Source organism: Musca domestica, unplaced genomic scaffold (genome assembly GCF_030504385.1).
Source record: "Musca domestica strain aabys unplaced genomic scaffold, Musca_domestica.polishedcontigs.V.1.1 3, whole genome shotgun sequence".
Classification (NCBI taxonomy): Eukaryota; Metazoa; Arthropoda; class Insecta; order Diptera; family Muscidae; genus Musca; species Musca domestica.
Window position 1 is genome coordinate 6864303 of NW_026712299.1, and position 131815 is coordinate 6996117.

The 131815-nt window shown below is 35.5% G+C and overlaps 2 protein-coding genes across 3 annotated transcripts; both read right to left on the reverse strand.

The window, feature by feature from the left end:
- Positions 1 to 8705: 8705 nt before the first annotated feature.
- LOC101895406 (sex-determining region Y protein-like) lies at positions 8706 to 9173 on the reverse strand. Its single transcript, XM_005175897.1, has one exon. It carries the CDS (start codon positions 9171 to 9173, stop codon positions 8706 to 8708), a length of 468 nt encoding a protein of 155 aa, XP_005175954.1.
- A 9962-nt stretch (positions 9174 to 19135) lies between these two features.
- On the reverse strand, positions 19136 to 117970 carry LOC101894072 (protein timeless). 2 transcript variants are annotated; one of them, XM_020038492.2, is made up of 17 exons: positions 117882 to 117968; positions 116894 to 117185; positions 90408 to 90604; positions 89556 to 90335; positions 88654 to 89488; positions 82799 to 82940; positions 82221 to 82729; positions 78009 to 78207; positions 77822 to 77949; positions 73839 to 73992; positions 73412 to 73567; positions 73174 to 73342; positions 69478 to 69678; positions 68815 to 69085; positions 68602 to 68748; positions 22406 to 23227; positions 19136 to 20113 (listed from the first exon to the last, which is right to left on the reverse strand). In XM_020038492.2, exons 3-17 carry the CDS (start codon positions 90502 to 90504, stop codon positions 20044 to 20046), a joined length of 4680 nt encoding a protein of 1559 aa, XP_019894051.1. In that variant the 5' UTR covers positions 90505 to 90604; positions 116894 to 117185; positions 117882 to 117968; the 3' UTR covers positions 19136 to 20043. The 2 variants fall into 2 exon arrangements, with proteins under 2 accessions (XP_019894051.1, XP_058980793.1); XM_059124810.1 differs by having other exon boundaries at positions 82221 to 82940; positions 117882 to 117970.
- Positions 117971 to 131815: the final 13845 nt, after the last annotated feature.

The window sequence follows — 131815 nt, forward strand, 5'->3', positions numbered from 1 at the left end:
ACTAGCTTCTAGACTCAATTCGGTCGCATGTGCCAAATTCCATCCCATTTGGGCAAATAGTACACGTTTGGTGCACAATAAAAGGTAAATCGGACGAAGTTATATATGGGAGCTATATCCAAATCTGAACCGATCTCGATAAAATTTAGCAAAGGTATTTCTGAGCTGCATTTAATATATGTCCCCAAATATTGTTGTTACAGAGTGCATATTACGACTGCGGAGGACAAAAATAACAAATCGGATGAACAATATATATGGGAGCTATTGCTATATCTGAACCGATTTCGATCAAATTTGGCATTTTTAGGCCTAATTTGGTTGTATGTGCAAAATTCCATACTATTCGGGCTGATATTACACGTTTGGTCACAATAAAAGGCAAATCGGACGAAGATATATATGGGAGCTATATCTAAATTTTTACCGATTATCTCCAATTTCAATAGGGTTCGTCCTTGGGCCAAACAAATGTTGTTTGGAAAATTTCATCTCAATCGGATAGTAAATGCGACCTGCATTTTGTTCACAAGAATAAATGGACAGACGGACTGACATGCATAAATCAACTCAGAAAGTGATTCTATGGAGATCCTCAAAAATTACTATGGGTCTAAATCGCTGCCTTCTCCATGTTACAAACAAATGCACAAAGACATAATACCCCTACCACTATGTGGTGTAGGGTATAAAAATCGAACATTGGCCGAGGGTATACATCTGTCGACAAAACCGACTGATACTTTTAAATTTGCTTTACATATAAGAATTAGGAGACACAATTGCCGGTCATAAATTAAACACTTTGTATAGACATTACCGTTGCGCATTACACGTATCTTGGGAAGATAAGGAAATTTAGGTAGAATGTGCTATAGTGTATGCATGTCTCTCTATTTGTGTTTACTTTTGCTTGGAAATATGTTTTTCCGATAAGAAAATATGGGTTAACAGAATGGACTTCCATGTTTGCCAACATTATTTTCTCAGGTGATAATACTACAACGAGGTATTTATGGCACAAGTGTAGAGTAAATACTAATTCGCCTTTGGTTTAACACCACTTTTATTATACCCTTCACCATAGTATGGAGGGTATATTAAGTTTGTCATTCCGTTTGTAACACCTCGAAGTATACATTTTAGAAACCACAAAGTATATATAGTCTTGATCAGCACAAAAATTCTAAGGCGATTTAGTGGTGTCCGTTCGTCTGTGGAAATCACTCTAGCTTCCGAACGAAATGAAGTAGGTTGATAAAATTTTAATTAAATGTATATTATGTCCGCAGGACTTTTGGTATTAAAAATGGGGTCCATGTAGGTCCAGGTTTTGGTATTGCCCCCATATAACGGCACCTCCCTTTTGTTCGGTATTTTGATGATGTTAGCGACATTATTCACCGGAATTGTTTCAAATTTGGCATTTGAAGTTCGTATTGGATACTACAGTCTATGACAGAAAATTGTCTGGGCCTATCCACGTCTTCATATAGCCCCCATACAACGGCTTCTCCCGATATTTCTCCCGGTATTTGTATGATTTTAGCGACATTAATTTCTGGAACTTTTTAAATTTTGGCATTTGAAATTCGCAATTGATACTACAGCCTAAGCCAAAAATTGTCTCTGCAGGTCCATGTCTTCGTTTAGGCCCCATATAACGGCTTCTCCCGATATTCGGTATTTTGATGATTTTAGCTACATTATTCACCGGAATTGTTTCAAATTTGGTATTTGAAGTTCGAAATGGATACTACACCCTAAGACAGAAAATTGTCTGTACAGGTCCATGTCTTCGTTTAGGCCCCATATAACGGCCTTTTCCGATATTCGGTATTTTGATGATTTTAGCAACATTATTCACCGGAACTATTTCAAATTTAGTATTTGAAGTTCTTAATGGATACTACACCCTAAGACATAAAATTGTCTGTGCAGGTCCACGTCTTCGTATAGCCCCCCATATAACGGTACCACCCGATATTCGGTATTTTGATTTTATCGACATTATAACCGATTTTTTTACGTTTCGCATTTCAATATTGTAATGGCTTATGACAAGTGTTACCTACGCAGGTTCATGTCCTCGTATAGACCCTAATATAATAGCAACATTCGGTATTTTTTAAATTTTAACAGAAGTTTTAACGGATTTTATTGTTTTTGAGAATTGGATCGAAACCGGCGTCACAGTGACAATATTCCATTCGCAAATATTAGAAAATGAGTTCGGGGTGAAGCCATTTTTATTCCAAAAAATGCAAGAACTTACACCAGATCAGAAAGAAAATAGACTCGAAAGAGCTAAAGAGTTGCTTCGCTTGGTCGAAAGTGGGGAACTGCCGAATTTGTTTTTCTCCTATGAGAAAACATTCGTTGTCCAGCAGTTTGTAAACAAACAAAATTATCGTGTTTACTTGCCAAAGAGGTCAGATGAAAATGTGTACCTTCGATTGACCACCAGAACTCAAGCGTCGGAAATGCCATGGTGATGGTGTGGGCTGCCATTACAGCCGATGGTCACTCTCCGCTCGTATTTTTTGGCCGTGACATCAAAATAAATGTCGAATATTATCGCGAAAATATTCTGGAGGGTGTATTAAAGCCTTGCGCACGCAAACATTTTGGGGGCACACCTTGGACATTCCAACAAGACTCAGCATTGCATTCTGCACACACCACACAAGAATGGTTACAAAATGTGATTCCTCGCTTCATTTCCAGCGCACAATGGCCACCAAAATCTCCGGATACCAATCCGTTGGCCTATTGTGTCTGGAGTATTTTGGAAAGCAAGGTTGGCACTAAATAATACCAAAGTGTCGATCACCTCAAGCAAGCACTTTGCCGGGAATGGGCCAAAATAACGCAGTGCAACATTTGGGCACAATGGTTTCATTGGCCGCTTGAAGGTCATAATTCTTGCCAAATGTGACCAATTCGAAAATTGATGCTATTTCCGATTTTTTTTTTTTTGCTTTCGTTCAATAAAATTTAAAAAAAAAGTAAAAATTATGGCGTTTGACTTTGCTGCAGTTTTTGTAGCTCACCCTCGGTGTATGTCCCCTATTTGTGTTTTGTTTTAATTGGAAATTTTTTTCTGATAAGAAAATATGGGTTAACAGAATGGACATCCATGCTAGGCAACATTTTTTCGGGTAATGATACCACAACTGAGTGTTATAGCACAAGTGTAGAGTAAATAAAAATTCGCCTTTGGTTTAACTTCACTTTTATGTTTTTTTTATTATTTAATTGTTTGGCATATGCCACTCATCGCAAGAAAAAAAAACACAGGTTAAAGTGCCCTCAACAGTCTCCTTGGTTTCGAGCATATCGAAAGAAAGTGAATTGTGTGATTCCCCGCCATATGGAGACGATTTGAAACACACTGCCATAGCAAATAGGTAATCGCAACAAAAAAACCACAATTCTGGTTTCACCACAAATAAAAACTAAAAATAGATTTTGAATAAATTTATTGACGAATACAACCTTTATGCCCACTGATCGTACTGATATGAATATGGCATTAAATTAGCTGGAAAATATTCTCATCGATAGGAGTAGATTTTTTTGTGTTTCTCTACAAATTAACTTTTGTTTGTTTATTTATTTATTTTTTTTAAGAACGTTTATATGGACAACAATATATATATTTTTTTCTTTTGGTCCAATAGATATGGTTTCGGTTGACCATAAATGTTTATGTCTGAAAATAGTTTTGAATTGAAAACAAAATTACAACTTTTCAATTTAACCTCATTTATTAACTGCGTTAAGTTGCCATTGTTTGAATTGGTTTGGTTGGTTGGAGCCTAGAATCAAGTCATGAACTCAATGTTCGCAGCATATAAATGTTGCGGACAACAATTACCAAGAGTTTTTTTGGTTTTTTTTTTGGATTTGCAATTAACATTATGCGATAATTTGCGTAAATTAAAGCGTTTTAAATTTATTTTTTCATGTTTTTAGAACAAAAAAAAAAAAAAAATAAAAAATAATGAAATGAATGAGTAATCTAGAATAAACTTCCAGACGAAACGGCTGAAGCTAGAATCTTGAAATTGTCCACGAGGGTCAGACTTGGCGTGTAGACATTTCACAAGGCTGGGTGTTTTGGAATTCGTACTGTAAAGGTACAAAAAGTACTAAAAATTGGATAATTCGTATTGGACAAACGAAATGAACGAGTACAGGGTGAGATAAAAACAAGTAAAAAAGCTGTAAGTTCGGCCAGGCCTAACTTTGAATACCATCCACCATTTGGAACGAATTTGGCAATTCTCAAAAACAATGAAATCCGTTAAAAATTCTGTTAAAATCTTAAAAATATCGCTATATACGAAGACATGGACCTGCACAGACAATTTTCTGTCTTAGACTGTAGTATCCATTTCGAACTTTAAATACCAAATTTGAAACAATTCCGGTGAATACTGTCGCTAAAATCATCAAAATACCGAATATCGGGAGTTACCGTTATATGGGGGCTATACGAAGACGTGGACCTGCACAAACAATTTTTCTGTCGTAGGCTGAAGTATCCATAACGAACTTCAAATATCAAATTTGAAACAATTCCGGTGAATAAATTCCCTAAAATCATCAAAATACCGAATAACGAGAGGTACCGTCATATGGGCTATACGAAAGGTGGACCTGCACAGACAATTTTCTGTCTTAGACTGTAGTATCCATTTCGAACTTTAAATACCAAATTTGAAACAATTCCGGTGAAAAATGTACATAAAATCATTACAATACCGAGTATCGGGATGTACTGTTATATGGGGGCTCTACGAAAACGTGGACCTGCACATACAATTTTCTGTCTTAGGATGTAGTGTCCAATTCGAACTTCAAATACCAAATTTGAAACAATTCCGGTGAATAATGTCGCTAAAATCATTAAAATACCGAGTATCGGGAGGAACCGTTATATGGGGGCTATATGAAAACATGGACCTACATAGTCCGAACTCAACCTGCCTACTGAAAAATTAAACATGTGTGCAAAATTTTAGCCTTGTATCTCAATTCGTTCGAAAAATAGCGTGATTACAACAGACAGACGGACAGACAGAAAGACAGACATTGCTAAATCGACTCGCCACACGAACTGGGACCCATTATGATCTACAACTACCAATTTTCAGAGAAATGCTTGAAAAAATGTGTCAAAAATAATCAAAAAACCGAATATCGGGAGGTACCTTTATATGGGGGCTATACCAAAGCGTGGACCTATACATAAAATGTTTTGCCACACGAACTGGTACACGTTATGACCTACAAATACCATTATTCAGACAAATCCGTGAAAAAAGAGGGATAATTCATCAAAATACCGAATATCGGGATGTACCGTTATATGGGGAATATACCAAAACGTGGACCGATATATCTCATTTTCAATACCAACCATCCTAGACACAATACAATTTGCTTTGCTAAATTTTGGCGCTCTACGTCAAATAATGTGAGCTGTATCGTGATTTCAACAGACAGACAGACAAACGGACAGACAGACAGACGGACATCGTTAAATCGACTTAGAATTTTATGGTGATTATGAATATATATATACATTATGGGGTCTACGACGTATATTTATGGAGGGTATAAAAAACTGCAACAAAGTCAAACGCCATAATTTTTATTATACCCTCCACCATAGTATTGATGGTATATTATGTTTGTCATTCCGTTTGTAACACCTCGAAATACACATTTTAAACCCCACAAAGTATATATATTCTTGATCAGTATAAAATTCTATGTCGATTTATCAATGTCCGTCCGTCTGTCCGTCTGTGGAAATCACTCTAGCTTCCGAACGAAAGGAAGTATGTTGATAAAAATTTACTCAATTTTGCATTATGTCTGCAGGACTTTTGGTATTGAAAATGAGCTATGTAGGTCCACATCTTCGTATAGCCTCCATATAACGGTACCCCCCCAATATTCGGTATTTTGATTATTTTAGCGACATGCTTTACCTGAATTGTTTCAAATTTTGCAGTTGAAGTTCGTAGTGGATACCGCAGCCTTTGACATAAAATTGTCCGTGCAGGTCCTCGTTTTCGTATAGCCCCCATATAACGGTACCCCCCGATATTCGGTATTTTGATGATTTTAGCGACGTTATTTACCTGAATTATTCCAAATTTTGTATCTGAAGTTCGAAATCGTACTACAGCCTATGCCAGAAAATTGTTTGTGGAGGCTTATGATAAAAGTTGCGTATGCAGGTCCACATCGTCGTACCCTAATATACGGCTACATTCGGTATTTTTAAGATTTTAGCAGAATTTTTAATGGATTTTAATTTTTTGACAATTGCCAAATTTGTACCAAATGGTGGAGGGCATTCAAAGTTCGGCCCGGCTGAACTTACAGCTTTTTTACTTTTTTTAATTTTATTGAATGGAAGCAAAAAATGTCGGAAATGGCATAAAATTTTAGAATAAGTTTAGATTTGATCGAATTGGACACCTTTGGCAGGAGTTATGGGCTTAAAACGGTCAATGAAACCGTCACACTCTGTCCTGATGTTGCTCTGCGGTATTTTGGCCCATTCCCGGCGAAGCGCTTGCTTGAGGTGATCGACACTTTGGTATTTTTTAGTGCCAACCTTGCTATCCAAAATACTCCAGACGCAATAGTCCACCGGATTGTTATCCGGAGATTTTGGTGGCCTTTGTGCGCTGGAAATGAAGCGAGGAACCTCATTTTGTAAAAATTTTTGGGTGGCGCGTTCTGAGTGCGATGCTGCTGAGTACTGCTGGAATGTCCAAAGTCTGCGGCCAAAATGTCCGTGCCCAAGTCTTCACCCTCCAGAATATTTTCGCGATAATATGCGGCATTTATTTTGATGCCACGGTCAATTGATACGGCTGTTATGGCGGCCCACACCATCAGCATGGCCGGCGCTTGAATTCTGATGGCCAACCGAAAGTGCACATTTTCAACTGACCTCTTTGGCAAGTAAACACGATCATTTTGTTTGTTTATAAACTACTGGACAACGAATGATTTCTCATCGGAGAAAACCAAATTCGGCAGTTTACCACTTTCGGTCAAGCGAAGTAACTCTTTAGCTCTTTTGAGTCTATTTTCTTTTTGTTGCGGTGTAAGTTCTTGCAATTGTTGGAATTTCAATGGCTTTACCCCGAGTTCATTTTTCAATATTTGCCGAATGGAATATTGCGATATGTTCAGCTCACGGTCACTGCGACGCGGGTTTCGGTCAAGTCGCTTCTGTACTTTTCGAACCATTTCTGCTGCTGTTGCTGTTTTCTTCCGTCCACTTCCTTGACGTTGGGCTATGTTACCAGTATCACGGTAACGAGCTATGGAACGAGACACAAAAGATTTATTCGAGAGTTAACGTGCACAGCAGCCAGCAGACAGATGAATGGACAGATCGGCATCGCTAAAACGCCACCAAATTTCCTGAAACTGATTTGGTCCAAAAAACCTAGGGTCTAAAACCATTATTTCGATGAGTCACGTCATGGCCGTATCAAATGATATATACCCTCCAGGCATGTGCATGAGAGTGTACAAATATAACAATTTAGGCTGTGTAATATATGGTGGACAATAACCCTAAAATCGCATGAAGATGTATATCAAAGGCATATAGAAATGTGAACCGATGTCGATAAATTTTGGCCGAGGTATTTTCGAGCTGTATCTGATGTCCGGTATAACATATCGTTGTTGTAGAGTGCATATTACCCATGTGGGGGACTTAAACCCCAAAATCGGATGAAACATATATATGGGAGCTATATCTGAACCGATTTTTATCAAATTTGATGTACTTACTTCTAGACTGAATTCCGTCGAGAATACCACAAATCCATTTCATGTGGGCTGATATTAGCCATTTAATCGGTAATCGGATAAAGATATACACGGGAGCTATATCCAAATCTGAACCGATCTAGACAAAATTCTGATAACTTATTTCTGGGCTGTATGTGATATCTGATTTTTTCCAAATTTGATGTGCTTACTTCTGGACTGAATTCGGTTGTATGTGCCAAAGTTGAAGTCATTTAGACTGATATTGGCCATTTGGTGCACAATTAAACCGAAATCGGTTGAATATATCTATATCTAAATTTGAACCGATTTTCACCAATTTCAGTAGGAGTCGTCCTTGGGCAAGCAAAAATTGTCCGGAAAATTTCATCTTAATCGGATAATAAATGCGACCTGTATTCCCAAAAATACATGGACAGACGGACGGTCACACGAACTGTCATGCATAAATCGACTCAGAAACTGATTCTATGAAAATCCTCAAAAATAACTATGGGTATATCTCGCTTCGTTCTTCATGTTGCAAATAAATGCACAAATACATAATACCCTTACCACTATCCGGTGTAGGGTATAATTAGTTTCTATGTATGCCATTTTACTTTATTCGTGAATTTATTATTAATAATTCGATTAATTTATTAGTAATTCGATTGTTCATAAATTCTTTGGTTCTGGTGCGAAATATGTATTTGATCTGCTGTCTAGCTCTTGTGTGATCTTCTATGACCACATTTTCCTCACGGGTTCGAGCATTGATGGGAACATATGGATATCCAAACCCAGATGTATTTAAAGCAGTTGCCTCTTAAAACCTCTAACCTCTTCGTTATGCCATTGTGACTCTAGGCCTCCACCCTTTGGCTCTATTGAGGTAACACATACATGGATTGAAGATATTTCAATTGAGTTAGGCAGCGTTCTAAAAACGCTTGTTGCGCTTGATGTTGTAGTTGCTGAGTTGGTCCAACTTGCTGCTGTTGCGTATGAGGTGAGCTATTACTTCTGAGTTGTGGGGTAGTTGGTTCCTCATGTATGGTAGTCCCAGGTGAAGCGGGAATATGCCATTGTCCTGGATTTGGATGGTGGTGTTGTTGTTGTTGTTGTTGATGATGAAATGCTCTCTGATGTCCATTGTGCATGTGATGTTGTTGGAGTTGTTGTTGCTGCCGATGTTGATGATGTTGCATTCCATATTGTTGCTGATGATATTGACCCCAATTTTGTCGCTGACTTTCATACTCCTGTTGCAGTTGCTTTTGTTCTCCGCATAACGTTTTTAGTTCTCGCTCCTCTGGAATCTTCTCTCCCGGATGGAAAAAATTGTAGTGCATTTTTAATGCCGTCAAATGCAAAAACACCCGATTGCATTTATTGCATATTTTATGCAGTTGCAAATGTTTCTTAAAAGCGCTGGCGTTGCTCAAAACATTGGAGCAGAAGTTACAAACAAACGGAGGTGGAAGTGACATTTTAAAAAAAATGAGAATTTTTGAAAAGAAATAAAAACTATATCTATCCTTTCCGTTGCGGCCAACACTCTTCACCGACTGCAGGCTCAAATAACAATGATATTGCCAGTTGCATTTTCTGTCTACAGGTCCGTAACTGAAAACAACCCTTAATTAGAAGAGCAATCCTGTTGACACACGTCCTGTTGACAATGCTGAGGTCTCACGTAAATATTATTATAATCGACAATAACAAAAAAATACCTGACCCATCCCAACCACCGACAACCACCAGCGCTGAAGGGGTCAACACGTTGCCGAACAAGTTGTTATCAGATTATGTGTTTAAAAGTGAATAGGAAAATCTTTAGGTGTTCATCGGAAACCACTTGTGTGCTGTTCCTGCTGCGAGATATTAAAATTCAGGTAGAATATTTTCTTTGGTCCTTTCAGCAAAATATGAAAAGTAAGTAAATTAGAGGCAGTGTATTTTGTTGATAATATTCGACAAGGCAAAAACTCGAACGGTTGCATCTCAAAAACACGGTCTTAACCTCTTGCACTCAATATCGAATGAATTTAAATCGAAATGAATTTTAATATTTAATTTTTATAATTTTTTATACCCTTCTGATTTTTATACCCTCCACCTTTAATTTAAGTTTGTCATTCCGTTTGTAATATTTTCATGATTAGCATAAAATTCTAAGTCGATTTAACGACGCCCGTCTGTCTGTCCGTCTGTTTGTTGAAATCACGATACAGCCCACATTATTTGACGTAGAGCTTCAAAATTTGGCAGAACAATTTTTATTATGTCTAGGATGGTTGGTATTAAAATGAGATGTATCGGTCCACGTTTTGGTATAGCCGCCATATATAGATACCTCCCGATATTCGGTATTTTGATGAGTTTTACCACATTTTTTACGGATTTGTATAAAAATGCTATTTGTCGCTCATAATTAGTTCTTGCTCCGGTGGTGAAACATTGTATGTATAGGTCCCGATATTCGATACTGGGATGATTTTCGCCACATTTTTCCACGTTTCATTGTATGCATAGGTCCACGTTTTTTGTATAGCCCACATACAACGGTGCCTACCGATTCGGTATTCTGATGATTTTATTTACTATGACAAAAAATTGCGTATGCAGATCCACGTCTAGCCCTCATATAACGATACATCCTCATATTCGGTATTTTGTTGATTAAGACATTGTTTACCGGAATTGTTTCAAATTTCTATGACGGAAATTTGCCTATGTTGGACTTCGTCTTCATTTAGTCCACATATAATAGCACCTCCCTTTATTCGGTATTTTATTGATGTTACCGAAACTTTATACCGGAATTGTTTCAAATTTCGTATTTAAAATTCGTAATAGGTACTACAGTAAATGATAACCAATAAGTAAAAGTCGAAAGTCCTGAAAGGCCTGCCCGACTATATGATAACCTACACCACTATGCATATTTAGTAGAGCTCCCGTAACGAAAGAATTTATTTGAAATAGATCATACCACCTATCAAAATTTGACTTTAGATCAGTTTTAATTTGGTTTCAGAGGGAACTGATATTTGGGAGGCATATCCAATTCTGTATCGATTTTTACTAAATTTGACGGAGGCATTTAAATCTTTGATACCAAATAATAGATAATAACCAATATAGAAAGTCTTAAAATCGGGCGAGGCCGACTTTATGATACCCTAGACCACTTTGCTAATTTAGTAGAGCTCCACATAACTATTAAAAGTTTTTATGAGAGAATTCAATCATAAACGCTATGAGTATAATTATAATTTAAAGTTCGAAGGACTAAATATGTCGAAGCATTCGTATCTTTTTATTCGGACTTTATTGCCTATTTGGTGCACAATTAATTTGAAATCGGATAAAGATATATGGGAGCTATATCCAAATCTGAACCGATCTCGATAAAATTTGGCAAAGATATTTCTGAGCTGTATTTGATATATTTCCCTGAATATCGTTGTTACAGAGTGCATATTACGGCTGCGGAGGACTAAAATAACAAATCGGATGAACAATATATATGGGAGCTATAGCTATATCTGAACTGATTTCGATTAAATTTGGCATACTTATTTTCAGGTCTAATTTGGTTGTATGTGAAAAAATCCATACTATTCGGGCTGATATTACACACGGACGAAGATATATATGATAGCTATATCTAAATTTTTACCGATTATCTCCAATTTCAATAGGGTTCGTCCTTGGGCCAAACAAATAATCTGTGCATAATTTCTGTGCAATAAATCTGGATAGGGCAATAAATACGAACTGTTTACAAAAATACATTTGTTTACGAAAATACATGGACAGACGGTCGGATGGACAGACAGACGGACGGACATGCATAAATCGACTCAGAATGTGATTCTATGCAGATCATCAAAAGGAACTATGGGTCTATCTCGTTTCCTTTTGCCTGTTACAAACAAATGCACAAAGACATAATACCCTGACCACCTTGTGGTGTAGGGTATAAAAATAGAGTGCATGATATCACTTCGAGAAGGATCCTATTAAAAAAAATATATGTATTAGAGTCGAGTTCCACCAAATGGAAGCATATGTCTCGAAATTCACTCCAAATGGGTTGATATTAGCCATTAGGTGCAAAATAAACCTGAAATCTGATTAAGGATATATATGAGATCTATATCCAAATCTTACACGATCTCGATAAAATTTGCCAAAGGTATTTCCGAGCTCTATAAGATATCTGGCATTAAGTACCAGTGTTGCTGAATGCATATTACGAATGTGAGAGACTTAAACACCAAATCAGATGAAACCGATTTTGTCAGAATTCTATGTTCTTGCTTCTAGACTGAATTCTTCCGGATATGCCAAAATTCAGGTCATTTGGACTGATATTGATATACTGAGGATATATGGGAGCTATATCCAAACCTGAACCGATCTTGACAAAATTTTCAACACTTCTGAGCAGTATCAGATGTCCGGTAACAAATATCATTGTTGTGGAATGCATATTACGCTTGAGAGGAACTTTAAACCCCAAATCGGATAAAACATATATAAGGGAGCTATATCTGAACCGATTTTCACAAAGACTGAATTCGGTGGGATGTACCAAAATACAGGTCATTTGGACGTATAGTGGCCATTTGGTTCACAACAAACACAAAATCGGTTTGAGATATCTAAATCTGATCCGATTATCAACAATTTCCATAGGATTCGTCCTCGGGCCAAACAAATATTTTTTGGAAAATTTCAACTCTAACTTCAACAAGAATACATGGACAGACGGCCGGACAGACGGACTGACATGCATAAATCAAGTCAGACAGTGATTCTATGGAGATCCTCAAAACTAACTATGGGACTATCTCGCTTCCTTCTCCATGTTACAAACAAATGCACAAAGACATAATACCCTTACCACTATGTGGTATAGGGTATAAAAAACAAACCATAATTCAGTTTGGTCGGTAGTTGTTTCCTTATTTTGAGATTGAAGATCCTTTGGTGTTGGATTTATTTGAAAAAGAACATAAATACATATTTCATCGAAATAAGACAATTTTTTTATAATTTAAAAAAGTATATACATACATATATAAAATATTTGGGTTCAATTCTTAGTTTTTGGTTTCTTAATGTAAATTTTTTTGGGATACACTTTCTATGTTTCCAATAGTTTACTTGCATTGGGAGGACGTCAAATACAATCAGAAAAAAATCATTCCCAGTTCCTTTGGTTCTGCTTCATAGTGTATCTCTGTGAGTTCAAGTCATTACAATATGTTACATCATCAAAATTTTCCCGTGAGAGTAAAAATTGGCGCCCAAATCATTAATTGACAAATAAGTAAACAGATCGATAACCTTGATATCCTGTGACACGTAATCTCCACCTTTGATTCTATTGGGATAACATATAAATGGATTCAAGATATTTTAATTGATTCAGGCAGCGTTCTAAATAAGCTTGTTGCGTCTGATGTTGTAGTTGTTCAGTTGGTCCAACTTGCTGTTGCTGCGGATGAGGTGAGCTGTCCCTACTTGATTGGGGAGAAGGTGATTCGTTGGGGATTGTAGATTCTATTGTTGTTGGAATATGCCATTGTCCGGGAATTTGTTGATCTTGTTGTTGTTTTTTATATTCACTTTGTTGGCTACATTGCATTTCATGTTTTTGCTGCTGTGGTTCATGTTGATATCGAAGTTGTTGCTTTTGTTGGAGAGCATTTTGTTGTCCTGAGAATTGTCTTTTTATACCATAAAGTTTTGTCGCCCGTTCTTTATCAAAAAGTGTTTTTCGTTGTCGTTCCGTTGGAAACTCCTCTCCCGGGTGAAAGTGCGTATAGTGCATTCGCAGCGCATATACATGCAAACATACGTGATCGCATATATTGCATATTTTATGACTACGAAAATGCCTCCTAAATGTTGACTGGTCCTTATAAATTACAAAACAGACTTTACACTCAAATTCCAAGAATGGCATTTGTTTATATTAAATTGCAAAAAAAAAAAAATATAAAATAAACAAATTCTTCCGCTTTTAATTGCGAAGCCAAACAATCTTCAACAATGGAAGACTCAAAACTGATGACAGATATTCCCTTTTTTCTGCATTGAATCCCGTACATATGTTTGTATTGAGAATGAACAATCAAGCCCACAATATTGATAACAATATGGCGTATATCTCACATATGTACAAAACATATGTAAATATTATTGTATTGTGACGCTAAACAAACTGACCCACCGCAATAACGCCGGGATGCTGACATTGACAGCACGTCATGAAATCAGTATTATTAAATGGATATGTGTTGCCGAGAATTAAGGAATCTTGAAGTGCAAAACAGAAACCACTTATGTGGTGTTGTTGTTGTAAAACAAACGATGGGCAATCGGGCGGGTGATAGAGATGCAGGTAGAATAGTTATGTTTGTGTTCACAGCAAGAGATGGAACAAGGGATGGGTGTTGGACATTTTTCAAACAGAGAATAATCGAAGAACCCACAATAATAACAAGAAAGGGATCACTGTTCATGAAATAAAAAAAAATGGAAGCATGTGTTAGCTATAAAAATTCACTGGAGATCGCAATTAGAAAATCAACTATTTTAGAACATTGACCATGAAAAAATACTCTTTATGGGTTCCATATTTCTCAAGTCAGTAGTCCATAAAAATACATTCCATACAAAATCAAAAATTCTTCTTTGAAAAAAAAAAAAAAACAGAACCGTAAATAAAGTCTTAAATTCGGGCGGGGCCGACTTTATGATACCCTACACCACTTTGCTAATCTAGTAGAGCTCCGCATAATAATTTTTAATTGTTTCAAACAGAATTCAAACATACACTCTATGTTTATAACTATAATTTAATGTTCAAAGGACATAATATGCCGAAGCATTTGTATCTTCTAAATTCGGACTTGTATTGACCACTTGGTGCACAATTAATTTGAAATCGAATAAAGATATATATGGGAGCTATATCCAAATCTGAACCGATCTCGATAAAATTTGGCAAAGATATTTCTGAGCTGTATTTGATATATTTCCCTGAATATCGTTGTTACGGAGTGCATATTACGGTTGTGGGTAACAAATATAACAAATCGGATGAACAATATATTTGGGAGCTATAGCTATATCTGAAGTGATCTTCACAAAATTTGACGTACTAGGTTCTAGACTCGATTCGGTCATAAGTGCCTAATTCCAGCCCATTTGGACAAATATTAGACGTTTGGTGTACAATAAAAGGTAAATCGGACGAATTATGTATGGGAGCTATATCCAAATCTGAACCGATCTCCATAAAATTTAGCAAATGTATTTCTGAGCTGTATTTGCTATATTTCCCCAAATATTGTTGTTACAGAGTGCATATTACGGCTGCGGTGGACAAAAATAACAAATCGGACGAACAATATATATGGGAGCTATAGCTATATCTGAATCGATTTCGATCAAATCTGACATACTTATTTTCAGGCCTAATTTGGTTGTATGTGCAAAATTCCATACTATTCGGGCTGATACTAAACGTTTGGTGCACAATAAAAAGCAAATCGGACGAAGATATATATGGGAGCTATATCTAAATTTTGACCGATTATCTCCAATTTCAATAGGGTTTGTCCTTGGGCCAAACAAATGTTGTTTGCAAAGTTTCATCTCAATCGGATAATAAATGTGACCTGCATTTTGTTCACAAGAATGCATGGATAGACGGACGGACGGACGAACGGACATGAATAAATCGACTCAGAATGTGATTCTATGCAGATCACCAAAAGGAACTATGGGTCTATCTCGTTCCCTTTTGTCTGTTACAAACAAATGCACAAAGACATAATACCCTGACCACTTTGTGGTTTGGGGTATAAAAATCGATTGGAAAATATGACCATGACTCTCGGAATAACTTAAATCTGGAAGTACCTATATGTGGGCGGTTCACAGGGCAGGATCTTAAACTGCGAACTTATTGTAAGGTAGTGATATAAGCCTTGAAAGTAACAAAAATACCGAAAAGAATACCAAATCAATTGGAATAAGATATCAAAACCTTCGAATAAACTAATATCAGGAAGTATTTTTATATGAGGGCAATACCACTTTCTGCAAGGAAAGTATCAACTAATTCGTAGTTCGATTCTTTGCAAATTCAATAAAAATGGACCGACATAGCCAATTGCTACGACCAATGACTTCTGAAGTAATCCAAAACTCTATAAAATATCAAAGTTCCACATTAAAACTATATCCCAAAATACTGGTTGTTCCTTTTGTATGATTAACGCTATATAAAGGACTCTAAACCCTCTGCCATTGGAGCCCAAAAAAGCTATCATATCTACTTGGAATTGTCCACACCCCAGAGATTAGCTGAGTAATTTAAAGAAAGACATGTAAAAAAGCTGTAAGTTCAGCCGGACCGAACTTTGAATACCCTCCACAATTTTGAACGAATTTGATAATTTTCAAAAAATAAAATCCTTAAAAACTTCTGTTAAAATTTTAAAAATACCGAATATAGCCGTTATATTGGGGTCTATACGACGTGGACCTTCATAGGCATTGTTTGTCATAAGCCATTACCATATTCAAAATGTAGCTAAAATCATCAAAATATCGAATATCGGGAGGTACCATTATATGGGGGCTATATAAAAACGTGGACCTACATGGCCCATTTACGAACTTAACCTGACTTCTGGAAAAATAAACATGTGTGTAGAATTTTACGCTGATCAAGAATATATATACATTGTTGGGTCTGACATGAGTATTTCGAGGAGTTACAAACGGAATGACAAAGTTAATATACCCTCCATAGTATGGGGGAGGGTATAAAAACAGGAAAAAACAAGTAAGGAAAGGTCAAAAGTTGGGCTGGGCCGAATATATGATACCCTACACCACTATGCGTATTTAGTAGAGCTCCCATAAAAAAAAAATTGGAATAATATTGGGAATTTATGTGAAGTAGATCATACCAACTATGAATTTGGGAACTACATCCAACTCTGAATCGATTTTCATCAAATTTGACGGAGGCTTTCATATATCTAGTACCAAATGACATTGCTGTATAGTGTATGATACGACTTCGATAAAGATTATATTAAACATACCTATTGGATCAATAGATAAACCGGTTCGAGTTTCACCAAATGGAAACATTTGGTTGAACATGAAAAAATCAATCCAATTTGAGTTGATATAACGTATATGGTAAACAATAAGAGTAAAATCGTATGAAGATGTATATCGAGGGTATGCAAACATCTGAACCGATTCCTAAGCTTCATAAGATATCTGGTACAAAATATCTCTGTTGTCGGATGCATATTACGCATGTGAAGGACTTTAACACGAAATCCGGTGATATACAGGGTGAGATTAAAAAAATGCAACAAAGTCAAACGCCATAATTTTAACATTTATTTTTTTTAATTTTATTGTCAACTTTGGCACGAATTATAACCTTTAAACGGCCAACGAAACCGTCAAGCGCTAACCGAATGATGCTCTGCGGTATTTTGGTCCATTCCCGGCGAAGCGCTTGCTTGAGGTGATCTACACGTTAGTAGTTTTTAGTGCCAACCTTGCCTTCTACAATACTCCAGACACCATTGTCCAACGGATTAGTATCCGAAGATTTTGGTGGCCATTGTGCGCTGGAAATGAAGCGAGGAATCTCATTTTGTAACCATTCTTGGATGCCGCGTGCTGAGTGCGATGGTGCTGAGTCCTGTTGGAATGTCCACGGCCTGCGGCCAAAATGTTTGCGTGCACAAGGCTTAATACACCCTCCAGAATATTGTTGCGATAATATTTGGCATTTATTTTGATGTCACGGCCAATTAATACGAGCGGAGAGCGACCGTCAGCTGTTATGGCGGCCCACACGAAGGTGCACATTTTCAGCTGATCTCTTTGGCAAGTAAACACGATCATTTTGTTAGTTTACAAACTGCTGGACAACGAATGTTTTCTCATCGGAGACGGAGAAAACCAAATTCGGCAGTTCACCACTTTCGGCCAAGCGAAGCAACTCTTTAGCCATTTTGAGTCTATTTTCTTACGGTTGCGGTGTAAGTTATTACACTTTTTGGAATTTCAATGGCTTTATCCCGAGCTCATTTTTCAATATTTGCCAAATGGAATATTGCAATATTTTCAGCTCACGAGCCATTTTTCGGCCACTGCGACGCGGGTTTTTTACTTTTCGAACCATTTCTGTTAATGTTGATGTTTTCTTCCGTCCACTTTCTTGATGTCGGGATACGCTACCAGTGTCATGGTAAAGAGCGATGATACGAAAGGTTTATCCTCATTTAAATGCTGCAGTGCTCTAACGATAGCCAATTGTGGCTTTCCAGCCAAATATAAAGAAATCACACTTGAATTCCATCACGAATAACTTTTTTCTGGAAAATTCTCACTAAAATGCTTTGTACGCTTGTAAACAGTATAATGAGCTATCACTGTCGGACGAGTGGCTTAGAAATGACAGCAGTCTGAAGATTGTTGCAGTTCTTTCATCTCACCCTGTAGTGTTCTGCTACTGCAGGGGCTTGCCAAAAGGTATTTAGTAAATTTTTAAATCATTTTCTGTTCTTTAGCTTATTGTTTCACAGGAATCTTTGGCTCTTTTTACTATATCGTATCTCAAACATTGGTGGCTAATTAGATATAGTCATAAGCCGTAATGCTACCTAGAATATTTTCCTAGTCATTGTAATCGACCCAAACAGCTATACCGCTATATACGTTCAAGGAGTTGACGAGCGAGAACGAATCCCGATTCATCTAAGCTGTCGATACCGAACAACCTAAAACGACCTGAACATCTTCTCGCTAGTATCTCTGCAGTGAACTGCCGTTCCCGAACGATTATACGATTATAAGACGTGGAAAAATTCACGATTCTTTTTGGGATGGTCTAAGAATAAATATTCCTTAATGTCCCTTTTTGTACCAACCTCATTGCCTTCCTTTGCCTTAAATAAAACAACCAGCTATTTTGTGTACATAAATTTTACTAAGAATAATATAGTTTTCTCTCTGCTTCATATAATTTTATATATATATTTTTAAATTTGTAAATAGTTTATATAATTATTTTTTGTTATTTTTGTTAACATTGTAAACATAGATAATATTTTAGGTAATTTTCTTTTTTTGTATTCATTATGAGGTGCGTTGTATACATACATACATACATACCTATGTACATATGTAAATAATTGTAATTGATCATAGAAAGCACATTTTCGCACAACGGCATATAAATAATCAATTGTTGTTTTTTTTTTTCTTTCTTATAAATCCTAACTGTATCTGCAAGAAAAAAGATTTTTTCGGTTTGCCTAATACAAGTAAAAAATCGATTCAAAAATTTCGACATAAATTTCGAAGATCCCATAAACGCAAGTATTAATATGTATTTAATTCAAATCTGATAAGTTTATACTACTTAATTTAATTTTAAAGATGTTTGTGTTTACATACATAAACATATATAATGGAATATATATTATCGGTAGAACCCCACACACCACTTCTATTTATTAAAATGCCAAGTTTCGATATTTTTCGTCGAACATAAATTAAAACAAAATTATTAAAATTGGTCTTGTACCGATGAAAATACCTTTTGTAGGCCACCTAACGTATACGGTTCAATACAAGATCATACCGGGTCCGGGTTTGTCCGTCAGCATATAATATCAATGTCCGATCAAATTAACTGTAGTAAAAACCCGCTTGTCCCAAAAAGTGGTGTAGGCTATCCATCTTATAACTTAAATACACAGTAATTCATCAAATTACATACTACCAAAATACTTGTAAATATGTATTTTTATATGTGTGTTTGTTAGTAGGTATATAATCAATATCTTATTAAATTTTAATTATTTATTTCCTTCTTCATAACAAAAGACTAAAATTTTATCCATTAATTTCAAATCGTAGAGAAAACCATTTCAAAAAAAAATCAAGGCCAATCGTTAACAATTTTTGTTGTTCTGGTTTACCAATTTTAGGGGGCAATTTCAAATGTTCAGTTTTCCAAGAATTCTCCTGCTGTTATTGTTTAAATATAATAGTTAGGTTATGTTGAAAAGGTATGCTGTGTCGGTTATATATGTATATTGGTTAATGTGACTTCTGTCCAAGTCATAGGGAATGTAGGGCATTTGACCTCTAGTGATCATCGTCTTCACCGCTGACATACATGCGTGTTAGATCCGAGGCCATTGATGCACTGTCACTACTACGAAAGAGAGAAAAGAGAGAGAGAGAGAGAGAGAGAGAGAGAGAAAAGGCGAGAGAAAAATAATTAATAGGTAAATTTCAATAGCAAAATAATATAATTATATTCGTAAAAGTTCGTTTAGCTTGTCGTTTCAGCTTGGGCGCCAACTTGCACCAGCTGGTCTGACTGAGCCCTATCGGGTACTGTCTGCTCCCAAACGGCACTACCTGGTTTATGTCGACAGTTTGGACCCCAACGTTCACTAACTGGTCTAAATCGACAGTTTGGGCACCAGCAGACACCAGATGTTCTATATTGATAGCGAGGGTACCAACGGTCACCAACTGGTCACTATCGAGCATTTGGACGCAAAGGGCGCCAATGGGCACCAACTGGTCAATATCGACAGTTTGGGCGCCGACAGTCAACAGCAGGTCTATATCGAAAGCTTGGGAACCAAAGGACATCAACTGGTCTATATCGACAGCTTGGGCCCCAACTGGTACCAGCTGGTCTATATCAACAGCTTGGGCGCCAACTGGCACCAGCTGTTCTATATCAACAGCTTGGGCGCCAACTGGCACCAGCTGTTCTATATCAACAGCTTGGGCGCCAACTGGCACCAGCTGTTCTATATCAACAGATTGGGCGCCAACTGGCACCAGCTGGTCTATATCAACAGCTTGGGCGCCAACTAGCACCAGCCATTCTATATCAACAGCTTGGGCGCCAACTAGCACCAGCCATTCTATATCAACAGCTTGGGCGCCAACTGGCACCAGCTGGTCTATAGCGACATCTTGGGCGCCAACAGGCACCAGCTGGTCTATAGCGACATCTTGGGCGCCAACAGGCACCAGCTGGTCTATAGCGACATCATGGGCACCAGCTGGTTTAAAAAGACAACTTGGTCCCAGCAGGTCTATAAAGTCAACCGTACACCAGCTGGTCTATATCAATAGCTTGGACACCACTTGTCTTTAGAGACAGGCAGGGCCTCAATAGGGCTCCTGCATCTCTATAAAAACAGTCTTGGCCTCAACAGGGCACCAGCTGTTCAATATAACCGTCTCAGCCCCGACAGGACACCAGCTTGTCCAGTCTGAGCCCCGGCAGGGCACCAGCTTATCCATGAAGACAGTCTGGGCCCCAGCAGGGCTACAGCTTGTCTATAAAGACAGTTTCGGCCTCAGAAGGGCACTAGATAACCTGTAAAGTCAGCCTGGGCCTCAGAAGGGCATTAGATAACCTATAAAGACAGCCTGGGTACCAACTGCTCTATAAAGACAGTCTGAGCCCCAGCAGGGTACCAGCTGCTCTATAAAGACATTCTGAGCCCCGGCAGGACACCAGCTGACCTATAAAGACAGCCTGGGCCTCAAAAGGGCACCAGCTAACCTATAAAGACAGCCTGGGCCCCAGCAGGGCACAGCTTGGGCCCCAGCAGGACACCAGCTAGTCTATAAAAACAACCTGGCCTCAGCAGGGCACGAGCTGGTCTATAAAGTCTGAGCTCCAGCAGGGCACCTGCTGTTCTGGTCTATAAAAATATCCTGGGCCCTAGCAAAACACCAGCTGTTCTGGTCTATAGAGACAGCCTGGGCAACAAATCTATATGCTGCACCGGGCACCAGCTCGTATATAGTACAGACCCTCTGCCCTATAAGAGCTCCAGCTGGTCTAAAAGGACTCACTGGCCCTGAAGATCACCTAAGGAGTCTTTCTGGTCCTGGGCGCTTCAGCTAGTCCTAAACGATCTTTTGAGTAGACTCCCTGACCCTCTATCTCGTGTAATTAGATACCCTGAATTTACAGCTCGTCTCAGTAGACTATATAAAGTGGATGGCCCTCTGCAGTTGTCGTCTAAATTGACTCCGTTTAAATTAGATACCTTGGTGCCCAGATAGACACCTTTGCCCTCCAGCTTGTAGAATCCGACTCCCTGGACCTCTAGCTCGTCTAAGTAGACTCAGCTATCCTACATCGTCTCTAAAGAAAATTTCTGCTCTTCCATCTCGTCTAAATTAGCCACTAGGCCCCCCAGCTGGTATAAATAGGTTCTCTGACTCTTCGTCTCATCTGTATCGACTCGTTGGTTTATATGGGCTCCACATCCCTCCAGTTTGGCTATACAGTCTTTCCTGTCCCTTAGACACTGGCTTCACAACTCGACCTTTTTGACTCCTTCGTCCAATACCTCAAGTATATGGACTCCCTTGTTCTCCAGATTACCTACAGAACCTCTCAATGTCTGTATCGCATCCTAACTCTGTAATAACAATTTTGTAAAGGGTGATTTGTCACACTTACTTGGTGATTTCTTGATCATAAATTGAGGCCACCATTGCGGACAATTCCAGCTCCAATGTACCACTGCCGCTGCGAGTGCAAAATCCACTGGACACTGAATCGTTGCGCTCCAACGATTTCATTGCCGAATCGTCATCGTCACTGTATGGCAATTGCGTAAATTGTTGTTCTTGCAGTAATTGTTCCAATTGTTTATGATGTTGTTGTTGCAGTTGTTGCTGTAGTTGTTGTTGTGATTGATGGTGACTGGGAATGTGGACAATTGGTAGCGGCGTAGTTGTTGCTGCTGTTATTAGGTCAGTTGTAGGTGCTGCTGTTATTTCAACAGTTGATGCTGATACTGCTGCTGTTGTTGTTGTTGTTACTGCCATACAGCTACGACTCAGCGATGTTGGAGCGAGTGTGCTTTCATGTTGTTGTTGTTGTTGGTTGTTGCTGCCGCCATTCGAGTTGGCCATTGTCTCAGCTGCAGCTGTATTTGTTGTCTTGGTTGTTGTTGCCGACGATGTTGATGTGGCTGTGGCCGTTGTTAGCAATTTCTTACAATCGTTGTTGGTGTTGATGAGCGTCTCATGTTGTTGGCCAACAATTACATCGATGATTGATGGACATGACAGAAGTGTTGCTGTTAGATGATGTCTGCTGGTACTTGTTGTTGATGCTGTTGCCGCCACCGATAATGATGATGACGATGATGTGGCCGAGGGCGAAGAGGACGGCTGTGCTATCCCAGCAGCACCGCCATCGCCACTAACGTCGCTTGAAATTTGAGTGGTTTGTACAACGTCGTTGGTGTTTGACATCCAGATATCAGATTCAATGCTAAAATGGAATAAAACAAGAAAAGGTGTTAAGAATATTGAAAAATTATTATTTTAGTAGCTGTAAGAATGGGCCAAGATGGACTATAGTTTTGAAAATTTAAGGGCATTTGGAAAGCCTCCTTAATAATCTATTAACTTATTCTCCGTCTGTGATACTCCTCCATTTTTATACCCTCCACCTCGGAAAGGAGGGTATATTAACTTTGTCATTCCGTTTGTAACATCCTTAAATATTCGTCTTAGACCCCATAAAGTATATATATTCATAATCAGCATAAAATTCTAAGTCGATTTAACGATGTCTGTCTGTCTGTCTGTCCGTCTGTCTGCCTGTCTGTTGAAATCACGATACAGCCCACATTATTTGACGTAGAGCGCCAAAATTTAGCAGAGCTATTTTCATTGTGTCTAGGATGGTTGGTATTGAAAATGAGATATATAGGTCCACGTTCTGGTGTAGTCCCCATATAACGGTACCTCCCGATATTCGGTATTTTGATGATTTATGCCACATTTTTTCACGGATTTGTCTGGAAATTGGTATATGTGGGTCATAATGGTTTCGAGCTCCGGTGGCGAAACATTGCATGTATGGGTCCGTGATTTGGTATAGCCCCCATATAATGGTACCTCCCGATATTCGGTAATTTTGATGATTTTTGCAACATTTTTTCACGGATTTGTCTAAAAATTGGTATTTGTGGGTCAAAATAGGTTCCAGCTCCGGTGGCGAAACATTGCATGTATGGGTCCATGATTTGGTATAGCCCCCTTATAACGGTACCTCCCGATATTCGGTATTTTAATGGTTTTTGCCACATTTTTTTACTGATTTGTCTAAAAATTGGTATTTGTGGGTCATAATGGGCCCTAGTTCGTGTGGCGAAACATTGTAATTATAGGTCCACGTTTTGGTATAGCCCTCATATAACGGTACCTCCCGATATTCGGTAATTTGATTATTTTTGCCACATTTTTCCACGGATTTGTCTGAAAAATGGTATTTGTTGGTCATAATGGGTTCCAGCTTCGGTGGCGAAACATTGCATGCATGGGTCCATGATTTGGTATAGCCCTCATATAACGGTACCTCCCGATTTTCGGTATTTTAATGGTTTTTGCCACATTTCTTCTAATGTTTCTTTTACCCTAAGGTGGAGGGTATTAAAAGTTTGGCCCGGCCGAACTTAATGTTTTTTTACTTGTTTGAATTCGAACAGCTTTTGTTAAAATTAAAATAAAACATTTGAAGCTTAATTTTTTATGTCCGCCTCTATAAGAAGGTTGCATTTGAAAATTCGTACTGTATTTATATATCCAGTATTCAGGGTCTTGAATATTGCGTAGGCTATAACAAAAGTTTTCCATGGAAGAGGTTATAAGTACTTATGCCCTTTTATATTCTCCACCATTGTATGGAGGGTATATAAGGTTTGTCATTCCATTTGTAACACCTCGAAATATACATTTTAGACCCCCAAAGTATATATATTCTTGATCAACATAAAATTCTATGTCGATTTAGCGATGTCCGTCCGTCTATCCGTCTGCCCGTCTGTGGAAATCACTCTAGCTTCCGAACAAAATGAAGTAGATTGATAACATTTTACTCAAATGTATATTATGTCTGCAGGACTTTTGATATTGAAAATGGGCCATGTAGGTCCACGTCCTCGTATAGCCCCCATATAACGGTACCTTCCGATATGCGGAATTTTGATGATTTTAGCGACATGATTTACCAGAATTGTTTCAAAATTGGTATTTGAAGTTCGTAATGGATATTACAGCCTATGACAGAAAATAAGCTATGTAGGTCCACGTCTTCGTATAGCCCCCATATATAAGGGTACCTCCCGATATTCGGTATTTTTATGATTTTAGCGACATTATTTACCGGAATTGTTTCAAATTCGGTATGTGAAGTTCATAATGAATATTGCAGCCTATGACAGAAAATTGTCTGTGCTGGTCTACGTATTCGTATAACCCCCATATATCGGTACCTCCCGATATGCGGTATTAACATGATTTTAGCGACATTATTCACCGGAATTGTTTCAAAATTGGTATTTGAAGTTCGTAATGGATATTACAGCTTATGCCGGAAAATTGTATGTGCAGGTCCACGTCTTCGTATAGCCCCCATATAACGGTACCACCGATATTCAGTATTTTAATGATTTTAGCGACATTATTTACCGGAATTGCTTCAAATTTGGTATTTGAAGCTCGTAATGAATACTACAGCCTATGACAGAACATTGTCTGTGCAGGTCCACATTTTCGTATAACCCCCATATAACGGTACATCCCGATATTCGGTATTTTGATAATTTTAGCGATATTATTTATTAGAATTGTTTCAAATTTGGTATTTGAAGCTCGTAATAAATACTACAGCCTATGACAGAAAATTGTATGTGCAGGTCCACGTCTTCGTTTAGCCCCCATATAACGGTTCCCCCCGATATTCGGTATTTTGATGATTTTAGCGACATTATTTACCGAAATTATTTCAAATTTTTTATTTGACGTTCGCAATGGATACTACAGCCTATGCCGGAAAATTGTCTGTGCAGGTCCTCCTTTTATAACCTCCATGGTACCTCCCTATATTTGGCATTTCGATGATTTTAGCTACATTATAAACAGATTTTTTTCCAGTTTCGCTTCTAAATATTGTAATAGCTTATGACAAAAATTGCCTATGCAGGTCCATGTCGTCGTATGGACCCTAATAATATAAGGCTACATTCGGTATTTCTAAGATTTTAACAGAATTTTTAACGGATTTTATTTTTTATTATTATTATTATTATTTTAACGGATATTTATTTTGAAAATTGCCAAATTTGTACCAAATGGTGGAGGGTATTCAAAGTTCGGCCCGGCCGAACATATAGCTTTTTTACTTATTTTAATTGACTTCGCTTATCGAAAAGTTTCCCCTTCACCCAATTTGATCTACCCTAATGTACATCCATAAACTCAATATATCACATAAGATAATAGCGGGAAACCAAATATTCGATCTGATAAATCAATCAATTTAATAGAATTTCACACATTCACTGTCCAAAACTAGTTTATCACTGCCAAAATCTTATTCCGATAATAATTGAAATTCATTTTCAAAATTTGTCGCGTTTTGGAACGGAACTATTAAATCAAGTTGCCAATGTTTGTTGTCTCATATTCTTGCTGTCGTTTGATTTCTGATGGTTATGTTGTTCTTGTACAACGACTACAACATTAATTTTGAAACGTGTTTTTTTCTTAGCTAAATTTATTCTTCTTTAAAAAACGAAAGTTATTCAATGGCTTGGCATTTAATAGAATCCAAAGAAGACAAAGAACAAGTTTTACTGAAGATGGTTTATGTTACGTGTCTAAAGACAATGAAGACACAAAGGGAGAATTTGAACCAAATAAATATTGGGTAGTTTCAAATGCGTTCTAATTAGATTTAATTCGTTATTTCGATAATCTATGTATTCATATAAAAGAAAAATGAAATAACTGCGAACTCTCAGACGAAACGGCTGAAGCCAGAATTTGAAATTTTTCATGGTAAATGTACTAAAAATTGTATACTTTATACCTGGTGCAATGCAGGATAGATAACCAGGGAGTTTTTGGAAATTCGAACTTAAATGTAATGAAAAGTTCCAAAATGGTACTAAACATCTAAAATGGAACTATTTCCTATTATACGAACGAACTTCAAATTTGATATGAGGATCAAGGTTAGAAAGTAAATTTGATATACGAAGGTCGTTTCGGAAATGTGTACTAAGTGTGCGAATTAATTAAGGGTGGACGGATGAAGCTGGAATTGTGATAAGCTGAAGTGTGAAGCTGGATAAGGGGGTGATTTTGGAAATACAGGGTGAGATAAAAAAACTGCATCCAACTTCAGACTGATGTCATTTCTAAGCAACTTCGTCCGGCAGTTGTTAAAATTATTCCAGAGACAGCTCATTATATTGTTTACAAGTGTACAAAAGCATTTTGGTGAGAATTTTCTAGAAAAAAAAATTCTTCGTGATTGAATTCAAGTGTGATTTCCTTATATTTGGCTGGAAAACCACAAGAGTCTGTCGTTAGAGCGGTCGATTAATACGAGCGAACCGTTAGAGCACACCAGCATTTAAGTGTGAATAAATCTTTTGTATCTCGCACCATCGCTCGTTAACGTGATACTGGTAGCGTAGCCTGATGTCAAGGAAGTGGACAGAAGAAAATAGCAACATCAGCAGAAAGGGTTCGAAAAGTAAAGAAGCGACTTGATCGAAACCTGCGTCGCAGTGGCCGAAAAATGACTCTTGAGCTAAACATATCGCAATATTCCATTCGGCAAATATTGAAAAATGAGCTCGGGATAAAGCCATTGAAATTCCAAAAAGTGCAAGGACTTACCCCGCAACAGAAAGAAAATAGACTCAAAAGAGCTGAAGAGTTGCATCACTTGGCTGAAAGTGGTGAACTGCCGAGTTTAGTTTTCTCCGATGTGAGAACATTCGTTGTCCAGCAGTTTGTAAACAAACAAAATAGTCGTGTTTACTTGCCAAAGAGGTCAGGATGGACATTCCAACAGAACTCAGCAGTATCGTACTCAGCACGCGCCACCAAAGAATGGTTACAAAATGAGGTTCCTCGCTTCATTTCCAGCGCACATTGGCCACCAAATTCTCTGGTTACCAATCCATTGGAATATTTTGGAAAGCATGGTTGGCAATAAAATTACAAAAGTGTCGATCACCTCAAGCAATCGCTTCGCCGGGATTGGACAAAAATACCGCAGAGCAAAATTCGGGCAGCGTGTGACCGTTTCATTGGAGGTTTGAAGGCCATAAATCGTGCCAAAGGTACCAATTCGAACAAATTTAAACTTATTCTAAAATTTGATGCTATTTCCAAAATTTTATACCCTACACCACAAGGTTGTCAGGGTATTATGTTTTTGTGCATTTGTTTGTAACAGGTGAAAGGAATCGAGATAAACCAATAGTTCCTTTTGATGATCCGCATAGAATCACATTCTAACAATAAGTATGCCAAATTTGATCGAAATCGATTCAGATATAGCTATAGCTCCCATATATATTGTTCATCCGATTTATTATATTTGTTCTCAACAGCCGTAATATGCACTCCGTAACAACGATATTCAGGAAAAATATCAAATTCAGCTCAGAAATACCTTTGCAAAATTTCATCGATGGGTTCGGATTTGGATATAGCTCCCATATATATCTTTATCTGATTTCAAGTTAATTGTGCACCAAATGGGTAATACAAGCCCGAATTTAAAAGACACAAATGTCTCGACAAATTTAGTCCTTCGGACTTTAAATTATAATTATATAATCATAGTTTGTATGATTTAATTCTCACAAATTGCTGTGGGGTATCATAAAGTAGGTCCCGCACGACTTTAAGACTTTACTTGTTTGCTTTGATATTTATTTTCAAATGTTTTTATTTTTTTTTTTTCAAGTTTTTATTTTTCCAATTCCCATGATCACCCCTCCCATTATCATTTCTATTTATCATTGTAATAAAATTAATTGCAACAAATAATCTTAGCCAAGTTATAAACCATTATTATCTTCCAAATATAATCATAAACATTTGTCTTGTTTTAGTGATCTTTTGTTTCGACTCCCAATTTCCACTGACGTTCATTAGCGTCAACCATAGCTTTGTTGTTACACGATAATTATTAAAACGTTTAATGGCATCGAAATTATTTTCTGTTAATTTTATTTGCCTTCAATCGATTGGATCTTGAGGTGGTCGATTTGCTCGCGTATTCTATTAAAAGATTAATGGTGTTGAGCGTTTTTCGATACCGAGTGTGGCATGTGGCACCTGCAGTTGCCGGCAGATTTTTATCAAATGAATGGGATTATTTCTGTTGTTGTTGTTGCAGTTGCCCGCTGATTCGGTAGTAATTTAATTAAGCGCAATATAATTTTAACAATTCACCACCATTTAATATGTGGTTAATTGTGGATAAAGACAATGGCATGATGTCTATTTTTTCGAATTTCGAAAAAAAGTCGAAGGTACTCGGGTCAAAAAATTTGTTTTTTCTCAAAAAAACCTGAGAGAAATTTTCGAAAAATCTGAGAAACGTTTAATGGCATGCTAATTTGTGCAATCTATTTTTATGCCCTCAACCATTCTATAGAGGATATTTTAGCTTTGTCATTCCGTTTGTAACTTCTCGAAATATTCAGAATACACCCTACAAAGTATATATATTCTGGATCAGCGTAAAATTCTAGGACGATCTAGCAATGTCCGTATGAATGTCTGTCTGTTGTAATCATACTATCTTTCGAACGAATTGAAATAGAAAGCTAACATTTTAGGCAGGTTAAGTTCGTAAATGGGCCATGGTGGTCAACCTTTTTCGTATAGCCCCCATATAAAGGTACCTCCCGATATTCGGTATTTTGATGATTTTAGGTACATTCTTCACAGGAATTATTTCAATCTTCGTATTTGAAGTTCGTAATGGATACCACAGCCTAAGGCAGAAATTTGTCTGTGTAGGTCCACGTTTTCGTATAGCCCCCATATAACGGTACCTCCCGATATTCGATGTTTTCATGATTTTAGCGACAGGAATTATTTCAAACTTCGTTTTGGAAAATCTTAATGAGAACTACAATCTATGGCAAAAAATTTCGTATGCAGGTCCACTTTTTAGTATCCCCCATGTAACAGTACCTCCCGATCTTCGGTCTTTTCATGATTTTAGCGACATTATGTACCGGAATCGTTTCAAATTTGGTATTTGAAGTTCTTAATGGATATTACAGCCTATGCCAGAAAATTGTCTGTGCAGGTCCACTTTTTCTTATAGCCCCCATATAACTGTACCTTCCGGTGTTCGGTGTTTTGATGATTTTAGCGACATTATTTACCGGAATGGTTTCAAATTTGGAGTTCGTAATAGATACTACAGTATAAAACAGAAAATCGGCCATGTAGGTCCACGTCTTCTTATAGCCCCCATACAACTGTACCTCCCGATATTCGGTATTTTGTTGGTTTTAGCGACATTATTCACCGGAATTGTTTCAAATTTGGTATTTGATGTTCGTAGTGGATATTACAGCCTATGACAGAAAATTGTCTGTGCAGGTCCACGTCTTCGTATAGCCCCCATATAACGGTACCTCCCGATATTCGGTATTTTGATGATTTTAGCGATACTTTTTACAGGAATTATTTCAAATTTCATATTTAAAGTTCGTAATGGGTACTACAGCCTAAGACAGAAAATTGTCTGTGTAGGTCCACGTCTTCGTATAGACCCCATATAACGGTACCTCCCGATATTCGATGTTTTCAGGATTTTAGCGACAGGAATTATTTCAAACTTCGTTTTGGAACATCTTAATGAGAACTACAATCTATGGCAAAAAATTTCGTATGCAGGTCCACTTTTTAGTAGCCCCCATATAACAGTACCTCCCGATATTCGGTATTTTCATGATTTCAGCAACATTATTTACCAGAATCGTTTCAAATTTGGTATTTGAAGTTCTTAATGGATATTACAGCCTATGCCAGAAAATTGTCTGTACAGGTCCACTTTTTCTTATAGCCCCCATATAACTGTACCTCCCGATATTCGGTATTTTGATGATTTTTGCGGCATTATTCACCGGAATCGTTTCAAATTTTGTATTTGAAGTTCGTAATAAATACTACAACCTATGGCAAAAAATCTTGTATGCAGGTCCAGGTCATCGCATAGCCCCCATATGACGGTACCTCCCGATATTCGGTATTTTGATGATTTTTGCGGCATTATTCACCGGAATCGCTTAAAATTTGGTATTTGAAGTTCGTAATAAATACTGCAGGCTATGACAAAAATTTTTGTATGCGTGTCCAAGTTTTCGTATTGCCTCCATATGACATAGCCCCCACCCCCTTACGATATCCGATATTTTAATGATTTTGGCGACATTATTCATTGGAACTGTTTCAAATTTCGTATTTGAAGTTCGTAATGAATACTACAGCATATTACAAGAAAATTCGTAAGCAGGTCTACGTCTATGTATGGTCCCCAGATAATTATTACTTTTTTTTTTTTTTGTGAAAAATTTCAATTTCTTTCCTAATGGTGAAGGATATTGAAATTTCGTCCCGGCCGAACTTAGCTTCTTTTTATTTTATGTTTTTTTTTTTTTTTTTTTTTTGTATTGGTAGAGTTATTACAGATATATCCTTTTTACGAAGTTCGAAAATGACAATTCTAATTTTCCAATTTTTTTCTTAGTTCGAACTGCGTTTTAACTACAAAAATCAGTTTGATGTATGAAATAAGTCTCAAACATGTAGAAATGTATGGAGTCCAATATCAAACCTCTGCATGCGTCTGAATGATGTCAAAAAGTTATTAATGGATTTTTTGGAGATATATAAACAAGTTGGGATATTGCCATGATATACAAACATATATCTTGTTTATGTATGGCCGGACATAGGTATGTCATTCATAATTTTTATATTCCAAAAAAAAAGTCACATACATTTTTTCACTTCAAATGTTATCGAATTGTGGACAAGCCCAATTTATTTGTTCAAAAACAATAAATTTAAAAAACAAATATGAGTCAGTAGATGAGATGTTTTTTTTTTTTTTTTTTTTTTTTTTTTTTTGAACATCACTTCAAACTGATTGCAATATTCAAATTATTTTGGCCAGTTCTGCACAATTTCTTGTTTCGGATGACATTCAAGTTGAGATGGACATGATGTTATCAAATGTTTGGCATGACAATCGTAGTTGTTACTTTTCAAAACATACTCGCCGTGTATCACCCATAAATTGTGTTAACCACTATTTTGCTAGGTCATTTCCTACATTTTTTCCTCCTATTATTTTTATTTGCATCTTCCTATTGAGGTGTTCAACATCCAACTAATTAAAATTTTGCCATTTCATGACATTGCAATTAACACATAAGATTGGGTTTTATTACTGCCTCAACATACCTTATCAAAACAATGATAAAGACAATTGCAAAAAAGGTTTTCAAATGTATTATGAATGAAATAAATGTTGGACAATGAAGTATATTTTGGGTTAGATATGGTGTTGCACTCGATGTATTTTACTGCCTCAATGTCTTTGCTTCAAAGTAAACCAAAAGCCCGATATGAAGATTTATGACACATCCCAGCAAAATGTTTAACAGCAAAGAAGTAGCTCAATAAAATGGTTTTAATATCTTGAAAATACATGAAATCAAAAGGTATCACTATATGAGGGCTATACCAAATGGTGGACCTGTATTGAAATTTGTTGGCCACTAAAAACCACAAATCTTAAGTGTACTACTGTTTTTTATCTCTTCTCTATATGTGTAAAAAAGGAACATGTTTGTACGATCGACTGTTTGTTTGTAATTTGTAGACTCAAAAAACAGCTGAAAATATTTTCCAAATATACTATAGTATAGCCTGAAAGTAATAAAGCTGGAGATACAGCATTAAAATCGTAGGTACCACCAAAAAAAAAACAGTAAAGAAAGTCCTGAAGTCGGACGGGGCCGACTTTATGATACCCTACACCACTTTGCTAATTTAGTTGAGCTCTGCATAACAGTTAAAAGTTTTTATGGGAGAATTCAATCATACACGCTATGATTATAATTATTATTTAAAGTTCAAAGGACTAAATATGCCGAAGCATTTGTATCTTTTAAATTCGGACTTGTATTGCCCATTTGGTGCACAATTAATTTGAAATCGGATAAAAATATATATGGGAGCTATATCCCAATCGGAACTGATCTCGATTACATTTGGCAAAGATATTTCTGAGCTGTATTTGATATATTTCCCCAAATATTGTTGTTACGGAGTGCATATTACGGCTGTGGGTAACAAATATGACAAATCGGATGAATAATATATATGGGAGCTATAGCTATATCTGAACCGATCTTCACCAAATTTGACATACTAGCTTCTAGACTTAATTCGGTCGTAAGTGCCAATTTCGGCAAATATTAAACGTTTGGTGCACAATCAAAGGTAAATCGGACGAAGTTATATGTGGGAGCTATATCCAAATCTGAACCGATCTCGATAAAATTTAGCAAATGTATTTCTGAGCTGTATTTGATATATTCCCCCAAATATTGTTGTTACAGAGTGAATATTACGGCTGCGGATGACAAAAATAACAAATCGGATGAACAATATATATGGGAGCTATAGCTATATCTGAACCGATTTCGATCAAATTTGGCATACTTATTTTCAGGTCCATTCTGATCGTACGTGCAAAATTCCATACTATTCGGACTGATATTACACGTTTGGTGCACAATAAAAGAAAAATCGGACGAACATATATATGGGGGCTAAATCTAAATTTTGACCGATTATTTCCAATTTCAATAGAGCCAAACAAATGATTTATGCAAAATTTGATCTGGATAGGGCAATAAATGCGAACTGTACTTTGTTTACAAAAATACATGGACAGACGGACGGACATGCATAAATCGACTCCGAATGTGATTCTATGCAGATCATCAAAAGGAACTATGGGTCTATCTCGTTTCCTTTTGCCTGTTACAAACACATGCACAAAGAAATAATACCCTGACCACCTTGTGGTATAGGGTATAATTAGATTTTGTATGCACACATCTATTGATCGGTTATAGATAAAATCTTCAAATTTGGAATATGTAACGGAATTTGTTAAAAAAAATTAAAATCCGTATGGATTTGGATATAGCTCCTATATAAATTTACGTTCAATTATGCACTTAAATTGCAAGCAATTTGGTATTATGTGAACCGATTGAGCTAAAATCTGGACACTTGTTATAAAACTTTGAGAAGTAAAGTAGATATTCCGTGGTGCTTTTGGAAATGTGTACTAACTGTAAGGACTGTACTAAATGGTACCAAAGTTGTGCAATTTGATTTTTGTTGGAAAAGGTATAGAATTGTATATTTAACATTTGGTATTAGGGTCAAGGGATATTCAATATTTGCCGAGGACACTATATACATAAATTATTTGCGAGTACACTATATACATAAAATGCACGAATTCCGAGGAATCTTAATCCTTAATTTTCCAAAAATATAAAAAAGGGGTAGAAGTGAGAATTTTTCCCTTTATTTAGGTTACTTTGCTCTGCTAACTTCCAAAACGGCGATAAATGCGTCTGCTATTTTAAATTTCATTTTCACAATCTGCTAGATTTTCTCTGTAAATATGTTTCATGTTACCCAGTGAAATTGCTGATTTTTATACCCTTCACATTGAGAAGGAAGCAAGACAGACCCATAGTGGCTTTTGAGGACTTTCTGTCCGTCCATGTATTCTAGTGAACAAAATGTAGGTCGCATTTAGTATCCGATTAGGATGACATTTTCCAAACAATATTTGTTTGGCCCAAGGACGAACCCTATTGAAATTGGTGATAATCGGATCAGATTTATATGTATCTCCACACATATCTTTATCCAATTTCGGCTTAATTGTGTATCAAATGGCTAATCTAAGTCTAAATGACCTGTTGGATGTACCAAACCTCATTCAGTCTAGAAGCAAGTAAATCAAATCAGATATTGCTCGAAAATACCCCTGCCAAATTTTGTCGAGATCTGTTCAGATTAGGATATAGCTCCAATATAAATCTTCAAACGATGTCGGGTTTATTGCGCACCATATGGCCTGAATTTTGGTATTTACGACTGAATTCATCCCATAAACCAGCACTTGAAATTTGGTTTATAGGGGGGGTTTTAAGTCCCTCACATGCGTAATATGCATTCGACAACAATGATATTTGGTACCGGATATATTATATAGCTCGGAAATACCTCTGCCAAATGTTATCAAGATCGGTCCAGATTTGGATACAGATCCCATATATATCCTTATTCTGAAACCAAACTATAACTGCTCTAAAGCCAAATGTTGTGGTATGATCTGCTTCAAATAAATTCCTTTCTTACGGGATCTCTACTAAATATGCATATTGGAGTAGGGTATCATTTTGTCAGCCCCGCCCCACTTTTGACTTTTCCGTACTGGTTTTAATTATACCCTCAGCCATATGGCTACAGAGGGTATATATCACTTCATACGATAAAAACGTGCCTAGTCGAAATAATGGTTTAAGACCCTAGGTCTCTTTGAATCAAATCCGTTTCAGAACATTTGGAGTCGATCTACCTATGTCCGTCCGTCCGTCTGTCTGTCTGTCTGGCTGGGTGTTGCGCACGATAACTCTCGAAGGGAGTATCCGATTTGATCCAAACTTGGTACATTGTAATATTTTTGTCAAACTTAGATCAAGTTCGGAGATGGACAATATCGGTCCACTCCTTCCGGTACCTCCCACACAAAATGTCAAAATTTTCAGAGAAAATAATTTATTGCACAGAAAGAGAAAGGATAATCCGATTTTGCTCGAACTTTGCGAATCCTAATATTTGCACCAGTGCTAGATCAGGTGCTAAAATGGACAGTACCTTCCCCACAAAGGGTCAACATTTCGAATAATTTTAACTCTTATGAAATGTGATATAAGGATTCGAACGTCTTCAAATTTCACACATTCCAATATTTTTATTAACCCAAGGTCTGGTGTGAAAATGGAATATATCGGTACACTTGTTCGAGTAACTCCCCCACAAAAGGTCAAAATTTTCAAAAACAATAAAATATATTTTTTTTCTGCACATAAAGAGAAGCAATAATCCGATTTTGCTCCAAATTTGCATATCCTAATGTTTGCGTCAGTGCTAGGTCTGGTGCGAAAGTGGACAATATCGGTCCACTTCATCAAGTACCTCTCCCCACAAATGCTCAAAAATTTTGAATATCCATGAAGCTCATAAAAAACGAAATCAACATTCGATTCAATACCAGATATGATACATCTCAATATTTCCATCAACACAAGATCCGTTATAAAGATAGTAGGTCGGAGATCTGTTGTAAAGATGCCATATATCTACGAACCCCTTCTGGTACCTCACCCACAAAGGGACACAATTTTCAATACTTTTATCTGTCATAAATTTCTTTACAACTTGCTATATAAATATATGGCTCCTTCGGGAGTGCGTTGTTAATTTTTGAAGGACAAGGTGGACGAACAGTGACAAGGAAAGGGTGACGTACGAATTTATTCGTGACGCAAAGTTCGTACTGGACCGTCCAGACTTTCGCGTCGGCTTAAGTACTGGTTTCTTACTGACGGGGCACGGCTCTCTCAATGCATTTTTGCATAAGAGAGGTCTTGCCAGACGGATTTATCTGGGTGCGGAATGACCGAAGACTGGGTGCATATACTGACGGAATCCAGAATCCGGAGATGAAAATGATATTTAAGATTTCTAATAAATTGGATAAAAATGTTATATATATCATATTTATTAAGGTCCGATACGAAATTATAAATATGGACCCATTCTTTCAGATCCCACTCCATAGAGGGTCAAGAGTTTGAAAATTCATAACAGAAGTCAAAATATTTTTAAATAGTCGAATATTGGCTGAGGGTATACATCCGTCGGCAAAACCAACTGATACTTCTTTACTTGTTTTTGTCCGTTTTTCAATATTAACATATGTTAAACCAGTAAAGAAAGTCCTAAAGACGGGCGGGGCCGACTTTATGATACCCTATACCACTTTGCTAATTTAGTAGAGCTCCACGTAACAATTAAAAGTTTTTATGGGAGAATTCAATCATACACGCTATGATTATAATTATAATTTAAAGTTCAAAGGTCTAAATATGCCGAAGCATTTATATCTTTTAAATTCGGACTTGTATTGCATATTTGGTGCACAGTTAATTTGAAATCGGGTAAAGATATATATGGGAGCTATATCCAAATCTGAACCGATCTCGATAAAATTTGGCAAAGATATTTCTGAGCTGTATTTGATATATTTCCCTGAATATCGTTGTTACGGAGTGCATATTACGGTTGTGGGTAACAAATATAACAAATCGGATGAATAATATATATGGAAGCTATAGCTATATCTGAACCGATCTTCACCGAATTTGACATACTAGCTTCTAGACTCAATTCGGTCGTAAGTGCCAATTTGGGCAAATATTAGACGTTTGGTGCACAATCAAAGGTAAATCGGACGAAGTTATATATGGGAGCTATATCCAAATCTGAACCAATCTCGATAAAATTTAGGAAATGTATTTCTGAGCTGTATTTGATATATTCCCCCAAATATTGTTGTTACAGAGTGCATATTACGGCTGTGGGTAACAAATATAACAAATCGGATGAACAATATATATGGGAGCTATAGCTATATCTGAACCGATTTCTATCAAATTTGGCATATTTATTTTCAGGTCCTATCTAATCGTACGTGCAAAATTTCATACGTTTGGTGCACAATAAAAATCAGATTGGACGAAGATATATATGGGAGCTGTATCTAAATTTTGACCGATTATCTCCAATTTCAATAGGGTTCGTCCTTGGGCCAATCAAATGATTTGTGCAAAATTTCATCTAGATAGGGCAATAAATGCAAACTGTACTTTGTATACAAAAATACATGGACAGACGGACGGACGGACGGACTTGCATAAATCGACTCAGAATGCGATTCTATGCAGATCATCAAAAGGAACTATGGGTCTATCTCGTTTCCTTTTGCCTGTTACACACAAATGCACAAAGACATGATACCCTGACCACCTTGTGGTGTAGGGTATAAATATCAATACAGGCTGAGATAAAAAATGCAACAAAGTCCAAAACAGAATTTTTAAAATTTTTTATATTTATTGAATGAAAGCATAAAATGTCGGAAATACCACCAATTTTTAGAATAAATTTAGATATGTTCGAACTGGCACGAGTTATGGCCTTCAAACGGCCAATGAAACCGTCACACCCTTCCCGAATGTTACCAGCTGTATTTTGGCAAATTCCCAGCGAAGAGCTAGATTGATCTAGAAACTGATTAGAAAATGATCGACACTTTGGTATTTTGTAGTGCCAACCTTGCTTTCTAAAACACTCCAGACACCATTGTCCAACGGATAGCTTCCATAAATAGGTTTCAGCCGATTTGATGTTTAAGTCCCTCACATTCATAATACGCATTCGACAACAATGACATTTGATACCAATAATATTCAACTCGGAAATACCTCTGCAAAATTTTTTTATTTTATTCGTCATGGAATTCAAGCGCGATAGTGTGATTATTTTATTCGTCATGGAATTCAAGCGCGATAGTGTGATTTCTTTATATTTGTCTGGAAAACCACGTGTGGCTATTGTTAAAGCATTCCGACCTCAAGGAAGTGGACGGAAAACAGCAACATCAGAAGAAATGGTTCGAAAAGTAAAGAAGCGACTTGATCGAAACCCGCGTTGCAGTGGCCGAAAACTGTCTCGTGAGCTGAACATATCGCAATATTCCATTCGGCAAATATTGAAAATTGAGCTCGGGGTAAAACCATTGAAATTCCAAAAAGTGCAAGAACTTACACTACAACATAAAGAAAATAGACTCAAAAGAGCTAAAGAGTTGCTTCGCTTGGCCGAAAGTGGTGAACTGCCGAATTTTGCCAAAAAAGTCAGCTTAAAATGTGTACCTTCGGTTGGCCACCAGAATTCAAGCGCCGTCTATGGTGATGGTGTGGGTCGCCATAACAGCCGATGGTCGCTCTCCGCTCGTATAAATCGACCGTGGCATCAGAATAAATCGCGAATTTTATCGCGAATTTTATCGCGAAAATATTCTGGAGGGTGTATTAAAGCCTTGTGCACGCAAACATTTTGGCCGCAGACCTTGGACATTCCAACAGGACTCAGCACGCGCCTACCAGAAATGGTTACAAAATTACGTTCCTCGCTTCATTTCCAGCGCACTATGGTCACCAAACACTCCGGATTATTTTGGCAAGCAAGGTTGGCACTAAAAAATACCAAAGTGTATATCACCTCAAGCAAGCACTTCGCCGCGAATGGGCCAAAATACCGCAGAGCAACATTCGGGCAGCGTGTGACGGTTTCATTGGTCGTTTGAAGACCATAATTCGTGCAAAAGGTGGCCAATTCGAACAAATCTAAACTTATTCCAAAATTTGATAGTATTTCCGAAATTTTTTGCTTTCATTAAAAAAATAAAAAAAAAGAATGTAAGAATTATTGCGTTTGACTTAGTCGCAGTTTTTTTATCTCACCCTGTAATATTCAGAATTGGATATGCCTTCCATATATTAGTTTCCTATGAAACCAAACTATAACTGCTCTAAAGCCAAATGTTGATAGGTGGTATGATTTACTTCAAATTAATTCTTTTGTTACGGGAACTCTTCTAAATATGCATAGTGGTGTATTGTATCATATAGTTGGCCCCGCCCGACTCTTGAGCTTCACTTATTGGTATTAATATAATCCTTTTCGAAGTGATATCATGGACTCTATGACAATGCTATTTGTATAAAAGATAAAAATGTCTCCGTCAAGTTTGGTGAAAATCGATTCAGAATTGAATATGCTTCCCATATATTAGTTCTCTCTGAAATCAAATTATAACTGGTCTAAAGCCAAAGGTTGATAGGTGATATGATCTACTTTTAATAAATACCCAATATAAATTATTTTGCTACGGGAGCTCTACTAAATATGCATATTGGTGTAGAGTATCATATAGTCGGCCACGCCCCACTTTTGACTTTTCCGTACTGATTTTAATTTTTGTTTATTTTTCAATAACCACATTTGTTTAAAAGTTGGAAAAAAAAAACCAGTTTCAAAATTGTTCTTATTTTCTAATTTTAGAATATGTGATTTTCAATTGCTAGAGAGTATTTTATTCCTTACTTTGGAGCGTTTCTAACAAATAGTAAAATTGAACCCCGCAATTTTCCTAATCTTCTAAGAGCTATAAAAACAATTTCGAACAGTAGCTGATTAGATCCATAAATTCCACAAATAAAATGTCAGTACAGAAGTCAATCGCAATTTCCAAGGCATCTCATTATTCTTAAGATGCGATTAACACCTCTAGGAACTGCTTATCTGCCACAGTGGTAATTAGCCATAGCGGAAATAACAATTAAACAATTAATTAATCTTAGTTGAACTCATAAAATTTTAATGACGTGTTGTTGGAAATTAAAACTCATTTCAAGACGAACGACAAATATTGTTCCCAAAACGAAGGCAAAGAGGAAAATTACTAAGAATAATAACAACAAGAAAAATACATTAACAATGTGGAAATAATTTACGTTAATAAATGGCAACGGTAGCCAAAAAAGTCATTTACAAAAAATAAAAACAGAACTAACAACAATAAATGCAATAACAAAGAGAAAAAAAATCTAAGAGCATGGTACACATATGACCTTCTTTGAGTCTCCACACCGACAATTTCGATTTGTGGCCGTCTGCGATGGGTTTGGTAGCAGCGATACGGCCATTAAGCCATGGAGAAGAAGACGAATAACAAGAAAAAAAACCTTTAAACCCAAGCAATAATTTCAAATAAAGTTCAGAGTGGTAGGGGACAAGACAAAAAAAAATGTAATAACAGCAGGAAAAAACCATACATCTCAGCATCCAGCCACACAAAACATCAAAAACAACAAACATTACTAACAATAACCGATTTTCTTTATGAAGTATCGAAATAAATATTTGAACATTTTTTTTGGTTGTGCTGTTTGCCTCTGACTACAGATCCCATTATTTTTTTTACCCTCCACCATAGAATGGAGGGTATATTAAGTTTGTCATTCCGTTTGTAATACTTTGAAATATACACTTTAGACCCCACAAAGTATATATATTCTTGATCAGCATAAAAATCTATGTCGATTTAGCGTTGTCCGTCCGTCTATCCGTCTGTGGAAATCACTCTAGCTTCCGAACAAAATGAAGTACGTTGATAAAATTTCACTCAAATGTTTATTGTGTCTGCAGGACTTTTGGTATTGAAAATGGGTCATGTAGGTGCACGTCTTAGTATAGCCCCCATATATCGGTACCTACCGATATTCGGTATTTTGATGATTTTAGCGACATTATTCACCGGAATTGTTTCAAATTTGTTATTTGAAGTTCCAAAGGGATACTACAGCCTAAGACAGAATATTGACTGTGCAGGTTCACGTCTTGTATAACCTCCATATAACTGCACCTCCCGGTATTCGGTATTTTGATGATTTTAGCAACATTATTCACCGGAATTGTTTCAAATTTGGTATTTGAAGTTCGTAATGGATATTACAGCCTATGACACAAAATTGTCCGTGCAGGTCAACGTCTTCGTATAGTCCCCATATAACGGTACCTCCCGATATTCGGTATTTTTAAGATTTTAGCGACATTATTTACCAGAATTGTTTCAAAATTGGTATTTAATGTTCATAATAGATACTACAGCTAAGACAGAAAATTGTCTGTGCAGGTCAACGCCTTCATATAGCCCCCATATAACGGTACTTCCCGATATTCGTATTTGAGGATTTTAGCGACATTATACACTGGAATTGTTTCAAATTTGATATTGAAGTCCGTAATGGATACTACAGCCTAAGAAAGAAAATTGTTTGTGCAAGTCCATTTCTTCGTATTAGCCCCCATCATAACGGTACCTCACGATATTCGGTATTTGATGATTTTGCGACATTTATCACTGGAATTGTTTCAAATTGGTATTTGAAGTTTCAAAGGGATACTACAGCCTAAGAATGAAAATTCTTTGTGCAAGTCCATGTCTTCGTATAGCCCCCATATAACGGTACCTCACGATATTCGGTATTTGATGATTTTTGCGACATTGTAGCACTGAATGTTTCAAATTTGGTATTTGAAGTTTCAAAGGGATACTACAGCCTAAGAATGAAAATTCTTTGTGCAAGTCCATGTCTTCGTATAGCCCCATATAACGGTACCTCACGATATTCGGTATTTTGCGACATTTATCACTGGAATTGTTTCAAATTTGGTAAAGTTCGCAATAAATACTACAACCTAAGACAGAATATTATTTGTGCAAGTCCACGTCTTCGTATAGTCCCCATATAACGGTACCTCCATTCGGTATTTTAATGATTTTAGCGACATATTCACCGGAATTGTTTCAAATTGGTATTTGAAGTTTGAAATAAACACTACAGCCTACGAAGAAAATTGTCTGTGCAGGTCCACGTTTTCGTATAACATGTACCTCCCTATATTCGTATTTTGATGATTTAGCTACATTATTTACCGGATTGTTTCAAATTTCGCATTTCAAGTTCGTAATGGATACTACAGCCTATCACAGAAAATACGTCTCGTATAACCTCCATATAACTGTACCTCCCTATATTCGGTATTTGATGATTTTAGCGACATTATTTAGCGGAATTCTTCAAATTTGGTATTTGAAGTTCGTGATACTACAGCCTATGACAGAAAATTGTCTGTGCAAATTCGTATAGGGTACCTTATTCGGTAATGATTTGACATTACCGGAGTATTTGAAGTTCATACTACAGCCTATGACAGAAAATTGTCTGTGCAGGTCCACGTCTTCGTATAGTCCCCATATAACGGTACCTACCGATATTCGGTATTTTGAAGATTTTCGCGACAGGAATTGTTTCCATTTGTACTACAACCTAGGACAGAAAATTGTCTTTGCAGGTCCACGCTTCCATAGCCCCATATAATGGTACTCCCTATATTGGTATTTTCATGATTTTAGGGACACTATTCACTGAATAGTTTCAAATTTGGTATTTGAAGTGGGATACTACAGCCTAAGACAGAAAATTGTTTGTGCAAGTCCATGTCTTCGTATAGCTCCCATATAACGGTACCTCTCGATATTCGGTAATTTGAGGATTTTAGCGACATTATTCACCGGAATTGTTTCAAATTTGGTATTTGAAGTTTAAAGATACTGCAGCATAGAAAATAGGATGTACACGTCTTCGTATAGCCCCCATATACCGTACCCCCGATATTCGGTATTTTGATGATTTTAGCGAATTAACAGGGATTGTTTCAAATTTGCATTTGAAGTCAAGGATACTACAGCCTGTGAAAATTCGTGCATCCAGTCTTCGTATAGCCCATATAACGGTACCTCACGATATTCGGTATTTTGATGATTTTTGCGACATTTATCACTGGAATTGTTTCAAATTTGGTAGTTGAAGTTCGCAATAAATACTACAACCTAAGACAGAATATTATTTGTGCAAGTCCACGTCTTCGTATAGTCCCCATATAACGGTACCTCCCTGTATTCGGTATTTTAATGATTTTAGCGACATTATTCACCGGAATTGTTTCAAATTTGGTATTTGAAGTTTGAAATAAACACTACAGCCTACGACAGAAAATTGTCTGTGCAGGTCCACGTTTTCGTATAACCTCTATATAACTGTACCTCCCTATATTCGGTATTTTGATGATTTTAGCTACATTATTTACCGGAATTGTTTCAAATTTCGCATTTCAAGTTCGTAATGGATACTACAGCCTATCACAGAAAATTGTCTGTGCTGGTCTACGTCTTCGTATAACCTCCATATAACTGTACCTCCCTATATTCGGTATTTTGATGATTTTAGCGACATTATTTAGCGGAATTCTTTCAAATTTGGTATTTGAAGTTCGTAATAGATACTACAGCCTATGACAGAAAATTGTCTGTGCAGGTCAACGTCTTCGTATAGCCCCATATAACGGTACCTCCCGATATTCGGTATTTTGATGATTTAAGTGACCTTATTTACCGGAACTTTCTTAAATTTAGTATTTGAAGTTCATAATGAATACTACAGCCTATGACAGAAAATTGTCTGTGCAGGTCCACGTCTTCGTATAGTCCCCATATAACGGTACCTACCGATATTCGGTATTTTGAAGATTTTCGCGACATTATTCACCGGAATTGTTTCTAATTTCGCATTTGAAGTTCGCAATAAATACTACAACCTAGGACAGAAAATTGTCTTTGCAGGTCCACGTCTTCGCATAGCCCCATATAATGGTATCTCCCTATATTTGGTATTTTCATGATTTTAGGGACACTATTCACCTGAATAGTTTCAAATTTGGTATTTGAAGTTTCAAAGGGATACTACAGCCTAAGACAGAAAATTGTTTGTGCAAGTCCATGTCTTCGTATAGCTCCCATATAACGGTACCTCTCGATATTCGGTATTTTGAGGATTTTAGCGACATTATTCACCGGAATTGTTTCAAATTTGGTATTTGAAGTTCGTAATAGATACTGCAGCATAAAACAGAAAATAGGCCATGTAGGTTCACGTCTTCGTATAGCCCCCATATACCGTATCCCCCGATATTCGGTATTTTGATGATTTTAGCGATATTATTTACAGGGATTGTTTCAAATTTCGCATGTGAAGTTCGTAATGGATACTTCAGCCCATGCCAGAAAATTGTCTGCGCAGATCCACGTCTTCGTATAACCCCCATGGTACCTCCCCATATTCGGGTTTTTAATGATTTTAACTACATTATAAACAGATTTTGTTCAAGTTTCGCATTTAAATATTATAATAGCTTATGACAAATGTTACCTATGCAGGTCCATGTCGTCGGAAAAGACCCTAATATAACAGCTACATTCGGTATTTTTAAGATTTTAAAAGAATTTTTAACGGATTTTATTGTTTTTGAGAATTGCCAAATTCGTTGCAAATGGTGGAGGGTATTCAAAGTTCGGCCCGGCCGAACTTACAGCTTTTTTACTTGTTTTTTTTATTTTCTGTTGATCTTTTTGAATGGCTCCATCATGGCCATAGTATTATGAATGAATGAATGAAAAACTTCGTACTCACAAACAAACACACACATAAATGCATAGGTTTTGCCAACCCAACTATGTCCATAGCTGATACCGCCATTCAATATGCGAAGCATTTATTTCAATTGATGTTACATATTTAAAGGCTCCGCAGCTTCATTATTATTTTTTCAAAGTTCAACGCCACATTGTCTCTGGGTGACCTTTTCTATTTTTTCGTTGAAAACTATTTTCATTGTTATCTTTGAATTTGGCAACTTTTCTTTTCTTTGGTGGGTTGTGCCATGTCATAGCTGAGGAATAGCAAAAGTAACACCACTCTAAGAGGTGTCTATCTTTGAAAGGCATAAATCAATTGCATTGATTTGATGGAATGACAATGTCATCAGAAGCCCACGCTGGAGGGTATTTCGTAAAGGAATGAACAGTGGGACCTCTGTTAATTAACTAATTTTTTTTATTGCGGGATTGGAGATGGAAAACTTAAAACAGTGTATTGCAGGGGGTTTTACCACTGTCGCTATAGATTCATGTTATCAACGTAAATCTTCATAGTTTAGACTGAATCGACATTAAAATCGTTGCATATGCGTACGACGTACTAAATTACTAAATTTTGGCATGAAATTATTATACCCTCATATATAATATACATATATAATACGATATATGCAGTATTTTTATAACCTCAGCCATATGGCAAATTCGTTTCAGGACATTTGGAGTCGATCTAGCATCATCCGTCCGTCCGTCTATTTGGCTGGAGCGCACGATAACTCTCGAAGGTACATCGTAATATTATTGTCAAACTTAGATCGAGTTCAGAGATGGACAATATCTGTTCACTCCTTATGGTACCTCCCTTACAAAATATCAACATTTTCAAAGAAAGTAATTCACTGCACAGAAAGAGAAAGGATAATCCGATTTTGCTCCAATTTCGTGAATCCTAATATTTGCTCAGTGCAAGGTCAGGTGCGAAAATGGACAATATCGGTCCACTTCATTTAGTACCTCCCCAAAAAAGGGTCAACATTTTGAATACTGTCTTCAATTACACACATCCCAATATTTTATTAACCTAAGGTGTGGTGTGAAGATGGTACCTCCCCCACAATATCTGTTATAAAGATGATCAAGATGGGATCATACCTTCTGATACCTCCTCACAAAGGGTCAAAACAAGCATCCGTATCTCTTCATATTTCACACATCCCATTACTTCTACTAACACAAGATTTGCTGTGAAGATGGGATCTGTCGATCCACTCTTTGTGGTACCTCCCCAACAAAGAGTTAACATTTTGAATAACCAAAAAGATCATAAAACGCTAAACTGACATCCGATTCCATTTAGACTCGGTACATCTCAATATTTCCATCTACACAAGATCTGTTATAAAGGTGGTAGGGATCGGTCCACCACATAGAGTTCAAGATTTCAAAAAAATAAAACGCTCAAAGAAAGCGAAATAAGCATCCAACTCTCTTCAAATTTCACACTCACAAACATTTTTGCTATCATTTTCGAAACAGATCTGGGAAGACGATACATATCTGCCAACCCCGTCTGGAACCTTATCCACAAAGAGTCACAATACTGAAATATGGAATTTATGATTTCGCATAAAATATGATCAAATGTTCGATTATAATTTTGCCTGTACCAGTACTTTTTTCTGTATTAGACGAATTGTGAAAATGGAATGTATGTCTTATCTCACGCATATACCCACATTTTCCAACAATTTGCACATATCTCATAAAAGGTATAGGAAGTACTCGATATGGTCCAAATCTGGCACGTTGTAATATTTTTGTCAGTCTTAGGTCAACTGCTTCGGGACCTCCCCCATAAAGACCTCCCCATTAAATAATCATACATTTTACTTGTTTTGTGGAAGTTTCATATTAGCATTTTCTCAGCATGGCTCAAGAGGGTCCAACCTTCGAATATGGCTAATATCGAACCTTTCCTTCCCCTTCTGGCACCCCTACTATTGTTAGACAACCTAAATTATAATCGATTCCGTTCAACCTTGCCACATTGTGATATTTAAATAGCATTTTTTTTTTTTTTTTTTTGAAGCATGCATTTTTGGTATTTAAAATGGATCATATGGACCCCATTTAGCGGTACCGCTTGATTTAAGGTTTCTAAGATTTTTTTCATAGTTCTTAACCAAATTTTCTATAAATTGGTAGTTGGTAGTAAAAAAGTTAGAAATAATCAGTCGGTTTTCCCGACAGATGTTATCACTCTGCCAATGTTTACCCTTTATTGGGATGGTACCAAAGGAGTATTTTTATACCCCACACCACATAGTGGTAAGGGTATTATGTCTTTGTGCATTTGTTTCTAACATGGAGACAGAAGTAAGACAGACCCATAGTTCCTTTTGATGATCTGCATAGAATCACATTCTCAGTCGATTTAAGAATGTCCGTCCGTCGCTCCATGTATTTTAGTGAACAAAATTTATTATCCGATTGAGATGAAATATTCCAAACATATTTGTTTGACTCAAGAACGAATCCTATATAGCTCCCACACATATTTTAAATGATTTCGGTCTAATTGTGTACCAAATGGCCAATATCAGTCCAATGACCTGACCGACTAAATTCAGTCTAGAAGCAAATACATCAAATTTGGTGAAAATTGGTTCAAATATAGCTATAGCTCCCATATGTATGTGTCATCTAATTTGGGGTTTTAAAGTCCTTCGTATGCGTAATATCCACTCCACATGAAAAACATTTGGTACCGGGCATCAGATACTGCTCGAAATATGTATGCCCAATTTTATCGAGATCGGTTCAGATTGGATACAACTCCCTATATATGTTTAAACGATTTCAGGTTATTGCGCACCAAATCACTAATATCAGCTCAATGGACAGAATTTTGAAACTTCCGACAGAGTTCATCCTAGAACCAAGTACCACAAATTTTGGTGATAATCGGTTCAGATATCTATAGCTCCCATATTTGGGTTTTAAGCCCGATTTGGGGTTTTAAGTCCCTTACATGCGTCCGATTTCTATGTACCTTCGATATACATCTTCATCCGATTTTACGATTATTGTTCACCATATTTGTAACATCAGCACATGTTGGATAAATTTCTTCACAAGGCACCACCAATTCCTCAATTTTTTTCACTTGTTAATCTCAGTCCGGTAGTATTTTGCTCCAATAAGTATTTTTTAATAATCCTTACCGAAGTCATTTCATACGATGTCATGTACAGCAATGGCATTTGGTTCATAATTGATATGATCTTCTTCACATAAGTTCCCAATATAAAACTTTTTTGTTACGTGATCTCTACTAAATACGCATAGTGGGGAAGGGTATCATAGAGTCGGGCCCCGCCCGACTTTTGACCTTTCCTTACTGGTTTCATTCATTATTGTTCTAATAATAAAAACAACCTTTTAACATCAATCCACATTTATTTTTGTCGAGTTTGTAGTTTTTCCCCAAAAAAGAACAAAACAATGAAATCTCGTTTGTCATTTGGAAATGTGAAACTCCTTTTTTCATTTCCATTGACGCCCTACAAAGCCTCTTGTTAAAACGCCGCTTGTGCGTTGCGGCGTTTTAGATTTGGAGACTTTGTTATTATTTTAGTATTTTTGCATTGCCATTAGAAGTCAATTGAAATGTTGGTCGTTGAATGTCTGTCAGTCTTTGGTCAGAAATGACAATTGATTGATTGCAAAGGCTCACCGATGTGGCCTTAAATACGATGACATATTTTAAGGTGCGATGAGCAACTATATAACAATGAATCAGTACTAATAAGGTAAAATATCAAAAAGCCGATAACCATATCTTCTATATTTGGTCTACATTGATTATCTGATGAATTTTTCCTGTAATTATTAATAAAATCATTTTGGCGAACAGTGTTTCCAAATAACATTTAAGTTTACTTCTATCATTTTTATAACCCTCCACCATACATAGTATGGAAGGTATATTAAGTTCGTCATTCCGTTTGTAACTCGTCGAAATGAGCGACTTGATCGAAACCCGCGTCGCAGTAGCCGAAAAATGGCTCGTGAGCGGAACATATCGCAATGTTTCATTCGGAAAATATTGAAAAATGAGCTCTAGATTAAGCCATTGAAATTCCAAAAAGGGCAAGAACTTACACCGCAACAGAAAGAAAAGAGACTCACAAGAGCTAAAGAGTTGCTTTGCTTGGCCGAAAGTGGTGAACTGGCCGCATTTGGTTTTCCTCCGATGAGGAAACATTCGTTTACAGCAGTTTGTAAAGAAAGCAAAATTATCTTGTTTACTTGCCAAAGAGGTCAGCTGAAAATGTGCACCTTCGGTGGGTCACCAGCCACAAGAACTCAAGCGCCGGCCATGGTGATGGTGTGGGCCGCCATAACAGCCGATGGTCGCTACTCCTCTCGTATTAATCGACCGTGGCATCAGAATAAATGCCGAATATTATCGCGAAAATATTCTGGAGGGTGCATTAAATCCTTGGGCACGCAAACAAATTGGTCGCAGACTTGGACATTCCAAAAGAACTCAGCACCATCGCACTCAGCACGCGCCACCCAAGATTGGTTACAAAATGAGGCTACTCAGTTCATTTCCAGCGCACAATGGCCACCAAAATCTCCGGATACCACTCCGTTGGACTATTGTGTCTGGAGTATTTTGGAAAGCAAGGTTGGCACTAAAAAATACCAAAGTGTCGATAACCTCAAGCAAGAGCTTCGCCTTGGAATGGGCCAAAATACCGCATAGCAACATTCGGGCAGCTTGTGACGGTTTCATTGGCCGTTTGAAGGCCATAAACTCCTGCCAAAGTTAACCATTTCGAACAAATCTAAACTTATTCTAAAATTTGATGCTATTTCCGACATTTTTTGCTTTCATTCAATAAAATTTAAAAGAAGAAATGTTAAAAAATACGGCGTTTGTAGGACCTGGTCGTCGTATAGCCCCTATATAACAGTACCTCCACATTTTCCGTATTTTAATGATTTATTAACCGAAATTGTTTCAGAATTCGTATTGTAAGTTGGTAATTGGCACTAACAGAAAATTCCATATGCAGGTCCATGTCTTTGTATAGCCCCCACATAACGGTACCTCCTTATATTTGGTATTTTGATGTTTTTTGCGACATTATTCACTGAATTTGTTTCAAATTTCGTATTTGAAGTGAAAGATTGGGTAGAACAGTCTATGACAGAACATTGACTACGCAGGTCCAGGTCTTCGTATAGCCCCCATATATCGGTACCTCCCTATATTCAGTATTTCGATTACTTTAGCGACGTTATTCAACGGAATTGTTTCAAATTTCGTGTTAAAATTCCTAATGGGTACTACAGTCTATGAGAGAATATTACATATTCAGGTCTTCGTATAGCCCCATATATCGGTACCGCCCTATATTCGGTATTTTCACGATTTTTAAAAGAATATTCATCGGAATTGTTTCAAATTTCGTATTTGAAGTTCGTAATTTGTACTACAGCCTGTGGCAGAAAAATGACTTTGCAGTTCCAGGTCTGTCCGTCTGTATGTCTGTTGAAATCACGATACAGCCCACATTATTTGACGTAGAGCTCCAAAATTTGGCAGAGCAATATGTTGGTATTGAAAATGAGAAATATCGGTCCACGTTATGGTATGGTCCCCATATAACGGTACCTCCCGATATTCGGTATTTTGATTATTTTTGCGACATTTTTTCACGGATTTGTCTAAAAATTGGTATTTGTAAGTCATAATGGGTCCTCGTTCGTGTAGCGAAACATTGTATGTATAGGTCCACGTATTGCTATAGTCCCCATATAACGGTACCTCCCGATATTCGGTATTTTGATGATTTTTGACACATTTTTTCAAGAATTTCTCTGAAAATTGGTAGTTGTATGTCATAATGGGTCCCAGTTCGTGTGACGAATCAATGTGATTATAGGTCAACGTTTTGGTATAGTCCCCATATAACGGCACCTCCTCGCGATATTTGGCATTTTAATGGTTTTTGCCACATTTCTTCGCGGATTTGTCTAGAAATTGGTATTTGTTGGTCTTAATGGGTTCTAGCTCTTTTGGCGAAACACTGTAGGTATAGGTCCACGTTTTTGTATAGCCCCATATAGCCGTATTTCCCGATATTCGGTATTTTGATGTTTTTTTGCACATTTTCCATGAATATGTCTAAGAATTGGTATATGTGGGTCATAATAGGCTCTAATGTTTCCTTTCCCCTAGGGTGGAGGGTATTAAAGTTTTGGCCCGGCCGAAATTAATGTTTTTTTTTTACTTGTTTTCATATTTTAACAGAATTTTATAACGGATTTTATTTTTTCGAAAATTTCCAAATTCGTTTGAAATACTGGAGGGGTATTCAAGTTCGGCCCTAACGAACTTACTACTTTAACTAATTCACGTTCATCAGTATTTTTACATCTAAGTTATTTCATCCGTTTCATTACCTTGGTTGTAAATTGTAATTGAGACTTCCAATACCTTAATATTGGATGGGCTTATCACCTGTTTTCAAAACATTGCATTTATCACGAATCCCACCTTGAAAATCCATTTCATTTTTCACATTAGGTTCTCAAGTTCCAGGAATGAATCATCGTACTTCAGCTGGTGTGTTTCAATAAAGCTCAGTGACTTAAACGCTGAAAACGACTGTTTCATTCGTGGAAACAGAAAATGGAAATATTTTGTTGTTGTTTTTTTTTCAAAAATGATTTTGTGACAAATTTGAAAACTATTTCAAACTGGACACAATGGTTGTAGGTTTTGGGCAAATCGGAAAATAGTATTGCTTAATTTTACTAAGCAAGCATTGTGTCAAATTTTAAATAATTTCAAATTTTTCAGTTTGAGAAAAAAATTGGGATTTCTTTTAGAACTAACACTTATACACAGATTACGATTTGTTCCGATCCGAAAAAAAGTAACATTTTTCACATTTATAAAGCAAGATATGCTGAAGTTTTGTATTATGAGATGCTGAAGTTTTGTATTTGTATTTTGATGTTTTTATGTCAAAATCCCAGAAAGCGCCAATTGATTTTGACCTTTTGTCTTGGGATATAGGTACAATACACTAAAGGTCTAACATTGAATTCAGCTCGGCAATTCAAAATCAACTGTTGCTTTCAAAGGATTTTCAACAGCTTTTAAGAAAAATTCACAAAACGAAACACTCATTTGTTTCACTGGAAGGAGCAACAGCAGAAGATTCAACGGCCTCCAAAGTTTTGAACACCTTAAGGAACTTGAACGTTAACTCTATTTAACACCCATTTGGAGATTTGGCCAAATGTTTTAAAAACTACGCTATGTACACAGCGTTTAAAACCGAAAGTTCGTACAACTCGCTGGGTACAATTAGGTAGCTTTAAAAACAATCCGATTTGGCCTGTGTTTCATTGGAAAACTCTTCATTTTCTGCAAAGACTCAATTGTGCTTTCTTAATGCCCGATAATTGGATTGAAACTGATTTGGAAGAAATTCATTCGCTTTGTTGGCCACACATGATGACCATACGTTATCGTTAAACTATTGTTTATAATTTTTCAAATCTCAAATTTCAGTTTCCAATCGTTGGGAGCTAAAGTAAAACTGTTTACAGGTAGAGCTTACACTGGCAAACAAAAGTGAAAGTTATGGGGAACATTTTTGAGTTTATTTGAGTTGAGTATTGAGTATTTTTGAGTTTGAGATACTCTAAGTTCTGGCAACCCCATTTTAAATGACAGATAGATAACATCCAACAATGATCGTTTATTAAAATAATTTTTGACTGGTACTGAAGGGGACTGCCAATATTTTCCATTTCGTATCTGACCTAAGTCAGAAATAAATTTTACAATATGCCGGATTTGAACTATATCTAATACTTCCTTTATATGGCATATATGTGATCATTTTTGTAAAATCTTGAAATATTCGTGAGATACCAGGTATAGTAGAACGATGCATTCATATTCTCTTATACTGATGAAAATATTGGAAAGTGCAAAATTTAAAGAAAATCGAAAAATTATTACCAAAATTTTTAGCTTTTGTTGGAAAGGAAGGGAAAGTTTGTCCGACATATTCCAAATTCACAAGAGATATCTGATTGAGATAAATATGAGAAATATAAATATTAAACAAGTAAGAAAACATTAAGTTCGGCCGGGCCAAACTTTTAATACCCTCCACCTTAGGGTAAAGGAAACATTAGAAGAAATGTGGCAAAAACCATTAAAATACCGAATATCGGGAGGTACCGTTATATGAAGGCTATACCAAATCGTGGACCTACACATGCAATGTTTCGCCAAAGGAGCTAGAACCCATTATGACCTACAAATACCTATTTTCAGACAAATCCGTGAAAAAATGTGGCAAAAATCATCAAATTACCGAATATCGGGAGGTACCGTTATGTGGGGGCTATACCAAATCATGGACCCATACATGCAAAGTTTCGCCACCGGAGCTGGAACCCATTATGACCAAAAATACCAATTTTTAGACAAATCCGTGAAAAAAAAAATGAGGCAAAAAATTAAAATACCGAATATCGGGAGGTACCTTTATATGGGAGCTATACCAAAACATGGACCTATACATGCAATGTTTTGCCACACGCACAGGGACCCGTTATGACCTACAAATACCAATTTTCAGACAAATCCGTGAAAAAATGTGGCATAAATCATCAAAGTACCGAATATCGGGAGGTACCGTTATATGGGGACTATACCAGAACGTGGAGCGATATATCTCATTTTCAATACCAACCATCCTAGACACAATACAAATTGCTCTGCTAAATTTTGGCGCTCTACGTCAACTAGTGTGGGCTGTATCGTGATTTCAACAGACGGACAGGCGGACAGACAGACAGACTGACATCGTTAAATCGACTTAGAATTTTATGCTGATTATGAATATATATATACTTTATGGGGTCTACGACGAATATTTAAGGATGTTACAAACGGAATGACAAAGTTAATATACCCTCCTTTCCAAGGAGGAGGGTATAAAAAAATCGTTACTCGTTTATGTCGCATTTTATAAGAGTTATAGTTATTCCAATTTTTGACATTTCATGGGGGAGGGGTACTTGATGAAGTGGACCGATATTGCCCATTCTCGCACCCTGACCAAACGCTGATAAGAATATTGGCTTCTGCCAAGTTTGAGCAAAATCGGTGGAGCTGTTTTATGAGGTAAATTATTTTCATTGAAAATTTTGAAATTTTTTTGGGGAGTGCAGAATGCACCAATGTTGCCCATCTCCGAACTCGATCTAAGTTTGACAATAATATGAAGATGTACCAAGTTGGACCAAGTCGGATATTCCCTTCTAGAGTTATCGTGCACACCAGACGGACGGACACCGCTAGATCGACTCCAATTTTCCAACTGATCGAATTTTGGCCGTATCAAACGATATATACCCTCTGTAGCCTGTATATGGCTGAGTCCATTAAAACCTTATTTATATTTATTTATAGTCCCTTATGATTAATTTTAAAAATAGCCAAAAAATCACGGCTTTATTCTCCTAGGAGTCCATACACCATATTTAAATATTACTAACATGTGTCCGCAACTTTCTCATCGAAAAGTCGAGAATTCACATTTGGACAGAATTTTCAAAAAAAAACTTCATACATCGTACTAACTCTTCAGCTACACCAGTTCTCACATGCGTAATGCACTCCACAACAACGAAATTTGACTTCAGATACAGCTTAGACAGAAAATCATCTGTGCAGGTCCATGTCTTCGTATAGCCCCCATATAACGGTACCTCCCGATATTCGGTATTTTGATGATTTTAGCGACATTATTCACCGGAATTGTTTCAAGTTGGTATCTGATGTTCGTAATGGACGCTACAACCTATGACAGGAGATTGTCTGTGCAGGTCCACGTTTTATAATAATCCCATTATACCTCCCTATATTCGGTATTTTGATAATTTTAGCGGCATTGTTCACCGGAATTGTTTCGAATTTGGTATTTGAAATTCGTAATGGGGACTAAAGCCTAAGACAGAAAATTGTATGTGCAGGTCCACGTCTTCGTATAGCCCCTATATAAGGGTACCTCCCGATATTCGGTATTTTTATGATTTTAGCCACACTTTTCTCCGGAATTGTTTCAAATTTGGTATTTGAAGTTCGCAATGAATACTGCAGCCTGAGACAGAAAATTGTCAGAGCAGTTCCACGCCTTCGTATAGCCCCCATATAACGGTACCTCCCGATATTCGGTATTTTGACGATTTTAGCGACATTATTCACCGGAATTGTTTCAAGTTGGTATCTGATGTTCGTAATGGACGCTACAACCTATGACAGGAGATTGTCTGTGCAGGTCCACGTTTTATAATAATCCCATTATACCTCCCTATATTCGGTATTTTGATAATTTTAGCGGCATTGTTCACCGGAATTGTTTCGAATTTGGTATTTGAAATTCGTAATGGGGACTAAAGCCTAAGACAGAAAATTGTATGTGCAGGTCCACGTCTTCGTATAGCCCCTATATAAGGGTACCTCCCGATATTCGGTATTTTGATGACTTTAGCTATATTATTCACCGATTTTTTTTCTAAGATTCACATTAGAATATTGTAATGGTTTATGACAAAAGTTACCTATATACGTTCATGTCGTCGTATTGACCCTAATAAGATTTTAACAGAATTTTTAATGGATTTTATTGTTTTTAAGAATTGCAAAATTCGTTCCAAATGGTGGAGGGTATTCAAAGTTTGGGCCGGCTGAACTTACAGCTTTTTTACTTGTTTAATATAATCCTTATCGAAGTCATATCATGCTCTATGCAGCAATGTTGATTTATTTAAAAACATCCGTCGGGAAATACATATACGGAGACGTACGAAGAATTACTTGTTTGGTAAAGTTGGTAAAGTACACACAAAGAACTCCTTGTGTAGAATTTCAAACAATTCCATTAAAAAATGTGCCTAAATTCATCAAAATATCGAATATCGGGGGTACCGTTATATGGGGGCCATACGATATCGTTGAAAGACATAGCCAATCTTTGAACTTCACCTGCTTGCACACAAAGACATCTGTGCAAAATTTTAGCTTCTTATCTTAATTCGTTTTGACTCGAGCGTGATTACAACAGACGGACACTCTGACGGACGAACAGGGCTAAATCGTCTTAGAATTTTACGCTGATCAAGATTATACATTGTTAGGTCTAAAATGATTACTTCTATAAGTTAGAAAAGGAATGACGAACTCAATATACTCCCTATCAATATACCTCCACTATGTATGGTAGAGGCTATAAAATACCAGACTTTCCTCGGGGAGCAAAAAGGTCGATAAGTTGAAAAAAATTTAGATCTACGTTTATATTTATTTGTTTATTTCATATTTCATATTTTTTTTTTTTTTTTTTTTGTGATTTCATAATGAAAGTTTCATTTTCATTAACTTCAAATGTTCGGTATCATATTGCACAACAGCTTGAACAAGTGAACGTAATTTATTGTGTTACCTCATAGAAAACTTTTCCATTTGATTTCGTAAGAATACAAATTGAAGGAGTATTCGAATTCCTTACATAACAAAATTGGAAAACACTAAAAATAACAAAAGAATAGCAAGAAAACTATTACGTACGAATTTCTCCCAAAAGAAGAATGTAATAAAAGAGGAGAATTCAGGATTTCAGCTATTATTGAAAGTTTTTATAACCTACATCACAAGGTGGTCAGGGTATTATGTCTTTGTGCATTTGTTTGTAACAGACAAAAGGAAACGAGATAGACCCATAGTTTCTTTTGATGATCTGCATAGAATCACATTCTGAGACGATTTATGCATGTCCATCCGTCTGTCTGTCCGTCCGTCCATGATTTTTTGTAAAGAAAGTACAGTTCGCATTTATTGCCCTATCCAGATGAAATTTTGCAAAAATCATTTGTTTGGCCCAAGGACGAATTCTATTGAAATTGGAGATAATTGGTCAGAATTACGATATAGCTCCCATATCTATCTTCGTCCAATTTTGTTTTTGTTGTGCACCAAACGTGTAATATCAGCCCGAATAGTATGGAATTTTGCACATACAACTAGGCCTGAAAAAAAGTATGCCAAATTTGATCGAAATCGGTTCAGATATAGCTATAGCTCCCATATATACTGTTCGTCCGATTTGTTATTTTTGTCCTCCGCAGCCATAATATGTACTCTGTAAAAACAACATTTGGGGAAATATACCAAATGCAGGTCGGAAACACCTTTGCTAATTTTTATCGAGATCGGTTCAGATTTGCATATAGCTCCCATATATAACTTCTTCCGATTTACCTTTTATTGTGCACCAAACGTCTAATATTTGTCCAAATAAGATGGAATTTGGCACTTACGACCGAATTGAGTCTAGAAGCTAGTATGTCAAATTTGGTGATGATCGGTTCAGATGTAGCTATAGCTCCCATATATATTGTTCATCCCATTTGTTATTTTTGTCCTCTGCAGCCGTACTATGCATTCTGTAACAACAATATTTGGGGAAATATATCAAATACAGCTCAGAAATACATTTGCTAAATTTTATCGAGATCGCTTCCGATTTGGATATAGCTCTCATATATATCTTCAAATTAATTGTGCACTAAATGGACAATACAAGTCCTAATTTAAAAGATACAAATGCATATTTAGTCCTTTGAACTTTAAATTATAATTATAATCATAGCGTTATGATTGAATTCTCCCATAAAAACTTTTAATTGCTGTGCGGAGCAAAGTGGTGTAGGGTATCATAAAGTCGGCCCCGCCCGACTTTAAGACTTTCTTTACTGGTTTTTTAATATTTAAAGTTCGTGTTAGTTTATTTGATTCATCTTGTCACTAAGATTAATAAAAATTGACACAATTTCGAAAAATTAAAGTCATTCTGTCTATATCGCATACAAGTATGAATTAATTTATTGGTGTAAAATTTGATAAGCACCTTGACCTAGGTTTTTTTAGTTTAAGTTTTCAACTTTTTAACTTTACACACAACGTTCCAAATAAATTTGGCCAAATAAAATTAAGATCATCTTTGATGATTTCTTATCGCCTCAAATCGAGACACTTGTTATTTTTGTTGTCTCCCATAAACCCCATTATTATTCTCCAAACTAAGATGCTATCATTTTAATAATCTCATATATCTCGTGAGCAGAAAATTATTAAAACCTCATTTATGTTCACAATTTTAAAAGGAGGTCTAGCATCTTTCTTTGGGCAAACATACAAATAATCTAAGCCATTATGACACCACAAAAAATCGGCAAACATTCTGACATGATTCAAACCATTTCAAAAGCAAAAAAAAAACAAACTGAAGAAAAAATATTCAGTCATGACGAAAAATATGGTAAACAAAACCAAACAAAAAATATGTATTTATTTAAGTTTTTTTTTTCTTGGTTTTCATTACTTTTGCTGGTGGTCCATAGTCGGTGGGTAGTTCATATCAAGATCATGTCGCCATAAACATATATTCGATACACGAAATTGTCAACATTTATATGAGTGGTACGAGAATCACTTGGCAAATTATGTGGATAATAAGATGGTAGAGAGATGTAAAATTATTGGTGCTCATTTAATTATTAAAAATGTAAATTTAAATGTTCTCAAGAGCCCCATAAAATTATTGATAGAGAATTTAGCTATGCCTAAAAATTAAAAAAAAATCCCTATGAATTTAAAAACATCGGCTTTGCAGATTTCTATTGACCTCATACAACTTCCAACAAATTAAAAAAACATCCTTTTTCTTAGATCTGCTAAAAATTTATTTATATAAATCTCATAAAATATAAAAGTTTTAAGTCATTTCAAATATTTAAAAAAAACTCGTTTTAGGCATTCTAAAATTAATAATCCAGGCTTACAGCCTTTTAAAGGTTTTCCCAATTATTTTAAAGACAAATAAATCCATGTTTTGCAGCCTTTTTCAGGCCTCCTAGAAATTAACAAGCTGTAAGTTCGGCAGGGTCGAACTTTGAATAAAATCCGTTAAAAATTCTGTTAAAATCTTAAAAATACCGAATGTAGCCGTATATTAGGGTCTATACGACGACGTGGACTTGCATAGGAAACTTTTGTCACAAGCTTTTACAATATTCAAATGCGAAACTTGAAAAAATATCTAAAATCATCAAAATACCGAATATAGGGAGGTACCATGGGGGTTATAAAACGTGGACCTGCACAGACAATTTTAAGTCTTAGGCTGTAGCATTCAATACGAACTACAAATACAAAATTTGAAATGTTTCCGGTAAATAATGTCTCTAAAATCACTAAAATACCGAATATCGGGGGGTACCTTTATATGGGGGCTATACAAAGACGTGGACCTGCACAGGCAATTTTCTGTCATAGGCTGTAGTATTCATTACGAACTTCAAATGTAAAATTTGAAATAGTTCCGATAAAAAATGTCTCTAAAATCATCAGAATACCAAATATCGGGGGGTACCGTTATATGGGGGCTGTACGAAGACGTAGACCTACATGGTCCATTTTTTTTTTGTTTTATGCTATAGTATCTATTACGAACTTCAAATACCAATTTTGAAAAAATTCCGGTAAATAATGTAGTTAAAACCATCAAAATACCGCATATCGGGAGGTACCGTTATATGGGGGCTATACGAACACGTGGACCTACATGGCCCATTTTCAATACCAAAAGTCATGCATACATAATGCATATTTGAGTAAAATTTTATCAACCTACCTGATTTCGTTCGCAAGCTAGAGTGATTTCCACAGACGGACGGTATAGAATAGAATTGTATGCTGATCAAGAATATATATACTTTGTGGGGTCTAAAAGGTATATTTAGAGGTGTTACAAAGGGAAAGACAAACTTAATATGCCCTCCATACTATGGTGGAGGGTATAAAAAACACGTTTAATTTTTTATACCCTCAGTCATATGGCTACAGAGGATATATATCATTTGATACGGCCAAAACGAGCTTCATCGAAATAAAAGTTTGAGACCTTAGGTCTCTTTGGACTATATGCGTTTCAGGACATTTGGAGTTGATCTAGAAGTGTCCGTCCGCCCGTCGGTCTGTCGGCTGGTGCTCACGGAATTGCCGATTTGGTCCAAACTTGGTACATCGAAATATTATTATCAAACATAGATCGAGTTCGGAGATGAGAATATCGGTTCACTCCATCTGGTACCTCTCTAATAAACGTTCGAAATTTGCAAAGGAAATATTTTATAGCACAAATGGAGAAAGTATGATCCAATTTTGCTCCAACTTTGCAAATCCTAAAATTTGTATCAGTGTTAGTTCAGGTGTGAAAATAGACAATATTGGTCCACTCCATTAAGTACAGGGTTGCCCATATTCGACGGACCCATCTGGCAACGCCATAACTTTTGACAGAGATGTCACATCGCTTAATGACATACCGCGTTTGAAGCGTCAGTCCAAGCAGATTTTTACCATGAACCAATACACGCCACGCGAGCGCTCTGAAATAGTTGAAATTTACATTCAACAGAAGAAGTCAATTGTGAAAACTCAACGTGCTTTTAAAACATTATAAAATTTGAGAAGTGCGCGTTCTAAGAACACCATTAAGTGTTTATACAAAAAATTTTCGACTGGTAAGGCTCTTTCTAATCCGAAGAGGCCATATAAAAGTCGACCACGGCGATCGGCCGAGAATATAGCTGCCGTACGAGCCAGTGTTGAGAGGTCCCCAAGAACATCCCAAAAACGCCGTTCTCAACAGTTGGGCATGCCTCGGTCCACTTTACAACGGATTATTCGCATTGATTTGCATTTGTTCCCGTACAAAATTCAATTGACGCAAATAATGTTGCCTGCGGACAAGCCTCGTCGATTGGAATGGGCCCAAAGGGTCCAAAGGTCCGTCGAATATGGGCAACCCTATAACATCCCCCAGAGGGTCACAATTTTGAATTATTATAATTCTAATAAAATGTGACATAAAAGTCCGATTGTTTCAAATTTCACACATCACAATATTTTTAATAACCCAAGATCTGGTGTGAATATGGGAAAAATGGCTGAACTCGTCCTGGTACCTCCCCCCAAAGGGTCAACGTTTTGAATACCCATAAAGCTCATAAAACGCGAAAATAACATCTGAGTCAATTCAAACATGACACATCTCAAAACTTCCATCAAACACAACATATTTTATGAACATGGTGAAGATCGTGCCATTCCTTCTGGTACCTCCCTGACAAAGGTCATTTTTATACCCTACACCACAAAGTGGTCGGGATATTATGTCTTTGTGCATTTGTTTGTAACAGGCAAAAGGAAACGAGATAGGCCCATAGTTCCTTTTGATGATCTGCATAGAATCACTTTCTGAGTTGATTTATGTATGTCACTTCTCCGTCCGTCCGTCTGTCCATGTATTATTGTGAACAAAATGCAGGTCGCATCCGATTGAGATGAAATTTCCCAAACAACATTTGTTTGGCCCAAGGACGAACCATATTGAAATTGGAGATAATCGGTAAAAATTTAGATATAGCTCCCATATATATCTTCGTCCGATTTGCCTTTTATTGTGCACCAAACGTGTAATATCAGCCCGAATAGTATGGAATTTTGGACATACAACCAAATTAGGCCTGAAAATAAGTATGCCAAATTTGATCGAAATCGGTTCAGATATAGCTATAGCTCCCATATATATTTTTCATCCGATTTATTATATTTGTTACCCACAGCAGTAATATGCACTTCGTAACAACGATATTCAGGGAAATATATCAAATACAGCTCAGAAATATTTTTGCCAAATTTTATCGAGATCGGTTCAGATTTGGATATAGCTCCCATATATATCTTTATCTGATTTCAAATTAATTTTGCACCAAATGGGCAATACAAGTCCGAATTTACTACTTTCTATACTGTTTTTTTTTTTTGCTTTTCACAATTTTTTTCCAAAAAAGTTCGGCCCGGGCGATCTTAGCTGCTTTTTCATTTGTTTTTTTTTTTTTTTCATTTTATCAGTCCTTTTTGAGTTCTTTAAAAAATATTTTTAAAACAAAAATTTAGAGTTCCGAAAAAAACGCTTTTAAAATATTAAAAAAAAATATGACCATATGATACGAGTCTTTTAAAAAATAAATAAAATATCCACGTTTATATGCCCTAAGGTGTCATTTCAACAATATTTAAAAAATCCACGATTGTAGACCCTTATGAGAAGAAGTTCTTTAAACAAATTTTCAAAAATCCGCTCTTATTGTCACATTCAAGTCGTCTTAAAAATGTAAAAATATTTTGCGTTTTCTAGTCCTTTATGAGTCCTTTTAAAGATATTTAAAAAATCCACGTTTATAGGTCCTTAGTTTCTTCTAAAAAAAACTCACCTTATAGCCCAGTAAAAAAGTGTTATATAAAAAAATACACTCTTATAGTCCTCAAAAAAAAAAAAAAAATAAAGATAATAATCCTTTATCAATATTTTCAATATCCTCATTTTAGCCCCCTATGAGACCACCCAACAAAATATCAACGGAACGACCCTCGTACACGCTTTATCATTGTTTATATTTGGTTTTATATTGTTGCTTTTTTCTCTTTCTGTTCACATGGCTACACCACCTTGTATGGTGACAACAGTCACAACAACGACGACAACAACAACACCCATTCACTCGAATGACAGTAGTCGACACAACATGATCCAAACTCGGAAAGCTTCTGTTTATTTATTCTCTGACATTTTTTTTCTGCGCTAGGTGTTCTCTATTGGGTTTTCTATTTGTTCAAGTTACAACAGTTTTCAAAAGTACCAATCATACACCCTCCACCACCCACCTTTCATAACCATGCCATACATGGATGGGAAGGTTGTAATGGGTTTTTTTCCTAATCCAAATATTGTTCAGATCATATTTCGATGATACACACACAAGACAACAATAACAACAACGAAAGAAATGTCTGCTCGTCTTACATGTATCGCAAATGTTTTTTTTTTTTTCAATTTATGCAATATGTAGGGGGTTTCATGTGTGGGTGGGTGTTTGAGGTGGAAAGCTGTGCTCTTAGAAGGAGAGAAGCAACGTGGGAGGTTGTAGGACATACATGTGCCTGAATAGCAGACAACAATTGGGGATCGCTTGCATGTTAACATAACTGACAACAAGAAAGACAAATTTGTTTCCAGTTGTCAAATGAAGAATAGTTGTGAAAAGATTGAGGAATGATGGTTATTTGAATACAGTTTGGCTAGGTTTGCTAGATGTAGGACCAAAATTAAAATTTTGGATTTTTTTCACATTTTAAAATTTTTTTATAAGATTTCCATGGAATTTAAAATAGAGCATTGCATTCTCTTTAGAAATTTCCATAGAATGTGTATAGGTTATAGAATTTCAGAAACAAGAGGTACTATTTCTTTAAATATTTTTAGGACATATGGACTATAAACGTGGATTTTTGGGATATGTTCAAAAGAACTCAAGAGGAACTATATTTTAGGAGGACCTAAAAGGGGCTATAAACGCGGATTTTTTAGATATATTTTAAAGGGACTTAAAATAGACTATAACCCTAATTTTTTAATATTTTAAAATTTATTTATTTATTTTAATAACAATTTTGAAAGGACTCACAAGGGACCTATAAACGAGGATTTTTCAGACATTTTTAAAAATACTTGAAATGGGCTATACCCCGGATTTAGGAGGATCCATAGGAGTCAAAAACGTGTTTTTTCTCAAAAAAAAATTAAGAGGACTTTAAAAAGGCCACAACCTGGGTTTTAAAAAAAAAGCAAAAGGGCTACATATTGGATTTGTTTTTAAATATTTTTAGGAGGACTCCCAAGGGTTTTAATATGGACATAAAATGGATTAAAACCAACACTTTTAATATTTAAAAATATATTTCAATAAATATTTTAAAATGACTCAACACCGACTTTTTTCAATATTTTAGAAGGTCATATGAACGAGAATTTTTTTAGATATTTTACAAAACTTAGAATGGGCTGGATTTAGAAGGTCCTTAAGGTTTTTAAAACGTGGATTTTTATTTTTTTATTTTAGGAACACTTTAAAGAAAGAGAGAACTTGAACTTATAAAGGGCTATATTCTGGATTTTTTAATATTTTTAGGAGGACCTCCAAGAGTCTTAAAATGGACTTAAAATGGACTATAACTTGCATTTATTTATTAATTTTAACTTTTTTAATACTTATTTGTATTAATGAATATTTTAGAAGTACTCAACGCGGATTTTTTTAAAATATTTTAGAAGGACCTGTAAACGAGGATATTTTTAAAATACTTAAAATACTTAAACTTGATTTGGGAATACAAAAAAGGCCTAAAACGATTTTCAAAATATTCTTAGGAAGACTTTAAAGGGGCCAGAACCTGGATTTATTTTTAAATTATACAAAAGGGGCAATATCTTGGATATTTTTATATTTTTAGAAAGACCTCTAAGGGGCTATAAACTTGGATTTTTAAATATTTTTAAAAGGACTCAAGAGGGGCTTTATCTTGAAATTTTTTAAATATTAGTAAGAGGCTATAACTTGGATTTTTTTATTTTTAAAAGGTTTCACAGAGGAAAAAAATTGGGAGGATTAATATATTATTTAAGGGATTCATAAAAGATTATGCGTAGATTTTTTTAGTATTTTGAAGGACTTAGAAGGCATTATAACGTAGATTTTTTTAATATTTTAGGAAGACCTATAACAGGCTTTAAATATATTTTTTTAAATATCTTTTAATAGACTCAAGAGATTTTCTTTTAATATTTTCAAAATCAATCGTAAGGAAATATAAATATGGAATTTTTAAATATATTGTTTAAAAAGATTCACTTAGAAAATCAATTCTATATCTCAATCCCCGATACCAACAGAGATCACAATATCAAATTTCGGGTTTCCAACCCTATGCCTTCACCTAATATCAAATTTAGCACCATTTAGTACTTTTCGTGCATTTATAGTACATATTTCCAGAACCACCTCTTGATCATAAACCTACTACCAACAGGTACCCAAATACAAAATCTCAAAATTACAGCTTCATCCATTCACCTTTAACCAAACTGTCCCAAATTAAGTACCATTTAGTACGTACACTTGCTACATATATCCAAATCCACCTTTATATATCAAACTTTCTTTTCAACCTTAATTCTGATACAGAAATTCCAAGTTTTAAGCTTTCCCCGTTTATATTTTAGAACATTTCCCAAATTTTAGATTAGAATTTCCAATAACCCTTTGGTACAACTATCCTGCACTCCATCAGTGACTCTCATTCAAAATTTCTGAATGATGAACCGATGAACATCACAGTTTCAAAGTGTACCAAATTTAGTGCTATTTAGTACACATAAGTACGAATTTCCAAAGCTTCCTGCATACCCCAATCCAATACTCCCATACTAATCTCAATTCCAAATTTTTATGATTCCACCCCTGTTGGTTCGCCCAAATCCAAATTGTACTTTATTTAGTACATTTTAGTACATATATGTACAAATTTCCAATACTACTTGCATATCCAAATCCTACACTACCTACAGTAATATTATTTACAGGATACCAGCTTTATTGGTTCACTCAAATCCAAATTGTACCATATTTAGTTCAATTTAGTACACTGAAGTACTAATTTTCATAACTACCTACAGCATGTAGTCCAATAGAAATCTTATTTTCAAACTTCCAATTTGTACCAAATTTAATACCATTAAGTACACATAAGTACGAATTTCCAAAGCTTTCAGCTTACACTAAGTGAAATCCTTGATTTGGAATTTGGATTACAATTCCAAATTTTAGGATTCCACCCCTGCTGTTTAGCCGAAAGACAAATTGTACTTTATTTATTACATATAAGTACAAATTTCTTAAACTACATACATATCCCAATCCTACACACCGAAAGTAATATTATCAGGATACCAGCTCTATTGGTTCACCCAAGTTCTAATTGTATCAAATTTAGTAGCATTAAGTACACTTAAGTACATATTTTCATAACTACCTACAGCATGTAGTCCAATAGAAACCTTACTTCGGGATTACAAAAAAATTAAATTGTACCAAATTTAGTACATATTAGTACTAATTTTCCAAATTACTAACTAAACTACTCAGTCCTTGAATGCAATAGTAATCTTATTTTTAAATTTTCCAGAATTCCAGGTTCATTAAAATCAAAATTGTACCAAATTTAGTACCATTTAGTACACGCAAGTACGAGTTACCAAAACTACCTCCTCGGATGCAATAGTAATTTTTTTCTATATTTCAGAATTCCAGCTCTATCGATTCATCCAAATCACAATTGTACCAAATTTATTCCCAATTAGTACTTTTTGTGCACATAAGTACAAGTACAAATTTCGAAAATTTCCTCTGTATCCCAATCATACACTCCACCAGTAATGTTAAATTCAAATTTGAGCATTCCAGCTCTATCCGTTCCTCCAAACTCAAATTGTACCATTTAGTACTTTTCGTATACATGGGTGCACACTTCCAAACCTTGATACGAAATTGTACTAAATGTAGTGCATTTTAGTAATTTTCTTAAAATTATAGACCGAATTTAAAAAAAAAAAAAAAACAGTAAAGAAAGTTTTAAAGTTGGACGGGGCCGACTTTATGATACCCTACACCACTGTGCTAATTTAGTAGAGCTCCGCATAACAATCAAAAGTATTTTATGGGAGAATTCAATCATTCACGCTACGATTATAATTATAATTTAAATTTCAAAGGACTAAATATGCCGAAGCATTTGTATCTTTTAAATTCGGACTTGTATTTCCCATTTGGTGCACAATTAATTTGAAATCTGATAAAAATATATATGAGACCTATATCCATATCGGAACCGATCTCGATAAAATTTGGCAAAAATATGTCTGTGCTGTATTTGATATATTTCCCCAAATATTGTTGTTACAGAGTGCATATTACGGCTGTGGGTAACAAATATGACAAATCGGATGAATAGTATATATGGGAGCTATAGCTAAATCTGAACCGATCTTAACCAAATTTGACACACTAGCTTCTAGACTCAATTTGGTCGTAAGTGCCAAATTTCATCCAATATTAGACATTTGGTGCACAATTAAAGGTAAATCGGACGAAGTTATATATGGGAGCTATCCAAATCTGACCCGATCTCGATGAAATTTAGCAAATGTATTTCTGAGCTGTGATATATTTCCCCAAATATTGTTGTTACAGAGTGCATATTACGGCTGCGGAGGACAAAAATAACAAATCGCATGAACTATATATATGGGAGCTAAAGCTATATCTGAACCGATTTCGATCAAATTTGGCATACTTATTTTCAGGCCTAATTTGGTTGTATGTGCAGAATTCCATACTATTGGGTCTGATATTAAACGTTTGGTGCACAATAAAAGGCAAATCGGACGAAGATATATATGGGAGCTATATCTTATTTTTTAGCGATTATCTCCAATTTCAATAGGGTTCGTTCTTGGGCCAAACAAATGATTTGTGCAAAATTTCATCTGAATAGGGCAATAAATGCGAACTGTACTTTGTTTACAAAAATACATGGACAGACGGACGGACTGATGGACGGACGGATATGCATACATCGACTCAGAATGTGATTCTATGCAGATCATCAAAAGGAACGATGGGTCTATCTCGTTTCCTTTTGCCTGTTACAAACAAATGCACAAAGACATAATACCCTGACCACCTTGTGGTGTAGGGTATAAAAAACTCTTTGGTATATCCATCATATACTGCGTTAGTGACCCTCATTTCAACTTTAAGAGTTCTAGCTCTACTTTTCCTACCTCTATTGCTTAGTACCTTTGAGAACTTTTCGTATACTAGTTTTTCATAAAATTTTAACCAGAATTTCCTATAGAATTTTTTATAGAATTTTTCTAAAGATATAACTTTCGAAATTTTTGTAACAAATTTCTATAGTTTCCGAAAAAATTTCATGAAATTTTCCGATTTCTTTCAAATTTTCCATAGAATTTTTTACAGAATTCGGAACACAACTTTCAATAGAGTTTTCTATAGAAGTTGCTATTTTATCTTCTACTCAATATTTCGAATTTTATGGAAATGTCTCGAAATTGTGAACTACTACTCCCAAACCGAACTCATGTGAGTCGGCAACCCCTTAAGATTGCATGCAGCAAATAATGTGGAAAACTAAACTGCTACTGTCAACATGCAACCATGCATCGCACCACAGACACTTGGTTTGAACTTCATGTTAACTACCAAAGTTGTACCGAATGTGATGACAGTAATGTTCGACTGACACACAATATTCCGCCAATAGCTAAATTTGTCGGCCATATCGCCTGAACGGCAACCATTTACGTTTTTAATGACCAGTGTAATTGTGTGTGTAATACATGTTCCAAGATTCAACATTTACTTACCAGGCATTGGTGGCCAGATTGGCCAAACTTGCAGCAGCAGCAGCGGCTGCTGAATCGGCTACAGAGGTACTTTGTTTACATTTGCTGTGTATGACCAATTGTAGCCAGTTGGGAACCGAGGGCAAAGATGTTGGATCAGGTGTGTACCTAGGAGGAGATAAAACCAAAATTAATCGCACTTTCTTAATAACCCCACCCCTCGAGGACACCCACCTGATAATGGAGTTGCTATGCTTTGCCTTGGGTACTGCAAAGATCTCACAGGTCTGCGATGATTTCTCAAAGGAATCATCCAACTCTGGTATGGTCGAGAGGTCATCGTTGTCATTCAGTTCCACTTCAACGCTGGACAGCGAACTCAGTGAGTTGCGCACCCCACTGTTGGCCGGCATATCCCCTCCACCTCCTCCTCCTGCTCTCTTCATCTCGTCCGTTATTTCGCCCACATTTGCCTCGAATTGTGACACATCGAATTTGATAACCACTAAAAGAGAATCAATAAAAAAGAAAGGAGAAGAGAGAAAAACGAAGAAACAAGGTGCGAGAAGGTAGCAAACAACGAATAACAAAAACATATAAAAATGAAGAAGAAGAAGAAGAAGAAGAAAACTTTGCGATCCCTGAGCCAAGATTCCAGAGATCGACTAACTGACTGGCTGATGTGAGTGTGGTGTCTCCTCAACACACACCACCACACCGCCACACAACTCTAACGCAACTTAAACAACAAACAAAAACATAAACCATTGTGAAAGATGTTAAAACAAACATGTACACATGTGTGTATGTGTGTATGTATCATGCTTGGACGCCAACATGATTTAACACCCCAAAAAATAGTCTAGTCGTCGTCGTTTCCCCTGGTTTGTAACTCACATTTTTCCAACGGTCCCAATTTCTTGGCCAAACCGAACATCATTTCCGGTGTCCAGAATTCGGGTATTCTGGCGAAAACCGAACCAGCATCGGCCGGCAATTGAAAGCCCAACTTGTGCAGCAGCAGTACAAAGGGTTGATACATCATTGTGTTGGCCTGTTCGGTGTTCCACTGGACAACGGGTATGGATTTGTTTTTAACTGGAAAGAGACAAAAAAGAGAAAAAAAAAAATTGGGAATTGAAAAGAGGTGCAGGAATTGTATGTTTAAAACATGTTTTGAGGGTCCTCTCGCACATTTTTCTATAAACAGGTGTCGTATTGAGGATCTGGTTTTGCTGGGAGACCTTTTAAGGGCCTTCTATGGCCTGATGGTCTTTAAGGCTATACTAGTAGAACTTGTAAAGGTTTTCCTTAACCAGGAAACCTTTAAGGGGGCTTAAGGAACTTCGATGGCAAGAGTATTTGGTTTGAAAAATATGTATAGCTCAAAGACCCTTTTGCTAGAAGATAGGTCATGACATTTTATAACCGAAGCCCCTTATTGAGGAGTCGGAAGAAGATTCTTCCAAAATCTTATATTTAGAGTCAGGGGACTTTTTAAGGGGCTTCAATAGCCAAGGATTTGGTTTGAAGAGTATGTATGGTCTTTAACCCTTTCCTCCTCTTTTGTCAAAATATAGTTCATAAGGAGGAGTCCTTCGAAGGGCCTTCAAAAGACGGAATCGCAGAATCTTATGTTTAGAGTCATAGGATATTTTAAGGGGCTTCAATGGTATCTATGACCTTTAACGCTTTAAGGTCCCTCTTGCCAGAATATAGTTCATGACATTTTTTTGCCGAATTGTATACACAGAAGTCATTCTATGAGTCTTCTAAAGACGGAAGATTCTCCCAAAATGTTTAATGTGGACAGAAGACCTATAAAAGATGCCAAAAACCCAAATATCTCAAGGGGGTTTTCTTGGAAAAAATTAAGGAGCTTCGATGACCAGAGGAACAGGTTTGAAGAGTATCTATAGCTTAAAGACCCTTAAAGGGGCCTCTTTTGCTTGAAGATAGTTCATGGCATTTTATAACTGAATCCCCTTATAGAGGAGTCTTTCTAAGGGTTTTCAAAAGACGGAAGATTCTTCCAGAATCTTATATTTAGAGTCAGGGAACTTTTTAAGGGGGCTTCAATGGCCAGAGATTCCGGTGTGAAGAGTATCTATAGCTTTAAGAGCCCTATTTTGTCAGAATATAGATGGAATATAGAATATAGTTCAGGGTCGAATTTTATACATAGAAGTCATTCTATGAGCCTTCTAAAGACAGACGATTCTCCCAGAATGATATATGGTCAGAAGACCTATAAAAGATTTCAAAACAAAAATATCTCAAGGGGGTTTCCTTGGAGAAAATATCTTTTAAAGGTCTTCTTTAGCCAGAAGTCTTTTTAAGGGCCAGAATACCTTAAAAAGCTGTTAGACGATCAGAAGACCGTTGAAAGGTTTTCTTTAGCCAGAGACACTTTTACGGCTCTTTCTTTTTCCATTAGATCTCGCAATGGTCTTCTATGGACAGAAGAAATTTTTTTTATTGTCCAGTAGACCTTTTTAGCTGTTCTAGGGACAAAATATAACTTTTACGCCTTCTATGGTCAGAAGTCCCATTGGGTACATTCGTCCCTTTCTGTGTTTTATATAGCCTTTGGAGGGTCTCCTATACCTTTTGGAATAGCTTTCAATCATCGTCCATGTCCAAAAGACCTCTTAATCGTATTCTATGACATGAAAAGCTTCTCAAGGTTTTTTATGGCCAGAAATACCATTGGAGGGTCCCTTATCATCAGATGACTTTTTAAGGGTGGTTTTGAGTGGTTCTGTGGACCATAGAAGTCAAGGTTCTATGGTTTGAAGCCCTATTGGTTTCTTTCTGAGTCTTGTATAGTCTTTTAAGGGACTCCTTTGATCGGAATACCTTTAAATCATCTTTCTTGTCCAGCAGACCTCTTCAGGGTAATCTATGAAAAAAAAAACTTTTAAGGATATTTTATGGCCAGAAAGAACATTTGAATGTCTTTTATCAACAGATAACTTTTCAAGGGTCTTCTATGGCCAGACGACCTATGAGGGGTACTCCAATGACCTGAATTCCATTCCAAAAGCTTTTAAAGGGTATTTTATCAAAAAAGTTTTTAAAGCCTGACTTTGTTAGGGCATTCTACAAATGCAAAACATTTTCATGGCCTTTTTTATAGACAAGAACTTCCTCAGAGAGAAGTTATTTTCTTCCATGGTTGGAAGAACTTTCAACGGTCTTCTATAGAGAACAGATCTTTTCGAGTTTCTCTAAAGAGAGAATTTTTTATACCCTCCACCATAGAATGAAATATGCATTTTAGACCCCACAAAATATATATATTCTTGATCAGCATAAAATTCTATGACGATTTTGGGATATCCGTCTGTGGAAATCATTCTAGCTTCCGAACTAAATGAAGTAGGTTGATAAAATTTTACTCAAATGGGTATTAGGTCTGCAGGACTTTTGGTATTGAAAATGGGCAAAGTAGGTCCACGTTTTGGTATAGCCCTCATATAGCGGTACCTTACGATATTCGGTACTTTGATGATTTTAGCGACATTATCCACAGATTTTTTTTCAAGTTTCGCATTTGAATATTTTAATGGCTTATGACAAAAGTTACCAATGTATATCCACGTCGTCGTATAGACCCTAATATAACGGCTACATTCGGTATTTTTAAGATTTTAAGATAACAGATTTTTATAGGATTTTATTTTTTTGAAGATTGCCAAATTTATTCTAAATGGTAGAGATCGGCCCGGCCGAACTTAGGGCTTTTTCACTTGTTAATTGTTGAAAATTATTGTCGAGAAAACATTTTCGGGGTATGCTATAGAGCACGACCCTTTCAAGATTCTCTATAGAGAGAACATTTTTTCCATTTTTTTACACCGAATATATTTGGAAGCCTTCTATGGACCTTTTGAGGTCTTCAATAGGGAGTTTTTCTACAGAGAAAAATAGTTCTTCTAGAAAGGGATGAACTTTTGAAAATACCTTCACTCTCTCTCGATGTAGATTATTCGAAATTTTTTATAGTAAGACGACATTTCCGATTTTTTTTATATTGGAAAAGATCTTCTACAGAGAGAAATCTTTTTCTATAAAGAGAAGACCTCTTCACATTGTCTATAGAAAAAACAGCTTTTCGAGATCTTTAATAGAGAGAATAATAATAATAAGTGGGGATACCTTCTCTAGTTCTTCTAACGAGGTAGACAATTACGAGATCTTCTACAGACAAAATAAGTTTTACTAGACAAAAGACCTCTTCGCACTTTTCTATAGATAGAAGTTATCTTGGAGATACTCTACCCGACGACATTTCCGACTATTTCTAAATTGAACAATTTATTTTCTACAGAGGGTAGATTTTTTCAGATTTTCAATAGAAATCTTTTATAGGAATAACACTTCTCGAGTTTTTCTATGAAGAGAGGACCTCTCCACATTCTTCTATAGAAAAAGCTTCTAGAGGTCTTCTATAGAAAAATCTTTCCAAAGTTTTCTGTGGAAGGCAAGACTTTTTTACAAAGAAAATACCTTTTCGAGGCATTTTATAGACGGACGTCCTATTTTGGTCTAAAAAAAAATCCATATATTTTAAGTCAATTTTGAACTTACATATTGAATGATAGGCTACTGGTTCCATTATCACTGACAAATTTTGATGATCCTCTCTTAGGGGATTTTTCCTGAGAATCAATTTGACATAACAACATTCCAATAGGAGTTTCTGCAACCACTCCAAATGTTGTTTCTTTTTCTCCTTGATTATTAAATCGCGAAGAATCTGAAAGAAAACGAATAAAAATAAACTGGTGAAAAAAATTGAAGGAGGTACCAGAAAATTAAAATTTACCTGAATATCATCGGAAGGTTTGCCAGCAATGGCTGTATCTTTCATTTCTATGCCAGATTCTGTGGTACCTGAAGTAGGCGTGGTTAACAAAGTGCGCTGATATTGGGCATCTTCGTATTTCATTAAGTCATCATATTCCACCAAGGTTATGATGTCCTGCAAAAGGGACACAAACAATTATGTAGCATAAGTTATGAATGATAATTTATTTTCCAAACAATTTTAATGGGAATATTTTGTAGGACCTAAAACTGCATCGGAATTTGGAGTCCAAAATTATTTGAGGAATATTGGCGACCCCCACTAAAATGTTACTATAAAAATCTGTTAACCCTAAATTCTCAATAATTTTTGAATCTATATAAAACTTTGGTCCTACGAAACATTACCATTAAATTTAATTTCGTCCTTTGTTTGATTTTCTTACCTGTTGCAACAGCTGTTGTATTATCGATATCCTCGATTTCTGCTTGTTGCCATTGTTACCAAACAATTTAACAATTTTTCCCACCACATCATTATTTTTCTTGCTCTGGACATAATACCAATACAAGGTGTCCATTTCCTCCTGGGTCCAAGTGCTATTTAGCGTATTTTTATTCACACAAAAAGATGAATATTTATTTAAATGGAAGAGAAGAGGGTATATTAATTGTTGCATGTTTTTGAGTAGAGTTTTGATTAAAATTTCATTCGGTTTCAGGTAGACAAAATTGACAAACAAAAAATGAAGCTTAAAAACAGTTTTGAAACATATTAGCAAAATTTACAAAATATATCTTACAAAGTTTATTTACACAGTTTAGATGTATTGTTCAAGATCGGCAATGGCCGAATCGTTAGTACCCTTCACCACAAGTTAGTGTATTATATTACACAATTCTTAAAAAAATTCAAACCTATCAAACGCATATTCCTTAGGCAACACTTTACAACAATTTATTTCTTATAATTTAAACAAATCATTTAGAAAAAGTTCCACAGATATAAGATTTTCTAATAAGCTTTTTGAAGCCGTATATGCACAGAACGTACCTAGAAGACATCCCACAGATAGGAGGTGTTGAAGAAGCCTACTTTAGACAGTAGTAATATTTCAATGGTTTTAAAAATATAGAACGCAAGTTTCGCAATTTTAAAATTTTTCAAAATGTTGACCCTTTATGGGGGATGTACCAAAGGAGTGGAGTTTTTTGAAAAATGTTTAGCTTTCATGGGGGAAGTACTAGAAACAGTGGAATTGATTCTGACTGACAAAAATAGTAGGATGCGCACAGTTTTATGAAAATCGAACATTTTTTTCCAAATTTTATGCGAATAATTGTAAATCAAAACTTGAAACTTTTGTGGGGGAGGACCAACATATTCCATATTTACATTAGACACATGGTTGAAAGAAATGTGGAGATACACAATGCTTGAAGAATATCGCCGATTTTTTTAAAATGTTTACCCTTTTTGGGGAGTTACTAGATGGAGTGTGTTATTATTCTCTATTTTCACATGCAAAGTTCCTTGTTTATTGTGGAGGAGGTACAAGATGGATAAGACCGATATTGCCCATATCCGAACTAGATTTTAGCTTGATAATATTACGATGTACCAAGAGTTATCGTGAGCACCAGCCAGCAAGGCATGCAGACGGACGGACGAAAACCACTAGATCGATTCCGAATGTTCTGAAACGAATTTCGTCCCAAGGGAAATAGGGTATTGTATACCCTCTGTAGACATATGTTTGTAGTCTAAGTTTTTGACAATCTCATGGTAGAGTATCCAAATTGGTGTAATAAAATACAAGGTGTTTTAATGAGTTTTTTCATATAAATCGCTCATTTTCTAAGCTGCTCTGACAGTTTAAAGCGATTTAAAGTATTATTTAGCAAATTATCATGAATAGGTTAACTCCAGAACAAGGCTTGCAAATAGTGGATTTTTTTTTCAAAAACAGTGTTCAATTAATTATCGTGAATTTAATGTGCACATTTACAGGTGCGTCGAAGGTATATAAAAATCTGAATTTATCTTGATAACATTTGGCTGAGGTAGTTTCGAGCTGTGTCTGATGTCCGGTATCAAATATCCTTGTTGTGGAGGGACTTTAGCAACAAAGCGGATGAAACATATGTATGGGAGCTTTATCTGTATCTGAACAGATTTTCACCAAATATTATTTCTAAACTGAATTCCGTCGGAAGTGCCAAAATTCAGTCCATTTGGGCTGATATTGGCCATTTGGTGCACAATAAACATTAAATCAGATAAATATATAAATGGGAGCTATATCTAAATCAGATTCGATCTTGACAAAATTTTAGGCACATATTTCTAAACGTTATCTGATATCTGGTACCAAAGATCATTGTTGTGGAGTGCATATTGTGCATGTGAGAGACTTAAAACTCAAAATCGGATTTTTAGCTCTTCTTTCATAATCTACTGGATTATTGCTTTTACACCCTCCACCATACATAGTATGGAGGGTATATAAGGTTCGTCATTCCCTTTGTAACTTATCGAAATAATCATTTTAGGCCCAAAAAAATATATACATTCTTGGTCGGCGTAAAATTCTAAGACGATTTAGCCCTGTCCATGCGTCCGTCTGTTGTAATCATGCTACAGTCAAAAGGAATTAAGATAGGAAGCTAAAATTTTGCACAGATCTGTCTTTTGTCTGCAAGTTCAAAGATGCTCTATCTCGGTCCACGACATCGTATAGCCCCCATATAACGCCCCCCCCCCCCCCCCAATTATCGGTATTTTGATGATTTTAGCATCATTTTTCAATGGAATTGTCTGAAATTGTACACAAGGAGTTCTTTATGAGTACTTTGCCCACTGGCAGAGATATAAGAGCAGATTTTTAAGACTTTAATAGGATTTTTTAATGGATTTTTGTTTTTGAAAATTTTTTAATTCGTCCTAAACGGTGGAGGGTACTTTTTTACTTGTTCTTTTTTTTTTGCAAAGTATAGTTGAAGAATGCGTAGGATTCAATCCGTAATCTTTGTGTGTAAAGTTTTTGTAACATGCAGAATAAACTTATAGTTCTTTTTGATGATATCCATAAAATCACATTCAGTGTAAGTATTGCAAAAGTCACAATTATTGTCCGAATGAAATTAACATTTTAATAAATCATTTCTTTGTCCCAATGAAGTACCCTATTGCAATTGGTGATAATCGGTCCAAATTTAGATATAGCTACCATATATATCTTCGTCCGATTTCAATTTTATTGGGCGCCATATGTGTGATATTAGCCCAAATAGGATTGATTTTGGCACATTCGACCAATTTCAGTCTAGAATCACGTATGTCAAATTTGGTGAACAAATCCTCAGCTATAGCCCCCAAAGCTTTTTTATATGGCCAGCCCCGCTCTACTTTTGACTTTCCTTCCTTTGCTGGTTTCCTATAGAAAAATTCTCCTCAGCCGCTGTCTACGATCGAAATTATTTCCTAATTATAGGAAATTTCCAAAACTCCTATGTCGGTTCGGTATTATTCTATATGTGGTGAAGGGTATTCGTGAATTAAGAAACAAATCACTTTTCTTTCATTCATAAAGTACGAGTGATTTCCTCCTTGAATTACAAAAAAGTAAACGCTCTAAAAACAACTTCCTTCCAAACGCAATGAGATTGCCTAAATTTCTAGAATATACGCGAGTTCCCATAACTAGCAGAATCGTTTTTTTACTCTCTGTCTCCAAACGGCTGCACAGCTGAAGCACTCTAATACCACTCTCCCTCTGAATCCCACGATCCGTCCATTTTGTACTTGACCGCTACTCTGGTACATATCCTTCGGGAATGACGCACACAACACCCACACACAATCACTGACTGACTGAAAAGCATGCATGCATCATCATGATCATCGGTCACCTAGCTCTAGCGATCATCACCATCACTACTCTAAGACTGACTGAACTGAATCGAAAGCAAAAGAAACTCTGTAAAATCAATTTGCTGTTGAAAAACAAAAGGTTTTAAAAATTAGTTTTGTGATTTTATGGTCAAGGATCTGAAAAGAACAAAGGGGGAGTCCAAAGAACATAAAAAATTGAAAATTTCCAAAATTGTTCTCTACAAATCCATGCATCATTTCAATTTCATTTTCCAAATACTCTAGAGAGAATAACAAAAAAGATAATGCGGAAATTAAAGACCTTGAAAGAGGTAACAACTCCACGTAGAGTTACGAAATAAATATTCTAAAAATATTGAAGCTTCTAATCAATTAAAAAAAAATATTTAAAATAAATTATTTGTTTATGCCAACAATGAGATATATGTATACATATATGATATGAGTTATATATATTAATTTGTTATTAACAAATATATGTTACATTTTATGGGTGGTATATGCCATCTCTTTTCGGCTAACAAGGGTTCTTACCTCACAGCTGTCTCCATGTTGTGTTCCTTGGTCAGCTCAGTCAGGGATGCCGATGAGGCGGCCAATGGGCTCTTCTGTGGTGTGTTTATGAATTTGTGTATTACATATTCAATTAAATCCGACCAATCCTGATATGGAAACAATTATTATTTTAACAAAGTTTTAGGGGTATGAGATGACAACTTACATCACACAGCTCATAATCTGCCTCCCAAATACGTGAGAAGGTCTTCAAAATCACCGGCAGAAATAGAGCGGTACTTTGTCCCAAATCACCACCAATGTGATGCATCATGGTGAATATACAATCGTTGACAAATTCACCATTGCTATTGAAATCGTCCAGCAGCATGCCATAGAAGTGCATTATTTCCATGGTGGCAAATCTGAAATGGGAAGGGAAATTCGTTAAAGGATATCTTTGTAAAGAAGTTTAAATCAACAGTCGTAGATTTTTAATTCTTGAAGCACCAGCGGAGCTACATTCACATATATTTTTAAGAATGTTGTTTCAAGGGCCATCAAAGGTTTAATGGGAGATTTTTACTGACCATATTTTAAGGACCCTCAGAGATTAAAGAAAAGTTTTTTTAAGGATCGTCTGTACAATAATCTTAGATTTTTAAAAGAATAATTGTTCAAGGATTATAAGGATCCAGTCGTAGATTTTAAAAGAACATTTTTTCAACGTTCAGTCGTGGTTTTTGGAAGTTCCAGTAGTGAATTTTTAAAGAACATTTTTTCAAGGTCTTGTTTTGGATTTTTTGAAGTCCAGTCGTGTTTTTTTAAAGAATAATTTTATCAAGGTCTACTCGTAGATTTTTTGAAGGTCCAATCGTGGATTTTTTGAAGGTCCAGTCGTGAATTTTTAAAGAATAATTTTATGAAGGTCCAGTCGTAGATTTTTTGAAGGTCCAATCGTGGATTTTTTGAAGGTCCAGTCGTGGATTTTTAAAGAATAATTTTTTCAAGGTCCAGTCGTAGATTTTTGAAGGTCCAATCGTGGATTCTTTGAAGGTCCAGTCGTGGATTTTTAAAGAATAATTTTTTCAAGCTCCAGTCGTGAACTATTAAAAATATTTTTTCAAGCTCCAGTTGTGAACTATTAAAGAATATTTTTTCAAAGTCCAGTCGTGGATTTTTAAAGACCATTTTTTAAGGCCCTGTCGTGGATTTTTAAAGAATATTTTTTCTAGGCCCAGTAGTGGATTTTTGAAGAATATTTTTTCAAGACCCTGTCGTGTACATTTTAATAGCATTTTTTCAAGGCCCAGTCGTGGAGTTTTAAACAATATTTTCTCAAGGTCCAGTCGTGGATTTTTAAAGAATATTTTCTCAAGGTCCAGTCGTGGATTTTTAAAGAATATTTTCTCAAGGTCCAGTCGTGGATTTTTAAAGAATATTTTCTCAAGGTCCAGTCGTGGATTTTTAAAGAATATTTTCTCAAGGTCCAGTCGTGGATTTTTAAAGAATATTTTCTCAAGGTCCAGTCGTGGATTTTTAAAGAATATTTTCTCAAAGTCCAGTCGTGGATTTTTAAAGAATATTTTCTCAAGGTCCAGTCGTGGATTTTTAAAGAATATTTTCTCAAGGTCCAGTCGTGGATTTTTAAAGAATATTTTCTCAAGGTCCAGTCGTGGATTTTTAAAGAATATTTTCTCAAGGTCCAGTCGTGGATTTTTAAAGAATATTTTCTCAAGGTCCAGTCGTGGATTTTTAAAGAATATTTTCTCAAGGTCCAGTCGTGGATTTTTAAAGAATATTTTCTCAAGGTCCAGTCGTGGATTTTTAAAGAATATTTTCTCAAGGTCCAGTCGTGGATTTTTAAAGAATATTTTCTCAAGGTCCAGTCGTGGATTTTTAAAGAATATTTTCTCAAGGTCCAGTCGTGGATTTTTAAAGAATATTTTCTCAAGGTCCAGTCGTGGATTTTTAAAGAATATTTTCTCAAGGTCCAGTCGTGGATTTTTAAAGAATATTTTCTCAAGGTCCAGTCGTGGATTTTTAAAGAATATTTTCTCAAGGCCCAGTCGTGGATTTTTAAAGAATATTTTCTCAAGGTCCAGTCGTGGATTTTTAAAGAATATTTTCTCAAGGTCCAGTCGTGGATTTTTAAAGAATATTTTCTCAAGGTCCAGTCGTGGATTTTTAAAGAATAGTTTTTTTCAAATCTTTGGCTATACCAAATTAAGTACCAAATATAGTAACATTTAGTACCTTTCGTACAATTGTGGAACACATTTTTAAAACCACCTCCATATCTCAATTCCAGAAACCCAAAGATACCTAAATATCAAATATCAAATATCGAGATTCCAGCTTTATTCATCCACCCAATACCTAATTTAGTACCACTTAGCACTTTTTGAACAATTATGGTACACATTTCCCAAAACACCTCCATATATCCAGGGTACACATAAACAGCAAGCCTAATACCAAATTTCAGATTTTAAAGCCATCATTTTGGATTTTTAAAGAATATTTTTCAATGGACTTTTAACAGATATTTTTCACCCAATACCAATTTGTACCAAATATAGTACTATTTAGAACTTTTCGTACAATTATAGTACACATTTCCAAAACCACCTCTTTACCACAACATACCAATACCATTAACAGACCTCAATATCAAATTTTTGGATTCTTACTCTATCCCTTTACCCAATATCTATTTTAGTACCACTTAGTACTTTTTGTACAATTATAGTACACATTTTCGGAACCACCTCCATATATCAATTCCACATACCAACAGAGACTTCAATATCAAATTCGAGGATTTCAGCTATGTCCCTTCATCCAATTCCAAATTTAGTACCATTCAGTACTTTTTGTACATGTATACGAGGCATATCCGAAACCACAACCATATGTCCAGGCTACACATGAACAGACCTTCTCACAAACCTGCCACTAACCCAATACAAAATAACAAAATTCCAGCTTCATCTGTTAACCCTAAACCAAACTGTTTCAAATTTAGTACCATTTAGTACAGTTCGCACACTTAGTACATATTTCCAAAACCACCTTCATTATACAAATCCATACAAAGAGAGACAATACAATATCAAATTTGAGGATTACAACCCTATCCCTTCACCCAGTACTAAATTTAGTACCATTTAGTACTTTTGGTACAATTATAATACACACTTTCAAAGCCAATCCATATGTCAAGGCTATAGAAAATTTCAAACTGCAAGCCTCATCTGCTCACCCAATACTAAATTGTACCAAATTGAGTAATATTTAGTACAGTTTGCACACTTAGTACCCATTTCCAAAACCACCTTTACTTTCCAACCTTGATTCTTATACCAAATTTGAAGTTTTTAACTTTGTCCGTTCAAATAATAATACCAAATGGTACAATTTTTGAGATTTAGTACCATTTTAGGACATTTCCTAAATTTAAAGTTTGAATTTCCACTAACAGTTTGGTGCATCTATCCAGCACTCCATTAGTGACTCTCATCCAAAATTTTCAGGATACCAGCTCTACTGGTTCATCCAAATCAAAATTGTATTAAATTTAGTACCACTTAGTACCGCTAAGTACAAATTTCCATAACTACATTTTTCAGTCCAATAGAAGTCTTATTTTCAAATTTCAGGATGCCAACCCTACTGGTTTACCAAAAATCTCAATTGTACCAAATTTAGTACCATTATATACACATAAGTACGAAATTCCAAAACCGCCTACATTCCTCAGTCCTACAATGCAATAGTAATCTTATTTCTAAATTTCAACATTCTAGCTCTATCGGTTCACCCAAATCTAAATTGTACCAAATTTTGTACCATTTGGTACTTTTCGTATACATAAGTACACACTTAGAAGACTACCTCTTTACATCGACTCTTCTCTTTAACCCTAATCCCCATTCCATATTTCAAGTTTTTTTCTCTAACCGTTCACATGATACGAAATGATACCAAAAATAGTACATTTTAGTACTTTTCGTACACTTATATTGCGAATTTCCAAAAACACTTTAGTACATCTATCAAACACTCCATCAGAAACCCGCTGTCTAAATCTAAGCGTTTAAGCTCTTCTGCTACCTCAAATGCATAGGGTACCATATTTAGTACCCTTTAATACTTTTCGTATCATTCTAGTACGATTATCCAAAAACCCAGCCTTATCTGACCCCTTCGGATGAAGTGTGACCCTCACCCAAAATTTCAAGATTCCAACTGAAACCGTTTCGTCTAGATGTTGATGAATCGTTAAGTCAGTCAGTCAGTAGACCAGTCAGTCAATTACTTTACTCTCAGCCAAAACCGACTGATACTCTTTAACTTGTTAAAAAAATATTTTTCAAGGACCATCAGAGCTACAACTTGGATTTTTCACGAATATAATTTTTTTCTCAAAACTTACTGTGAAACGTGGTCGATCATCTTAATATGGACATTATCTTCCGACTTTGTAACACTATCCAGTATCAAGAGCAACATATGATTGGTTACCACCAAATCTTGCAGATACTGCTTCGGATGTAGACTGGGATTGAAGCGACGCAACAGCAACACAAATAGATTTCTTAAATCTTCGGAACTACTGATTTGCAACTGCAGCAAACGCAATCGCTCACGATCTTCTTCACTCAAATGGGTGACTTTCTTATAGGTTTCAATGGCCTGTAGGAATTCTCGTATTGCCGTGACGACCAAATGCATGCGACGCAAATAAGGATTCGGATCACTACCCTCTTGTCGCGAATTCAATTCAAGTTGTTCGCACAGCATCACTCCCTCATAGGTTAAATAGCTTATCACCTCGAAGGTCAGAATGTTGTTGACATGTTCCATATCCAGTTCCAGTTGGGCGGCGAACTTCAGGAAATAGGTCACCAACCAAAAGAAATGTGATGTATCGATGGGAATGTTCTGCAGGAAGGAAGGAAGGAAAGACAAATTCTTAATTAAGTGGATGATGTATTTTGTTTGTAGACTTACCAAATTTGTGAGGAGCTGTGAATGTAAATCCTCCACCAAATAACTATAGCCCTTGAGCAAAAAGTCCACAGTGAATTCTTTCAAGAGATTTGCGATATCCTCATCTGTGGGTATGTGCTGCACCAGGCCTTTCATGTTTATTCTGCGAGGAGGGAAAAAGGAGTGAAATAAAAAAAAAATATTTTTTACGAATATTTTTTTAAGATCCTTAGAGCTTTAAGCGAGAAATATTTAAAGAAACTATTTTTAGAGCTATAATTGAGGACTTTTCTAATACTGGTTCCGGGGCTATCAGAAGTATAATAGAGGTTTTAATGAATATTATTCGGAGACTATAAGAGAGAAACGTAAATTAAAAACAAAATAATAATAATATTTTTTAAGGACTCAAGTCGCGAATTTTTAAAAATATTGTTTTAAGCACTCCAATCGTGGATTTTTAAAAATATTTTTTTAAGGATTCCAAATATCTTTTAGGGACTCCAAGAATATTTTTTCAAGAACTCTTCGAACTCAATTTGTGGATTTTTAATAATATTTTTTTAAGGATTCCAATCGTGGATTTTTAAAAATATGTTTTAGGGACTCCCATCTAGGATTTTTGACAATATTTTTTAAGGACTCCAAAAATATTTTTCAAGAACTCTTTGAACTCTAATCATGGATTTTTAAAAATATTTTTTTAAGGACTACAAAAATATTTTTTCAAGGACTTTTTGAACTCTAATCATGGATTTTTAAAAATATTCTTTCAAGAACTTCAATCTTGGATTTTTAAAAATATGATTTAAGGACTTCAATCATGGAATTTAAAAAAAAAAATATTCTTTAAAGGATTACAATCGTCAATTTTTAAAAATATTTTTTTCAAGGACTTTAAGCGTAGATTTTTAAAAATATTTTCTTAAGGACTTCAAGTTGGATTTTTAAAAATATTTTTTCAAGGACTTCAAGCTTGGATTTTAAAAAATATTTTTTCAAAGACTTCAAGCTATTATTTTTAAAAATATTTTTTCAAGGACTTCAAGCTTAGATTTTTAAAAATATTTTTTCAAGGACTTCAAGCTTGAATTTTAAAAAATATTTTTTCAAAGACTTCAAGCTTGGATTTTTAAAAATATTTTGTCAAGCTATGATTTTTAAAAATATTTTTTCAAGGACTTCAAGCTTAGATTTTTAAAATTATGTTTTCAAGGACTTCAAGCTTGGATTTTAAAAAATATTTTTTCAAAGACTTCAAGCTTGGATTTTTAAAAATATTTTTTCAAGGACTTCAAGCTTGGATTTTAAAAAATATTTTTTCAAAGACTTCAAGCTTGGATTTTTAAAAATATTTTGTCAAGCTATGATTTTTAAAAATATTTTTTCAAGCTTGGATTTTAAAAAATATTTTTTCAAAGACATCAAGCTTGGATTTTTAAATATATTTATTCGAACTTTGATTTTTAAAAATATTTTTTCAAAGACTTCAAGCTTGGATTTTTAATAATATTTTTTCAAGGACTTCAAGCTTGGATTTTAAAAAATATTTTTTCAAAGACTTCAAGCTTGGATTTTTAAAAATATTTTGTCAAGCTATGATTTTTAAAAATATTTTTTCAAGGACTTCAAGCTTAGATTTTTAAAAATATTTTTTCAAGGACTTCAAGCTTGGATTTTAAAAAATATTTTTTCAAAGACTTCAAGCTTGGATTTTTAAAAATATTTTTTCAAGCTATGATTTTTAAAAATATTTTTTCAAGGACTTCAAGCTTAGATTTTTAAAAATATTTTTTCAAGGACTTCAAGCTTGGATTTTAAAAAATATTTTTTCAAAGACATCAAGCTTGGATTTTTAAATATATTTTTTCGAACTTTGATTTTTAAAAATATTTTTTCAAGGACTTCAAGCTTAGATTTTTAAAAATATTTTTTCAAAGACTTCAAGCTTGGATTTTTAAAAATATTTTTTCAAGGACTTCAAGCTTGGATTTTAAAAAATATTTTTTCAAAGACTTCAAGCTTGGATTTTTAAAAATATTTTGTCAAGCTATGATTTTTAAAAATATTTTTTCAAGGACTTCAAGCTTAGATTTTTAAAAATATTTTTTCAAGGACTTCAAGCTTGGATTTTAAAAAATATTTTTTCAAAGACTTCAAGCTTGGATTTTTAAAAATATTTTTTCAAGCTATGATTTTTAAAAATATTTTTTCAAGGACTTCAAGCTTAGATTTTTAAAAATATTTTTTCAAGGACTTCAAGCTTGGATTTTAAAAAATATTTTTTCAAAGACATCAAGCTTGGATTTTTAAATATATTTTTTCGAACTTTGATTTTTAACAATATTTTTTCAAGGAGTTCAAGCTTGAATTTTAAAATATATTTTTTCAAGGACTTCAAGCGTGGATTTTTAAAAATATTTTTTCAAGGAGTTCAAGCTTGAATTTTAAAATATATTTTTTTAAGGACTTCAAGCGTGGATTTTTAAAAATATTTTCACAACGGCTTAAGCGTGGATTTTAAAAAATATTTTCACAAGGACTTCAAGCGTGGATTTTTAAAAATATTTTTTTAAGGACTTCAAGCGTGGATTTTTAAAAATATTTTTTAAGGACTTCAAGCGTGGATTTTTAAAAAATATTTTTTTAAGGACTTCAAGCGTGGATTTTTAAAAATATTTTTTAAAGGACTTCAAGCGTGGATTTTTAAAAATATTTTTTAAGGACTCCAAGCGTGGATTTTTTGAAGATATTTTTTTAAGGACTTCAAGCGTGGATTTTTAAAAATATTTTTTAAAGGACTTCAAGCGTGGATTTTTAAAAATATTTTTTAAGGACTCCAAGCGTGGATTTTTTGAAGATATTTTTTAAGGACTTCAAGCGTGGATTTTTAAAAATATTTTCTCAAGGACTTCAACGTGGATTTTTAAAAATATTTTCTCAAGGACTTCAACGTGGATTTTTAAAAATATTTTCTCAAGGACTTCAACGTGGATTTTTAAAAATATTTTCTCAAGGACTTCAACGTGGATTTTTAAAAATATTTTCTCAAGGACTTCAACGTGGATTTTTAAAAATATTTTCTCAAGGACTTCAACGTGGATTTTTAAAAATATTTTCTCAAGGACTTCAACGTGGATTTTTAAAAATATTTTCTCAAGGACTTCAACGTGGATTTTTAAAAATATTTTCTCAAGGACTTCAACGTGGATTTTTAAAAATATTTTCTCAAGGACTTCAACGTGGATTTTTAAAAATATTTTCTCAAGGACTTCAACGTGGATTTTTAAAAATATTTTCTCAAGGACTTCAACGTGGATTTTTCAAAATATGTTTTTAACGACTTCAATCGTGAATTTTTAAAATATTTTTTAAGGACTCCCATCGTTGATATTTCAAAGTATTTTTTAAGGACTACAAAAATATTTTTTCAAGGACTCTTTGAACTCTAATCGTGGATTTTTAAAAATATTTTTTAAGGACTACGAAAATATTTTTTCAAGAACTTTGAACTCTAATCGTGAATTTTTAAAAATATTTTTTAAGGACTACGAAAATATTTTTTCAAGAACTTTGAACTCTAATCGTGAATTTTTAAAAATATTTTTTAAGGACTACAAAAATATTTTTCGAGGACACTGAACTCTAATCGGGGATTTTCAGAAATATTTTTCCAAGAACTCCAATCGTTGATTTTTTAAAAATTGGTATTTTTAATAATTGGTTTTTAAGGACTTCAATCGTAAATTTTTAAAAATTGATTTTTAAGGACTTAATCGTGGATTTTTAAAAATTGGTTTTAAGGACTTCAATCCTGGATTTTTGAAAATTGGTATTTAAGGACTTCAATCTAAATTTTATTAAGGACTTAATCGTGGATTTTTAAAAATTGGTTTTTAAGGACTTAATGGTGGATTTTTAAAAATTGGTTTTTAAGGACTTAATTGTGGATTTTTAAAAATTGGGTTTCAAGGACTTCATTCGTGGATTTTTGAAAATTGAGTTTCAAGGACTTCATTCGTGGATTTTTAAAAAAAATTTTATGGACTATAAAAATATTTTTTCAAGAACTCTGAACTCTAATCGTGGATTTTTAAAAATATTTCTTTAAGGACTACAAAAATATTTTTTCAAGAACTTTGAACTCTAATCGTGAATTTTTAAAAGTATTTTTTAAGGACTACGAAAATATTTTTTCAAGAACTTTGAACTCTAATCGGGGATTTTCAGAAATATTTTTCCAAGAACTCCAATCGTTGATTTTTTAAAAATTGGTATTTAAGGACTTTAATCGTAAATTTTTAAAAATTGATTTTTATGGACTTAATCGTGGATTTTTAAAAATTGGTTTTAAGGACTTCAATCCTGGATTTTTGAAAATTGGTATTTAAGGACTTCAATCTAAATTTTATTAAGGACTTAATCGTGGATTTTTAAAAATTGGGTTTCAAGGACTTCATTCGTAGATTTTTGAAATTGAGTTTCAAGGACTTCATTCGTGGATTTTTAAAAAAATTTTTTATGGACTATAAAAATATTTTTTCAAGAACTCTGAACTATAATCGTGGATTTTTAAAAATATTTTTTTAAGGACTACAAAAATATTTTTTCAAGAACTTTGAACTCTAATAGCGGATTTTTAAAAATATTTTTTTAAGGACTACAAAAATATTTTTCAAGGACTCTGAACTCAAATCGTATATTTTTAAAAATATTTTTTTAAAGACTACAAAAATAATTTTTCAAGGACTCTGAACTCTAATCGGGGATTTTTAAAAATATTTTTCTAAGGACTCCAATCGTTGATTTTTCAAAGTATTTTTTGAGGACTACAAAAATATTTTTTCAAGGACTCTTTGAACTCTAATTATAGATTTTTAAAAATATCATTTTAGGGACTACATCGGGGAATTTAAAAAAATATTTTTTAAGGAATTCAAGCGTAGTGCTTGAAATGTGAAAGTTGGTATTAAGGGTGCAGTTCATGTATCGCCTGGACCTATGGAGGTGGTTTCGGAAATGTGTACTAAATTTGTACAAAAAGAACAAATTGGTACTAAATTTAGTATTGGGTGGAGGGATGGAGATGTCATTCTGAAATTTAATAGATAAATTATTGGTGGTATCTATGTTTGAGATTCCGCGGTGGTTTGGAAGTGGGTCCTATATTTGTACGAAAAGTACTAAGTGGTGCTAAATTTGGTATTGGGTGAAGGACTAGGTCTGGAATTCTCAAATTTTATATTGAACTCTCTGTTGATATATGGAGGTGGTTTCTGAAATATTTCCTATAATTGTACAAAGAGTACTAAATGATACTTAATTTGGCAATCGGGGAAATTACAGAGTTAAAATCCTGAAATTTGATTTAGATGTCACTGATAATGTCTGTGTCTAAGATATGGAGGAGGTTTGGAAATTTTACGAGAGGTACTAAATAGTACTAAATTTGGTATTGAGTGAAAAAATAGAGCTAATATCCGGAAACTTGACATTAAGGCCTCTGTTGGGAATTGAGATATGGGGGTGTATCGGAAATGTGTACTATGATTATACGAAAAGTACTAAGTAGTACTTAATTTGGTATTGGGTGAGCGGATAGAACTTAAATTCTGAAATTTTACTATTAGTTTCTGGGGTTCACATATGGAGACGTTGAAATAGTTTTGGACAGAATAATTGGAGGTGGGTCCATTTTGGTTTCGATTAAAAGTTCAAACTGAACAAATTCTGCATTTCGAGTACTAAAATCTAACTCGCACTATTGGAACGAATCCAAAATTTTAAGGTAGACTTTTTGCTGACGAAATAGCGGGCACTTCCTAGTTCTAAAATATTCCTCTCTTTAGCTCTTCTATTTATTATTTTTTACTCACAAACTACTCTTGCTGCGTTTCACCAGCTTCTTGCGTCTTAACTCCTTCTTATCGATGGCCGTGAGAACATTTCGCTGGCCCTTGCGCGACTTTGAACTGCAGGGCGGCTTTTGATGTTGCGGTTTGCTCTGAGGACCATCGTCGTCATTACTAGAGGTTGATATGGACTCCTGATTTTCAACTTGAGTACCATAGCCGCAATCGGAGAGTTCGGACTGCGAGGAGGGGCACTGACGTTTCTGGGGACCACATTTACCCATGGTCAACTTGACATGGGCCGAATGTGGTGTCTTTTGTTGGCACTGCTTAGGGCATGGTTCCAAGAGCTCTGGGTCATTGGGTATCAAGGGGAGAGGAGCACCACACACCGCTGCCACTGTGGCTGGGATGGGTGGCTTAAGCGGTAGGGCTGGTGGGGCCATAAAATTGTCATTATCTGACTTTTTGGAAGTGCTTGAAACAGGTTCAGCTGGTTGTAGAAGTTGTTGTTGCTGTTGTTTGCTTGGTTTCACTGCCACCAGGATGGGTGGATTCTCGCAAGCATTTTCGTTTTTATTGGGTTCTATTTTAATTTTCGTTGGTGTTGTGGTGGCCTCTTCATTTGCCATTGCTTCCTTTTGGGACCAACTGCCATTGTTACTGGCCTCCTGGCTGGCCTTCAAACTGAGATCGTTGGCCAACTCCGTGGCATCGACATTGTCAGCCGGTACTCTTAGCATGGAGTTTTGATATTCCTGGCCCTTACGGCTTACCTCTTGTAATGTGGCCTCGGTTTCTTCGCGCAAGGCCTGACGACGATCCTCGGAGCTGACATTTTTCTTGGTGCCTCCACTGCCTGGAATGCAAAAAAAAAGAACCCCTTTAGAAGAAAAACAAATAAATAAAATATTTCGCCAACCTACCATTATCCGATGAATCGGAGGTGGGGTCCGATGTCAACATGGGACTCGAATCACAGCTACCCTGCTTCGGCGGTGAGGTGTTGCTCTCATTGTCCTCAGAACTTTCCGACAGCGAAGCCTCAAACCACATATTCAAAAGTTTCTGCAAGGTACTCACATGCTGATCCTTGTACATCAAGGCAATTAACTGGACCAGGGTGACACCCCATACGGCCCTCTGGGGACATGTCATGAGATAGAGCAGCAACTTATCTATGCTCTGGATAAATAAATTCCACAAAATGGTATTCTGCATGGAAACGGCATGAGTTCCACCCGACTGATTGTGCGAGGTGGAGGACATGATGTAGTTCCCCCTCGGCTCGGGTATGTGCAAAATGTTGCGCAACAGCAACAAACAATTATTGATTTGTTCACATTTCTTGGCCGATAACTTGGAATCGGATTCCAAAATCCTTGTCATATATTCCACCACACATTTGGTACTCTTCGGATCGGTAAAGGCCTCCTTGCTTGTGTGCAGCAAGTTATTCAACTCGAAAATCGTGTAGCGACCCACTTCGGTCCGATACATTACATCGACCGAGAAAAGACATTCTACCGGTGCAGTGAGGTTAACCAATATCCTTATGACCGAATCGAAAACCTCTTCATCCTTGGCATTTTCCAGCAACGGCAACAAATCCGATTTAACATTTTTACCAAAACCTACAGCACGACGAAATGTTCGCAGCGTCTGATCTTCATAGGTCAATTTAAAGTCAATTTCTTCCAATGTTTCTGGAAATGTCAGCATGATTAGTTGAGATGACTCGCGTGGTGGTTTTGCTACTATGCGAGCAATGGACTTACCTAGAACCTTATCACTTACGACATAGGTATCTCCCATCAGGGAGCCCAGCGAGGAGAAAGCACTATATAGCTGAGGCGTTTCTAATAGCCAGTCCATTACAACAAAATGTGATCGATGATTTACGTTTGTAGTTTAAGATCTTCGTCTGTGGCATTCATTTGGAATGGTTGTAACAATGTGACTGGGCCTTAAAATGCTGCAATGAAAATAGAGAGGGGAAAGGGGAAGAGGTTAGTGAGCACCTTACAAAAATTCATCATAAGCAATAAATGGAAACATCTTATTTCGAAATCGGAAATTTCTTCAAAGCTGTTTTGCACAGCATCTTTTCTGAGGTCTTCTGAGAGAATGCATTTTTCTGATGTTCTCTGAATAATAATTGAGAAACGTGACGAACTTAAAAAAAAAAAAAAATTATAAAATTTATTTAAAATGTGTCCAAGTTTGGACTCTATGCTCTCAAGGCATCAAACTCTCCATTGCATAAAATGGTAGGCATATGTCCACTGAAATTTGAAGTTTTTGATTTGAGTACTTCAGGACAGCATTTAGAAACCTCCATAACTTTAAGTGAAAGTCTATTGGTGACTTTTATCAAAAATCAATTAAAGCTGTACCAAACACTGATTAGCCTAGAAAATGTTATAATTTTGCCTCCTCCTCCTGTGCTCTCTATACCAGTGGAATTCAATGTAATACCATGCGACATATAACCGCTTTCAAAATTCAAGCTACACCCATTGAACCCCCATATCTAGACCCACACACTCACAGTGATCATCATACCGAATTTCATTGTTCCATCTCTTCCACTACCCTATATTAAAAGCTCGTAATTGGATGGATTATGATCGCCCACAATGACTCTTATACCAAAACTCATAATTGCAGTCCCATTCCTACACCGTAGCCCAAATTAAGTACTTTGCGCACCATAAAAGTACGACTTTCAAAAAACATCGAATTGGCTATATCCTACTTACTCACTCACAGTGGTCCACATACGAAAATTCGCAATTCCAACTCTATTCCCACACTCGTTACCAAATTTAGTACCATTTAGTACATTTCGTACACTATAAAGTACGTATTTCCAAAAACACCGCATTGTTTAAATCCTTTTCCTACAATCGTTACCAAATTAAGTACCAATTAGTACTTTTCGTACACAATGCAGTACGAATTTTAAAAACGCCGTATTTTTTAAATCCTTCACACTCACAGTGGTCCGCGTAATTCCATCTCTCTCCCTTATATCGTTACCAAATTTAGTACCATTTAGTACTTTTCGTATACTATGCAGTACGGATTTTCAAATTCGGTGTATTGTTAAAATCCTATATACTCACAATGATCCCAATACTAAAATTCACAATTTCAGCCCTTTTCCTACAATCGTTAATTAAGTACCATTTAGTACTTTTCGTACACTATAAAGTACGTATTTCAAAAAAACCGCAATGTTTAAATCCTACACACTCACAGTGATCCTAATTCCGAAATTCATAATTCCAGCTCTATTCCTACACTCTGTGTCAAATTTAGTACCATTTCGTACTCCATGAACTACGCAGTTCATAATCCATCTTCCTATTTAAAGGTAGCACATTCACAGTGATCCTAATACAAAAATTGATAACTCCAGATCATATCCCACATTCTGTGTCAAATCTAGAATCATTTTTATTTGGTACGATTGGTACACTCAGGTACGTTTTTCCAGAACCACCTCCTTATACCAGAAGTACTCCCCAACTTTGATTCCAATATAAAATTTCCAGGTTTTAGATCCATTAATTAAAATAAAGAATCATTTGGCAGCTTTTATTGCATTTTGTTCACCTCAAGTTCGAATTTTCGAAAACCCTTTGATACATCTATGCTACACTCTACCAGGGACCCCTCAATTTGAAATTCAAATTTCCAAAATATTTTTCCGCACACCTTCATGTTTATCACAGATTAAGCTACGACCTCTAGCATCTGCCAATGGTTCGATATTAACGGTACCATAAATATTACTTTGTTTTCACCTTTCGTACCCTTCTAGACAGAATTTTGAAAAACCCAAGGTTGACCATCACCCAAAATTAATAAAACCATTGCAAAATGGACCAACTTTCAGTTTTTCTCTCCAAACATTTTTCAACGTCTCCATATAAAAACACTGCCCTCAATATCAAATTTCACAAATTCAGCATTCCTTCATCCAATTCCCACTTTAGTAACATTTTCTTTTCAAACAATTATAGTTTAAATTTCCAAATTTCATTTATATTCCTTCGCCCGAATTTAGTTCCACTGCGTACTTTTTGAACAATCACAGTACGTATTTCCAATATCACCTCCATATCTTAACCACATACACCAACAGAGACATCTATATAAAATTTTCGGATTTCAGCTCTATAACTTCACCCAATATCAAATTTAGAACTGTTTTGTACTTTTCGTACAATTCATTCCAAAAACACCTCCATATCTCAATACCAGATACCAGCAAAGGCTTCAAAATCAAATTTGATGAATTTAGTACCATTTAGTACTTTTCCAGCAATTATAGAACACATTTCCAAAACCTCCCCCATATCTGAACTAAAGACACCATCAGTGATATCTAAATTAAATTTCAGAATCTCAGCTCCAGCTTCCTTCACCCAATAATAAATTCAGCAATATTTAGTACTCATATCCAAAACAATATACATCTATCGATTCTAGACACCAAAAGTTAACCAAATTAGGTACTATTCAGTACTTTTTGTACAAATATATTGCGCATTTCCAAAACCACCTCCATATCCAAATTCCAGATACCAAGAGAGACCTTAATATCAAATTTCACGATTTCAGACCTTAATTTTCCCCGCTTACCAAATTTAGTGTCACTTAGTACAAATATAGTTCGCATATCCCTAACCGGTTCCTTCACTCAACCACCGACAACGATTTGGGCGAAAATTTGTACATCGTAATATTATTATCAAACTTAGATCGAGTCCGGAAATAGGCAATATCGGCTCACTCCTTCTAGTACCAAACAGCGGGTCAAAATTTCGAATAATTATAACTCTTATAAATTGTGACTTAAAAGTCCGATTGTCTTCATATTACACACACCACAATATTTTTTATTAACCCATGATCTGGTGTGAATAGGGAATATATCGGACCACTCCTTCTGGTACCTCCCCCACAAAGGGTCAAAGTTTTGAAAAGACAAAACGATCATAAAACGATCGAAATATGCATCCGGTTCTCTTCATATTTCACACATCTCATTATTTCTAATAATACAAGATCGCTTAAATATAGCGAAATAAGCATCCAACTCTCTTCAAGCATCCAACACATACAAACATGTTTGCTAACTAATGATCTGTTGTAAATATGATATATATCTGCGAACCCCTTCTGCTATCTCACCCACAAAGGGGTCACAATTTTCAATACTTTTATCATAACTTGCGAACAAGTCAACAATTCTGCTTATACCAATATTCATACCCTACACCACAGAGTGGTAAGGGTATTATGTCTTTGTGTATTTGTTCGTAACATGGAGAGGAAACGAGATAGACCCATACTTACTTTTGAGGAACTTCATAGAATCATTTTCTGAGTCGATTTGTACATGTCAGTCCGTCTGTCCGCCCGTCCGTCCATGTATTCTTGTGAACAAAATGCAGGTCGAATTTATTATCCGATTGAGATGAAATTTTCCAAACAATATTTGTCTGGCCCAAGGACGAATCTTATTGAAATTGGTAATTGGATCAGATTTAGATATTGCTCTCATATATCAATAACTGATTTCGGGTTAATTGTGCACAAATATAAGTCCAAATGACCTGTATTTTGGTACATCCGACCAAATTCGTCCACAAGTCCTTAAAATCTTGGAAAAATCGGTTTAGATGTAGCTATAGTTCCCATATATATGTTTCATCCGATTTGGGGTTTTAAGTCCCCCACATGCGTAATATGCACTTTACGAGAATGTATTTTGGTACCGGACATCAGACATTGCTCGAAAATATTTCTGTGAAATTTTTTCAAGATCGGTTCAGATTAGTATATAGCTCCCATATATACTGATTTCGAGTTAATTGTGCACCAAATAGACAACATCAGTCCAAATGACCTGAACTTTAGCATATCCGACCGAATTCAGTCTAAAAGCAAGTATATTAAATTTGGTTAAAATTGGTTCAGATATATCGATAGCTCCCATATGATGAAACATCCGATTTGGTGTTTAAGTCCCTCACATTCGTAATATACATTCGACAAAAATGATATTTGGTACCAGGTGTCAGATACGTCCCAGAAATCCCTCTGCTAAGTTGTCTCAAGATCGGTTAAGATTTGGATTTAGCTCCCATATTTATCTTCAACCGATTTCGGGTTAATTGTGCACCAAATGGTCAAAATCATTCCAAAATCCTGAATTTCGGTACATCCGACCGAATGCACAAAATGGCCAATAACAGCCAAAATGTAGTGAATTTCCGGACGTACGTTTCCATTTTGTGGAACTCGGCTCTGATATATATTTTTTAATATAATCCTTCTCATGCACTATATGGCAATGTTATTTGGTATAAAAGATTGAAATGTCTAAATGATGTAAAATATCCAAACTTAGTGAAAATCGATTCAGAATTCGATATGCCTCCCATACATTAGTTCCCTCTGAGACCAAACTATAACTGCTCTAAAACCAAATGTTGGTAGGTGGTATGATTTACTTCAAATAAATTATTTTGTTATTGGAGCTCTACTAGATATACATAGTGGTATATATATATAGGTATATATAGGTATATATATAGGTATAAGGTATAGTCAGCCCAGCCCCACTTTTGACTTTTCCTCACTGATTTCAATTAATTTCGTTGTTAATATATGAAAAAAAGATATAAATAAATTGTTAAAACAGTAAAATTTTGGCCTTTTCTATCATATTTTCTCGCCACTAGGAATACAAGCCGACTTACAGTAGATTCGGTTTAAATTATAATATGGGGACCATACAAAATCGGGTACCTATGTTTTCACTTTCAATTCTAAAGATTCTATAAATCTAAAATGCAATTAAAAATTTATAACTTTTATATAAAATGTTCACAGCTTCTTCGAAATGTATATATCTAATGATTTTTTCAAATAAGTTATCAGGATATTACCCCCAAGAAATACTGGGTCTTCCCTTATCCCCTGGGATATATTGACACTTTTCCCACCCAAAAATGATAGTAGATTTTATTAATTGCATTAGTTGTATTTAAGAAACCTATTTTTCATCCCCAGAACTTGGATTATATTTTTGCCATTTCTATTAAACGAATAAAAATCCATTGTCCCACCCAATATTCACCAGTTCCCTAGGTCCGCCGATGCACTTTACTATATTTCATTATTTAAAAGTGTATTGCCTCGTTGTTTATTTTACTCTAGATTATTTTAGCACATATTTTTTTCTACTAAAATTATTCGCTTTTTTTATTTTCCATTTATTGATAAAAAAAAACATATTTTTTCACTTTGTGCCATTATTACCATGGATCCGACCATTACCTTCGCTTATAAACGTTCACAATACATTGAGAGGTTTCAGTTCAAAACTAAAGCTTCACACCACTATCGAATCTCTTTTTGCAAATGTCAATAAAAATAAACGATTCTCATTGGTTTAAAATAATTCTCCTGCCAAATTATAAGGGAGAGATAACGAAAACCTTTTGTTTGCTTCACTGAATGTTTACAACTATGGCAGAATGCAGCTACAACAATGCCAAGCATCCCTGGCAGCCAAAACACATGTAGAGGGCACGCAAAACATGCGACAGAGCGAATGCTTAACATCGTGCAGGACACAACGGCTGCGATGGTGCACGATCGGATATGCAAGATACTGGCATTCCACAAAAAGATTTTTAGTTTTTAACTATCTATGTTGCGGCGCTTCGAAAGGTCATGTACATGGGTGTGTATGTATGCGTGTAGTTGTAAATGAGCCACTGGACCCATTGTGACCAAGACCTTATTCCTTTTCGTTGAGGGGATGAGGATTAATTTTATAATCAATCATCAGCTGCACTGGATTAATATAAATCGTAAAACCCAATGCATATTTATAGAGTCATATGCATGCAACATGCATGTATGTGTATGGGTGTAGGTACACGTGTTGCCCTAGCGTGATACAATGGCAAAATGTAAACAAATCTCAGATGTTTTTGACAGGCGTACACATGCCGAATTATGAGTGGAAAGTTTTCATTCTAATGTTGCAATTATAATTTTGGCATTTTCTAGAAGGGGGCTATAACTTTAACTTAAAAATAATGTTCACCTTCAAAAATGACTTAAATTTGGACCAAATGGCGAACTTTTAACCATGTTTCAAGAAAGTTCATAAGAGCAAGAAGAAGACCTGATAAATCGTAATGTATAATTTCGTATCCAACTCAAGAACCCATTTGGATCCGGATGGACAGACTTTTATTTATAAATCCAAAAATATTTGTAATAAAACCAATGAGAAAGGACAAAATGAGCAGACCCCGTAACAAATATATGTTTATATTCGGAATTTGTGTAAAGTAAGTCATGCCAACATAGAACTATTAAACAGTTGTTAGTGCATCATATATGCCATTTGATGAAAATATATATCGGATCTATATCTAAATGTGAATCGATTTCGACCAAATTTATCAAAGGTATATTTAGGCTACATCAGATATCTAATTCGGAATATATTTGCCATGTCTAATTTTTGGACCAATACCTGGCCATGAAATGTGGATTTTTGGAAAATATTTTTCAAGGACTTCCTTTACTCAGATGTGTGTTAGATCTGACGGGCTATATGGGTCCACGTTTTGGTATAGCTCCCATATAACTGTAACAACAGACAGGTTTTTCTTCTGTGTTTTAGTCACAATTTGCTGCAGATTGGCAGCATATGTTCCCATTTTGTAAGAAGCATACTTGCAGGGAATTGTCAATGCAAGTCTAAGTTTTGGTATAGTACCCATAAAACTGTACCTGCAGATATTCGGTATTTTGAAAATTGTTGTTACACTTGTCAACGAAAATGTTTCAAATTTAGAATACGAATTTCCTAATGGGTACTACCGTCTGTGACTGAAAATTTCCTATGCAAGTCCACTTTTACGTATAGACCTCTCTATATTCGGTATTTCTCTTCATACCAGACCTAAGATTGGTAAAAATATTAAAATTTCTAGAAAATCAAACACCTATCTCACATTATACAATAGTTACGATTATTCAAAGTATTAAGACTTCGCAAAGGGTGGTCTAATACTTTTCATTTTCGCAAAAGATCTAGAAGTGATACAAATATTCGGAATACATGATTTGAATAAAATATATAAAGTAAATTATTATACCCTCAGCCATATGATACGCCCAAAACGTGCCTCATCGAAATAACGGTTTTAGACCCTAGGTCTCTTTAGACTTTGGATCAAATCCGTTTCAGGACATTTGGAGTCGATGTAGGGGTGTCCGTCCGTCTGTCTGACTGGCAGGATGGTGCGCACGATAACTCTATAAGGGAGTATCCGCTTTCGTCCAAACTTGGTACATCGTAATATTATTGCCAAACTTAGACCGAGTTTGAAGATGAGTAATATCGGTCCACTTCTTCTGGTACCTCCATAACAAAAATCGAAATATTCAAAAAATGTATTGCACTGAAAAAGAAAGAATAATCCGATTTTGCTCCAACATTGCACATCCTAATATTTGCATCAGTGCCAGGTCAGGTGCGAAAATGGACAATGTCGGTCCACTCCATTAAACACCTCCCCCACAATGGGTCAAAATTTTGAATAAGTATAACTCTTTTAAAATGTGATGTAATAGTCCGATTGTCTTCAAATTACACACATCACAATATTTCTATTAACCTAAGGTCTGGTGAGAAGGTAGAATATCGAAGTCCACTCCTTGTTTTACCTACCTCACAATAACCCCAATATCCACGATACTCATAAAATGCGAAATTAATATCCAATTCCATTTGGCACATCCCAATATTTCTATCAACACAAGATCTCTTATAAATATGGCGCAGATGGGACCATTCATTTCATACCTCCCCCACAAGGGATTTTGAATGGTTAAAGTTTTGAAGAACCAAAACTGTTAAGTAAATCCGAAATAAGCATTTGGTTCTCTTCATATTTCACACATACCATTATTTCTACTAACACAACATCTACTGTCAAGATGAAATATATCGGTCCATTCATGGATATTCAAATTTTTGGCCGTTTATGGGGGAGGTATCAGAGGACCTCCCCCATAAACGGCCAAAATTTTGAATATCCATGTCGCTCATAAAACACGAAAATAACATCCGATTCCATTCAAACTTGGTATATCTCAATATTTCCATCACCACAACATGTGTTATAAAGATGGTGGAGATCGGACCATTTCTTCTGACACCTCCCCCAAGGTTTAAGCTTTTGAAAAACAAAACGTTCACAGAAAGCGAAATAAGCATCCAACTCTCTTGATAAATTTTATCGAGATCGGTTCAGATTTGGATATAGCTGCCACATGTATCTTCGTCCGATTTGCCTTTTATTGTGCACCAAACGTGTAACTTAGCCCAAATGGGGCCGAATTTATCACTAATTTGTTGAAAGTAGGTTCAGATATAGCTATAAGTCGCATATACATATATTGTTAATCCGATTTGCTATATTTGTTCTCCACATCAGTAATATGTACTCCGTAACAATGATAATCGGGAAAGTATATCAAATATAGCTCAGAAATATCTTTTACCGAGATCGGTTCAGATTTGGATATAGCTCCCATATACAGGATGAGATAAAAAACCGCAACAAAGTCAAACGCCATAATTTTTATTTTTTTTTTAAATTTTACTGACCAATGACCAATAAAACCCTCACACGCTGCCATAATGTTGCTCTGCTGTATTTTGACCCATTCCCGGCGAAGCGCTTGCTTGAGGTGATCGACACTTTGGTATTTTTAGTGCCTACCTTGCTTTCCAAAATACTCCAGACACAACAGTCCAATGGATTGGTATCCGGAGATTTTGGTGGCCATTATTCGCTGAAAATGAAGCGAGGAACTTCATTTTGTAATCATTCTTGGGTGGAGCGTGCTGAGTTCGATGGTGCTGAGTCCTGTTGGAATGTACAAGGTCTGAGGCCAAAATGTTTGCGTGCCCAAGGCTTTAATACACCCTCCAGAATATTTTTGCGATAATATTCGGCATTTATTCTGATGCCACGGTCGATTAATACGAGCAAGGAGCGACCATCGGCTGTTATGGCGGCCCACACCATCACCATGAATCGGCGCTTGAGTTTTGGTGGCCAACTGAAGAGCACATTTTCTGCTGACCTATTTGGCAAGTAAACACGATCATTTTGTTTGTTTACTAACGAATGCTTTCTCATCGGAGAAAACAAAATTCGACAGTCCAATACTTTCGGCCAAGCGTAGCTTTTTAGCTCTTTTGAGTCTATTTTCTTTCTGTTGCGGTTTAAGTTCTTGCACTTTTTGGAATTTCAATGGCTTTACCCCGAGCTCATTTTTCACTATTTGCGGAATGAAATATTGCTATATGTTCAGCTCACGAGCCATTTTTCGGCCACTGCGACGCGGGTTTCGATCAAGTCGATTCTTTACTTTTCGAATAATTTCTCCGTCCACTTTTTTGACGTCGGCCTACGCTACCAGTATCACGGTAACGAGCGATGGTACGAGACACAAAAGATCTATTCACATTTAAATGCTGAAGTGCTCGAACGTTAGCCACTTGTGGTTTTCAGCCAAAAATAATGAAATCACGAATAACTATTTTTTTGGAAGATTCTCACCAAAATGCTTTTGTACGCTTTAAACAATATAATGAGTTGTCACTGGAATAATTTTAATAGCTGTCGGACGAGTGGCTTAGAAATGACAGCAGTCTGAAGTTGGTTGCAGTTTTTCATCTCACCCTATATACACTGGTGGCCAAAACTAAAGCAACTTAAATCGCAAAGACAATAAATGTGCTGTAACTTTTACAAAAATAAACAAATCGTAATTATTATTCCAGTTTTAAATGAGGGGTTTAATTCACTTTTAAGAAACTAAAAATAAAATTACAAAAATAATTTTGAACGAAAAATAATATGTGGAAAACTAAAATGACCCAATTTTTGCTTGGTCAAAACTAAAGCAACTTTTAATTTTTTATATTAAAATAATTAAATTTTGGCTAGTAGTCGACAGCATAACCATTATTTTTGATAGCAGCTGCACACCTACGAGGCATTGAATCTGTAACACGCTCAATTTGATCCTTGGGTGTGCTTTCCCAGGCACCCCGAATTCTTTAGAAAATGTTGTGCTTATTTATTTCCGAATCTCTCTTGATCTTCCTATCTACGATACTCCAAAGGTTTTCTAAGGAGTTTAGGTCGGGTGATTGTGCCGGCCATAACAAAACATAAATTTTTGACTCCCGCAACCAATATTTCACAAGTTTTGATACAAGTTTTGGATCATTGTCATGCTGAAACACCCAAATCAGCCGAATATTTTACTCAGCGTAAGGGAACAACGTGATGTCCAACACATCTTTGTAAACAAACCGATCCACAACTTTCTTTATTTTATGGATAGGCCCAAGTCCATAGAAAGAAAAACAGCGCCACGCCATTTTTGACCCTCCCTCATGCTTCACTGTACCTTTGCAACACTGCGGCTTGAGTCCTTCATTTTTTGGTCTTCTCACCGTAAAATTTTTAACGTATGAGCCTTTTATATTAAACGTAGACTCATCCCAGAAATAATGTTTTATCCATTGAGCTTGATTCCACTTAATATTATCGTTTCCGAAAGCCTTTTTGATTTTTTCAGATATGAATGGTTTTTTGATGTCTTACGGGCATGCAGAACAGTTGCCACTACTCGTCTACGCACTGATCTCGAGCTTATATCCAGTGATTGCTCTCTCACCCTCTCTCTTAAATAGTTGTTTTTTATTTCTCTCACAATTTGTGAATCAGTACGGGCTGAAGTTTTTCACGGCCTTCATCCGTAATAGACTCTTACTATTGATCCAGTTTCAAAAAACCGACTTAGTATACAGAAATAATTATAAAATCACATAAATATTTATGAAATGTTTCTCGGAGATCATTTTCTGTGATATGTTGTTTTGATAATCACTGATAATTTGCTGTTTTATTCAGGTACTGTATTTGCTTCTAGCCATTTTTAAAATTTTTTTGGGCAGTACTTAAAAAACGAAAAGAAAAACACATACTGTTGTAAAAAACTTCTCAAAAAGGATTTATGACAAGCGAAATTGTCGAAGGAAGCAAAAAGCGATAAATATCACCGTAAAAACAACTGAAATTGCAGCGGTTATATGAATGTACAACAGAGTTGCTTTTGTTTTGTCCAAGCCAAAATCGGGTTAATTGACTTTACCAAACATTATTTTTTATATAAAAATGAATTTTGGTTTTATGTTTTAGGGTTTTAAAAAGTAAATAAAGTACCTAATTTAAAACAAGAAAAACTTTCTCATTTTCTTAATTTTTGAAAAAGTTGGAGGGCATTCATTCTTCTTGTTATTTCAGTTGCTTTAGTTTTGGCCACCAGTGTATCTTTATCCGATTTCATTTTACCAAATGGGTAATACAAGCCTGAATTGAAAAGGCACAAATGCCTCGGCGAATTTAGAACAAATCGATTCAGAAAAGATGATCCTCTGATACATTACTTCCTTTTGACTTTACATTATAACTATAATTATAGGTGGTATAACTCAATTTTCACAAATTCCACATAAAAAACTTTTATTTGTTATGTGAAACTCTACTAAATATGCAAATTGGTGTAGGGTATCATAAAGTCGGTCCCGCCCGACTTTTAGACTTTCTTTTCTAGTTTTCATATTTTCATATTGTTGACTGTTTGTTCCATATTTATTTTGCTTCCCTTTTTTATGCATAACTCTCCATTGCAAACTTATGGAACATGTTGCAAGGTTCCTTAAACTTCACCACAATTCCACGCCCACGCCTGTTCTCCGTACGTGAGAAGTCAACGTGGATCCGCAAACTATTCTAACACACAACAAAATCCTAACACCTGTTCGAACATTCATAAGAGACACATGTCCAGCGATTCGCACGATTTAGTTCCATTGAAAACATATGATTTATCAGAGGATGTACTCACTCACGTTTTATTCAAAACAAGACTGGCACGCAACGTTTAATTTTAGTCACATTTATTTATAAACTGCATTCGAAAAGGACCTCTTTGTAGAATGCAGATGTCCAAAGATACTACAATTATGCAGTTTGGTATTCAACTCACAAAGCTTTTTAGACATTGTTAGATTTTCTCTTTCCGAACAATGAAAAAATTTTCTCTTTTAGACCCCACGAAGAGAATGCGCATTTGAAAGGTAAACAAAAACGATTGCCATCGAGTGTTTTCACAAAAGCTTTCTCCAACACCCACTCTATGGAAAATAACCCACATCTGTTATATGATATTCCCCCAAATTGGTTTAAGGGCAAAATACTTCTCTCACCTCTCTCTCACGCTCTTTCACTATCATTGTGGGATTTACTATGGCAATGCTTCTTCTCTCCCTTGCACCATCCTCTATCACAACACACACAGCATACAACAGGTTGTTAGGCGACCCCGTCACGTTATCTAACATCTGTTTGCCGACCAACGTTAGTTGTACGTGCCCCAAAATGCCTGTATCACACATACGGACCCATACTCACACACGCACACCCACCAACAACCACCCACTATTGCCTTTGGTAGTCAGCCATCCATGTGACAATTGAATTGGCAGACAAACAACTGCAACGGCCAAACAAATCCTGTTGCGTAAAATCTTCTCGTTCTCTCCCACTCTCTTTAACTTCCAGAGTAGGTGAGAAGAAATCAATCCGAATTCGATTAAATTTGTCACAGTGGAAATCAATCCTTTTTGTATTGTTAGAAGTCGTAGTTGGTGGTGTTGTTGTTGTTGTGCAACCTGAACTATCGTAGGTGTCGTTTGGGTTTCTTTTAACCCGGCTTTTCGAAGAATTAAACAAATACATTTACAAATGGGATTTTTTTTCGGATTGCATTCACACTTATATGGCAAGCAATTTTGTTTTTGGGGTAGTGGGTCAATAGGTATGAGAGGAAAATTAAGCTGAAATAGCACAGGCTGAAAGGTGAGGAATATATATGATCAAAGTACAAGAGCACTTAAAACAACTAAGTATCCAACTGAATTGGTACCAAAAAAATAAAATAACATCAGTTTGCCGACATACATCTGCAACCGTTTTGAAGCGCTATTTCTATAAATGAACCAAACCGAACCAAAAAATCATATTTCAATAAAAAATGGTTCAGTTCGGTTCAAAGAATCGTGCTGCCAGGATCCGGATTTTGTGTCAACGCATTATTTTTATAACCTCCACCATAGTATGAAGTGAATATTAAGTTTGTCATTCCGTCTGTAACACCTCGAAATATATATTTTAGACCGCACAAAGTATATATGTATATTTCTTATCAGCATAAAATTCGATTTAAGCATAAAGTCGATTTAACGGCTGTGACCGAAAATTGACTATGCATTCCATGTCTTTATAGAGGACCCCATATAACGGTATGTCCCTATATTAGGTATTTCGATGATTTTAGCGACATTATTCACCAGAATTTTTCAAATTTCGCATTTGCTGTTCATAACGTGTACTACAGCCTATGACAGAAAGTTACTCACGAAGGTCAGCCATTTGTAACTCCTCTAAATACTCATGATAGACTCTAAAAATTACATATATTTTGGAACAGCCTAAAATTCTAAGTCGATTTAGCGATGTTCGTCTGTATGTCTGTCTTATCTTTCGAACAAATTTAGGTAGAATGCTAAAATCTTTCACACGTATGCTGTTTGCCATTAGGCAGGTTATGTTCGTAAATGGGTCATGTAGGTCCACGTTTTCATATAGCTCCCATATAACGGTACATCCCGATATTCGGTATTTTGATGATTTTAGCGACATTATAAATCGGAATTTGTTTCAAATTTGGTATTTGATGTTCGTAATGGATACTACAGCCTATGACAGAAAATTGTATGTGCAGGTCCACGTCTTCGTATAGCCTCCATATAACGGTACCTACCAAAACTCGGTATTTTGATGATTTTAGCGACAGTATTCATCGGAATTGTTTCAAATTAAGTATTTAGAGTTCGTAATGGGAACTATAGTCTGTGACAGAAAATTTTCTATGCAGGTCCAGGTCTTCGTATAGGCCCCATATATCAGTACATCCCTACATTCGGTATTTTGACGATTTTAGGTACAATACTCACCGAAATTGTTTGAGTTGTCGTATTTGAAGTTCGTAATGGATGCTACAGCCTATGACAGAGAATTGCCTATGCAGGTCTAGGTCTTCGTATAGCTCCGATATAACGGTACCTCCCTATATGCGGTATTTTGATGATTTTAGCTACATTAGTCCCCGTTTGTTTCACGTTTCGCAATTGATTATGGTAATGGCTTATGACAAACAATGCTTATGTAGGTCCACGTCGTATAGACCCCAATATAACGGATATATTCAGTATTTTTAAGATTTTTACGGAACTTTTAACGGATTTTTTTTTTTGAAAATTTCCAAATTCGTTCCAAATGGTGGAGGGTATTCAAAGTTCGCCCCGGCCGAACTTAGTGCTTTTTAACTTGTTTTTTTATACGGATCGATATATTCCATTTTCATTTTCTCCCCCACAAAGGTCTAAATTTTATACCATTTTAACTCTTAGAAAGAGAAAGAAACATCCGATATTGTTAAAACTTTGGAAATTTTAATATTTATATCAGGGCAAGGTCATATATGTAAATATCGGTCCACTACTTCCAGTACCCCCCTTACAAAGGGTCAACATTTTGAATACCCATCACCATCATAAAATACAAATGTGATTCGGATTCTAATCAAACTTGGCACACACCAATATTTCTACCAACACAAGATATTGTGTGGGATTTATTGGCCCATTCCTTCTGATACTTCCCCCACGAGCTGTCAAAATTTTGAGTAATTATAAGTTATATTACCTTTGTAATAAGTCAACGATTTGCTTCAAACTTCGTGTATCTCAATTTGTCGGTCGACACTTCCTGATACCTCCCCCACAACAGTTCAACATTTTCCAAAAGAATCACATTTCATTTAAAGTGAAGTAAGGTCAGATGCGAAGTGGAAAATAATTGTCCACTCCTTCGATATGTTCTTCATAATGGGTCAACATTTTAAATAATCATAATGTAAGTTCAAATATACTTCAATTAACTGACATAGGCTGTCGGTAAATCGAGAAAGAGTAGGCCGATATTCCAATCTTCGAATGCGATTTAACTCTGATATAAATATGACGATATACCAGATTAAGACACAATGGGATAGGTGAAATTCGGAGATTTTGTGCAAAATGTATATATTCTAGTATTTTTATTAGTGCTAAACCAGGTATCGGCGATATTGAATAATATCGACCTCACAAAGAGTCAACATTTTGAAAAATTTTATCTGTCATAAAATGTGAAAAAAAGCATCTCTTCAAACTTCTCATGTCCCAATATGTCTAATAGACATAGACCCAATATCTGACGTGAAGAACGTATAGAACTAACCACTCCTTCTGCTACCTCACCCATAACGGGTCAAAATTGTGAATAACTATGAAGCTCATAAAACGCGAAATGAACATTTGGTTACTTTCAAACTCGGCACATCCAAATATTACTATCAACACAAAATCGGAATCGGAATATATCGAACCATTTCTTTTGGTACATCCCGCACAACGGATAAACCTTAGTTTTATGCCAGTAACCCTGTTGCTTTATATGTTATTTATAATTTGTCAAAGGTTTACCATTTGTGGGGCAAATTCTACATCGAATGTAGAATTCATAGAAATTTTAAGACATGGGAAATCTGAACGTCATTGCTCATATCCGCACCTGATTTCAGTGTGAAAAAATTACAGCCTGCGACTCAAAATATACCGAAACCGATTCCGTTCATAGTAGTCGATACAATTGTGATCGCATCAAATCATATGTACCCACTGTATTTGGATTTGAAATGGGTTTTTTAAGCAATCTCTTTTTATACCCCCCACCATAGTATGGAGGGTATATTAAGTTTGTCATTCCATTTGTAACACCTCGAAATATACATTTTAGACCCTACAAAGTATATATATTTTGGATCAGCATAAAATTCTATGTCGATTTGGCGATGTCTGTCCGTCTGTCAGTCCGAACGAATTGATGTAGATTGATAAAATTTGACTCAAATGAATATTATGTCTGCAGTACTTTTGGTATTGAATATGGGCCATGTAGGTCTACGTTTTGTTATAGCCCCCATATAACGGTACCTCCGGATATTCGGTTCTTTGTTGATTTTAGCGACATTATTCACCGGAATTGTTTTAAATTTGGTATTTGAAGTTCGTAGTGGATACTACAGCCTATGGCAGAAAATAGTCTGTGCAAATCTACGTCTTCGTATAACCCTCATATAACGGTACCTCCCGATATTCAGTATTTTGATGATTTTAGCGACATTATTCATCGGAATTGTTTCAAATTTGGTATTTAAAGTTTGGAATTAATACTACAGCCTATAACAAAAAATTGTATGTGCAGGTCCATGTCTTCATATAGCCCCCACATAACGGTACCTCCCGATATTCGGTATTTGGATGATTTTAGCGAGATTATTCACCGGAATTGTTTCTAATTTGGTATTTGATGTTCGAAATAGATGCTACAGCCTAAGACAGAAAATTGTCTATGCAGATCCACGTCTTCGTATAGTCCCCTAACGGTACCTTCCGATATTCGGTATTTTGATGATTTTAGCTACATTATTCAACCGTTTTTTTTACTTTTGCATTTAACGGATTTCATTGTTTTTGAGAATTGCCAAATTCTTTCCAAATGGTGGAGGGTATTCAAAGTTCGATCCGGCCGAACTTACAGCTTTTTTACCTGTTACGATTTCTCAATAGGTAAAACTGAAGAAAATATACTCAATATAGGTCAATTATATTGTATAGCCCTTACATAAGGATCTCACTTTATTTCTAATATTCCCAGCCACATATTCAGAAATACGTTGTTAGTTATAGATAACAATTTGAAAATACTTTGGTTATAGTCCTATTTTGGAAAGCTACATGGGTCCCATGACACATTTTCTAACCGAATGATCCGTAATTCGTTATTACACCTTAAGCCATATGACTGGAGAGGTTACATATCATTTGACACGGCAAAAACGTGCCTCATCGAAATCAGTTTCAGGACATTTGGAGTCGATCTATCGATTGCCATCTGTCTGTTTGGCCGATGCGCACGATAACTCTCGAAGGGAGTATGAGATTTGATCCAAACCTAGTACATCGTAATATTATTATCAAATTTGGGTCGACTTCGAGATAGGCAATATCGGTCCACTCCTTCTGATACCTCACCCATAAAAGGTCGAAATTTTCCAAAAAAAAAAAACATATTTTGCTGCACAGAAAGAGCAAGGATCCGAATTTGCTCAACTTTGCAAATACTAATATTTGCATCAGTGCTCCATCAAGTACCTCCACCACAAAGGCTCAACATTTATAAAAATTATAACTCTCGATATTTCTATCAACACAAAATTATGCGTGAATATGGAATATATCGGTCCAATTCTTCTGGTACCTCTTCCACAAAGGGTCATAATTTTCAATAGCCATAAAGCTCATAAAACGTGAAATTAACATCCGATTGCTGTCAGACTTGGCACATCTCAATATTTCCATCAACACCAGATTTGTTATAAATATGGGAGAGATCGGACCAATTCTTCTGATAACTGCCCAAAATATTCGTTATTGCCTATTAATTGGTATTTGAGACCCTAGGACTATTTTTTTACGGGAATAATTAATTTGTTATAGCAATTGTATCCTTTGAATCATGTATGTATGAAATTCAAAAAGAAAAAAAATGAAAATTCAAAAATTTACCTCCTCTTAATTAGCATTTGTAGCTTTCACTCGCTTCTCGATCATATCTTGAATGAAAAATTAAAAACGCATGCGAAACGGCCAGTAGCGTTCCTAGGCGATTTCCGGCAAAATCGCGTTTGACGCCAAAATTATAATTTATAATAAACGCAAACGTTGTGGAATATTGAATGGAATCGAATTGAATGGCCTCCTTCGGATGTTGATCGATACTATTTTTATGTGACTTTGTTTATGGATTATTTAACGCAGCTTTCGCTGGTAGCCGTTGGTCTCTTGCTTTTCTAGCTCATTCACAATTTTTTTGCTGTGACAATTTGAAATTTTAATTAGTTTTTGGGGGTTTGAGAAACGTTTGAACACAAAAAATAAAAAACTACAAAAACTGTAGGTATGTAGTTTTGAAATTTAATTTACGGGACCATTTTGTTGAAAGCAATTCATAGTGTTGCCATTCTTTTTTAAATAAAAATTAATTGATTTTGATGAAAATGAAGAGGATGAGGGTAAATATCTTGAGGTATGGACACACTATTCTAAATTTAAATTTTTCAAAATTTAAATATACCCTAAAATTTCTGTACTGTTCCAGAACCTGTATAGGTATGTAAAAAATGTCCTTTTTGATATCGGCAAAAATGTCAAACCTAGTGGCATATGGTTCGTATGTGTGTAAGATAGTTATCAGCTGCAAAATAAATAAACAAAACTTTTATTTTTTAGTTGTTTTTTCATATCCCTTTTTGAAAATTATTCGAAATGTGCACACATCCTGCCATGAATGTGTGTACAGTTATGTTGCATGCTTAGATAATTGATTTGTGTGCATGTGTGTGTCTGACAGATCTCTTTTCAAACACGTTGTTAGACAACGTTATTCATGTTCCCATCAAGTCTCTTTAAAGAACCCATCATCCCTCAAAGCCATGGTATACCGATTCATTGTTAATGTTTCGTAACATAGGCGGAATTTAAACTGCAAACCCAAATAAAGCCAAAATATGTAAACAAAAACATTTTTAATACTTGGGCATGAGGAAATAATCAGATATGTATCCTATAGAAAAGTAAAATAGTCAACTCCCTTGGTAGATGCAATGTGAATATATCCTAGTCGGACTGCTGTATGGGGATATATAAGAATACCCTCGGAATAAATATAAGAGCGTTATCAAAATTAAACATGTACTTCGTGATGTACTTCACCTTATGTGAAGAGTTCCATAAAATTTTACAATTTTTTGACCGTTTGTGGTGGAAGCACCGGACGCTGATCAGTAGTAAGAAGGTACAAAAAAAGTGTACTGATATTGCCAATATTTGCGTCTGACATAAGGGTAAGACATATGTATATCACAATATTCGATATTTGGTATATGTAAGGTATATGTTTTTTTTTTTCAATTTTGAACTTTTTGGGAGGATACTTCACTTTTGATCAAAATGGAGGAAATGTTGACCTTTTGTCGGGAAACACAAAAAGTAGTAGATTTTTGCACTTCACCTCAGTCCGATATAAATATTAATTAATATTAATGTTCCCCCCTATTTCTGCTATATACCATTATTTACTACCATTACTATTATAAATTGCGAAAATTATAGCCCACTGTAGGAAAAAACTAGTAAAAAAACATTAAGTTCGGCCGGACCAAACTTTTAATACCCTCCACCTTAGGGTAAAGGAAACATTAGAGCCCATTATGACCCACATATACCAATTTTTACACATACTCACGGGAAAATGTGCCAAAAATCATCAAAATACCGAATATCGGGAGGTACCAAATCGTGGACCTATAATTACAATGATTCGCCACAAGAACTGAGACCCATTATGACCTACAACTACCAATTTTCAGAGAAATTCGTGAAAACCAGTAAGGAAAGCTCAAAAGTCGAGCGGGGCCGACTATATGATACCCTACACCACTATGCATATTTAGTAGAGCTCTCGTAAAAAGGTTTATACAGGGCATTTCAGAGCTCTATGAGATATTTGGTACAAAATCAAAATCTATCTAATTCTATCGTGCATTTTACGAACTATAGCTATCTCTGAACCGGGTTTCTCCAAATTTTACGTATTAGCTTCTAGACTGGTGATTTGGGCTGATATTGACCATTTAGTGCACATTTAACCCGAAATCGGATGAAGATATATATGAGAGCTATATCCAAATCTGAACCGATTTCGATAAAATTTAAAACAGCTATTCCTGTGCTCCATCTAATACCTGGTACCAAATATCACGGTTGTGGAGTGAATATTACGAATGTGTGGGACTAAAACTCTAAATCGGATGAAACATGTATATGGTTGCTATATCTATATCTGAACCGATTTTCACTAAATTTGATATACTTGCTTCTAGGCTGAATTTGGTCCGATGAACTAAAATTCAGTCCATTTGGACTTATATCGGCCATTTGGTGCACAATTAACCCGAAATCGGATGAAGATATATATGGGAGCTATATCCAAATCTGAACCGATTTCGATAAAATTACAAACAGCTATTTCTGGGCTGTATCTTATATCTGGTACCAAATATCATTCTTGTGGAGTGCATATTACGAATGTGAGAGGCTTAAACACCAAATCGGATGAAAGATATATATGGGAGCTATAGCTATATCTGAACCGATTTTCTCCAAATTTAATATACTTGCTTCTAGGCCGAACTCGGTTGGGTGTGCCAAAATTCAGGTAATTTGGACTGATAGTGGACATTTGGTGCACATTTAACCCGAAATCGGATGAATATATATATATGGGAGCTATAGCTGTATCTGAACCGATTTTCTCCAAATTTGTTGTATTTGCTTTAAGGCTAATCTCGGTCACATGTGCCAAAATTCGGGCCATTTGGGCTGATATTGGCCATTTGGTGGTCAATTAACCCGAAATCGGATGAAGATATATATGGGAGCTATATCCAAATCTGAACCGATTTCGATAAAATTTAAAACAGCTATTTCTGTGCTCCATCTAATACCTGGTACCAAATATCACGGTTGTGGAGTGCATAGTAGGAATGTGAGGAACTTAAAGATCAAATCGGATGAAAGATATATATGGGAGCTATAGCTATATCTGAACCGATTTTCTCCAAATTTGATATACTTGCTTCTAGGCCGAACTCGGTTGGGTGTGCCAAAATTCAGGTAATTTGGACTGATAGTGGATATTTGGTGCACATTTAACCCGAAATCGGATGAAGATATATATGGGAGCTATATCTAAATTTGATCCGATTCTCACCAATTTCAATAGGGTTCGTCCTTGGGCCAAAAAAATATTGTTTGGAAAATTTCATCTCAATCGGATAATAAATGCGACCTGCATTTTGTTCACAAGAATATATGGACAGACGGACGGACGGACAGACGGACTGACATGCATAAATCGACTCAGAAAGTGATTCTATGAAGGTTCTCAAAAGTAACTATGGGTCTATCTCGTTTCCTTCTCCATGTTACAAACAAATGCACAAAGACATAATACCCTTACCACTATGTGGTGTAGGGTATAAAAATGTGGCAAAAATCATCAAAATACTGAATATCGGAAGCTACCGTTATATGGGGACTATACCAAAACGTGGACCTATGCATATAATGTTTCGCCACACGAACTAGGACCCATTATGAAATACAAATACCAATTTTTAGACAAATCCGTGAAAAAGTGTGGCAAAAATCATTCAAATACCGAATATCGGGAGGTACCTTTATACCAAAGCGTGCACCTGCAATGTCTCTCCACACGAACTGGGATCATTATGACCTACAAATACCAATTTTCAGACAAATCCGTGAAAAAATGTGACATAAATCATCAAAATACCGAATATCGGGAGGTACCGTTATATGGGGACTATACCAAAACCTTGACCGATATATCTCATTTTCAAAACCAACCATCCTAGATACAATACAAATTGCTCTGCTAAATATTGGCGCTCTACGTCAAATAATGGGGTGTATCGTGATTTCAACAGACAGACAGACGGACGGTACTTTATGGGGTCTACGACGAATATTTAAGGATGTTACAAACGGAATGACAAAGTTAATATACCCTCCTTTCTAAGGTGGGGGGTATAATAAGCTGATATTTCCCGTGTTTGCATCTTGGAATTTTTCGGTATATAGTAATAAGAGATATTTTAACCCTCATAAAATTCTACTATAGATTCTAGAAGACGTTAGGAGTCTAAATCTTACCGAAACGCCAGAAATTCATATGTATTATTATAACAACACAAGTAAGTAGGATTAAACACGTACTTTGTGAACTTTTGAACCACCATTTGGAAGGACTTTGGCAATTCTCAAAAATGCTGTTAAAATCTTAAAAATACCGAATGTAGCTGTAATATTAGGGTCTATACGACGACATAGGTAACTTCTGTCATAGGCCATTACAATGTTCAAATGCGAAACTTAAAAAAATCGGTGAATAATGTAGCTAAAACCATCAAAATACCGAATATCAGGAGGTACCGTTATATGGGTGCTATACCCAAACGTGGACCTACATAGCCCATTTTCAATACCAAAAGTCCTGCAGACATAATATGCATTTGAGTAAAATTTTATCAATCTACTTCAATTCGTTCGAAAACTAGAATGATTTCCACAGACGGACAGGCGGATAGACGAACATACGGACAGACATCGCTAAATCGACATAGAATTTTATGCTGATCAAGAATATATACACTTTGTGGGGTCTAAAATGTATATTTCGAGGTGTTACAAACGGAGGAGGGTATGAAAACTGCAACCAACTTCAGACTGCTGTCATTTCTAAGCCACTCGTCCGACAGCAGTTAAAATTATTCTAGCGACAGCCAATTATATTGTTTACAAACGTACAAAAGCATTTTGGTGAGCATTTTCCAGAAAAAAATTTATTCGTGATGGAGTTCAAGCGTGATGATGTGATTTCTTTATAATTGACTGGAAAACCACAAGTTGCTATCGTTAGAGCACTCCAGCAATTAAATGTGAATAAACCTTATGTGTCTCGTACCATCGCTCGTTACCATGATACTGGTAACGTATTCCGACGTCAAGGAAGTGGACGGAAGAAAACAGCAACATCAGTAGAAATGGTTTGAAAAGTAAAGAAGCGAATTGATCGAGGCCCACGTCGCAGTGGCCGGAAAATGGATCGTGAGCTCAACATATCGCAATATTCCATTCGACAAATATTGAAAAATGAGCTCGGGGTAAAGCCATTGAAATTACAAAAATTGCAAGAACTTATACCGCCCGCAACAGAAAGAAAATAGACTCAAAAGAGCTAAAGAGTTGATTCACTTGCCCGAAAGTGTTGAAATGCCGAATTTGTAAACAAACAAAATGGTCGTATTTACTTGCCAAGGAGATCAGTTGAAAATGTGTACCTTCGGTTGGCCACCAGAACTCAAGCGCCGGCCATAGTGATGATGTGGGCCGCCATAACATATCCGCATTCGGCATTCAAGCAACAATTTCCAACCTAATAATCTGGACTTTATAATTTCTGATTCTTGTTACGTAAATTCTCCTCTCTCAAAACGCCCACATAACGACACCTCCCGATTTAAATCCATCCATACATTGATTCATTATTAGGTATGACTATCATAGTATCAGTATCTCCTAATATTCGATATTTCGATCGGTTCAGCCACAATTTCACATCCAATGTTGTATTTTATCATTTTGCGATACTAACCAATTTAATGTTATTTTGGTACCGTTCTTCATTTCCAATCGAAGAGGCTGTTAATATTCGGCAAATAGAACACATTGCAAGTTGTGAAGAACCGCCGACTTGTTTCGCAAGTTATGGCAGATGTAAGTATTGGAATTTGTAGCAGATGTATATCATCTTCACAACAGATCTTGTTTTAGCAAAAATGTTTGCATGTGGAAAATTTGAGGAGATGCATGGATGGACTTGGATGCTTGTTTCGCTTTCTTTGAGCGTTTTGTTTTTCAAACTCTTAAACCCAATGTGGGGAAATACCAGAAGAAGCAGATCTTGCGTTGATGGAAATATTGAAATGTGCCAAGTCTGAATGGAATCGGATGTAAATTTGTCAACTCTGAATGGAATCGGATGTAAATTTCATGATTTATGAGCTATTCCAAATTTTGCCTTTGTGAGGGAGGTACCAGAAGGAGTGGACCGATATATTCCATCTTCACATCAGACTATGGGTTTATAAAAATATTGTAATGTATGTAATTTGAAATTATTCGGATTCTTACATCACATTTTATAAGAGTTATAATTATTCAAAATTTTGACCCTTCGTGGGGTAGGTACTCGATAGAGTGGACTGATGCAAATATTAGGATATGCAAAGTTGAAGCAAACTCGGGTTATCCTTTCACTCTTTGTGCAGTAAATTATTTTCCTTGAAAATGTTGACATTTTGTAGGGGAGGTACCTGAAGGAGTGAACCGAAATTGCCCATCTCCGAGCTCGATCAAAGTTTGACAAAAATATTACGATGTACCTAGTTTGGACCATTTTAGACCCCACAAATTATATATATTCTTGATCTGTATAAAATTCTATGTCGATTTAGTGATGTCCGTCCGTCTGTCCGTCTGTGGAAATCAATCTAGCTTCCGAAGGAAATGAAGTGGTTTGATAAAATTTTACTCAAATGTGTATTATGTCTGCAGGACTTTTGGCATTGAAAATGGGTGATGTAGGTCCACGTTTTGGTATAGCCCCCTCTCTTTTTTTAGTATTTTGGTGATTTAAGCGACGTTATTCACCGGAAATGTTTCAAATTTTGTATTTAAAGTTCTTAATGGGTACTTCAGTCTAAGCCAGAAAATTGTCTGTGCAAGTCCACGTCTTCGGATATCCCCCATATAACGGTACCTCCCGATATATAGTATTTTGATGATTTTAGCGACATTATTCACCGGAAATGTTTCAAATTTGGTGTTTGAAGTTCGTAATGGATTCTGCAGCCTATGACAGAAAATTGTCTGTGCAAGTCCACGCCTTCATATAGCCCCCAATAACGGTACCTCCCGATATTCGGTATTTCGATCATTTTAGCGAAATTTTGTTACCGGAATTATTTCAAATTTTGTATTTGAAGATCGTAATCGATACTACAGCCTATGACAGAAAATTGTCTGTGCAGGTCCACGTTTTATAACCACCATGGTACCTCCCAATATTCGGTATTTTGATGATTTTAGCGACATTATAAACAGATTTTTTTCATGTTGAATATTGTAATAGCTTGTGACAAAAGTTGGCTACCGTCGTATAGACCCTAATATACGGCTACATTCGGTATTTTTAAGATTTTAACAGAATTTTTAATGGATTTTATTTTTTTTGAAAATTGTTAAATTTGTACCAATTGGTGGAGGATATTCAAAGTTCGGGCCGGCCGAACTTAAAGCTTTTTTACTTGTTTTTAATATAATTCTTATAGAAGTCAAATCATGCACTATACAGAAATGGTATTTGGTACTAGAGTTACAAAAGCCTCCGTTCAAATTTGTGGTCGGCCCGCCCGACTTTTGGCCTTTCCTTACTGGTTTTTAATTCGAATATAAAATGCCAATTGTGACACCCTTCGTCATTTTGATTGAAACACTTCAAAATATTCGACGACCTTACAATGTTTAAACATCGCTCGATTTAACAAGGTCCGTTCGTGTGTTGAAATCAATGTCACAATAATTTGACATGTGGTCCCTATATAAAGGTACCTCTCAATTTTACATATTTTGAGATTTTCGGACACAATATTCAATAAATTTGTTGGACTTAAGAAGAATACTCGGAGAATACAAACGATCCAACCTCAAAATGTATCATATATATGTGCATTATTAGGTATAGCCCTCATGTATTTTTTGTCGATCATCATTTCCATCCGAAGAGACTGTATAAACACAAATATTTTTAATGTAGGTTTAGGTTTTGGAAAGCCCCTCCCTCAAACCAAATTAAGAATGACTGGTCTTACCATTATTTTAAGGTTAACACTACGTTTTGATTTCTAATTCTCGCATTTTTCAATAATAAACTTAACACGTATCGATTCCAAAGAGTAGTGCCATCACTTTATATGGACTATATATTGCAATAAGGGTTTTCATGTCCTCATTTCTTTTTCAAAAATTTCAGATTTTTCGCACTCTTAAAATTTGTTTTTTTTTATATAAAAATGAATTAATATAGAAACTCTAAAATTATTTAAAATCTAAAACTCTTATTTTTTTTCGTCTTTTTCTTTTTTTATAAACCCTTGTCGAAATATTTAGATTTAAATATTTTATTTCAATACTTACCAACAATTGGTAATAATGTTGCAAATTCTCCAGGTATGTTTGTAGATAATCAAAGTTTAGTTTAACAGAAGCTTATGATTGTTTATTTGTTTGGGTTAGTTTATTCAAAATCACTTCTCACAGACATATGTATGAATGTATTTGCTGGCGATTTCATAAAAGTTGTAATTGTTGTTTTATTTATTTATTTTTATCTATTTTAAATAAATATTTAAACTTTATTCCAACCGGAAGTATTGAAGGTAAGAATCGATGAAAGCTTTCTTCAGGTAAAAATAACAAAGTTTTTGGGCTGCGCAAAAGAATAAAGAAAAAGGCAAAAAAAAATTAAAAACAAAAGCTCAACAATAAAACGGGATATTCAACTTGAAAGGAGGTTGGTTTCATAGATTGCAGTTTTGGTTCTGGTTGTTTTTCTTTCTTTCTTTTTTTCTTAATTTGCAAATCGATTTGTTTGTGAAATAGAAATGCACACACAAAGAAGAAGGGGAAAAATCAATAATTTATTTTTGCATTTTTTGAATATTATTTGTTTTTAAGTTATTTTAATTGTTGATAATTTTTTATTTGTTTGTTTTTCTAATTAGTTTTAATTATTCAATAATTCTTTGTTTCTCTTAATAGGTCGTTCCATTTTCCTCTCTTTCATAAACGCTGAGTAAAACTTGAAATTTGCACTGTAATTTTACGACAACTGTGGCTGAAATTTTTGTTTTGAGTTATTCAACAAGTCACGTTTTCCAAAACGTTTTTTTATATAATTCCAAAATTATTTTTTTTTATTTTTCTTTTAATTTTTAATTCATATTTTCTTTTTTATTCTAAATAATTTCCAAATCTTTTAATTTCTCAAAAAAAAATCAATTTCATCACAAAACTTTATTTAATTCTTTTTATGCGTTTGTTTTGTCAATAGGAATATTCCACTAGATTCACTTAAAGGTTCACCCGATCAGAGAGCCGTACAATTTCAAACGACAGAAACTACCTTGAAGATGCATCCGTTTCGTTGCGAGTCTCAACTGTAAATGTAGATGGCTGACAATCGTAGCTCTTGCTTTGAGTATTTTTTTTTTACGTTGCAACCAAACAAATACAAGCTCTCCCTCTCCCAACCGCCCCCGGAATCCTCTTGTGGCATCCATATATTTCAGTTACATGTTACACTCCACGCATATCAGACACCCTCCCTCCCTTCACCCGTAGCCATCCATTATCCATCAACACGAGACTTACCGGCTCAGAATATTTCCATAGAAATATTGAAAAAGCTTTTCTGCTCACTTAGTGTCTCTTCTAGTGTTACTCTTACGAGACAGACGGGAGACACGTTATGGGAAACGTTTTCGCTGAAAGATATCCTACAACTGGTAATGGTGGTAAAAATGCATTCAAAAAATTTACAAAATGTTTAACAGTTTTCAGGACTAAATATGGTATTTTTTGTATCCTTTGTAACTGTACTGAAAGGGTACGAAAAGTACTAAAATGTACTAAAAAATTAATACTCTATATTGGACAAAAGAAATGAACTACAATTCTGACAATTGGAAGAGGAGACACTGATGGAGTGCAGGATAGATGTGCAAAAGGGTTTTTGGAAATTCGAACTTTAAGGTTACAATAAGTTCTAAAATGGTCCTAAACTTCTGATATGGTACCAGTTGGTAATATCTGAACGGAAAGAGCTAAAAAATTGCAATTTGATATGAGAATCAAGGTTGAAAAGTAAGTTTGATATATGAAGCTGGTTTTGGAAATGTGTACTAAATATGAGGAATGTACTAAATTGTACTAAATTTGGAACAGTTTGGTTTGGGCTGAACGAATGAAGTTGGAAATTTGAAAATTTGTATTGAAGTCCCTGTTGGTAGGTGGTTTTGGAAATGTGTACTATAAGTGCACAAAAAGCACTAAATAGTACTATATTTGGTAAAATGTGCTGAATGTGGTGCATAAAATGGGAAATTTGGTATTGTGGTGGTGGTTTCAAAAAAGTGTACTATAATTGAACGAAAAGTTGCTAATGGTACTTATTTTGGTGTTTGTTGAAAGAAAAGAGATACAATTCTGAAATTTGATATAACTTTTATTATCTGAGGTTGAGGTTTGGCGGTGGTTTGGAAATGTCTCCTGTAGTTGTACGAATTGTGCTTGAAATCTGAAATTTGGTATTAGGGTCGCTATACATGTTCAGCCTGTACATATGGAGGCCCCTCACATGCGCAATATGCACCTCACAACAATGATATTTGATACAGGGCATCGGATACAGCTCCATATACCATATACATCTTCATCCGATTTTACAGTAATTGTTCACCATATATGTAATATCAACCCAAATTAGATAGATTCTTTCATATTTAGCCGAATTTTTCCATTTTGTAAAACTAAGTCCGGTATATCTATTACACAAATTTTTTAATATAATCTCAAATTGTCACTTCTCTAAAACTATGATACCTATTCAAATAAAGTTGAAATCCTCAAATTTTATATTTGAAGTCTCTGGTGATCTCGAGATTTGGAGGAAGGTTTGTAAATGTTTACTATAACTTTACGAAAAGTAATACATAATATTAATTTTGGAATTGGGTGAGGGAATAGATATAAAATTCTGAAATTTTATATTTGGATTACTGATAGTATGTGTGTTTGAGATTTGGCGAAGGCTTACGTTCGTTATCTGTAGAGAAAGTACTAAAAGGTACTAAATTTTGTATTGGGTAAAGGGATAGGTCTGTATTCCTCAACATTGATATTGAATTCTTTATTGGTATCTGGAATTAAGGTAAGGAGGTGGTTTTGGAAATGTGTACTATAATTGTAGGAAAAGTACTAAGTGGTACAAAATTGGGTATTGGTTGAAGGAATTGAGCTGGAATTTTTAAAACTGAAGCGACATCTATACTTCTGCTAATTTTTTGAAAAATTATATAGATGTGACTTCTGGTGTCTGTCTTTAAGATATGGAGATTTGAAAATGTGTACTATAACTGTTTGTAAAGTACTATGTGGTACTAAATTTGGTATTGGGTGAAGGAATAGGGTTGGAATCCTCAAATTTGATATTGAGGTCTCTGTTGGTATCAGGAATTGAGATTGGGAAGTGATTTTGAATATGTGTACTATAATTATACGAAAAAGCACTAAATGGAACTAAATCTAAAATTTTAAGGTGGACGAAGTAGCGGACACTTGCTAGTCTTAATATGTGTGGATTGTTTAGGTATTTTTTTCAAATAACCCAAAAATAGTGGATTCTTATAGAATATTTCTTCAAGTTATATCATCCCAAAAATCGGCACTTAAAAAAACTTTTTAAGAATTTTAAGGGCCTTGAGTTTCTAGGTGCATTAATTTTGGAAATTTTAAATGATTTAAAATTAATTTGAGGACTACAGTCGTTTTTCTTATATTTGAAAGGACTGTTATTTTCACAGGAATTAAAATACCCTAAGCCATATGTCTAGAGAGGAGATATATCATTTGATACGGTCAAAATGTGCCTAGTCGAAGTAACGTTTTAGACCCTAGGTCTCTTTGGACCAAATTCGATTCAGAACATTTATAGTCGATCTAGCGATGTCCGTCCGTCTGTCTGGCTGGTGCACACGATAACTCTCGAAGGGAGTATACGATTTGGTCCAAACTTTGTACATCGTAATATTTTTGTCAAACTTAGATCCTTCTGGTACTTCCCACACAAAATGTCAAAAGATAATAATTAATTGCACAGAAAGAGAAAGTATAATCCGATTTCGCTCCAACTTGGCGAATCCTAATATTTTCATCAGTGCTAGGTCAGGTGCAAAAGTTGACAATGTCGGTCCACTCCATCGGGTACCTCTCCCACAATATTTTGAATAATTACAACTCTTATAAAATGTGATGTAAGTTTCCGATTGTCTTCAAATTTCGCACACCCCAATAATTTTATTGACCCAAGGTCTGGTGTGAAGATGGGATGTATCGGTCCACTCCTACTGGTACCTCCCTCACAAAAACTCGATATTTTAAAAAATACATTTTCTGTACTTAAATGGAAAGGATAATCGTATTTGGCTCCAACTTTGCATATCCTAATATTTGCTTCAGTGCTAGGTCATGAGCGAAAATGGACAATATCGGACCACTCCATCAAGTACCTCCCCCACAAAAGTTCAAAATGTTAAATAATTACAATTCTCATAAATTGTGTTGTAAGAGTCCGATTATCTTTAAATTTCACACATCCTAGTATTTATATTAACACAAGGTCTGGTGATACGACGGAATATGTCGCTCCACTCCTTCTGTTACCTGTCCCACAAAAGGTCGAAATTTTTAAGATCCCTTAAACTCATAAAAGTCGGAATTAACTTCAGATTCCATTTAGACTTGGCACATCTGAATATTTCTACCAACACAGGAATTGTTATAAAGACGGTAGAGATCGATAGAGACTATTCCTTCTGGTACCTCCCCCACAAAGGGTCAACATTTAGAATAACCAAAAAGATTATAAAATCTGAAATACGCGTCAGGTTCTCTTTATATTTCACACATATAAATATTTTTGCTAACACAAGATCTGTTGTGAAGATGGGATATATCAGTCCTCTCCTTCTGATACCTCCCCCACAAGGGCTCAAATATCCATGAAGCTCATAAAAAGCGAAATCAACATCTGATTCCATTCCAGACTTGGTACATCTCAATATTTCCATCAACATAAGATCTGTTATAGATATGGTAGGGATCGGAACATTTCTTTTGCTACTTGCTCCACATAGGGTTCAAGATTTTGGAAAACAAAACGCTCAACGAAGGCGAAATAAGTATTCAATTCTCTTTAAATTTCACACATTCAAAACTATTTTCTAACACAAGATCAGTTGTAAAGATGATATACATCTGTGAACCCCTTGTGGTACCTCACACAAAAGGGGCCACAATTTTCAATACTTTTATCTGTCATGAATTGCGAAACAAGTCGGCGATTCTTTACAACTTTCTTTATCTAAATATATGTCTCTCAACCAGAAACGTGAGATGGATATGGAATTTCTGATTTCCCACAAATTGGATATAAATGTTCGATTTTCTTTTAATTTTGGCCATACCAATATTTGTATCTGTATAGACGAAGCATCAAAATGGAATACTTCGATCGACTCATTTAAAGTGAAGGAAGTTGCCAATATAGTTCAAACCCGACACCTAGCAATATTTATATCACATTTATTTAGGTCCGATAGGAAATTGACATTTCTTCGGAACCTAATCTATATAGGATCAACAATTTCAATAATAGTAGCAGAAGTCAAAATATATTTAAATAATCGAACAGTGGCTGAGGGCATACATCTGTCGGCTAAACTGACTGATACTTTTTAACTTATTTTTACTTTCCGAAGAAACCTAAATCGTGTATTGCCACAAATTTTTTAACTTCAGATTTTTTATTCGACTATTGTTTTAAATATGTAGCATGTCCGGAAATCAGAACTGCCAATTGCATCTTCACATTCGTCAAGTGGTTCGAAAGCTTTCTGGCAAGCTATTCTCGACTCACGTGGCACAGTAACGTGCATCATGAAGCTCTCTTCGTTCGATTTTGTTTTGCTGAGAGACTAAGCGTATCAAAACAAAGTATTTTTTTCACTTCACTTTATTTTATTTGTTCGATTTTTTTCTGCCAGCTTTTTTGAGTGGCTACATTGTCATTTCACTTTTCACGGTTGCCGTTTGTTCTCTCTCACTCTTTGCCTGCGGTGCAGTTGTATAATTAAGTTTTGATTAAGGGGTCGCATAACAATTAGGGAAAACAAGTTGTTGTTGTGGTGGTGTGGTGTGTGTGGAAAAATTGAAATAATGGTATTATTTAAAATGGGAGTGTAGGATCAAGGTCATTGTAGGTACTAAGGGGTATATAAGAAAGTAGTTGAGAGCCTCTCAAAAGATTAAACCATATTAATATTCCATTGGAAGCATTTATTTTTCTAAATTATTACATTTATTACCACCCAACCCCCTTTCTTGTGCCTAATGCAGCGTGTTTCTTCCACATCTTCTTCGCGTGCACGCCAGCAGTGTGCCATGCCATTTTTCCATACCGGTGCATTGAAATGCATCACCGCACTACCACCCCCACCCCTTTAACAACTTTTATCGATAAATATGCAAATGACATTTGTGTTACTCAAATACCGAAAGAAACAATGTCAAATTCGAGTGCATTCATTGCTCGAACCAACAAAACGGATTCATTCATAGACTAGCCGTGCATCTTGGTTGTCTGAATATAAAAATATCATTGTTTTTTGTTGTTGCTATTTTGTTTTATATTTATTGAAAGGGAAAGTGTATTTTTTGAATATTGTTTTTAGTCCTGCGGTAGGCAGAGATCATTTTTATTGATAATAGAATAAAACGACAGAACGTGAAGAGGTTTTGCACTGTTGGGAGAAGAAACAGCAAGATGACCCAATTTCGGATATTGGAAGGACTTGATGGATATTCTATAGAACACAAATAAAAAAGCTGTAAGTTCGGCCGGGCCGAACTTTGAATACCCTCCACCATTTGGAACGAATTTATCAATTTTCAAAAAAATATAAATCCGTTAAAAATCTGTTAAAATCTTAAAAATACCAAATGTAGCCGTCATATTAGGGTCCATACGACGATATGGACCTGCATAGGTAACTTTTGCCATAAGCTATTATAATATTCAAATGCTAAACTTGAAACCAGTAAAGAAAGTCATAAAGTCGGGCGGGGCCGACTTTATGATACCCTACTCCACTTTGCTAATTTAGTAGAGCTGCGCATAACAATTAAAAGTTTTTATGGGAGAATTCAATCATACACCCTATGATTATAAATATAATTTGAAGTTCAAAGGACTAAATATGACGAAGCATTTGTATCTTTTAAATTCGGACTTGTATTGCCCATTTGGTGCACAATTAATTTGAAATCCGATAAAGATATATATGGGAGCTATATCCAAACCGGAACCGATCTCGATAAAATTTGGCAAAGATATTTCTGAGCTGTATTTGATATATTTCCCCGAATATCGTTGTTACGGAGTGCATATTACGGCTGTGGGTAACAAATATAACAAATCGGATGAACAGTATATACAGGACCTATAGCTATATCTGAACCGAATTCACCAAATTTCACATACTAGCTTTTAGACTCAATTCGGTCGTAAGTGCCAACTTCCATCTCATTTGGACAAATATTAGACATTTGGTGTACAATAAAAGGTAAATCGGACGAAGTTATATATGGGAGCTTTATCCAAATCTGAACCGATCTCGATAAAATTTAGCAAAGGTATTTCTGAGCTGCATTTGATATATTTCCCCTAATATTGTTATTGTAGAGTGCATATTACGGCTGCGGAGGACAAAAATAGCAAATCAGATGAACAACATATATGGGAGCTATAGCTATATCTGAACCGATTTCGATCAAATTTGGCATACTTATTTCCAGGCCTAATTTGGTTGTATGTGCAAAATTCCATACTATTTGGACTGATATTACACGTTTGGTGCACAATAAAAGGAAAATCGGACCATGATATGTATGTGTACAAAATACTTTGTACATCCTTTTGTGTGCGGTTGAGGCGCTGGGAAAATCTAACAATTAAAAATAAATATTTAAACATTATAAGTTTCCCAGCGGTCATAAAATACCACATGTGTACAATTCAGTGATCTTGTGCGCTGTCGCATATGGTAATGTGTAAAATAATAAAGTCCATGACCCACACACACACACAATTATCGATGCGCCAGTAGGTAGCCAAGACCACTTGAATGAAGGGACAAACAGCTACGCAATGGTTCATTGTAAATCTAAAAATAGATAAGGACAATTGTGTGGCTGCGAATAGGTTAAGTTAGATCAGTTTTTGTAGCAGTTAAGAATAATATTTTTGAAAATAAAATCAGATTTAAACCAGCAACCCAAACGAGCGGTTGTGTTTTATTTCTCAGGAGTGAGATTTGGAAATGATCTCAACACAGAGTGTTTTCATTCTCCTCCCAAACAGTATGGGAGCTATATCTAAATTTTTACCGATTATCTCCAATTTCAATTGGGTTCGTCCTTGGGCCAAACAAATGATTTGTGCAAAATTTCATCTGGATAGGACAATAAATGCGAACTGTACTTTGTTTACAAAAATACATGGACAGACGGACGGACATGCATAAATCGACTCAGAATGTAATTCTATGCAGATCATCAAAAGGAACTATGGGTCTATCTCCTTTTGCCCATTACAAACAAATGCAAAAAGACATAATACCCTGACCAACTTGTGGTGTAGGGCATATAAACAAGTTAAAAAGCAGTAAGTTCGGGCGGGCCGAACTTTGAATACGAATTTGGAAATAAAATTCTTAAAAAATGTGTTATATTGTTGTCTATACGACGTGGACCTACATTCGGAACATTAAATAAACTGTGAATAATGCAGCTAAAATCATCAAAATATCGTATATAGGGAGGTAGCGTTATATCGGAGCTGTGCGAAGACCTGAACCAGCATAGACAATTTTCTGCCATAGGCTGTTGCATCCATTACGAACTTCAAATACGCGTCTCAAACAATTTCGGTGGGTATTGTACCTAAACTCGTCAAAATACCGAATATAGGGATGTACTGGTATGTGGGGCCTACACGAAGACCTGGACCTGCATAGACGATTTTCTGTCACAAACTGTAGTTCCCATTACGAGCTCTAAATACGTAATTTGAAACAATTCCGATGACTAATGTCGCTAAAATCATCAAAATACCGAATATCGGGAGGTACCGTTTAATGGGGGCTTTACGAAGACGTGGACTTGCACAGACAATTTTCTATCATAGGCTGTAGTATTCATTGCGAACTTCAAATACCAAATTTGAAACAATTCCGGTGAATAATGTCGCTAAAATCATCAAAATACCGAATATCTGGGAGGTACCGTTGGGGCTATACGTGGAAATGCACAGACAATTTTCTGTCACAGGCTGTAGTATCCATTACGAACTTCAAATGCCAAATTTGAAACCGATCCGGTAAATATTGACGCTAAAATCATCAAAATACCGAATATCGGGAGGTATAGTTATGTAGGGCCATACGAAAACGTAGTCCGATATAGCCCATTTACGATTTAACCTGACTACTGCCAAAAAGCACACGTGTGCAAAATTTCAGCCCTATATCTCAATTCTTTCGAAAGATAGCGTGATTACAACAGATAGACGGACAGACAGGCAGACACACAGACAGACACACGGACATCGATAAATCGATTTAGAATTTTAAACAGATTAAGAATATACAGGATGAGATAAAAAAACTGCAACAAAGTCAAAATCCATATTTTTTTATTTTTTTTTTTCTAATTTCATTGAATGGAAGTAAGAAATGTCGGATAGAGCATCGAATTTTAGAATAAGTTTAGATTTGTACGAATTGGTCACTTTTGGCATGAATTATGGCTTTGAAACCGTCACACGCTGCCCGAATGTTGCTCTGCGGTATTTTGGCCAATTTTCGGCGAAGTGCTTGCTTGAGTTGATCGATACTTTGATATTTTTTAGTGCCAACTTTGCTTTCCAAAATATTCCAGACACAATAGACTAACGGATGGGTATCCGGAGATTTTGGTGGCCATTGTGCGCTGGAAATGGAGCCATTCATGTAACCATTCTTGGGTGGCCCGTACTGAGTGCGATGCTGCTGAGTCCTGTTAGAATGTCCAAGGTCTGCGGCCAAAATATTTGCGTGCCCAAAACTTTAATACACCTTCCAGAATATTTTCGCGATAATATTCGGCATTTATTCTGATGCCAGGGTCGATTAATACGAGCGGAGGGCGACCATCGGCTGTTATGGCGGGCCACACCATCACGATGGCCGGCGCTTTAGTTCTGGTGGTCAACTGAAGGTGCACATTTTCAGCTGACCTCTTTGGCAAGTAAACACGATCATTTTGTTTGTTTATAAACTGCTCTGCTGGATAACGAATATTTTCTCATCAGAGAAAACAAAATTCAACAGTTCACCACTTTCGGCCAAGCGAAGCAACTTTTAATCTCTTTTGAGTCTATTTTCTTTCTCTTGCGGTGTAAGTTCTTGCACTTTTTGGAATTTCACTGGATTTAGCCCGAGCTCATTTTTTTAATATTTGCCGAATGAAATATTGCAATATGTTCAGCTCACGAACCAGTTTTCGGCCTCTGTGACGCGGGTTTCGATCAAGTTCCTTCCATTTCTGCTGATGTTGCTGTTTACTTCCGTCCATTTCCTTGACGCCGGGCTACGCTACCAGTATCACGGTAACGAACTATGGTACGAGACACAAAAGATTTATTCACAATTAAATGCTGGAGTCCTCTAACGATAGCCACCTGTGGGATTCCATCCACGCTTGAATTCCATCACGAATAACTTTTTTTCTGGAAAATTCTCACCAAAATTCTTTTGTACGCTTGTAAACAATATAATGAGCTATCACTGGAATAATTTTAACAGGTATCGGACGAGTTGCTTACAAATGACAGCAGTCTGAAGTTGGTTGCATGTTTGCCATATCACCCTGGATATATCCTTAATTCGATTTCAGGTTTACTGTGGAAATAATGTCTAATATCAGCCCAAATGGAGTGAATTTCGGGACGTACGTTTCAATTTTGTGGAACTCTGCTCCGATATATATTTTTTAATATAATCTTTCTCGAAGTGATATCATGCACTCTATAGCATTTTTTTATAAAAGATGAAAATATCTCCGTTAAATTTAGTGAAAATCGATTTAGAATTGGATATGCCTCCCATATATTAGTTCTCTCTGAAACCAAATTATAACTGCTCTAAAGCCAACGGTTGATAGGTTGTATGATCTACTTAAAATATGTATATATATTTTTTTTTTGGAACAGTGTGGCCTGTTTGTTCGGAATACCGTAGTATTTTGTTGTTGCAAAATGGTCAGACTTTATCCCTTTATTGTTGTTTTTATAAAAACAACGTTTTTTTTTATTAGTGGAGAACGATGATAATGTTTACCAGGGGGTAAGGCAGGGAATGCCTAGGTGATGAGGATTGGTGGCTCTTTCCGAAACCTAGGTATTCCCTGCCTTACCCCCTGGTAAACATTACCATCGTTCTCCACTAATAAAAAAAAACGTTGTTTTTATAAAAACAACAATAATGGGATTTTGCCTGGCACGGTCGACGAAGGGGTTTTTGTTGTAACAGACAAAACCAACTTATATGTTACTTCGTTCAGGTTGAACGAAAGCATAACAAGTGGAGAAAGATGTAAATGTTTATAAGTGCAGTTGTAAGATTTAGAAGATTTTCCAAAAGAATTTTAGTTTTATTTAATTCTTTGGTTCCTCTTCTATTGAGCTTACGATCTCGTCACTTGGGTAAAAAATGTTTTTTGTCATAGAAGTTATTTTTAAAATAACTTCTGGGGAGAATATCCCAGACAAAAAACAAGGGAACTGATGAGGATTGGTGGCTCCTTCCGAAGCCTAGGTATTCCCTGCCTTACCCCCTGGTAAACATTACCATCGTTCTCCACTAATAAAAAAAAAAAACGTTTTTTTTTTTTGCTATGAGAGCTCTACTAAATATGCATAGTGGTGTAGGGTATCATATAGTCGACCCTGCCCGACTTTTGACTTTTCCTACTGGTCTCAATACCACGGAAAAACAAATATGTCAATATTTGGGACCCAAAATATCTTCAATAAACATTTAGGTTTTCAATTGCTTCTCATTTAAATGGTTATAGGAGTCCCTTCATTTTATTTTCCTAATCTCAATAATTTTTTCAGGGCCCAACTATCTTTGACACATATTCTCATAAGTTTTGTAAAAAATGCATTCCATATCGTTTTATTTTTATTTTTTTTTTTTTATTTCTTATTGTCTTGCAATTGCGTCAATTTAGCAAAAACATACGTTTTCACAATATCATGGATTATTTCCCTTTCTTTGATACTTCGAATTAAAAAGAAAACTCAAAACTTTTCACATAAAAGTACGCTCTTGACTTTGACATTTGCAATGTGACCTTGCAACTGGTGCGCATTTTAACAAACATTCAATGAACGAACACAAGTGAGAACAATTATCATTTTTGTATGCAAGTATGTGTGTGTGTGTCGAAACTTCCGAGACGCCTTAAAAAAACAACGGTTACAACAGGACTTCATATTTACGTCATTAATGCGGTGGCATACATATGCACGTATGCAGGTGTTAAAGAATCCTGCAAAGATCACAACGCACATTTAAATAACCCCTCAAGGACCACAAATTCTTTGGGGTAACATCGTGAAAAGAGAAGAAATGAAAATATTACTTAAAAAATCCAAGTTCGATTGTACTTTAAAACATATTCTTTAAAAAAACCACGTCTATGGGTCCTTGGAAGAAAATATTCTTTAAAAAAACCACGTCTATGGGTCCTTGGAAGAAAATATTCTTTAAAAAAACCACGTCTATGGGTCCTTGGAAGAAAATATTCTTTAAACTATGGGTTCTTGGAAGAAAATATTCTTTAAAAAAACACGTCTATGGGTCCTTGGAAGAAAATATTCTTTAAAAAAACCACGTCTATGGGTCCTTGGAAGAAAATATTCTTTAAACTATGGGTCCTTGGAAGAAAATATTCTTTAAAAAAAACACGTCTATGGGTCCTTGGAAGAAAATATTCTTTAAAAAAAAACACGTCTATGGGTCCTTGGAAGAAAATATTCTTTAAACTATGGGTCCTTGGAAGAAAATATTCTTTAAAAAAAACACGTCTATGGGTCCTTGGAAGAAAATATTCTTTAAAAAAAACACGTCTATGGGTCCTTGGAAGAAAATATTCTTTAAACAAACCACGTCTATGGGTCCTTGGAAGAAAATATTCTTTAAAAAAAACCACGTTTATGGGTCCTTGGAAAAAAATATTCTTTAAAAAAACCACGTCTATGGGCCCTTGGAAAAATATTCTTTAAAAAATCCAAGTTTATTGGTCTTTGGAAAAAAATATTCTTTAAAAAACACGTCTATGGGTCCTTGGAAAACAAATATTCTTTAAAAAACACGTCTATGGGTCCTTGGAAAACAAATATTCTTTAAAAAATCCAAGTTTATTGGTCCTTGGAAAAAATATTTATTAAAAAGATCCACGTTCATAGGTCCTTGGAAAAAATATTCTTTAAAAAATTCACGTTTCTGTTGACCCTTGGAAAAAATATTCTTTAAAAAACTCACGTTCAATGGTCCCTGAAAAAAAAATCTTTTAAAAAACCCACGTTTATTGGTCCTTGGAAAAAATATTCTTCTAAAAATCCACGTTCATTGGTCATTGGAAAAAATATTCTTCTAAAAATCAACGTTCATTGGTCATTGGAAAAAATATTCTTTAAAAAATCCACGTTCATTGGTCCTGGGAAAAAATATTCTTTAAAAAATCAACGTTTATTGGTCCTTGGAAAAATATTCTTAAAAAAACCACGTTCATTAGTCCTTGGAAAAAATATTCTTTAAAAAATCCACGTTCATTGGTCCTTGGAAAAAATATTCTTTAAAAAATCCACGTTCATTGGTCCTTGGAAAAAATATTCTTTAAAAAATCAACGTTCATTGGTCCTTGGAAAAATATTCTTAAAAAAACCAACGTTCATTGGTCCTTGGAAAAAATATTCTTTAAAAAATCCACGTTCATTGGTCCTTGGAAAAAATATTCTTTAAAAAATCCACGTTCATTAGTCCTTGAAAAAATATTCTTTAAAAAATCCACGTTCATTGGTCCTTGGAAAAAATATCCTTTAAAAAATCCACGTTCATTGGTCCTTGGAAAAAATATTCTTTAAAAAATCCACGTTCATTGGTCCTTGGAAAAAAATATTCTTTAAAAAATCCACGTTCATTGGTCCTTGGAAAAAATATTATTTAAAAAATCCACGTTTCTGTCTAACCTTGCAAAAATATTCTATAAAAAATCATTTGTCCCTGGAAAAAATATTCTTAAAAAATCCACATTTTTAATCCTTGGAAAAAACATTCTTTTAAAGAAACCACGTTCATTGGTCCTTGGAAAAATATTCTTTAGAAAGTCCTCGTTCATTGGTCCTTGGGAAAAATATTCTTTAAAAAATCCACGTTCATATGGAAAAAATATTATTTAAAAAATTGGAAAAAATATTCCTTGAAAATCCACGTTTCTGTTGAGCCTTGAAAAAAGAGTCTTTAAAAAATCCAGTTTTTTTTAATCTTAATAAAATATTCTTTAAAAAATTTAGTTTCTTGAAAAAATATTGGTTAAAAATCCAACTTTCATTCAACGTGGAAAGAAAAATCTTCCATGTTTCTGTCGATCCTTGAAAAAATACTCTTTTTAATTTTTTGGCAAAGAGTTCTTAAAAAATCTACAATTATTCGGCTCAGAGTCCCTGAAAAGAAACCCTTGAATATAACCTTAGAAAATATACCGCGAGTATAAGTGGGAGAGTTCTTGAAAAAAACCTTTTGAAAATCCACGATTATTGGGATAAGGTTTCTGGAAAAAAATCTTCAAAATACTAGGAAACAGTCATAAAAACTCGACGATAATAGTATGAGAATCCTGGAAAAAATTCCTAAAAAATTATACTACTATCAGGCTAAAAGTCCTTGAAAAAATCTTAAAAAATCTAAGATTATTGGGCCCAGAGTTCATGAAAAAAATTAAACTTCATGATTTTAGCCTTGGAAAATATACCACTATTATTTGTAGAAGAGTCCTTGAACAAAGCTTTAAAAAATCCACGATTATTAGGCTGAGTCCTTCAAAAAAGTATTTTAAAATTCCACTATTACAGCCTTCAGTTAATAGGGGAAGAGTCCTTAAAATAAGATTTAAAAC

Excerpts from the sequence above, each read along its gene's own strand:
- LOC101895406 (XM_005175897.1), bottom strand. The coding sequence starts at position 9,173 with ATGCACTACAATTTTTTCCATCCGGGAGAGAAGATTCCAGAGGAGCGA.
- LOC101894072 (XM_059124810.1), bottom strand. The coding sequence starts at position 90,504 with ATGGACTGGCTATTAGAAACGCCTCAGCTATATAGTGCTTTCTCCTCG. Across the intron at positions 89,489-89,555 it reads CTCCGATTCATCGGATAATG|GCAGTGGAGGCACCAAGAAA; the intron begins GTAGGTTGGCGA and ends TTTGCATTCCAG. Across the intron at positions 23,228-68,601 it reads AATCTGGCCACCAATGCCTG|CATTGAATCTGATATCTGGA; the intron begins GTAAGTAAATGT and ends ATTCCATTTTAG.